The sequence below is a fragment of the Phasianus colchicus genome, chromosome 6 (assembly GCF_987193195.1).
Source record: "Phasianus colchicus chromosome 6, bPhaCol1.hap1.1, whole genome shotgun sequence".
In the NCBI taxonomy this organism is placed as follows: domain Eukaryota; kingdom Metazoa; phylum Chordata; class Aves; order Galliformes; family Phasianidae; genus Phasianus; species Phasianus colchicus.
The window spans coordinates 50,684,211-50,828,389 of NC_143441.1; the positions used below are offsets into that span (position 1 = coordinate 50,684,211).

At 40.2% G+C, this 144,179-nt stretch overlaps 1 long non-coding RNA gene across 3 annotated transcripts; it reads right to left on the reverse strand.

Annotated features, from left to right (window-relative positions):
- Window positions 1–38,210: 38,210 nt before the first annotated feature.
- On the reverse strand, window positions 38,211–92,945 carry LOC149917618 (uncharacterized). Of its 3 annotated transcripts, XR_016467940.1 has the most exons (5): window positions 92,809–92,945; window positions 92,252–92,367; window positions 83,877–83,975; window positions 42,655–42,754; window positions 38,211–38,696 (listed from the first exon to the last, which is right to left on the reverse strand). It is a non-coding gene; the product is annotated as an uncharacterized LOC149917618 (long non-coding RNA). The 3 variants fall into 3 exon arrangements; XR_016467941.1 differs by lacking the exon at window positions 92,252–92,367; XR_016467942.1 differs by lacking the exons at window positions 38,211–38,696; window positions 42,655–42,754 and adding an exon at window positions 62,480–62,994.
- Window positions 92,946–144,179: the final 51,234 nt, after the last annotated feature.

The window sequence follows — 144,179 nt, forward strand, 5'->3', positions numbered from 1 at the left end:
TTTATGCAGATTACAGAGCTCTACTGAACATGCATGCAGTGTGGATGTTATCTGCTGCTGCAAAAGGAATTGGGCCTTGAATTTCTTCAGGTCCTCTGTTGAAAATACTGCAGACGTCAGTTGGTGATCTACAAACACAACTGGAATATGATGAACTGGAAGAGGATGATGTCCTGAAAGTCATACATTCAAAGATTTTAGGGCTAGATTCTGATAGTTGAGGTAGCTATCTAATGGTATGCAATAAACTCAACGAATCACAGAATCATTAAGATTAGAAAAAACTACTGTGATCATCTAGTCTACCCACCAACCCATCCCCACCATGCCCACTGACCATGTCCCCCAGTGCCACATCCCCATGGTTCTTGAACATCTCCTGAGATGGTGACTCCACTTGACTTTTCCCAACCTCCCTGGGCAGCCTGTGCCATGTTACCTCTTCTCTTCCTGACTTTACTCCAGTAGTACAGCTTTAAGGGGATGCATCAGAAGGTTTCGTATCATCCTTCATCCCCTTACAACATTTTGTAAAAAAAATACATTGAAGTTCTTCCACAGAGCCAGGAGGAAAGCACATAGGACAGAAAGTGGACAGGGAGAAGATCTCTCACTCCCTGGCAAATGCCTTGTGTCCTGGATTATGAGCACTGTGGTGGACCCTCAGCTTAGTCAAAGCCTGAAGACAAATCAGATCGTGCCTTTTTTGAAAAGAACATGTCAAAAGACATGAGATCCAACCTCAGTGTAACCCACTGAACGGTGAAATTGCGATGGTGTGAGATGTTAAATGAAAAGATTTGCAAACAAGTCCTCCCCGCTGTGCCTTTCAAAGACACACTGAGACTTGTGGGAGGTCCTTTTGCCTCTGTCTTGCTTTCCCACCATCTCCTGTCACTTCCTGCATGAACTCCATCCCCTCTGAATCCCAAAGAAAGTCCCTTTTTTCCCGTCACTTCTGAGGCCTCATTGTGGCTCTGCTCTGTGCCAGAGGCAAGCCTCCAGCTCCCCTCAGGAAATGTCCTGGACTCTCCTTGTGCACCGGGCTCCAAGCCAGCTGCCTCTCTTCCTCCTTGTTTGCTCCCTGTTCTCCAGAACCTTTTCCCAACTGAGCCAGCTCAGGTGTTTTCAGGAAAGAAATAACTTCTTCTTCTTCCCATAAGGCTCTGCCAGGAAAAAGCATATTTCTCCTTTCTCCTTTCATGCATGTTCTTCTCACAAAGTGTATGATAAACCATGAATTAAACTAATTCATTGCCTGTCCCGGGGAAAACAATTAATGCCTTCCCCCTCCTCCAAACAAACAAAAACTGCAGCAGTAACCTCTCATTTTCTCCTTCTCTTTCACAAGTGACTGCCGTGTAACTGACTTTTATGGTCAGCATTTATGAAGAACATTTACTATGCAAACTCTGGAAACATCTGCTGATTCCTGCTCTGCAGGTGAAACTTTTCATTTTAGTGAACAGTCCCATTGAAAATGAGCCCCAGAGCATGCAGCACAGAGGCATCTCCCTTGCTACATCAACATGCAAGGTCTCACCATGCCACAGTGCGTGTGAAGGTTTATGAGATGAGTGGGAGCTGAGCATCCCTAAATCCTAAGCAACATCTGCATTTTTGACCAGTGTAGGTGTGAGATGTCTGTGTTTATATGCAGAAGTAGGTAGTCTGTTCCCAGGCAGTCAGGTTTAACCATTTCACCTCTGCATGCTAGAGTCTTCATTTCTCTGAAGTCTTCATTTCTCTGGAGCAGATCTGCAAAGCAGACTCAAATACTCAGTGGGGAAATCATCTCTTTTCACTATAGCAGTGCAAAGATTCAGTGTTTGTTGTTTGTGATTCAGGTACCTTCAGCATAGACATGCAGAGATCTCCAGGGGGTAACTCCTCCTTTTCTGAGAGATATCAGCACTAAATTTAAAGGGAGAACAAAAAATGAGATAACAGTACTACTCAGGGGGATGTTGTAAGGGCAAATGAGGTGCATTTATAAATGCAACCAGAGGTACCATGGACAGAAAATAGGAAGAGGGGAAACAGAACTTCCAGGTTCATTATCAAGGGGAAATCTATCCCTTTTTAGCTTCACTTTTTCTCCACAGTTCTTCTAAGGAAAGAAGTCTTGCTGTCAGAAGGAATTCATATTCATTTGGCATAAGCAACAGCAATTTAACAGTAAGTAATAATCCCAAAGTGGCATCTGTGACATATGCATGGCATAATCCAAAACTGTTTATGACTGTTGGCTTGATTATGCCCCACATGATGCCAAACCTCTGCCACTGACTGACACAGTTGCTTGCAAGAGTCTTGTACTGTTTTTTTTTTTTCTGCCAGATGTTTTCTATTTGGCATGGCAGCTTCTGAGTTGCTTCTAGAGTGTCTTTTGAATGTTCCTGTTGCCCACATCCTGTTGCTAAAGAAATCTTTCTTTGCTGAGCTTATAACTATCCCAACACATACTATATGCCCACTGCAGGGCACAGAGATCTGTTGCTTGCAGCCCTGCAGTCCTGGGATAGGTCTCTTCTTGCAGTGAGCACCAAGAAATGTAGGAAGAGGAGTCTGGGGTGGCTTCCTGTCATTTTTTCATCTGTCAAAGTGCATGAATGGAAGACAGGAATAGGAACTGCATAACCACATCCAGACATCAACATCTGAGGTAGAACCTCAAAGCTGCTTCTGTCAACCAGCTGAGTCCTCAGATTGAATGACCCCACTTCTAGAACAGAATTCTAAAAAAAAGTGAGATAAATTGCTATATAAAAATACCCATTTCTCTATATATCTACAAAGAGGATCAAATGAGATCAGTGGAGCTGGAGATTTCCATACTGTAGATGCCTAAGGTTAGGTGAGACAAAAAAATCTGACTTCTCATTGCTGCTAGTCTGCAGGAGCAAGTAAAATGGGTACTCACCAGAAACGTGATGTCTCAAGCTTAAACATTTGCCAGTCCTCCCAGATTTTTCTGTTGAATAGGCTCTTCCCAGTTCTTCTACCATACCTCACACATCCAGCTTTCTACAGCTCTGGAGGAACATCATTTTCTCCTGGCTGTGTATAAAGAAAACCTGAAATTGCTCCACTAAATTTGGGCTGATGAGTCTCACTTTGGGTGTACCGAGGAGAAAACAAGGAGCTGGAATTGCAAACACTGAGATGTAGGATTTTACCAAACCTGTAGATTGGCACAAAAACTCTTCTTTCTATTTCATTTCCTCTCCACCACTTATTTTATCCCCCTGCTTAAAGAACCAGTTCTCTGATGAACAGCATGTGGCATGCATTGTTGAGGAGTGCGAAGGGTTTTTGCATATGTATAGGAGCCTTGCTGTATAGGAGATGTAGAAGTGAGCAAACTGGCATTCTAATTGCATGGGATTTGGTGTTTTTGATTATTTTATGTCAAGTGAAATTTTGCCTCAAAGTAACTTGGTCCTGCACCTCCTTGCATGTTCCTGGGTGCTCATTCTAGCAATGTTCTGGCTGCTAACACTGTTTCTCATCTAGATCTACTGTGGGGAACCAGGGCATCCATTTAGCTGGAAATTACATTCTTCTTTGTTGACAAGCTTAGCTTTCACTGGGATCAGTTCCCTGCTCTGACTCACTCACAATAAGGGATGAAGCAGAACTGTGCAGAGAGAAGTAGGAGAGAGAAGGTAGTACTGTCTGTGAATACAGTTGCAATGCTGTTCTAAATTAACTGAATAAAAAGAAGCACCTATAGGGACCTTCCATCCCTGCATTATTTAGAATCGTAGAATAGTTTGGGCTGGAAGGAACCTTAAAGATCATATCATCCAACACCCCTGCCATGGACAGGAGCACTGCCCCAAGACAGGTTGCCCAAAGCCCCATTAGACCTGACTTTGAACACTTCCAGGAATGGGGCATCTTTTCTTTTGTGCAACTCACACAAATTCAATCCTCAGAACCAGATCTGTATAAGTATAGGATAAGTGCATTCAAGGGAACACACTTACAAGACTCAAAAAATAAGTGATAGGGATTATTTTTCTTTATGCACTGAAAATGATATTTTACTTTTCCCAAAGAAGTGATGGTTTAGTAACTATATGGAGGATTAGTCACTGATGAAATAACTTATTTTAAGCTGATGTTCAAGCAAATCAGTATGAGAAGGATTTGGGAAAGGTAAGGGAAGATTTGCCATTGAAAAACAGGTCAGATTTGTTGCCATGCTACAATCTTTGTGTGATAACTGGGCTTAAAAATCCACCAGACCAATTAAAGTCTTTCTGACTGGTGGTGTTCACAGTGTTCATGGGTACTGATGGATATTCCTGTAATGTTTCATTCCCCTGATGATTTTCCCAGAGTTGGTGACTGAGTTCACTGCACTAGAAACTTCTGCTGCTTCATGGCCTTTCTTCTGGCATGGGTTCCTAATTGCTGAGTGCCAGTGGCTCAGTGCTGGCAGGAGGGAAAGAGACTTCCTGAATTAGAGGCTGCACTTGTACAGAGTTGTACAAATTGCCCACATAAGCCTTCACTGCCTGACATCATGGCCAGGATTAAGAGCTGAGAAAAACAGGGAGGAAGACAAATGCCAGCTGTTAGTAGATGTGTTCCTGGAGCTGCCCTTGGTGGAGAAAAAGGGAAAAAAAAAGAAATAAATTGGTGCCTGTCCTCCCACTGTCAAAAGTGAGGGGAATAAACAAATGATGGCATGATGACGAGAGTGTTCAGAGAGAAATAAAACATAAGGAACGTGATCGTGTCAGAGAAAAGACCAAGAAGGATGGCTGCCATCCTGTCTGGATATAGGTCTAGGAAGTAGCAGCGACATGAGTCACTTGCAGAGGAAGGCATATGTTGAGCTCAGTCCTCACCATCTCAGGATGTTGTGCAAGGGCACAGCACCAAGGCACAGCAGCTGTGATAGGAAGAAGTTCTGAAAGAAAAAAAAAAAATTCCCTACGAAGCACATATATGTTCCCTTACTCATAAAACTGATTTTCTTTAGCATTTTGAAACTCTATGGGAACCTTTCGTTTTATCTATCTGGACATCGCAGCAACTTCTCAACCACAGGGTTGAAATTTTTCTGTGACCTGGCCAAAAATCACATGCAAAATTTTAAATACCTACAAGCAATATTTCTCAGTCTAAGCAATTTTTACAACAGATAACTCAATCACTAAAGACATAGAAGGCACATTTAACATGCTCTCAAAGACAAGGGGTTAGTGTTGGGCAGCTAGCAATGCTACTCTTCAAATTTCTTGTTTTATTTTGTCCCATAACACCAGATCTTCCTTCCTTGTCTGTTATAGTCATATTGCTGCCTTCAAAGTATTGGATCATGGGTTTAAAAGGACCACAATGCTCATACAGTTCCAACCCCCTGCTATGTGCAGGGTCACCAACCAGCAGATCAGGCTGCCCAGAGCCACATCCAGCCTGGCCTTGAATGCCTGCAGGGATGGGGCATCCACAGCCTCCTTGGGCAACCTGTTCCAGTGCCTCCCCACCCGCTGGGTGAAAAACTTCCTCCTCATATCCAACCTAAACCTCCCCAGTCTCACTTTAAAACCATTCCCCCTTGTCCTATCACTATCCAGCCCCATAAACAGTCATAAATTGTAAGCATTGCTATATATTTGGATCCTAAAAAACCTGTCTTACCACAAGGCAGCTCTGCTGGTGTTGAAGGAATTACTCCTGACCCAAATGACCTCTGAAACTGGGCTCCCTCACTGACAAATACCCAAGAGCCTTCCTGCCTTCAGAAGAAAAGGCTTCTGGATTCTTGCACTTGGCTTATCTCAGTCCAGCTCCCTGTCTTGGCATTGACTTGTGGGTCAGGTGGCCTTGAGCAAATCATTCAGCCACCACCCTCCAGCTATAGAGCAAGGATAATCCCTATGCTCACACAGCGTAACGTGAAACTCAATTAATTAATGTTCAGAAAGCGTTTTGGCATCCTCACAATACACAAGCATGAAGTATTATAGATTACTATGATTAACATGATCCCCAGCTTTCAATATGTTCACGCAAATCTATTTTAGGGAAATATTTCAGGAATGATTTAATCACTTGATTTATTAGGCTTACTTTGGGTGGTCAATAGAGGCAAAACAAACATTCTGCCCATTTTTTTTAAAACTTTTTTTTGGAAGCTTCTCTGCCAGTAAGTGACACAAGAACTGTATAAGCAATATGGTTAAGTTCAGCTACAGCTGAGAACAGACAATGTCTTGAATGGATGTGGAACTGCAACCTCTCTTCTTTGTTTCAGTGCAGCAGTGCTTAGTCCTCACCTACTGGTCTGTGAAGTGTGAATTCATGATGTGTGACACTGGTATTATTATTATATTTGCTCGGCTGAAGGGGGCTTGACATGGAAAAACACAACAGGGCCAGAATATCTTGCAATTAGGAGGATTGAGTTTCTTCTGCAAACATGGACTCGTAACTCACAATAAGTGCTTCAGACAAAGCCAAATACAATTTTGGGGTGTGTGACTTCACTGATTCATTTTCACACTTGCTTGTTCCAGTTTAAAAGGCAAGGCAAGAGGTTAGCTGCATGTTTTGAAGTAGATCCTCGGGCAACACTAAACTTTACCTCTCCTCTGAGATGAAAGTATTGTGCCAATTTATGCCTATTTACTGTCTGCTTCTGTCAATTACTTTCTGCCTCAGTCAGCCTGAAGGCAAAGCAGGTGTAGCGGGTTTCCATGAGGAAGATACATGCAAAGGATTTGGGGCCTAAGAAAGAATATGGGATTTCAGATCGCATTAACTGGAGAGAAATTATCTTTGTCTTTTTTTTTTTTTTTTTTTTTTTTTTTTAAAGCATTGTAATGTTATTAATCTACAAAATTTATTCTGGAAATTAAAGTGTTTATATTTAATAGCTTCTTGTATCTCAGTTGATGACCAGTTCCTTGGCCTTATAGTCTATCTCTTGCTCATGAGTCAGGCTTGAGATCAATCCTTCAAGAGCTTCTACCATATGTAATTCCATTAAATCCAGATACCAATTTAAAATTTCTATCCACCCATGCAGGCTACAACAGGGAAAGAAAAAACTGTCCTTCTCTTTCATATTTCAGGTGATAAAACCAAACCAGAGTGTGACTTAGAAGTCATGTCTGTGTAGGAGGCATAAAGGGAAAAGCAGAGACTCCTGATGTGATCAGCACCATAGATGACAGAGATCCTTCAAAAGACAGAGGTGTATTTTTTTACCTAGTGTTAAAAAATATACACACTTCTTTTCCCTTTTATTTTTTTTTTTTCCCTAGGACATTGTTCGTGCTCCCTGAAGTGCAAGTTTTCAGGCAGCAGAAATATCCGTCATTTCCATGCTGTGCAAACAACACGGGCAGACTTTAGCTTTGGAATTACCCAGCAGTTCCCTAATCAATGCAGAAATATTAGCATTCAGGGTGTTGAGAACTACAGAGACAAGCATCACATTACTAAGAAATCCCCAAACTCCTCAAAATAAGAGGAAGCAAGGAGGGAACCAGCTCTCAAGAAGATGTTTCTGAATTGCAACATCTCCCAGGACTTCTCATAGTGCAGTACTTTCTGTCCTCATCTTCTCTCCCTCAGGCATAATCTAACTGGAGGAGGGAAGTTCTTAGAGAAAGGAAATTTAAAAAAAGCATCTCATTTGCTTCTCTGTGAGGGTGAAAGTAAAAACAAATCACTCCAGCTGTGAGAGAGTTGAATCAGTAGGGAGACTGGATGTGAGTTTCCTTGGAAAAAGTTTACAGCTGCTGCTGAGTGGGTTTCAAGCATTTCAGGTGGACACCCCAGAAGCCCCATGTGAATGAAAACAAAAATAGAAGTGCAAAAAACCTAATTTCTAAGGTTTGTGCTGAAAAACCCAAGTCCTGTATGGGGAAGTTGTCTAGCTATGACCCGACCACAAGGTGAATGTAGTGCTATGAGCTACCCACAAACTGCCTGCCCCCAGCCAATCTTAAGCTTCTTAGATTCATAGAGTTCATTGATAATGGTAAATAAAACAAATAAGAGGCTGATTCCCTAACCCAAGGTTAAGTGGCATAGTCTGTCTCATGCCCATAAATTAAGATTTCCATTTAAGAACAGGATGGTACAATCTAAATTACCTTTCACTGCCCCTTCCCTAAGAAAAACAATAAAGTTATATAGATATAAGTGCTATGTTCATCCTCCTCCTGAAGCAACAAGAACCGGGATCTAACTCCTACACTGTAACTTAAAGCCCATTGTGTTACTCCAACATGTCAATATCCAGATCCAGATCAAAATCCACAAGCTTTAAGCTCATCTCTCCATGCAGCCCACGATTGTCTTCCAATATGGACGATCATCCATCTAATACTGAAATGAAATCCTTCCTTTTCGTAGAGTTAGAAGACTCTACCTTAGAGACTGCTTCATTCAGTCTCTTAAAGGCTGCTTGGTAGACATCAGATGGAGCATTACCAGCAAAGCCCACTGGTGCCATCTCTTTGTGTGAAGAAATGGGTTCCATATCTTAATGAGTCGCCATCCATCCTCTGTGCTGAGGTCATTATTTGTTTCAACATCCACATGAGGAGCTTAAAGGAGGAGGAATAATTGCTCTCAGTCCTGACAGTGTCACCTACTGCTAATAATGAACTAACAGTGAGTCCTTAGCAATAAACCCTTGTTCTAATAAACATGGATTAAAATCACCCAAAATGCTTGAAAACTTTAAAAAAACAATTGGAGAGATCTACATAAGTGGCAGATTTTCCTAAATAAGGCTTAAGAAGAGCACGTAGGTTGGGACAGAAGTGCTTTGGTCACTTCTTCAAAGTTTGCAAGTTTGAGACTGCATTTCTTTGCCCTTCATTGTTCAAAAACAAGTATTTTGGGAAAAATAAGTCAGGTGGATCAAATACCTTTTTCTTCCCCAAAACCAAAATGATTTCTTTTTTCAATTTTGACCACTTTAACAATAGTCAGAACTAATTTTTGATATATTTTTATAATTGATTTAAATCCAGAAGTCTAGATTTCTGGCAATGGAAATCAGTGCTTGAAAAAATCATCATACATTTTAAGTTACTTTTTTTTTTTTTATCCTCAAGGGGATTAAAAATTGAACTCTATGAATGTGACTTTTTCTAAAATTAAGTTATATTTCTTAGTTTTTATAGGAATTAAATGTCACAATGGCTTTCAACAACAATGAATGTGAATGCCTTCTATTACTGTTTGTCATAATTTTGATGACCAATTCTTAACCTGTATATTAAGAGAATCAAAAATAAACTCAATTTCACATGTGTTTACTTAATCTATTTTCATGAGTTTTCTTCTTTCTTCTAACATTTAAAATGTCCCTGACATACAATGATTTTTCTAATGATAAACTTTCAACTGAAGTTCAATCTGTTATTGTGATGTACACCATTTGTTTTTGTGGGGGAGAAAAGAAAAGCTGCTTGATGTTGGCTGCTAATCTTCATCTCTTGTTCTACTTGTTATCTATTTCTAAATATATGCATCATATATTTAAGCATCTAAAAATAAGAAGAGATGTATACAAATATTGATTGTATTGAAACAAAAGAGCATCATGTTAAAGTTCATTCTATGTATATTCCACATACTGAGGATAAAATTTATGTCTACAAACAGTGCAGGGATTCTCTCATACTATGATATTTACGAAACAATTAAAATCCAATTAGTTTATGAGATTCATTGGTTTGAAGCCAGACAGCCCAGTTCCTTTGACTGGTGAAGGCAGTGGGGCTTTGCCTCTGAATTTGCACACTAGCAGTATAGCACATTGAATAGGAGCAGAGTTACCCAAGGCACACATCAGTTATCAATATATCTTTTCTTTCCAAATTCTCTGGATTTTAAAATTTACAACACGAGTAGAACACAACAGTGAGGAAAAAGGAAATCTACCAAGTTTGATATTGTAAATGCCTCTAAATATTAACACCTAGGCATCTGCATTTGTTGCATCTATCCAAGCTCCATCTGTAGCCATTACAGATCTACTCTTAGTTCATCTGTATCTGCTAGGATAGAAGTGATCTGAAGGTCAGATGAGCACATACCCCATCTTTGGCCTTTGCACTCCTACAAGCCTCACAGGAAGCTCAAACTGGCAGTCATCTGATTTTAGAGATGAGCAGCACAAGCCGCTGTTTCTGAGTATGTGAATACAACACATTCTGAAATAGGCACCTGAAGTTGGTCTCAGAGTGACCTGTCTGCCTTCTAAAATGTTGATACTTCAAGATTACATAGCTTAGGGGCTGAGAAATGCCCTTCTATTCCTTCTCAATTTCTCATTTTGCAAACAAAGAACTTCATATTGTCTGTTCTTGTTTCAGTGTCGTGACACCCTTCAAAAGTCGTGCGCTCCTTAAAAGAAAAGGATGTTCTTATGGCTAGGATGAACAGGTGCAGCCTCAGGAAATCACAGTCCAAACTTTATTTTGACAACAATTTCCTGTCTCATCATGAGCAAATCACAAAGGACTCAGCTTGGTTTGCTAAACATAGGTGTCTTGTGACATTTGGAAAATCACAGGATGCCTCGACTGCTCAACACTTCTTGCTCAGAAGAGGATGGTTCTCCTACATATCCTGCCTATTGTCTCCAACCCTGTGTGTATGCCTTGAATATCCTAGGAAGTCTGAAATATCATTTATGTCTAAGCTTAGCAAACCAATTCAAGCCTCCAAAATTCTTATTCCTTGCTCAGCACCTACGTAGTTGCCTTCTATTCAAACACTGTGTCTTAAACCATGCTTTCTGTCTTAACAGGTGGAGATTTCGAATGCTGTAGTCAGGTCTTACATGCAGTAGCCTTACCATAGAGGGATGCTTTAGAAATCACCTAAATTCTGCTTCCATAGGCCATCATTTGAGACCAACATACTGAGGGACACGCATGTATTATTCCCCATATACAGATGATGTTTTCCTAATGTTACTGGTATTAAATATCAATGATAGTGTGCATAAACATAAATTCCCTATTAAAAACATAATTCATTTTGTCTTGATTTCAAATAATATTTTTTCCTTTTTTTTTTTTTCCCCAGTTCTCCAAGATTAAAGTCTTTTGTGCATGACTAAGGCATTTATGATTCAATATTTTATTTGTTTCAAATTAAAATAACAATTCAGCTCATGACATCGGCCAAAATACATTATTTCCACTTGCATTTTTTAGACTTCTCAACTCTTCTAATTATCCAACAACCTCATTTAGTCATCTTTCCAGTCACCAGGACTTCATAAAAATATAGAACTACTTTCATGGAAAGAAAAGACTGAGTGCTAAAAAACTCTTTAATTCCAAGATAAACACACCCCCACCAGAAGAGAAAAAAAAAAAAGAAGAAAGAAAAAAAGAAAAAGAACAACAATATCACAGACATGACGTTTAAATAGGAAACAAAATACACCTTCAGCTTTATTTAATTGGACCTGCTTTGAGAAAGGTGTTGGACAAGATTGCTTCCAGAAGTCTTTTCGAATGCAAATTATTTTGCATTCTGTGATTCTATGAGCTTTTCATGTTTTCCTCTTCGTTTTAGTTAGGGTCATTGGCTACATTAATAATCTTCCAAGACAAAAGTTGAAGCATCGGTTTCCTGATGCTTTCACCTAAAGATAATATTCTTCTCTTAAAAAAAAATATTATAAAAAAAAAAAAAATTGAGAGATAAAAAGAAAAATTAAGCAAACAGCTTTTGGAACTCATTTTGGAGTGGAGTAGATGATTTTTTTCCTAACTTATGTTATGCTCGAGGTCAGACTAAAGAATCCAAGGCCTGTCTGGGCTAAAATATATGGATCCTTAAAGTTTTCTGGGAAGTCTAATGTTAGTATCATAGGTTGTTTGCTTACATTCATGACATCTGCTAGCTGTTTCCTACATGTGATGTCATGACTTGTAGTTATATTTTGAGCTTCAGTTGGGAACACATGTCCACCTACACAGTGTGCTCAGTTTGAAATATAGTCAGGGCTAAATCACAGAATCATAAGTAGACGGTGAGTGTGCCTGAGCAAGATGGGTTTTTCAAATGTACTCAGGGTAAGACTTTGGCTTACAGCTATGTAAATGGAGATTTCTACATGTCGGTACATATATAGGCTCCCATTATAAATCAATAGACAACCATAAGCAAAACCAGTGAGGTCCAAATTGCTATTCAGCTGGTCAAATACAGAAATATGAGTCAGCAATCTAACCAGAGACTGCCAGCTGAAATGACTTTAAGTTATCCACAACATCTGCATTGGGCTGGTGGATATGAGACAGGAACTACAGGAGACTATATCTTGCTAAAGATTCAGAGGGGCCAGCCCATCTGTCTACTTTTAAAACATATTAAATGGAAGAAATTACTTAATTCAAACAAAGGAATGAGTTCCCTAGCTCACCTATAGAAATCTACATGATAGACATATAAATTTAGATATCTACCCAAAGTTGACTGAGCGTGTATTTCTGTCTCATGTTAGAAAATTTATTTTAAAAAAATTGCATCTGTCACGTGCATCAATCTGGGACAGCATCAAACAGAAAGGTAAAATGCAGCAGTAAACACCTATGTGTGTATCCTAAATCTAGGCCTTATCACTAACTTTTTCATGTCTACATCAATTTAACAGAATTTATTTTTTTCCACTAGGAATCACTTTGGGGCAGGTCTGAACTCTTTGGAAAAACTCACTAGTTTTCCTAAATTTACTGATGTGTAAAGGTCTTGCAAAAGACACATTGTTCACATAATCCCATCTTAATGAATAATGTTCACATCATATAAGAGACACATGCACGATTTTCAGCAATAGATTATAGAATGTACATCCAAATTCTGTATCAGTAGCTCCACGTGATTTCTACTTCCTTCTAAATGCAGTCTAAATACAGAGAAAATAAGAATTTTTCTGTAGTTGAGATATGTTTCTAGTACTCTGAAGAATCAACATTGCTGCTAGTTCTCTTCTCAGGGTGATTAACATCCAGACATCTTCAGCTAATGAGTTCACTTCACCTAATACCAAAATAAGTAACTTAAATTGCTCAAACAAATTACCCTTTAAATGCTTTAAGCACTTCGTTGTTGTTTTTTTTTTTCATTGGCTACAGCACAAACCTTTGGTGGATAACACATTTTGCATGCCTATTTTTCATAAAGCTACAGTTAAATAAGATGGATCCTATCGTAGTGACCTTCAATCAGAAGGATTGATTGATGAAGACATTGTGTGACTTCAACTGTAGCTGATAAAGAAAAAAAAAATTATGAAAACAGTCCATCCATCTGCCAGTAAAGTTGGCAAAATACAGAGTGTATGTAGTCTCTGATTTTCTTTCTGCATCTTAGGTTAAGGCTGAGAAAAAGAATGACTCTGATATTATCAGGAATCAGGAAACTTTTCAAAATTTGGCTAGAAAAATAAATTTAATCCTCTTTTCTAAAACAACCCTGCAAGGACTAGGAAGTAAAACCTTTAAAATACAGATGCCAAAACCACTGGAGAAACCAGGAAATGTAAGATATAAATAAAATCTCTATGAGTTTCTGCTTTCTGTGATCCAGTGATGTAGGTGGAAACACACAGAAGAAATCTTCACCTCCTCTCCTTTAGTTTGAAACTGAATTTCCCCTTGTTCTATCACAATAGACCCCATTAAGGAGTCTGTCTCCTTTCTTGAAGATTCCCTTTAGATATTGACTGGCCACTTGCAGGTCCCCCCAGAGCCTTCTTTTCTCCAAGCTGAAGACCCTCAGCATGTCTAGGTCCCTCTTGATGACATCCCATCTCTTGGGATGTGTTGACTGCATCCCTCAGCTTGGTGACCTCTGCAAACTTGCTGATTGCAATCCCACTGTCAATGTCACTGATGAAGACATTAAAGCAGCAGTCCCAGTACCGACCCCTGAGAGACACCACTGTCACTGATCTCCACCTGGACATTCAGCCATTGAACGCTGCTCTGTGGGTACAATCTCACAACCAGTTCCTCATCCACTGAAAAGTCCGACTATCACATCCATATCTTTCCAATTTGGAGAGAAGGATTGTATGGGGGATCATCTCAAAGGCCTTATAGAAGTAAAGATAGATGACATCAGTGGCTCTTCCCTTTTCCACTGATACAGTTACGCCATCATCAAAGGCCACAAGGTTGGTCAGGCAGGATCTGTCTTAATGAAGCCATGCTAGTTACCCCATACCACCTTCCCCTCTTCCTTTTGCCTTAGCACAACTTCCAGCAGGAAGATCCTACAAAATAAGCACTAAAATAAACATAAGAGTCAGTCCATAGTTGAATATCTTGTAGGATCAAGCCCCTGAGGTCTGGCAGATATTGAGGAAAGAAATGTGCATATTCTGAAAAGCAGCCTCTTTTCTTCACACTTGGGCTTCACTGTGGCTCCCTATCTGCCCTGCAATCATAGAATCCTTGAGATTGGAAAAGAAGCCAAGATCACCAAGACCAACCCCATCTCATCCCTGCTGGCCACCTCCCTCAGTGCCACATCTCCATGGTTCTTGAACAGTTCCAGGGACAGTGACTCCAGCACCTCCCTGAGCAGCCCGTGTCAATACATTACCATTCTTTCTGAGAGGAAATTTTTCCTTATAATCAGAACCTCCCCTGGCACAAGTTAAAGTCACTACCACTCATCCTGTCACTGTCACCTGGGAGCAGAGGCCAACCCCTACATCACTACAACTTCCCTTTAGAGAATTGCAGAGTGAAAAGGTCTAACTGAATCTCTCAGGAATCCATTAAATAAACAATGGGCAATTTTCCTCTATGTCCCTTTCAGCCACTGCAGTTACCAAGATCTCGAATAAATAGATTTTGTTTCTAGGTTATAAATTAAATTTTCCAAAGAATGACAGAGTTTTGACTGAATGAGCACTTCACTTCTTTCTCAATCACCTTCACACACTTCATACAACTCTGTTGTGTTTTCCTTAAAATTGTGTTCTTCATTAAGCTGAGTAATGCTTGAGGAAAGCTGTCAAATCTTGTCTCCTTGGCGACAGTATTCAACATAAGAAATTAAATGTAGACCTGGATGATCCATTTACCTTTTGGAAAAGCTACTTTTCCAGTGGAGTTGTCTAGTTAATTGATAGCAACATTAAGGATTTAGGAATACTTAGCATGTATTTGTTTTGGTACCTTTAGAACCAAAGACAAAAAGAAGACATTTGCAGATTAATTGGCAAACCAGATTCTGAGATTCCAAGCCAAAATTCCAATTGAGGCATACAAAATAGTATCTCTAGGGGAAACATGTCTTCAGCATTTCTAAAACTGTGTCTGTATGAGACACATCTGGAAGACAAGATGTAGTTGAGTGTATTAAATGATTAATTGATTCTCTGTATGAGTTTCAGATTGTATTTGCGACCTATTCTTGGGTTTCTTCCTTGACTGTGGTCCCACCACCCTAAATTGGTTTGGATGAAGCCATTAGAACTTAGCATCAGGCCTCTTCTATGCAAGATGCACTCCAGGATACACCTAGATAAATAAGATATATATCTTTATCACTGAAAACCTTTTTTTTTAAATTATTTTTACGGTATCAAGTGGTTTCAGAACTATTGATTTATGCTAAAAAGTCTCCAGTATATCAGAATTGTTTTATAACAAAACAGAATGAACTCATAAAGAGATGTTTCTGCCATTTCTTCACCATACTTGAAAATATCACCTCTGTTCAAGGCTAGGTGTCAATTCTGAAGCTTCCAGCAGAAATGCATAGTCAAAAAAAAACACAGACAGCTCTTTCCACACCAAAACCTGCACTTACACTCTTTAACATACTTTTAGAATAGAATTTCTGAACAACTCAACCTGAACTCACAATTTCAGAGAAACAAATCCCAACAGACCGTAAAATCAAATTGCAGTTAAGATCTGTCTTAAGAAAAAAATAACAAATCAATGAATTTCAGCCTACCATGCACATCTTTGGGGGCTGGAACGTTTGGTTGCAGCTCTTTCTTTTTTTTTTTTTTTTTAATATTTACAGAGGTGTACAGAGTAGTTTTCACAATGATCACTGTCAGTACATTTACTCTATCTTTGAGATTTGGGTATCCCTGTGTAACAGCAGTTTATTTAGTGTGATCGTACTGACAAACTTTTAATACCATCTCAGTAATATTTAACATCTGGGACTTCACTGTTCCCTGGATGTTCTTTGTGTCACAATTACTAACAGCAATAACCAGTTTGTGTCTACTGATCTACTTTTGAGCTCAAGTAGTTCCATCTCTTCTGTTTTCTCTGGTTCTTTTGTATGTTTCCTTTTCTTTACTCTCTTGCTCAAAGTGATGATATCCTATTCTTCTGTTGTGTTTGCTTCCTGCGTTTTATTCCCCATTTCTCTCTCTGGCAATGACTTGACCTAAAATAGTTAAATACTCAGGGTGGTGCTGCAGCAAAGCTGATATTGTGAAGCAGACGTTGCAGAAGTTAGAAAAGTTTCCAGTTGTGTTCTGAAAACAATCACGGGAGAGTGAACAATTATCTAATCAAAAGAATTCCCTCATCCCTGTTTTCAGTACTAGGACATCTATTTTAACCAATGCCTTGTTCCCATTTGTGTTGAACTACAGTACAAAGAATTTGACTGCTGATATCTCTGTAATACCTACTGAAGCAACCACCTACTGCTTGTATTCTGGATTAATCATTCAGTTGTTCTCTTTGTAGAGGGTATGTAAACTTAAGCAAGAATGAATATATGTGCTCTATCCATAATTACTTGCATCAGCTTTAATTGCTTTGATTTTGACCTTTTCTCTCCAATTTGTCTGTTGAACCATTTGGGATAAAAACAGAAATGAAGGCAGATTAGAAAAAAAAATATAATAAAAACAAAGTAGGAGAGTGTCTGAGCAGAGGTAAGAGCACATACCTCAGGAAAACCAAGAGAGTGTTTTGGGATGAGCAATAAAGACCTTGGATCTGCTATTGAAGACATGCTCTGTCGCTGAATGTAACCTTTAGGTAGACAGAAAAGCCCTTTGCCCATTCTTGAGAGTAAGTTTGATTGCCCCTGAGGAAAATATTTGTCTCCATCAAATGGTTTTCGCTCTCACTGGCTCAACCTGCAAGACTCCATTTTTTCTTATTGCGTGGCTTCTGTGAGGCAACCCCTGGGAACAAGTTGCCACTGCTCACAGGTCAGTTCATCTCAGTCAGTGTTCCTGGAATTGTTTCCCAATGACTGCCTGTCTGTGTCATTCGACACTGATGCTATCATGCTGTAATTACCAGCAGCTGAGGGCAGAAGGGAGCAATGCAATTTTAATAGAGGTTTCCAACTACTCGTATGAAAAAAAAAAAAAAAAAGACCTAGGATCAGAACTTTTCTCACGGGCCATGAGAACAAACTGAAAGTTGTCAGAGATACAACTGTCTCATTACCTACTAATAATTAATCAGTTCATAATGGCATCATACCACATACAGAGTAAGAGCTTGACTCAGAAGAACCTTTCCTTCCCATGGACAAAGAACAGGAAAAGTGTTGTTAACGGGCAAGAAAGAGGAATGTTGCTTAAGGTGGCACACAGGATTTCCAGCATGATGGAAGACTGAACTAACAGGAGGACTGAATCATAAATACCTTCATAGCTGTATTGATAGACCTCTTCCAGGTAGACAGTGGGCCATCGAAGATCTGAAAAGTCCAGGCTGAAAAACCCCAAATTAGGATTTCCTCTCTGCATCCTTAGGGAATATGGGGAATCCTCAGGGCAGTATTCCATTTCAGTGATGCCTTTAAAAATAGCCATTGTAGGAAGCACAAAAGTATTTGTGAAGGTAAGTGTGAGCTGTGGAAGCACTGACAGAGCTTGGAGGCCAAGAGCAATGTCCAAGGCAAGCACAGCAGGAAGTCTTAGCTAAGCAAGCACCAATTCACACCTGTTGCCTGAAGTCTATTCACAGGAGCTAATAATAAAAACTTTGCATTTAAACAGAGCTCTTCATCCCTTGTGATCCCAAAGCACTCAGCAAATTACACATGCAAAGGTCACATCAACTGGTGCTGAAATCCAGCCTGCCCTGGCCATAACAATAAGAAGGAGGAAAAATATGTCCAAGGACAATAGGGTAAATTCCCACTTGCATGAAATATGCCTGGTGCTTTCCAGTGCCCACCCAGAGCAATGATGAACAACCCAAACTACTGCAGAGTATTCTGATATTCCTTTGGTTTACCCTGGGAAGAAAGAGAAGGAAAACGTGGGGGAAAAATAAGAGTGAAAGAGAACCGATGACACTGTTTGAATTCAGTTCTATGGTTCCAAAGAGTCTACGTGTTTTAAATCTGCTACTTAACTTGTTAAGCCATCCCCTCTAACATGCCCTTTCTGTGGATTAGGTGTGCTGTTTATTCATTGTTTCAAGGCAATGAAATGACTCACACTGAGTCTGTTCCCAGGAAATCTTGCCAGGTGAGGGAGGGTGACATTTACTAGGGGACCTATTAAGTGGAATATACTGCAATAATGCAATCAAAACAGAAAACTCAAGTTCTGCTACGTGGCCCAAGCCTTATCACTCCATCTCGGGGCAGTGCTGCATATCTGTGAGCAAGGCACAATGAATCTGTTCCACTGTGCAACCCCGAACAATCCCTTCTCGCGGCTCCTGTACCTTAAATCAAGACAAGAAAAGGCCAAAGGAGTTCTGAAATGGCCTATTCAATGGGCCTGGGTGGGGTAGGGCAAAGACGTAATCTACTACATTCTCCCAACACACAAGTCCAATTGCTCACACCCAACAAAACCACTTGCACAACTTTGTTGATTGGTACGGCCTCTGTCGGAAGCCAATACGTACCTTTGTAGCTGCCTTCAGCCAAGTAGATGATGCATACGTCCTTGCACTTAGCAAATATGCTTCCATCTGTCCCTGAGAAATATCCACAGAGTGACATCAGGTGGTGGCAGCTAGAGATCCAGTACACCTAGTTCCAAGGCAGAGATATGCTTACAGGTCTATGGGTCCTCTTCCCTTTTCCTAAACAAATTAGAGCTTATTCCACAAGTTTTATGTTGAAAATAGTGAGAAAAACAATTCACTTGCTAAGTTATGTGCTTGAATTGTCATTTAAATTAAAACAGATGGAGTGAATGGCCTTTTGAGGATGACTCAGTTGCCTCAATATACATTTTCAGTGCTATACTTCCACCCATGAGTTTTAGAATATCTTACTTGGTTTCTCTGTGTCATTTCAGAGTGGAATTCACCTTCTACAAGTTCTGTGGTCATATTTGTCTGTCCATAAAAAAAAAACCTCAGCTGTCCTAGGACCTCTCAAATATACTAGCATCCTATACATAGGATCCAGCATCAAGCCTCAAGCGTTCATTTCAAGGTGAGCTGAATCACCCTGATATTGGAGCCTAGTGCCATTAACAATGGCCTTTATTGTCCCATTTAGCCTACAGCTGCTGCTCAAGAGATGAAGTATTTCCTATAAATCCTGTTTCCTTGTGCTACCCACATATGAGTATCCTGAATATCCTATATTCTCTCATGTAACATTGTCTACCTGTGAGCAGCTGAATTAAGCTTCCTATTGACAATATCGACTGTCGCTTTACTGTTGTGGGAGGTTATGCACCAGTGATACATTTGCACTCCTACATTTGTAAATCTAAATGTAGGTGCATTATTTTCAGGCCAAGTGCCATCCCCAGTGCTATAAGATTGGAAACACTGCAGTTCTGGATATTCTTCTTCCTGTGCTCACATACACTGATGGGCTCTTTCCAGATTCTAGGATTAGTTCTATACCAGCTACAATTTCATCACTATGTATTAAATGGTTTCCTTGCTAACAAAATTATGTTTCAGTAGAACACCTCCATATTTTAAAACAGAGACCATCATAGCCCGAGTTAATCTTTTTAACCATAGACTAGAATAGCTCAGAACATAGTAGACTGTAATGGAGGACTCTGTAAACCCTCTGGAAACCCTGCTGGCCACTGTAGAAAAGTCCTATAGGGCACATGGCTTCCCATTACGGATTCTCAACCAGGACTTTGAGCCTTGGTTTGGATTTATCCTGAAGTCTGTACCTTGCTTATAAACAGTGATCCAGTCATTCAATCTGTCAGTTCTGTAGGGAGATGTAAGTAGTCACTGCCATTTTGGTTTACCCCTGGCTATGGGAGCATGCATATTAGCAGTTTGCTACCCTAGAATTCAGCCTATTACGTTCCAAGGGTTGGGTTAATTTACCTAAATTATAGCCATTTGAAAATCCACACTGTATTTTAAATTACTAATCTATCATACAATATAAGAAATGAATACACAAGTATGTATGCATGTGTCAGGCCTTTCTGTTACAAGGTTGGAGTCACAAGGCACATTTTGGAATTTTTGGCCTGTTTTGCTATGGGTAGAAGATAGAAAATAGCTAATGTAATGTAACTAGTTATGTAATTGATAGGCATTTGAAATTTTCTGTTCCCAATGGAGGCATCTGATGAAAACAAGCAAACAGCAGATGAAGATGTATGCTAAGATAAAAATATTAGAACTGTTTCTGTTCTTTTCTCTTCACCTCGTTTCTGAGCTTTTAAAGTACCTTAGGAGAGACATATGAGGGAAAATGAGTGAATCCATTCCAGACAGAATTGGACAGAGTATAACAAGCTTGCTGAAATGAAACTGAAACAGCCTCTGTGGTCAGCAAAGCCTCTACTTTCCAACGTGACTGCTCTGAATCAATCACAACCCAGCAAGAGGCAAAATAATAATATTATTAATAATAATAAAAAAACAGCTCATACAGCATGAGGCAACTTTAGACACGAATCCAGTCACAACCATGCACAACACAGAAATAAAGCCTTAGTCTTCCTTTGCTTTGCTCCAAACAATTCTATGATTCCATGGTTGTATGAAAAGGGAATGTGTGAGATCAGCAGTATTTCATGGGACGGTAGGCAGAGCTGACCATGTAAGAAGCTGGAGAAATCACAGGTGAGATTCACCTGAGTGAATGTAGAGATTCTCACTGGAGCTGTTATCCCGTGGCTCTCTTCATAATGGAGAGAAATAGGCATCCAGTGTGGGATTCTCTTGTGCAAAAAACTATGGTGCTTTGGGTACCTCCATCCTCTGTCTTAGGTTTCTGCTCCAGAAGGGACCAGATCTCCTGCATGTCACTCTGTCACATCTGCAAGCCCTTCACAGATGTCTTAAAAGCCCAGGCTGTCTCAAATGGTACTAGATGCCAATGTTTATGCAGGTGAATCATGGCTTTAGGGAGCAGTTCGTCGTCTTCTCTTAAAGGTATCACGGGGCCAATTCAGCTGTCTAAGTGTAAGTGTCTAATGGAATCTGAGAAGTCTGAAATTATTTTATTTTGCCTCCAGCTGCAGCTCCAGCAAGATGCAAGAATCCTGTAGTCATTATGTCACATCTGGCGGACCTCTGCAGATGTATCAGATGCCCTCTAACATCTCAATTGGCTCAAGATGCCTGTATGTGTGTAACTAAATCAAGCTCTTAAAATCCCACTTTGCCATGTACCCCGTTAGCTCAATGCCTGGGCTAATGTATTCAGATTTGAGCATCTACTATGTCCTCATATAAAGCTGAAAGAGATTATTTTTGTCCAAGGACAGGGGAATGACTTTAGAGAGCTCAGCTCAGAGACAAAGATTCCTAAATGGAGTTTCCATATGTGGGCACCTCCTCATGCAATGAACTCCCTCTATGGCCAGTAGAATTGTATTTACCTTAAAATTGGTGTCTAGTCCAGGACAGACAGCCCCATGATACTTGTACTGGGGTTAAATATGACACTGGAACTGTGGGAGCTCTGTCTCTTTGGGGAGTGAGTGCAAGGGGCATATTTAGTACTATTTTTTATTAGCTGACAAATGGACTCCACTTGGAAATCTGGGTTAGACCATGAGTGTGGACACCTTTGAAAAAGGTTCTAGCTATGAAGATATGGAGGTGAATGTCTTGAAAGCCAATTTGCTGAAGTCACATAGACCTGCCAGCTTCCCAAAAGCTATGGATGGAGTGACCAGTGCTCACTGCAACAAAAGGAGTTGGCTCCTCTACTCCTGAAATGTAAGTCGAGACAAATCCACTGTGTAGCAGCATATAAATAACATTATAGGCAACCTGTCAAGATAAATTAAGATAAAATGTATGCTTTCTTCTTATCCTCTCCTCCTTCTTAATGGTGTTGAAAGAAAGCCAGAGTTGTGTTCTACTTGCCATTTAGAGGCAACATTTGTTGGATTTTACTTTTACTTTCAAACTGAGAAAAGCATCAAATAAGGGGAAACAAGTTTAGGTTCTCATAAGCCATGTCAGGCCTCTAAATAAAATGCCTTCTTTAGTCTTCTTCCCTTGGCTTCATTGTATATCCCCAGTCATAAGGAGGACCTTATTACTGCAGACTCTGTACAAACTCTGAGGTCTTTCTTTGCTCTTCCTTTCAAGTTCCCAGTAAAACATGTCAGTAGGGGTCCTTTGTCTGATATGAATGTAAACATAGAATCACTGAATTACAGAATCGCTCAGGTTGGAAAAGACCTTCAAGTTCATCAAGTCCAAACACAAGACCATCAAGTCCAATCACAACACCTGAGGTTGAATGCTGTTTCTACTATCAGATCACTTAATGATCAATAGGAATATTCCCAATGAGCCTTTTACATACACAGTCATGTAGGGATTTGACTTTTTTATCTCAACAGAACAGTTTTGCTAGAAGATTGCTTTCCTACAGCCTCAGATAGAAGATTCAAATCTCAAGAGTTATTAGGACTGCATCCTTCATGCCACTAGTTTTCCTTGGAGGCTTCCCAGCCTCAATTAACCAAATGATTGACCTTATGAGAACTGATGAGAATCCAGCCCATCATGGGAAATGACAAGAGCAGCCTTCCATCAAATTGAGCTGTTTTTTAGAGTGCATGTTAATAAGTAATTGTTACTAGAACACTTGTAAGACCAATGGCATGCTTGGTTTTAGACAAAATGTTTTTGCAAGGGGAAGTTCAGGTTGGATACTAGGAAGAACTTTTTCTCAGAAAGGGCAGTCAGGCAGTGGCACAGGCTGCCCTCAGAGGTGGTGCAACTATCATCCCTGGAGCTCTTCAAGAACCGTGTAGATGTGGCACTGAGAGACATGGTTACCGGGCATTGTGGGGTGGGTTGGAGTTGGGTTTGGTGATCTTAAAGTTCTTTTCCAACCTGAATGATTCTATGATTCTCTCATTCTATGAAAACATCCCCATTTTGTGAAGAAGCAACAGCAGATCTTCCACCCTCTGCAATGAGCAAGGGTTGATGCCAACAATGTGAGATGAAGAGCTGGCATCTGGCAATGAGTTGTTTGTTTTCCTTCAGCATCTGATGTAAAGGCTTGGTTTGGGGAAGAGAAGTCTGGCAGCAGTCACAAACAGAGTCTGGGCAGAGCAAAATGTTTACAAGCATCTCCTTTGCTCCCATTATGAATAGAGGACTTCATATCTGTACCCATATTTAAATCATTCCATTGTCTGCCTCTAGAATCTTAAACTAGGCAGAGAAGTAGTCTTATTAGCACAGAAAGTCCTATGTGCATCAGAATCTCTGTGTTTTGTGTTTATATATTTGCATGTTAGAAATGAGGAAAGGTGATTGGGAATAAGGGTAAGAGGAGAATGAGAAGAGGGGAGATGTAATGAAAGTCTGAAGTCTAAGGCAGGCATCACCTGTTCACACTGCAGCATTCCTTCCTGAAATGCTGGCCAAGAAGCCCAGGGGATTGGGATAATTGAAAAGCAAAAGTGGGACGGTCTTTAGATGGGTTTTTAATCTTTCCACAAAAGCTGCTAAAATCTGAATGGCCCTCCTGAGGCCACATTTGATTGCCACAAATTCCCATTACATTCCTGGGAGAAGTAGCTCTCACATTAAAGTTCCTTATGAGTCCTTGTAAAAACGGAGTCCTTCAGCCACCTCCTCACAGCTGCCAGGAACACCCATGGCACTTCCCCACCTTTTAGTTTCCATGCCAGAGCACGGTAGCCACACTCGGCAAGGGAGCCACATGGCTAGACCAGCATAGAAAAGTGGTATTTGTGGACTTCTTCCTGCGGTATTTATGGTTAATGAAGATATATGACATTATAAAACTTCAGTGTTGTGAGGCCTGCAGAGTTCTTCCCATGCAAAACTTTGCCATAATATTCAGCTTTTCCTCCAACTGCAATAAGGTATGTCATCACCCTCTCCACTCCTCCATCCTTCATTATGAAGAAATTGCTGATCCTTGGACAAGGATCTCTGACGCATGAAATGGAACTAAAAACATGGGAAATATTGTCCCCCAATCTTTACACAGAATCACAGAATCACAGAATCACAAGGGTTGGAAAGGACCTCATTGAGTCCATCCCCCTGCTAAAGCAGGTACCCTACAATAGGTCATACAAGTGGGTGTCCAGATTGGTTTTGAATATCTTCATAGGAGACTACAGTGCCTCTCTGGGCAACCTGTTCTGGTGCTCCGTCACCCTTACCATAAAGAGGTTCTTCTTCATGTTAGTATGGAATTTCCTTTGTACAAGTTTTGGGCCATTACTCCTTGTCCTGTTGCTTCACATTGCCAAGAAGAGCCTGGCCTCATCCATTTGTCTCTCACCTCCCTTCTGATATTTATAAATGTTTATCATATCTGGAAACATTTATCAGATCTGATTAGAGCATCCTAATCTGTTTATGTCTTCAGAGGTAAGAACTGAATGTGCAGACTTATCTCATACACTCTAAAAAAAAGGATCTGGGAAGGGGTTGGTAGCTTGGTGGGTTGTTATACTCAGTTCTAGCTCTGAGGTTCACAGGTGGCATTTGAGTGGCAGATGGCAATATCAGTAAGTAAATAATCTTAGCAGAAGTGATATTCACCAGCAGAAATTTTTGAAACCTTCAAATAGTGAGAGAAATTTAAGAGAGATTTCTGCTTAGCAGGTCAGCTTATAGTAGTAGTAGTAGTAGTAGTAGTAGTAGTAGTAGTAGTATTGGCCTCATTGATTTGCAATATTGAGAATAATACCTGTGTGCTTCGAATAAAAGCCTGGCCTGAAAACTCTGGGAAAACTCCAGATTGAATATTGTTTGTCTCCAGAACTGTGAATTTAATTCAACAAGAGCTAATCTACGGATGTGTTCTTCTGTTCTGAAAAGATATATGCAACTAAAGGTTTATATAATTCATTGTTTAATAATAATTCCTTATATTGCTTTCTACTTAAAAAACCAACTTCTGTCAGGACACAAATTCTCCTACACATCTGCAAACTCACCATCTTAGTGAGGCATCTGCATTTTCTTCACATTACCTCCCAAAGTGTGGGAATGGAGTAAATTATTTGCACTTCTCAGTCACTCTGCTGCTGAGATACCAGGAAAAGAAATACAGCCTAACTCTATTTAGCTCAACATTTAAAAACAAAGTAATATTCCACCAAAGTGGGCAGAATATTAAGGAGTAAAATTTTAAAAAGTTAAATTTTTTACCATCATCCATTTCCATAGTTTAATGAGGTCAGTCCATAAACAACTGAACCATAACAAATGCACCAATTGCACTCATCTTTGTCTCTCTTCATGACTTGCTGTTTATATGGTGCCCATAACAGAAAGTGTTTCTAATAAGCTTCGATCTGAAATTCTGTGAAAAACAGTGTTTGTAAGCTTTGAAATTATCAAACCTAGGTATGTTTGTATAGATGAGATTGACTGCACCTTGAAGGTGCACATCTCTCTTGATTACATTACCATGCACATCATGGGAGAACTCAGAATGACTCAGTGAAGTATTTTTCAACTCAACCTGTGTCTTTCTGAACTGTATCTGAAGACAAGTCAGGAAATCTTTGGCATTTATGATGACACCAGCCAGCTATCATTGTGCTACTGAGTCAAAGACATGATTTTCCTAGAGTTTTCGTATAAACTAAGGCTGGACTCAGGTAGACATAGGTCTCTGGTGATGCTTGAAAAGCTTGAGTTTGTCTAAGACATCATATGGATAATATGACAATGGACTTTTGGGAGAACTGTGCCCATTGGAGCACCAGATGAAATTCCTCAGGGCACCTATATGCAAATCCCAAAGTTCAGCTGTCTTTATGAGCTGAACTTTGGGGTCTAGATGAAGCTAATCCTACCCCATACTAGGCATTAAAAAAAAAATCCTTTTAACTATTCTTGATTGAGTGAGACTCAATCTATTCTTAGTTTGGCCTTTGTGCAAACTAGTATGTTCTTATTCAGGTTTAAAACATTTTGTTGGCCATGCTACTAATAAATATGCTCTATAAGGAGTAGAGTACATTTGATCCAAAGGACCTTTCAATTCCAGAGATCATCCTTTATCTAGACTTGATAAATATATACTTTAGGGTGAGTGCATTCCTAATATTACACAGAGAGGAATGAGAAAATAGGATAAGGAAGCTGAAAGATCCAACACAGCTTGTGAAAACAAGTGGAGGGAGGCCAAACACATCTGCATGGGAATGTCAGGCAAAAATCCAAGGATAGAAGGGCAATGACAAGACAATTGTTTGGATAAGTGAAAATATGATATATGGTACATGGACAACATATCCCTGGGGAATGAGAAAATAGGCTTTCTAACAGCACAGGTATGTGGACATAGGCAAGAGATTTCAAAAGCTGCAAGTTTTTAACAAAGCAGAACAGAAAGAAGAGATGCCATAAATATATGAATTAAGATAATAGGAGAGACTTTATAAGATAAAAAAGGATTTTTCATCGTTCTTGCATCAGTATATTTGATTTAAAAAAAAAAAGATAGAAGGATAAAATCTAGCTTTTTGTACATAGGAGTAAATTGTTAGAAATATTTTTTAACATGCACATGAATTCTACCTCTCTAATTCATCTCAATCTAATCTTATTTTTTAGACACTTCTGTTAAACTGATTGTAGAACAGCTTAAAATTGTCCAACTTTGTAAAGAAAATTTATCCTATTTTTTCATGGAAAAAAATTAGAATTCCACATGCAATCAGTTTCGATTCGAGAGAAACATGATGGCTTTTTAATATTTTTCATTACAGATTGTGTGACTGTTTAAGCAATGCTGAAGGCAGACTGCTGCTAAATCCTAAAAAACACTGAAGATTGGGAGTATTACAGTGTTATGTTAAGAAGTGGAGAAAGCGCTAACTTAAGTGGCCCGTGGGGAATTCATTTAATATCAGTTCCAGAAGAAGAGGGGAGTGATGTTAAAACTAAATCAGGAAGAAAATGAAGGGAAGTATGTGCCTGGCATTGGTGAATATGATTTTGAGGACAAAATTTCTAATCAGCTAAAAGTTAGTTTCATGTGCTGAAGAAATTTCAGATTTGATGAGAGACCTTTGACTTAGTGCTTGTTATTTGAGGACTGGTTTCTTGGTAGGAGGAAAAGCGCAAGTGTTTTCTCTCTGGAATTGATATCTTTCCTTTCCAGTAATCAGTTAAAAAAAAAAAAAAAAATCCAGGGAAAAATAAACAGAAGGGAAACATGATACCATTTTTCTAATCTGGAGACAGTAGCATATAAAGAAAACAAGCCAAACTCCCTGTCCATTAGGAACAAGATAAGAGACCTTAAACTTCAGTCAGGGAGAGCCAATTTTGAAACTGGGGGGAGTTTTTTGCTAATGGAATTTTTTAATAGTAAAAATAATGAAACAGTGGAGCAGATTATGGGGAGTAGATCTGTGGGCATTTATTGATTGCCAGTGCTGACTTAGCTGTTCCCTTCTCAGTAAACAGAGTGAATGGCTTCCTGAGATTCCCTTGAGCCATATTTTCTAGGATATTTTTATTTGCATTTTAATCCCCTGAAATATCAGAAGAGTAAATGCTGTATAAATTACATAACTTGCTGTAGGACGCATTTCAAAAAGCAGCTGTCAAATAGGAGCCATCACCAAATAAAGACCTTTGCAGCTGAAGCTGCTGAAGGGCTTTCACAAGCTGTGAGCTTGGAGAGCTTTCAGAAAGGATTTGAACATCAACCGAAAGGAAAAGTCCCACTAAATTTAGGATGATGATGCAACTAATTGTAGAATGCAAAGCAAGAGGCATGAAGGGGCAGTTATAGTGTCAGGTGTTCTGCTGTCCATCAACATCTGATATTGATCAGACCCTTGGCTTGAGTGTTTTGGTCAACTGAGATGAATTTGTGCTCATTCTTTTTGTGATACAAAGATGGTTTTCTATATTTGTTTGTAAAACAAACAAGCAAACAAGCATAGGCAATAAAAAATGCTCTGCTTATGCAATCAGCTACATGCCTTGGCCATGCTTCGAGATGCTTCAGGATAGACTATTTGCATACTGGCAGGAGTTTGGCTTTTGCAAGTATAAGCACAGCTAAATAAAGTCTTGTGGCTTTCCAGAGGCTCTGACTGCAAGCCAGGGCATTTTGTATCTTTCTGAAAAGGCTAAATAGGCCTGTGCCTTTTTTTCCCATTCCCACAAAACTCCAAGGAGTTTTCATCATGTGAGCCTCCCAAAGGATTAGGGGAGCTCCAGCCATTGCCATGCCTTATTGAAAGTGTAGCTGGCAAAGAGAGAGAGGAAAACCTCTTAGAGGTCATCCAGACCTTGCTTTCTCCCCATGCCCATCCCAAAGGGTATGGCAATGAGAAGATATTTCAGCTAGCTCTGAATAGTCTCATGTTAATCCAGTTATAGCTCTTCTGGGACCTCAGGTAGTTGATTTGCCTCTGTCTTAGCTTAGTTCTTTCTATCCAGTGCTGCATTATGCTGCATAAATGTACCCTCCAAGGAAAAAAGGATCCCACAACACAGCAATACTTGCAGATGCAAGAAACAAAACAAAACAAACAAACAAACAAAAATAACTTAAAAAGTTGAATTTCTGTAGGTGTAGGACACATAACTGTGTATAAATGGAAGCATGCAAGAAATAAGGATTTAATGACACTAATAAGATATAAGAAGATGTAAAGAAGAGCATGTCAGATGATTCCAGCACTGGAGAATATTATTCACATAGGTTTACAACATCAGTCACACCATGATCCCTGTGGATCCCTTCCAACACAGAATAATCTGTGGTTATACAATTCTGTGAACAGTTGAGAAGACTATGAAGAAGACTGTCGAGAGCTTATTTGTATTCGTAGATTGATTAGAACAATGAGAACAAAGACTGAAATAGATCTCTGAGGATCATATGATCTACCCTTTAGACCCAAGATAATTGTCAGGAATAAGTTGTATGTATGACCCTACTGACCTCAGTGATCCCTCCCAGGAGAATCAGGACAATGAAGAGATTCAAGCTAACATGATGTTTGCACGCTCTGGGTAAGCAGAGAATGCAAGGTTGATACACCTCAGCGGTCACAACTCTTGGTTCAGAATCCCAGAACTTCTGACATCAGCATCTCTGGAGGTGTTCAAGGCCAGATTGGATGTAGCCCTGGGCAGCCTAATCTATGATTTGGTGGTTGGCAACCCAGCTTGCAGCACAGGGCTTGGAAATGGACGATCTTTGAGCTCCCTTCCAGTTAAAGCCATTCTATGATTCTCTGAATATTAGCTTAATATTATTTGGATTTTTTATTTTATTTTTATAGTTTCGAATATTTCACGAGAAGTGTTTTGAAATGGCAAATAAATTCTAAATATATTTTTAAAAAGAAAAAAAATCACATGACTGTGAATGGAAACGATGAAAAAAAATTAAGTATCATTTGTATTTACACAAATTTAATTTATGAGAGATGAAGCTTAGAATAAGCAGTATTCACATGTGCTAGAGAGGTACTGTAAAAGAAACACTGCTTGAAGCAGGACTAGGTGTGGGGAGATGAAAAATGACAGAAGGAAAAATAAAGCTGATGATTAGGATATATTTCCTGCAAATCACAAATACCAGATGACTGAGAGTTTCCCAAGGGAAAGGGTGGGAAATCTCTTCCCTTTGGCTATTAATATTGGATTATGTCCTGTGGGACAATATCACAAAACCCACTATCATGAATGCCAGCTCAGGTTATCATTTTTTTGCCTGGAAATAATTTATCCAAACATGCTGTGTGTTGAATTTTGCTCTTTAAGCAATAGCTTTCCCAGCTTGCATAAAAGCATTTAAGCAGTTCCAACCACCTCATCCTCTAAAGACATTTTTCCAAATGTTCAGCTATTAAAATCCATCCAATAAAATTCTAACTGGAAGAAATAAAAGTTCTGGTCAAACAAATCATTTGCTGGTGCATAGTATTTTGACACTCTGCTCTGTAAACTGTTTTAGAGTGTCACGTTAGAATATTTAAATAATAATTATTACAATAATAGCCACTTTACCATGTCACTTTTTGACTGCATTCTTTCCTTGAGAGAAATTTAGTTAGAAGTTGCCAAATTACTGAAAACATTAAGCCTGGTAGAAAGGGTTGGCCTCTTAGAGACTGCATTTTGCATTACGCTTTTTATTAACATTATCTGTTTCCAAAATCCTTCCCTTTCTCTGGGAAATGCCATGTTTTTAAAAAGTTCAGCTGGAGAGAGTGAACGGCTTTTATTAAACGCAAACCTTATGGATTTTCACTTCTGCTACTTAATGATTTGCTTGTCATTATGAAATGGGATTAAGTATTTTACAAGGCAAAGAAGTTAATACTTTTCAGACAGTGAACAACAAATCTCTCCTGCACCAGATATTTGGGCAGCAAGTGCTCTTAAAAAGCTCAGTCGATTCAAACTGACGCTACTGGCATTAGTTTTCTTTTCTGAGTTGCTTCTGCTATTATTATGTGAAATACAGTAGCTCCTGGAAATCCCAAGAAGGCGATAGCCATACAGTCTTTGGTGTTACACATATACGTAACTGGAAATGTTCCCTGTCTCTAATGCTTTACAGGAGTCATCTCTTCAAGATAAATACACAGCTGCCTTGCTTTATGTAAACTCTCAGGTTACCCTCAGTGGTCCACGAAGAGGGCATCTCATTTCATCCACCACACAGACTTCTCACAGAATCACAGAATGGCTGGGGTTGGAAGGAACCTCAAGGATCATGAATCTACAACCCCCCTGCCACAGGCAGGGCCACCAACCTCCACACTTCTTACCAGCCCAGGCTGCCCAGGGCCCCATCCAACCTGGCCTTGAACACCTCCAGAGATGGACGGGGCATCCACAGCCTCTCTGGGCAGCTGTTCCAGCACCTCACCACTCTCTCTGTAAAGAACTTGATTTCAGAACTTTGGTGTCAGATTCTCATCCATGTGTACCTACATCCATCTGAGATGCCTCAGTTGTCTCAGACATCTTCCTGGGTTTGGGGAACAGCGCGTACACCTACGGAACCCATTTACAGCGGCAACTGGAAGAGGGTGAGATGTCCAACAGCATCTATAATTGCCGTATTTTTTAGGCAGTGATTCACAGCTCTATTTTGCCTATTTTAAGATGCAAATACTCTGTTTTTATTGCATGTAGAAGGAATAGATTATATAGTTTGCTTGGAGAAAAAAAGGTTAATCCTTAGGCAGCATAAGCAAGAAAAGTTAAATTCTGCCTTCAGTGTAAAAACTATGAAAAAAATGTGAGAAAACAAATGCTGGCAAATTTCAGAGCGCAGAAGTTTAGCAAAGGTTATGCAAGAAGTCTGTGGCAAATAAAGCAATGTCATCTTTTCCTCTTGAATACTGCACAAATGTTTTAGCTATAAAATTTGCCCCTTGTTATGAAAGGTTTACATTTTGTTCTCAAAGGTTTCAGCTGGTCCAGTCATTTAGGCAATGCCTTAGAAGGCTTTATATTTAAGTCCACGAATCTTTGCTTATGTTTTTGGGGACAGGGGCAGGGTAGTTTGGCTGAGAACAATAAGGATTTTGCCATCATAACACTGAGCTTTACAATACATTACTTTTAGGTGTCTGCATCTTTTCTTAATTTCCACAGATCCAAATTGATCAAACTTTGGTGTCATGTTTAGAGATACAAGGAAACACTTCCTATGCTTGGTAATCACAGCTATGGACCTGTGCTTCAGAAATGCTAAGAGGAAAATATGTCTAAAGCTAAGCTTGTAACACCTTACCAAATGTAAGGAGAATGTGACTGTAATTTCTTCTGTGTGGGGATATGATCCTATGAATCATAGAGTTGTGGAATGTCTTAGGTAGGAAGGGACCTTAAAGATCATGTAATTCCAACTCCCTTGCCATGGGCAGGGTTGTCATCTACTAGATCAGGCTGCCCAGGATCCCATCCAACTTAGCCTTGAACACCTCCAGGAATGGAGCACCTACAACCTCTGTTTCAATTCCAGTGCCTCCAGGACCAGCAAAAATGTTTTAGGGAAGCCAGTATCATCAGAACTTACTATTCTCTCTTCTTAAGATCATTTCATTTTCACCAATAAAGGTCCATGTTGCTGGTTAACAAAGAAGGATAGAAGGATTGTCATATTCCACATGAATAATTCACAGAAGATGTGTAAATAGCTCATGGAAAAAGTCCTGGAACTCAGACCTTGTTCTTTTGAGAGGGACCTAAAAAAACTGTGGTGATGAGTTATACTTTCCATTTAGCTGCTTCTCCATTTTGGACCACCTTTGAATGTCATTTTGACCTGACCTACCAAGCTAAAACCAGAAGCACTGACCTAGCTTTTCACCCTCTGCTACAGCCTGTATTTTGGTGGTCAGAACTCGTTAGACTGTGTTAGAGAACTAAGATAACCAGGGCATTGCTTGAACATGATCATCCATGTTGTTTGATAGGGCTGTGCCTGTTAGAACACTTCAGAACAGAACATGGCTTAAAGAACTTTAAAAAACAGAGATAATTCCTATAGGCAAGATAGCCTATTGCCTTCAGGGAGGGGAGGGTTCAACTGTACAGATATAGATTGTTTTGTACTTCTTGCCCAAGGTCTATAGGACAAAGCCAGTCCTGTTTTAATTACGAACAACCAAGACCATGATGGTCCTTTAAAGGCAGAGAAAGGAATAGGTCCATATTTTTCTCCTACAGTGCAATACCTCAGAACGGGTAATTTTCCCCAGATGAGAAAAAGGGTTGGCTATACTGACTGCCTGTAACACAGCAGATTAAGGTTTTGCTGAATCTTGATATAGTACATCATAGCTGGCAAATAAGCAATTTACAGTTTACCCAGATCTACCTCTGAAGAGCTTCTATCTAATTTCTCATTATACATCTCTGTGCAGTTATGTATCCCTGCCTAGTAATTATTCATCTAATCCTAGCAGACAGAAACTTTCTTGTTTACGTTCATCAGCTGGATTAGCTCAGTGAGTCCTGTAAAAGGACCAGACACTTTAGTTTCCTGCCATCCAGAAATAGTTGGGCTACATCATCGCAGACAACTGGGGATCAGGCCTAGCCAGCATGGGCTCACAAAGGGCAGGTCCTGTTTGACCAACCTGATCTCCTTCTATGATCTAGTGACCCATCTGGTGGATGAGGGAAAGGCTGTTGATGTAGTCTACCTAGATTTCAGCAAAGCCTTTGACACTGTCTCCCACAGCATTCTCCTGCAGAAGCTAGCAGCCTGCAGCTTGGATGGGTGCACACTTGGCTGGATAAGGAACTGGCTGGAGGGCTGGGCCCAGAGAGTGGTGGTGAATGGAACAAAATCCAGCTGGCAACATGTCACGAGTGGAGTTCCCCAGGGGTCGGTGCTGGGGCCTGACCTCTTCAATGTCTTTATTGACGACCTGGATGAGGGCATTGAGTGCACCCTCAGTAAGTTTGCAGATGACACCAGGTTGGCTGGAAGTGTCGATCTGCCTGGGGGTAGCGAGGCCATACAAAAGGGATCTGGACAGGCTGGAGAGCTGGGCTGAAGCCAATGGGATGAGGTTCAACAAGACCAAATGCCAGGTCCTGCACTTTGGCCACAATAACCCCAGGCAACACTACAGGCTTGGGGTGGAGTGGCTGGAAGACTGCATAGAGGAAATGGACCTGGGGGTATTGATTGATGCTCGGCTGAACATGAGCCAGCAGTGTGCCTGGGTGGCCAAGAAGGCCAATGGCATCCTGGCTTGCATCAGGAACGGTGTTGCCAGCAGGAACAGGGAAGTGATTGTCTCCCTGTACTCAGCTCTGTGAGGCTGCACCTCGAGTACTGTGTTCAGTTTGGGGCCTCTCACTGCAAGAAAGACATTGAGCATGTTTAAAGAAAGACGACAAAGCTGGTGAGGGGTCTGGAGCACAGGCCTTATGAGGAGCGGCTGAGGGAGCTGGGATTGTTCAGTCTGGAGAAGAGGAGGCTCAGGGGAGACCTTATTGCTCTCTATAACTACCTGAAGTGAGGTTGTAGTGAGCTGGAAGTCAGCCTCTTCTCTTGTGTAACTGGTGATAGGACTAGAGGGAATGGCTTCAAGCTGCACCAGGGGAGTTCCAGGCTGGACATTAGGAAATGCTACTTTTCTGAAAGAGGGGTCAGGCAGTGGAATGGGCTGCCCAGGGAGGTGGTGGAGTCACCGACCCTGGAGGTATTCAAGGAACGTTTGGACTTTGTGTTGAGGGACATGGTTTAGTGAGAACTATTGGTGATGGGTGGACTGGATGATCTTGTAGGTCTTTTCCAACTTTGGTGATTCTTTGATTCTGTGATCATCTGAAAGCATCCACCCACTGTACAGAGTCCTAGCTGACTTCTAAATCAAAACAGCTAGTGTTTAGATGCCTAGAGTTGGATGCAGGAAAAATATCCTGAACTGTGTAGAACTTGATTTGTAATTGAATTCATCCAAGTTTTCCCTCTGTGTTTCTCCAGTTTTTCAAGATCCTATTGAATTTTATCCTGTCCTCCAACATACTCACAACTCCTGTCAACACATCAGGTTTCAGACATTTTTAATGCTGAGTTTCATTGTTCAGTGCAACTCACTGGAGGCAGGAGGCATTAATTCCCATATTTCCAAATTCCATGGATATATGGAAGACAGAGTTCTCCTACAACCACTCTGCTGAGGGTTTTCTTTAGCTCAGGCTGTAAGGATTCTGTTATTTGATTTTAAATATTCCAGTCTGATTGAGTAATGGTAGCAGTTCCAGTTTCTGACTTGGGTCTTCTTGTGCATTTTTGCATACATTCTCACAAACCTCTCAGAAATCTCTGCAGTCTCTAATGTGCCTGCCCTACAACAGATGGAAGGATTTAGGCCATATTGCAACTCAGTAATCTTTACCCCATTTTCTCTGCACTGGTGTTTGCATCTAACCACAGCTCTGGGCAACCCCGTGACTTTCATGAATCTCATTCGTAATGCCGATATTCCTCTTCCAATGTTTTGTCTTTCCTCCTCCTTTGCAATGAACATTGCATTCGGACAGAAGACATGTTTTCTTTACAAAACAGTCAAGAAATTTGTTTATTATTTCACAACAGCAGAGTAGTAAGCTTATTGTATGATTAGAAGTTCTGAGGGCAAGGCAAAAATGGGATCCAAATATTTTGATGGTAGGGGAATGAGAATATAAAACCTCCAAAGTACCTGATGGCAATGAGGTACATCCAAGGCAACTATTCACCCCTATTTTACACGGATTCTTTAATGTGTAACTCAGATTCTCTTCACTGTAGTGTAAGGAAAATTGATATTCACATATGTGGATTTATTTGGTGTGGTTTCCAAATGGATCTTTTCCCTGCTGTGTCAGAAACAAGATGACCTTCTACTTTCCAAAAGCCATTGCATTCCTTACTAGATCTGTGGGTTTTAGCACCTTACAAACAAGAGAAAATGCTGATTTCTTAGAGATAGCCTATACACTAAGAACAACTGCATGGTATACAGAGTTCCTTCTGAACTTTGAATTTTCTTCTGCACAAGAAAAAGCATCCAAACACAATGTTATGCCAGTCGCAAAATACTAAGCCTCAAAATTAATAGTAGTGGGAGCCTATGAATTACCTCCCTCTCTTACCTAAATATCATTACCTTGTATTTATGGCCCCTCAGAATCTGTAAGACCTGAGGGACAGTTTTTTGTTGTTTATTCTACATGCTCTGTGTGTTGTTTTTTAAATTCTGTCATGTCCCATTTAATTGTAAGCTGTCTCTTGAGAATCTGTGGTCTGTTTTCATATAATTTCCCATTATTTTTGGTCACTGCGTGTATTTGTACTTTTTTTTTTCTTTCAAAACTAACAGCATAAACAAAATAAACTCTGCCACGTGAAGCACTTAGTTGGCATCTTCTCTGAATTTCACACTAGATGTAAATTTCATTCTCATGCCAGAATAAAGCACCTAAAGGCTTTCTCATCAAGGAATGAGTTAGCACATTATATTTTTGTTTTCATGCATGTCTTTCTCCTAAATTTATTATAGCCCTAATCAGAAGATAGTCTTGCTCTATTTTTCAGAAATCTAAGGTTGTGATTTAGTTTCTCAGTCTGTTGCTGTTTGATGTGGCTGAAGACATTTTGCCTTGTGCCATTGAAGTGAAGAATCTGCAGATGAGAGATCCTATGTCAGATTTGCCATCCTCCTGTAGATGCCAGACATTCTGTTGTGCCTCTGATTATACCAAAAGTTGAGTTAAATGACTCTCGGTCCCAGCGAGGGTAATTATATTCTGCTGCCAGTTCTTCAGGCTCCATTGACTAAGCCTCATCAATGTTGCTGATCATCACAGGTTCATCAAATCACAGATCATCCCAAGCTAGAAGGGTCCCGCAAGGATCATTGAGTCCAACCCCCAGCCCCACACAGCACCACCCAAAAATCCAAACCCTCTGTCTGAGAGCAGTGTCCAAATGCTCTGTGAGAACTGTACCCATTGCCCTGGGCAGCCTGTTCCATGCCCACCACCTCTGGGGCAGAACATTTCCCTCACCCCCACCCAATTCTCCCAACACATCTCCATGCCATTACCTTGGGCTCTGTCACTGTAAACAGAGAACAGAGATCAGTGCTGCCCCTCCTCAACCTGTGAGGAGCTGTAGGGTCAGGAGGGGCTGTAGGGCCAATGAGGGGCTGTAGGGCCATGAGGGGCTGCATGAACCCTCCCCTCAGCCTCATCTACTCTGGCCCCAACAAACCCAGGGCCCTCAGCTCTCCTCACACTCCTTGCCCTCCAGATCCTTTGCCATCTTTTCTGCACTCTTTTGGATGCTCTCCAATATTACAGGTCCCACATAAGCATTTAAAAGTGGGAGCAAGATAAGTTTCATATCAAGTGAATAGTCTGTGGTCAGATTTAATAAGTAAGTGCTTATCTGTTAATTTTATTTTGGGAGCTGAGTGGCTATTTTGGCTTCCAGTGGTTGTGTACACTCGGGCCAGCTTCTCATCTAGTGTAAACGAGTAACATTGCATTAGTTGTAACTAGATCTTGAATAAGAAGATCCAATCCTGTGCTTGGTTTTCTTTCTGAAAAGTTTTGTGGTAGAGGCTTTGTGTTACTCTGTTTTGTTCAGAGCACAATGGAATACTCTCTAACCTTGGCAATAATCAACCATTGGAGAGAGTTAATGGCAGATGGATTAGGAGAGTTGGAAACAAGCATCTCTTTTCATTTGTATGTCGAATTTCCTTCCTAAAATTATGTTCTCTTAATCTTCATGACTGGGTTACAAACTTAACAGCATATTTAAAACTTGAAATTTCTATGATTTTGTAAAGGAAATGGTGGCCAAAGACCTTAACTCATAAGAGAAAAATGTGCACGCACACACACACACAAAAACAACACAAAACCCTAAAAATGATATGTAAGTGTAAACACACAGTTTCATCTGTCTTCTTAAATCTCAGGTTCATTTAAGATTGCATCTTCTTAGCCTGTTGAAGAAGATTGAAAATGTTCTTCCAGTCATAAAGACAGGTTAAATGCCGTGTTCAAGGTTGCCCAGGAAACCTGTGGCATAGCTGGAATTCGAACAAGTCCAGTTCTCCAAGTCCAGCCCCTTAACCACAGGGCTTTCAGCAGCGTTAGCCACAACAGCTGTTGGACTTGGCTCTGTAATTGTGGGAATTTGCAGATAGAAGAAGGGAGGGAATTTAAAAAAAAAAAAAAAAAAAAAAAAAAAAATTGTAAGGGGGAGGGAAACAGAAAGAAAATATAGGTGTTGTTTTTTTTTTTTCTTTCTTTTTTTTTTTTTTAACCTAGAGAGAAATCCATAGTTTGCATAACAATACATGCTGGGTCGTTAAAATGCAGCCAAGGCTGATGTTGTCAGGCACTGCGGTCATTTACGGAGTCAGAGCCAGAATACAATGCTGGCACAAGGTTTTATTGTTTCCTGTACTTGCTGAGTTTGCTCTCGTAAACATGCCATTCAAGTCAGCATGGTAGTTACGTATTATTAAGTGGCAGGTCTGTGTTTACAAGCATGGTCAGGAGCCCAGACTTGGAGCAAAGTTGCAATTTAGAGGGGTTGATGGCTTCTCTGGCTTGTCTTGAAGCACGATGAGACTTCAGATGACTTGACAGCTCACCATCCTGCTCCCCCCTCCTCAGCCTCACGCTGCTGAGTCAAATGTTTTCTGGAGGGAACTTTAACTGGAGTTCACATACCTGCTTCTTGATGGGTGATAATTCACTTGTGTCACTAGGATTGGAGCCAGTGTTCCCTCTCTGAAGAGGTAAAAGTGATTCAGTGCTGGAAGAAGAAAAGTGCCCATCCTTTCCACAATAGTACCTCCCACCGAGGTAAATGTTCTGCTTATCAGACAACATGCAAAATGCAACACTTGGAGACACTTTCAGACAGCACTTTTCTCCCTAGTGTGTTACTTTAGCAACTAGTACAAAACCAACAAAAATGACTGTCAATAATTCTTTACGGAAAATGGGTCCCAGATGACAGCGAGGCAGTGATTAATTGATGTGTGAGTTATAATGCCTGTTCAAAAAAAGACATTTAGAGGTTTAGGGAAGGATGAATCTCACTTAATTTTCAAATTAGATCCTAAAGCCTGGGCAGTACTTGAGATTGTTTTCTTGCACTACCTGAGATTGTCCTCTCTATGCAATGGAGAACTCAGTGCAATTAATTATTACATTTCGAGAGAGGTATTTGCAGCAGCTCAAATGAATTGTTTTTTCAAGTCATAATTTTCCTCAGATTATAGAAATACAGTCTGTATTTACTAGCTTATGCAATATGGCCTTTCTCAGAATCACAGAATTGCTCAGGTTGGAGAAGACCTTCAAGATCATCAAGTCCAACCTCAACCGTAACCATACCACCCTAACTCTAACAACCCACCTCTACATCATATCCCTGAGCATATCTTATCATATCTTTCTTTCAGACATCAAATGTTATGCGAGATTCATCTCACATAAGTTTAATTGACTTCAACACAATTCAGACCTCTACATGCCTTTGTAAGTTTTGGCCCTGTAAGTTACGTGTTTTTATCCCATTTGTGTGCCATCCACAGTCACTGGCTTAAACTTACAAAAGCTGTCAACAAAGCTCTTTCTACAGAGCTGCTGGCAGCAAATGTCTCTGAAAATTTCTTTGGCTGGGATGGAAGTACCAAATTATATGGTGCCATTGGAAGAGCGTGTGGATCTACTCTGCTTCCCTAAATATATGTCGCTCTACTATCTTCATCTTGCTCACTTTCAACTCAGTTCAAATCCAGCAGATAATAAAGTTTTCTTCCCCAAGATGATAAACCTCATGTCCCTGTTTGTGCAAAGCAGTGGACAAGAAAGAAATAGGAGTCAAACATCTCTTTAAGACAAATGTCTCTATTGAATTAAAGTGACTGAAGTATTTGCTGCATCCTCACACAAGGAGTCATTTTTTCCAAACTGCCTACCTTTCCTAGGTGATTAATTGGGAAACTCTTTGCTTTTCTTAATGTTTGCAACTTTAGATCAGGGTGAGCATCTTATTCTTACTGCAGAAAATCTGTGTAGCTGGTCATCCTAGCCAAAGTCTAGACAATGTGACTTCTTAAGGAAAACATCATTCAACCTCAATGAAATGAACTTAAGATTCTGAAAAATGTGTTTGTTTGTTTTTTAAAATAATATAATAACATTATATATAATAAGAAATTGATATTTATTTATCTTTCTGGACAGAATAGGTAGCAGAATTGCCAAGATAGGATGAAGGAAGAGAATTTCCAGCACAAGCAGATGTATGAGTTCCAGAAAATGCCATCAGAGAGCTTATGCTCATGAGATCTCTGTCTCAGTTTCACCTGTCATGAGATCTGAAGACATCATCTTGGCTTTTGATAAATTTGTTAAAGATCAGCCATAAATTAAGTTACTGCTTCCAAAATAGCTCTATGTCTTACATGGCTCCTAAAAAGTGCCGTGCAAGAAATCTTGCCAGAGACCTAACCAACATATTCCAGAAATGATCTCCTTGCTCATTAAACCATTCCTCTAGACACAGAAATTAAAATGGTTGTTGAAATCTAAAAAGATATAAAATATGGAAGAGCACATTCCAGAATCCGTTATACAAGTCTATAGAAAATCTTTTTGTTTCCTGGTGGTTGGCTTGTGCCCTTGTGAAAGGGATTAAAAAAGTTGTGGGTCAGATCTTTAAAACAACAAATTAGGAGGTGAAACAGAGTTTTGCAATGCTAGAAATTCAGGAATCCTGGCCAAGAAGCTCTCCAAGCATTTCTCAGTCTTCACTCTCAACTCCAAATACTGGTAGAAATGTTTTTTGCATTACCAAAAATGAGAAAAAAAGTTCCCTTTGATATTTTAAATTAGCAAAAATGCAAACAAAAAGGGTAAGTTTCTACCACCAACTCTACCCACAACCATCTGCCTCCTGGATAGTGTGGCCATTTAAGGATTTCCTCAATCATGTGGTTTGGTGCAAAATAACTAACCGACTTGGTTTGAACCAAGAACTGTAGCTGATGAAGAGCTGAAAAATATGCTGACACAAAGTCCATTTGTAAGGGCAAGATCTGAACCATGGGTTGCTGGGTTCTCTTATCTGATCCAGACCAGACCACACAGAACTGCAAATTAAAGGCCATTCCTCAAGAGAGTATCACAGCATTCGATGAATAAAGAAACAGTTGAAGGCACAGGGAAAGCATCAGTATCTAAAGGGTGAATAACTGCCTCCTTTACCTAGGTTGAAGGGAAAGGGAAGGTAAATTAAATTGAGACACCCATTAGCATCTTTTTAAGCATAAGCTTCTGTTTCTGTTATTAGAACAGGAGTGATTACCTGTTTTTTTCCAGCTCTTCCCCACACAAAAGACCCATATGAAATTAAACATCAGACCACTGCCTCTACCCAGCATCCTGAAAGCTCCCTGCTTTGCTTCTTGTCTCCTGCATATAGCCATGCTGAACCTCCTTGGCTACCCCCTTCTCCTCCAAACCCCTTCAGCCCCTGCTGAAACCTGCAGCCCAACCACATTTAAAGTGAAATGACTTTTTGTGAGGGGACATGCTAGGTAAATTCCAAAGGCCATTGATGTCAGCAGGAAAAGACCTTTTAATTTCCACATGCTTTGGATGAGACCCAGAAAAGCAATGAGTTAAGTCAGGGACACTCTCTTTCTCACACAGCTGAAGCTGCAAACTCAAAACTGTCTGTATTTACCAAGCAGAGTGTGGGTCAGGAAGACATTTGAGATTTTCTTTCCTCTACAATTGTTTGCCTTGTTTTGGAGCCTAAAGCAATAGAGTAATTCCATGACAAAATTCCGGGTCAGAAAAGCTGACAAAGCAAAAATTGTGACTGACTGAAAAATCTATCATTTCCTCCAAGCTTAAGATTTTCATTTGTATTGTCTGGATTTAATTCACAGGCCCTGCCATTCATCTGTTTGAATTTCTGTATGCATTTTTTACTGGATGAGTATTTGTTATTTTTCTTATTGGCAGATTTATTAAAGGGTAATTTATTAAGAGGCACTCTGCACCCTGAGCCCTGCATGTATCCAGAGGAAAGCAGTGATGACCACAGAGCTCAGAAACTTCAGAGCAGGGTCTGGGCTTCATTATTCTGGATTCCTGGGAGTGAGGTAAGCAGGAAGGATGGTTATGGGGACCAATCTAGCATAATGGCTTTGTGGTTATCTCTGAGTATATGTTCTTCTGCCTTTGAGTTTAAGGAAAGTTTGTAAATTTCATGCAGTCTCAGATCCCCAGCAAGCCTTTAGTGCACTAAAACAGGGCATGAGCCCTCAGTTCCCACCACAGCCCAGAGCTGACCTTCTCCATAGACTCACCCAACCCCTACAGCTTTGATGATGGTTTGTGACACAGTCATGCTCACTCCTACAATTTTATGAGTGATGTTTTGAGATATTACATGAAGCACCATATGTGAACCAAGCTCACAGCTTCCTACCCACCATCAGGAGCCACCAAGTGCGTTATAAAGGTGTGTCTTATTCTAAGGCTGGACAAAATGAAGAAGCTGGAGCCTTACCCATCCTTAACTCTAGATCGATCCCCCTGGGGTGTTGGTAAGAAAACCCAGTGCATGCGAATGGACAGAAGAGTAGGTAACTGCAAGTCAGGGTTACACCAGTCACACCACCACCAATCTGCAGCAGGATGGCTGGAGTCTCAGCATGCGCACCATAGAAATACATTCCCCTGTCTTCAGTTCCTTCCTCAGCCACATGAGTCCCAGCCACACCTCCATCTCCCATGGCAGCACACATTGGCACTGGTAGCAGCTACACAGAAGACAATGCAAAAATCAGAAGATGTGGGATTGGAGTATGCAACCTTATGAATAGTATGTGTCAGTCTCAGGGAAGCATCCTGAACTGGAAAAAAAAAGCGAGCTTTTTTACACTGAAAGCAGTATTTTAGATCTTTTCCTCAACATCACACATTTATGCATTCACTTGAGTATTTGTTTATGATGGCCAGCCTTGCAGGTTTAGGGCTATGGAGAAAGCACAGCTCTCACCATATTGAGAATAGGATTAAAGCTGAATGATCCCTAGCATGATCTCCCAAAATACAGATAACAAGTTAAAAATTAAACATTACTCATACAAATAATTAAAATGACCAACTTCCCTGCACCCACTGCCCTACATGAACAGAGAGGCATAAATACAAGAAATTTCCCAATTAAAATTGGTTGATGGGTTGATGGTTGGTCTAGATGATCCTAGAGGTCTTTTCCAACCTTAATGGTTCTGTGATTGTATGTTTTTCTCTTTGGTTTCAAACTAGGCTCTCTATGCAGATAACTGCTTGATGTCAGAAGGAAGACAGGAAATATCAAAACATTTTGTCAACATGGCTTTTTTTATCCCCTACCTAGGAAGTGTAATAAACTGAGGAAGCCCAATCTTCTGAGCTTTCCATCCCTAGCTCCAGACCCTACCACCAAGTTTGGCCTCATTTGGAGACCTTCTGGGATGAGGAACTGAGTGTGCAGAAATGTTTCAAGCCACCCCCAAAATTTCCAGAGCACTCTGCTTGTTCTGGTGCTGCCTTGCTTTGTAAGGCTGAGCTTTGTAAGGCAGATCAGGGTCCATTAGAACTGACTGCTTGGTTGTTGTTGTTTTTTTTTTTTTTTTTTCCAGAAGATTGACAGAGTTTCCAAAAATGTAACGTATAACACAATTCTTCTGGGCAAGATTTGCTTGGCAAGTAATTTGAGATTAATCTACTGTTTCTTTCAGATGTGGATGTGCAGGATTGTAACTAGGAAACAGAATTCCTAAGAAAATCTGCATGTGTGTATATACATGTGTACGTGTGTATTTTTATATATACATCAAAAAAATAGCCTGCTTTGGCCACGGCTGTTGTCTGGCATCTTTTGTATTTTGCTGTGATAGATGAATTTATATTCCATGAGGACTTATGAATAAAACCTGCTACATCCTTTCCTGACCTGACACCAGAATAATTGGCATTTTGCTTTCATAAGCAAATACACTCATGTACTGGTGCTTTCCAAAGCAGAACAGCTGCTTGAGGATGTGGAAAGCAAGAAGCAAGAGAATAAAAGTCTTCATTATCTTGCTGAAAAAGATAGAAGCTGACCAGGCTGATGATGCTTCCAAAAAGGCTGAGCAGAGAAAGATACCATGGTTGCAAACTGCCTGTTTTGCCTCTGGTCTACATAGACAAATACCTTTACAGATGTTAATTTCAATGATACAATTCTGATATATTCCAGTGGAAAGTTTGGGCTGGAGCCGTGTGTGTCTTCCTAGTTTTATTAGAAGTTTTTTGTTGTTGGTTTTTTTGTTTGTTTGTTTGTTTGTTTTTGGTGAGATAAGTCAGCTCTAAGCCAGCAACAGTAACTTGCCATTGTGAAGATGGAAGGGAGGAAGAATAGCTGGGTGGAGGGGGAGTCTAAGCCCATTTTAAACTTTTCAAATTTAAAATAAACAGCTGGATCACCAGGGGAAAGAAAGAGAGAGAGGGAGGGGGTAGAAAGCACACAGGCTAAGCAAAGTTCCCGTGCACTCTAAAGACTGCTGATGCTTAAAGATTGAGAGACCCCAGATTTCATTTCTTGGCAAGAAGGATGGTCTCCAAGGAGCTGCTGTCTCAGGCTGCAGAGGTGAGTAGCCAGAGGTTTATCCTGAAGGCTACTGGGCCTCTCAGAAGTTGGCATTCTTTCAGCATGAAAGATGGTAAAATATTAGCACTTTAAAAAGCCCATGTCTCACACAGCAATAAATCTAAATGCTATCAGATGCCAGCATGTCTATCAATAATAAAGACAGATGTGTGAGAAGCTCTTTTATGCACACACAAGCATATGTGGCCTGGGGGCGAGGGGGTGATGGGAAAGAAAGAGGGGGCCAAAAAGGAAGGAATATTTCCAGGCTCAGACATTTGAGGACTGTATCTCCAATAAATCTTCCAAGCAGAAGGCTCAGGCCAGATCTTCAGTGCTGAATTTTTGTTTCTTTCCTTACATTAGAGCAATTAACATCTGGCCAGAATCAGGGGATGGGAAGAAAAAGAGTGGATTCAGCTTAAAGGCAGGTGCCAGTTTGAACAAAAATCAATATCTGACATAAATGGATAGTAGGTCTCTTCTTCTTTTTCTCTTCCCCCCAGGTTTCAAGGATAGCATGTCAGGGAAGAGATTTCTGCTCTGCTTTTCTACAGAAATGAAGTTTATGTAGTCATACAGTGTGCCTGTGTTAAGGCCTATTTTTGAATTCATAATCTATCTTGACAGACTTCTGAGATTTATAAATCTGGAATTAACTTTAGATTAAAACTGTTTTCTTGGACAATGGATTGCTATTAGAAGGAAAAGATGTAACTCCTCACAGGTACAGAAAAATGCCTTTCTTCAGAGAATGGTTTCAGAAATTCTCCCAAGCCTTGGGACACACATCAGAGCTTTTTCCACCACGGGGTTCACAGAAGTTGGCCAGGAAAGATTCTTTTTAACTTGTGAGCGAAGATGAAATAATTTCCTTTGCACATGGTCAACTCCACCAGGAGAACTTCACTCATTCCTGGAGAACTCTTCCCAGGATGAGACTAATGAGTTACTCAGTGTTCAAATAAAACAAGTTGAGAAACAGCAAGACAGTGAAAAGTCAAAGTTGTTATGCAGATTGTTGATGAATTCTCTGTGATTTGGGCTAGGAGTAGACGATGATGTGGCTGGGGGGATTGTTCCATGAACAGCAGAAATGAGGAGACCTTCATTTGTGCAACTTTGTGCCAGCTGCCTGGATCCTCTGTGCACAGGCTTCTCCCTGATCGTTAGGATGCTTGTAATCATAGAATCATAGAATTGCTCAGGTTGGAAAAGACCTTGAAGGTCATCAAGTCCAACCACAACCCAACCATACTACCCTAACTCTAAAAACTCTTTGCTAAGTCCTGTCACTGAGCACCACATCCAGACGGTTTTTAAACACATCCACGGATGGTGACCCAACCACCTGCCTGGAAAGTCTATTCCATGCTTCTGTTTGGCCTCTCTTATCTCTCGTGGGATTGCATTCTTAGCTTATGCTAATAAAATACCTTTCTGATCTTCTGTCTCATTCGTCAAATTTAGATGAAATTACTGCAGAACTAAAAAGCTGGGGAAGATAGAATAAACAGAAACAAAGTGAGCTCACCCATTCTATGGCTTTTTGGAAATCCTGATTGTAGTTGTAGCATTCACTAGTTGTGTTCCAAACTTGGCATTTCCATCAACTGCAGTAGAAACAGAGTATTATAACCTCCAAAAAAACTCTAGCCCCTCTCTTCATAGGTCTGACCCTCCACCAATGCTCACAGCAGAACACCTTCAGCATTTGGAGCAGTTCTGAGCATATTTCCAATGAGCAGATCCTTGAGCTCAAACATTCTTTGCCTTATCGTGGTCTTCTCATGCTAGGACATTTCACATACATTCTCCTGGCTGCTTTTGAGCTGCAAGAAAATAACACTTTCTGGAAAATAAAACCATGGTGGATTTTCATGCTACCTTGTGAGAGAATAGGAGAAACAGTAATAGCATGCCTGTCTTATTTGCTGTGCAAAAGCAGCTTGGAACTTAGTTTTAAGTGAGAAAGTCAAAACAAATGAAAATAAAGGTCATCGTATTAATATCAGAACCTGCTTGACCAGCTTCACTCGAGCTGGTCACAATTACTGAACTTTCCATTGTTTTCAGCTGAAATGCAACTAAACAGCAGTTAAGATTGGCAAATGCCTTTTTGGAACAGTCACTAGAGAGCACCAAATAGCCACAGTGTCCCCAAATGGCATAGACATCTGGAATGGGAATTATACATACTGAGAAAAGGCTATGATTTACCACATGTCTCCCTATGTTTAAGAGTCCAGCTTTTCTTTGGGGGTTTTATTGTCTGTCTTTTAGGGAGAGTTCTTCTTTGGGGACAATAAAGAAAACAAGAACCAACTAAAAACTACAACAACAGCAAAGCAACCAAACAAAAAATGAGCAAACAACAGTGTAGCCTAAGAAAAGAGTTCAGAAGCAGTTAGGAAAACTTGGGTCCTTGTACCAGAGGGGTGCTGGCATTCCTTTGAAGAAAACCACAAGATAATGAAGAGACTGGAGCATATTGCACGTGAGAAGAGATGGAGAAAACTGGAATTGTTCAGCCTAGAAAAGAGAAAGCTCACCCATGTTCATAAATACCTGAAGGGATGTGCAGAGGATGGAGCCAGGCTCTTGTCAGTGGTGCCCAATGCCAGGACAAGAGGCAATGGAAGGCATGGAAGAAATAGATTCACTCAGAATATCAAAGAGAACTTCTGCAATGTGCAAGTGACTGAGAATTGGCTTAGGCTGCCCAGATATGTTGTAGGGTCCCCTCCTTGGAGATCTTCAAAAGCCACTTGGACTTGGGCCGGAGCATCCTGCTCTGGGTGGCCCTGCTAGAGCACAAGTTAGCCCTGGATAAACCCCAGAGATCCCTTCCAATCTCAACCACTTTGTGATTCTGTGACTCTTATTCTATGATTCTGTGAAATACTTCCTCTCATCAACTCAGCCTTTTAATGTTGAACATTTCTACATTGCCTTACAGGGCATTTCTTGTGGGGAAGTAGGGAGCTGAAGACTGGTAATCGCTCAGATTTTGGTTATGATTTTGGGATATGGTTTAGCAAGATTTTGGGATATGGTTTAGCGAGAACCATTGGTGATAGGTGGATGGTTGGACTGGATGATCTTATAGGTCTTTTCCAACCTTAGTGATTCTGTGATTCTGTGATTCTGATTCTGTGATTTTGTTCATAAAAAGGATAATCCAATCTTGGAAATAGTGGATAGGTATTTACCAAAGATGAAATCACAGTTCCACTTTCCCTTTTCCTTTTAAATCTTCCCTTAGTACATTCTCTCCTGAAGTGTTCTCTGGACTAAATCAGTACATGTAAGTGGGAACAGCCGTGTAACTCAACTAGCAGAAAAGCATGTCCCAGGACTGCACGGGTGGCTGAAGTATGTGGTGGGTCTCAATAACAAGCACTTTCCTAATGTTCTTCCTTTCTGCCTTTATCCTCTCCCCCATGACAGCCTCATCCTGGCACGGAAGCCTTCTACTACTTTCCCTTCCACAGACACACATCTACCTTATGGTACCACATGTTGCAATGGCAGCCTGAGACACTGGATATTCCAGAGAATATCTGGAGAGTTCATTATCTCATTCACTGGTTGGCTCAAGCAGCACTAATCTTTTTTACAGTAATACAAAGCAGGAAAGAGGGTAAGAGGGAGATCTCTGTTCGTACAGGGGAGAGACATAACGAGTTGGGGGACCCTCGCTGACCTTTTTGTAACACACTCAATCCATATATTGTAGCCTTCTTTTTCAGTTGCACATGCCAGATCTTCAAGAGGCTCTCAAAAGCACCACGCTAGCAGAGATTGTAATCTACCAAAAGCCAACATCCCAATACTGCAACCTGAACAGACCATCCTGCTGAGGTTTCTGTGTGAATATTGTTTTTACAGGCAAGGTAAAAACTGGGAGCTTTAATTCCGTTGTATAATTTGCACTAATACCAGGATGATAGGTTTGGGGTGCAGCTTTCATTCTTTCCTCGTTACTTGTTTCTTTGCCCATAATGACTATAAGCATGGCTCTCCTGAGGAGGTGGTGTAAGCCAAGAGGTGGATTTACATCAGTTCAGCAACTCCAGGATAAGTTATTTCCTGCAGTCTTACTCCAAAGCAGTGCTGCTTACCTCAAGAGAACTGTGGGGTGAGCAAAGGTTACATGCTGGCACTTACCATGTAGTCAACACAATCCATGTGTCTTCTCTGTCTACAAACGTGGTGCTCCATCTCCTGCAAATGATCTCTTTGGCTGCCTTTATATGCCTCCCTCCCATTAACCTGAAAAGAACTGAATATTACTCCAACACTAAGCCTCATGTGAAACCATGATCCATTCAGAGAGCTTCCCTGCGACTTGGACTGAACTGTTTAACTTCTTTATCTCCCACTATACGAGACATCATGGAGTCAGGATGTCATGGAATCACAGAATCACCAAGGTTGGAAAAGGCCTCCAAGATCATCCAGTCCAACCATCCACCTACCACCAGTATTTCCCCACTAAACCATGTCCCTTAGCACAACATTTAAACATTTCCTGAACACCTTCAGGGACAGTGACTCCACCACCTCCCTGGGCAGCCCATTCCAGCACTTGACCATCATGTCACAGCTCAGATAGATTGATTAGCAGGTAGGCAGAGGTCTCGACATTAAATCAAATGGGAATCATTGGTTTTCCTTATGGCACGAGGAGCCATGATGCAGTGCAGCCCTCCTGCCCTCTTTAATCCCCACAGCAACAAAACCAAAATAGGACAACCAGCCATATATTAGAAACAGAGCATGTAACTGAAGAGTTTCATTAAATATGACATTGATTTATAAATGGTGAAGTTACAGATCCAGTTGGCAAAGAGGAGAGACAGGAAGGGATCACAGATTGTGGGAGTCTGTTCTGAAAACCTTCCGAGGCCTGGAAGATGAGCCCCTTCTAAACTGCAAAGTCAGGATCTCAATTCTCGAATTCTCCAGTTCTTGCCTTTAAACAAATATATTTCCATCGGCATCCTGCATGGATTTTACAATCTGCAAGGAATGCAAAATGCAATCATAAATGTCTAAGCTGGTATATCATGCTAGAAGGAGATACAGGGTCTGTGAGTTCCTGTTCAACGGGTAGCTTAGCACATACAAGCGGAACAGCAACAAAGATGATGCCACAGAATAAGGAATTTCAAGTCTGTGGATTATAAGACCTATGATTCACTCTTCTAACCAGCACTGATGCAAGGGTAACAAGACAGAGTGATACAGATGGCTTTATCAATATCTGGATGAATTCTGTTAGGTCAAATTAGTAATTCACAAAGACATGCCCATCAGCTTTCTAACTATAAAAATGGTTGACTCTTAAAAATTAACCAAAGCAGTGTAGAAAACAAATGGGGCCCATAAGGCACAACAAGGCTGTACTGGGAGCAATGATCTACCTCTGGAAGTGACATCATCATCCTTTCAGGAGAGCTCTGTATTCCCCAAGGATCCCAATGATGACACAACTCTTGCTGTCAGGATCAGGCTGGTGTTCCTGCAGCTATGAGCTGTGAAAGGAAACCTGAACAGTGCATAACTTGAGGACTGAGCAGCAGATACAACTATTTGAAGCCATGACACAACCAAGAACTGTGGTTGTACATGACGTAACAAGAAATAAATATCATTCACATTATCAGGGAAGACTGAGCTATGACACAAAAACCCCACAGAATTGAAAAGGGGAAAAAAAGATGGAAAAGAAAGAATGAAAAATGAATAAAGTCATTGCAGGGGAGAAAACATCAGAAATGAAGATAAATACATGACCCAAAAAGTTAGATGGTGAGAAAAATGTCATTTTGGTGGAATCAAGGCATGATTATAACAGGTTTTCGAATAGGAGAATAAAAACTAAACATTTGGATTTATTTACACAGACACTTTTGGTTTAACTACTTTTATCCACTAAAGATTAAACACATTCTATAGACTAAATGCCAGAAATTATGGCGTCTAAACTTATTTTTTGAAAATATGAAAATGAACAGTTTTTAAATGTCTTCTTTTCATTCTTAGCTGCAACATTTTGCCAATTTTGAAATGAATTTCACAAATATATTTATTCCCCTCCCATGCATGTGCTATATCTCACATGCTGCATTTAAGCAGATTTACAGCTCATCAAAAATGTCACTGAGCTCCCATCCAAAATACACTTCTGTGATGCCAAAAATGAAATCTTGAAAGCTGAATAATGGCAGCAAACTAATTAGATATGTTTGCAATATGATGAGGCAGCAGAGGAGCTGTGAATTTGGGAAGATAAATCACAGCTTATGTAGTGAGATCATGCAGGGTAAAACTCAGCAAATTGTAGCATCCATCTGGGTTAGGATTTGCAATCCAGCTGAAGACCTGCAAGTAGCTTCTTTCATTCCACTTCATAGCAATCACTTCCATTCTCCCATTAGGCTGCTGGTGGTCCTGGATACCTCAGTTTGACCAAGAGATTGAGGCATACAAAACTTCTCTGGGCAGCCTGTGTCAGATCCTCATGACTCCCTGATTAAAATATTTCCTCCCGAAATTTGATCTAAATGTCCCCTCTTTTTAGCTTAAAACCTTCCCTCCTTGTCCTATTGCTATCAGACTGCATACAAAGTCATTCTCCCTCCTGTTTATAAGCTCTCTTTAAGCACTAAGGGAAGGACTCGTGCACTAAGAGAACGTTTATGCTCAGAAATACAAAGAAAATATATCTTTCGTTGTCCTGAATCTAAATGAGAACACTTAATGCTTTTCTTCCCATCTGTGGCTTCTGGATGACTCCAAGATCAAAGAGCAGTGGCCATTATTACAGCAAGAAACAACTGTTTCCACAGTATTTACAGAATAATCAAAACCAACTATGTATAACAAAAGGAACAAAGACTCTAAACTCCCGCATGTTTTCTGCGAAGGATTATTTAGCTCCAGCCTATTGAGTTCCTAAAGCAAACCTACTCTTTCAAATAGGTTTCCAGTAACCTTGAAACTAAAGGGGCCACTTGGTTAGCAACGTGTGAGGAGTCATTCCTTAGTGCTTTAAACCTATTTAATCACAGCCTTTTTTTGAGAACAGTGTGGGATACACCCATTTGGGATACTGTCTTTAACATTTCTTGACTGCTTGGGCTTAGGAAAATTGTCTGTTTCCTCCTTCCTTTTTGTTCTGGTTGAATTAGGAACCAAGATCTGTCACACACAAAATTTACAATTTTGCAGAATCATGCACGACAGGACTCATCTTTCTGAGCAACTTTTTAAATTCAAAATGGACTTCCAAGTAAATAATAAATAGAAACTTGCTTCTTTTTTTTTTTTTTTTTTTTTTTTTTTTTGTCAAGAAGAATTTGCTGCAGGTAGGCAAAACATTTTTTTTTTCACTAGATATTATTTTCTTATTGTACTGCTTCATGCTTTCCTTCCCCAGATTTAACAGACATCTTCCAATAGTCATTTTCCATCTAACATCGAATCCACAAGAACAATTCCAGATCACATGGCTACATGATGTTACAGAATAGAGGAAGTTGGAAGGGTCCGCAGGACATCTCTATTGAGTTTGCAATGCTGTCAGCCCAAGTTATCAGTGCTTTCTCCACGAAGGTCTTAAAAACCTTCTAGGACAGACACTGTATAACCTGTCTGGGGAGCCTAATCCAGTTCTTGTCTCCTTGGAAATAAGTTTTTCCTTATCTGTAGGACTTGCTCTAGATCTTCATGTAACTTATCTTGATGCCTTCCAGTCTCCAGTAGAGACTCCTCTAAAAGCCTGGATCCATTTCTCTTGTGGAATGCCACGTTGGAATTCTTGCTAAAGCTGAAATTAATGTCATCCCCTGTTCTCCCCCTACCAAAAATCCAGTCATTTAATCTTAGAAAGCAATGAGGTTGGTTGTGACTCAGTTGTGGTAAATTCTTGTAGATTGTTTGTAACTCCCTTCTTCTCTGTGAAGAAATCTTCCTGGAGGACTTGCTACATATTTTTTTTTGTGGGACCAACTAAGACTGACAAGCCTGGAGTTTCCCAGCCCATCATTTTGACATAGGTTGGAAATGAGTGCAACCTTTGCCTTTGTCACCTGTACATATTTGAAGACCATTCCAAGAACAATTAGTTTTGATTATATTAAAACAGTTTGATTGGCTGCATAAGGGACATTTTCCCTTCAGGAACACATGGACAAATGTGAGGTTAGCTTTACCATTAACAGTAAGAGAATCTGAACTAGAGGAAAAAAAATGTATGAGTCTGGATTCCAGGATGAAAGCTGCTAATAGATGTGAACACAATCATAGAGTCATAGAATCATAGAATTACTCAGGTTGGAAGGGATCTCAAGGATCATCAAGTCCAGCTGCAGCCTAACCATGGTACCCTAACTCTAACAACCCTCTGCGAAATCATATCTCCAAGCACAGGATAGAAATGCAAAAACATAGCATGGAGAACAAGAAAACCTCAACCTATCTGCTTTCAGAGTTTCAGATCTATACTTTCAACTATTAAATATCTATTTTTTTCCACTGGTACCTTTTGGATAAACTCCGAAGTCCATTTTGCTTATTAAAAATATGTTCTCATATAAAAATATGTTCTGGTATAAACTGTGCCTACTTCTCTTTGTTTTTCATTACTACAGTGTGTTAGCATGGAAATGAAAGTCTTTCATGCCATCATAAACTAAGATCATCGTTCTCCAAGGTCCCTAATTTGAAGGGAATGCCACTGAGTTTTAGTCCCTAAGTCATTGCATGCTTTGCAAATTTAGTTTCCTCTCCATCATATGGCTGAAATTGTTTACAGCTGAAGCAGACTAATCAGGAGAGCCAGGCTGGCAATGACTGTTGTTTACTCTGAAAAAAGGAGCTCCAGACCAAAGGAGGTTTCTGCAGGAAGGGATTTGGTGTACTTTCTTCTTTTTGCAGTTTAGAGAAGATCATAGAATCACAAAGTTGGAAACGACCTATAAGATGATCTAGTCCAACCATCTTCACACAAGATGAAACTTCTGATCAGTGGGAATGTACAGATATATTTGAATTTAAAACCAAATCTAAGTTATTAAAGAACTGAGTTATTTGATGACCACTACAGAACTTTTTATTCAGTCTTTCCAACAACCTTCCATCAACAAGAGAGTGACACTACTAATGCTTCTGAAAAAATGACAATTTTTATACAACACACTTTTGAAACTAAACGTCCTGCTGGAAACTTTCTTAGGTCCAACTGGATATCTCTATTCTCTTTCAGGAGCAACCAGAGATGAAGTTAACAAGAGAGATGTGTTTAATAACCCTTAAGGAACCATTAGAATCATAGATTCACAGTATCATTAAGGTTGGAAATGACCACTAAGATCATTTAGTCCAACCATCAACCCATTCTGCCAGTTACATTAGAAAAAAAACTCCAGGATTGTTCCCAAACACTGATGCAGTGATTTTAGGAGTAAATTTGTCCCATAGTTTTTAAGCAGGCAGTGAGCTGAAATATATCTCACCCTTAATTTCACAGTGAAATTCTCATCTTGACATTCAGTTTACTCCTTCCTTTTGGAAATTTGTCCATCCAGGCTCCAAGTTTTCCACTGCTTTCATGAATATTTGCTTAAAGCACCAAGCATTGTCAAGCTTGGAGTTTACTGAGATATTCATATCCTCCTACAACAGTCAAATACTCCATAAAGTAGGGGCAACACTTCCACAAACTAGGCTTTTAGCTAGAGAAAAGTGTATCTTTTCCAGTGTGAGGCCCTTGAGCTATCTAGCAGCTTTTACTCAAAAAGCATGCTCTTTCAACACTAAATTTCCTTTACTGCTTTAACAACACAGGAGAGACTGATTCTGTATAAGAATTTAGTGGCACGTGCATATTTCATGTGTCTTTTTTATTAGGGCTAACTGGGGATATGGTACATGTTAAGGGTAGCTCTCTAATGGCATTCACATGATAGCTCTAGGAAAGCATCCCATATTCTTACAGCCTTGCCTTCATCCAGCTCCAAAAAAAAAAAAAAAAAAAAAAAAGAAGAAGAAGAAAAGGATCAACAAGAAGAAAAAATATACTAAAGATTTATTTCTGCATTGAACATGTGCACATTCCGTATCAGGGAAGTGTTTGGGAAAAAAAAAAAAAGAAAGTCAGGGAAGTGGTAAAAAAATCTCCTTCACGCAGGAATAACAAAGAGCATAGTCCCTACAGAGAATAGTCCCTACAAAAGGCATGTTTAAACAAAATAGTAGCAGCAAAATCAAACCAAAACACAGAGCAGGAATCAGCCTCACACTCCGTGTCAAGCCCAGAGAACATCAAAGCCATCTGTACATGCATGTGTATGTGTATGTTTAAAGGATGTTGTGTTATTTTAACCACACTGAGCTTAGATCACTATCAGATGTGTGGACAGAAGGTCAAATGGTCTCTTGGGTGACTAGCAGCGAATGTGTGGAAGCAGGATGGGTCTTCATTCTCATTGTATTTCAACTAGGGTTGAGGAAAAAAGCAGAGCAGGACAATTCCCTGTGCAGGAAAACAGGGTGACTTGTCTCTGGGATGTTAAGTTCAACCATCATCATGACAGACCTGAGTTGAAATATCTGCAAAATGCACACTATTAGAGCTGTGATAGCCAAATCCAGTGATGTCAATCAAAAAATTCCAGCTAAATGTCTGGTGATGAACTGAGTCATTTTCTGAAGATATTTAGACATAGCATAGGATGCATGGCACTAGATGGGGATTTCATCTTGGAACACGTTCGTCTGAGGTAGAAACTTTTGTCACACTTAATAATAATAGTGATGAAATCAGTGTTATTAAGATTATTGTTACATGTAATCCATTTGAGATGGGTAGCAGCAACGATTTCTCAGGAGTAAGAAAATATCAATTTCTTTTCACAAAAATGTTGTTGAGATAACCTCATACAGTGTGTGTAGAACAACTGTTGTTAAGTAACAAACTCACAGACTGCACTCTTTCTCTTCTGTAGAAGTCCAAAGAGATGTTGACTTAATTGGGAAAAATAAAAATTAAAAAAAATAAAAAATAAAGAAGGCAGGCACAGTATTTCCTAGGTGGAAAAAAAAAAAAAAAACACCAAAACAACAACAATAACAAAAAGACAAAAAAAAAGACAAAAAAAGACGAAATTCACTTTATTTCTTCTGTGACAAGAATGCTTACATAAAAATCATCAGTTACTGATAGTATTTACTGGAGAAATTGATAGAAGCACAGGGAGGGAAGCAGAGTCTGAATGACCTTACAAAAACCTACAAGAATCCCCCTTACCTTATTGTTGGAAACCTGGCCAGCAAGGCTGCGATGGAGTAGCTACACTTCCCATAAGTACTGTTTTGTTGGTAATAAATGAGAATACACTGTATACTGGAAATAGTCTCTGGTCCTACCTTCTTTATTTGACTACCTAAAATTGCTTGTTAAATGGGAGAAGTGAGGGGGGACTGTAATTAAAAACGAACAAAGCAAACATGAGACTCCGCTGGTGTAAAGATGCCCACTGAGTGCTATGTTTTGAGTTGGGGAAAAATAAAATTCTTTGATAAAAAAGGATGCTGAACTGTCAGTGAACCACATAAGAAGCTTTTGCAGGTACTAAATTTCTCAGTAGTCGTATCCAACTGCTGATTTAACAACTTTAATGTCCAGTTGCAAGTAGTTAGCCTCCTGAAATTAAACATATGTTAATATATTAATAAATGTATGTGTGCACCTTGTATGAGAAGACTTTGCTAAGTTCTTTCTGTCTGTGGTCTGAAGATAGCATAAGAAAGACCTCTGTGGTCAAAGAGGAATCTAATTTAAACATCTCACTTGTTTTATTTTTCATATAATTTTATTCTAATTTTATTCTGTTTAAACTTCCAATTTGTTTATCTTCCACAGGAATCTGGCACTCTCTACGCAGTAGAAGGTTGATGGCTAACCACATAGATGCACCCATGTCACAGAACCTGCTTCAATCTGTTGGTAACCCTTACTAACCTCACACTTGATTTATGCATTTTCTTATATTTTATGGGTCTAAACACAACCAGCCTCTTGCTCTGTCTGGTTAGTGAAGAAGAAATATGGTGGCTCCAAATACTAACCACCATGAAAGGAAGGAAGAGTGTACATTCTCAAAACAAGCAGAAGGAACAAAATATCTTGGTCCATTAGGTGTACTAGAAGCAGAACTTGGGAATCCTCCTCTCAGGCTGGAGAAATTAATCACTGTCAGGACAAATTAATGTACCTTATCTGTTTGGGCACATGGTTCTCATAAACTCCAAAGGGTGGTCTCTGGCCTTGCTGTGACCAAGTTTTGTTCCTTCCTCAAAGAAAGGATAGTTCTGAAGCCAGTATTACTGCAGTTTCCATAATGAAGTGTAAGCTACATTGAGCACAGAGAGGACAGGTTTTGTGGAGAAACTGGAGCTGGGATTAATCCTACCTCACCTTAGTTCTCAGCAATTGGGTCCTGTGGAGTGACCTTTGAACCTTCACCTTACTGTAAAATAGATGTTGAAATTAAGTTACGCTAAATTTGATTGAAAAGAGCCTTGTTGCAGTCCAGGTCGAGTTTGAATGACGTCTTATTCAAGTCTTGTCTGTCATTACACTCACAGGGAGAACTCTTCCCACAGAAAAACACTCTTTATCTCCTTTTCTCCCTGCAGGTGTTCAGAGCCAGGTTGGATGGGACCCAGGGCAACTTGATGTGGTGCCAGATTTAATGGCTGGCATCTCTGCCCACTACAGGGAGTTTGAAACTGGGTGATCTTTGAGGCCCCTCCAACCCAAGCCATTCCATGATTCTATGATTCCTTACTTTTGGAATCATGTCCAAATGCTCTTTCAGTTTGGTATAGTGCATGATTTTGAGCTCTCTTTTACACTCAGGACTTAGACTTCCAACATACTTGACAAAGAAAGATTTTTCAGACCACTATGATATGTTTTCTGCCTTAAACTCTAGGCCCTGTGGTGATTCACATTAATGGCAAGAAAATGTGAGGTTGGTAATTCCTTCCTTTAAATAATAATTAAATGGCAGCAATTAAAATACAAATTTAATTCTGAAGAAGAAATAGATGGGAATTAGAAGTTTGCCAGGTTTCAATTGAATACAGTTGTTATGGAGTTGTGTTTTCGAGTGTTTTGTTATTGTTATTATTTCTGTGGTTCTTTTACTTTGTAATTTCCATCCTAAGAAGTCTAATCCAGAATCTTTGTCTTTCATTACTCCCTGCGAAGCTATTTCCTCCCTTTCCTCAACCTCTTGAGTTGATTAACTGTTACAAAGCATTCCTATGATACTTAGTAAATAACAATGCAAACATGTTTATGCAACAGTTATTTGTGCTAATTATGTTTTTATGCTGGAGTTGAACACACGCTCTCCTGGAGTCTGGTAGTCTTCAAGTCTTGGCTCTTTGATGTGAAGGGTGCATTGGGAAGAACTTTCATTTTTTATTTTGCCTTGATGAAGGCTGCTGTTTACACTTTATGTCACTTCCCCAGAAGTCAGTGGCATATGGACTGCAGTGGGCAATGCATTCGTTCTTCATCAGAGCCAACAGAACCTCGTTGCCTGCAGTCACCATGTCCACAAACAGAATTACTGAGTGGAAGGATGCACGTTCTGGTTGAGCCCCCATATGTGGGACTGGGCTGCAATACGGTCTCCAAGAGAAAGCTTCTGTTCCAAGCTTGCTGGATGTATTTAAGAATATAAATTGGAGTCAGCTTCTATTAGTCATTAGGATAAAATTATCACAGACAAAGGAAAAGGTCACATTTTTCTGTCAGTCTGATTACTCCCATCTTGGCCAATTCCACGTAGATTCAGATAAGAAATTACTTATATGAAAAAAGTACGAGTTGCTACAAGGTGAGCTAATGTCAGAAAGGTGTCATAACAGATAAGTATTTTTCATAGATGATTCATAGAGGAAGAGCTTCTACATAACATCCAAAAACAAAAACAACCAAAAACAAAAAGATAAAAGAAAGAAAAAAGACTTTACTTTTATATGCATCCATTACCACTGTTGAAAACAAGTATTGGGCAGAATATTCTTTTGGTCACAATTCTTTGGGCACTTATGGAGCAATTGACACCATTAAATTCTAAATAAAGCCCTTTGATTGCTCAAGCACTGGACCGTTATTTAAAGTTCCTGTTGAGTTCTTCCCAATCTAAATGTGAACGAGGTGCTAATTATGCAGGGAGTCGTATGGCTGGAATGAAGCTTCACTTTGCACAATGGTGATAATAAACATTTAGAAACTAATGTGACCTTTAGCTTGCCACTATAGTAGGTGGCATTTTTTTTCCAATTAACATTCGTGAAATCACAGTAGAAAACTGTTTGCTGGTATATGAAAAGGACAGTCCATTGAAAACAACATACATTTGCAACACCTTAAGGTTGGTTGGCTTCCACTTTCTTCCCTTCAAAAAATCATAGAATCGTAGAATGGTCTGGCTTAAAAAGGACCTCAATGATCTTCTAATTTCAACCCCCCTGCCAACCACTAAACCACTCCCTTCCCTGAACAAGGAGAGCAGCTTGCTACTGGCTTTTCTGTTTTATTTTTATATATTGGAGTTTTACAATGAGCAAAGTTAGAACAGGCAATTCTGTCCTGATCTACAATGAGCTGGAATTTCCCTTGTATATATTACTGGACAGATGAGGTTTTGTGAAACAGCTTTCTGAGCAACAGAACATATTCTGGTTTCCCCAGTTCTCACCAGCAAAACTTTGCCTATGACACAAGTAGTTATAACCTTCTTTGCTTTGCCTGAGGCTTCATTAAGTGATCCTGCCCATCAAAAAAATGCATAGCAGGGACTGGTGCGTGCAACAAATGAGTCTCCTTGGTCTTAAACTCTGCTAAATTCACAGCTGGGCTGCAGGACAAAAGATCTGAACCAGCAGTGGCTATGACCACAGAAAATGCTCTTGATTCCAAAGGAACATCTTTCTGGACAAAGCACAGCTCCAGGTTCAAACAAGGACTAAGAATCTATGCTTCTTTCATCCATTACAAACTATGAGGTGTTCTGACAAATCTTGATACCTTGACTAAAATCCTGATATCTCATGGTTAAGGAAATCCTTTCTTCCTTCCAAACACCATAATTTTCAATAGTAAAGAGTTTGAAGAGCAAATTCCGGGGCTGACCATTAGACCAATAATGGCTACATTGACAGGTAGTGGCAAAAGGCACTCAAAATTGTCTATTTTCAGTTTTTGTAAATGTATTTATTCCACACAGATAAGCTAAGAGCAATCTTCTTGTTAAACAAGAATCGTTTCACTGAAATATGAGAACCTGGATCTCAGCTGCCTTAGACTACAACACTCCATCCTGCCCAAACCAAGGAAGCCAAGGATGTTTTAAATCAATTTTATTCCTATTGGTTAAGATATCAAAACATATATATATATATTTATAAAAGGTGTTTCTTAGCTCTGCTATCCCTAGTGTGAGTATTCTTTTTTTCCAGCATCTGATCTGCAGACTCCTAGATGTTTTGGGGAAATCTATGTAATGCTACTGAGGCACGTGTGATAGACAGTCAGAAGAGACAGATGTTGTCATTCAGTGTAAATGTGCTATGCAAGGATCTGCATCTTCACTACAAACTGGAAGAATGTCTGCAAATTAATAACTAATGTAAATCTCTTTTATACCCTACAGCACCATTCTCTGGAGAGAATTAGATTGGCCTTTAGCAGTGAGCATGCCCTCAGGACCTGGCCAAGCAAGGTGAGGGAAAATGTTGTTCCAATCTATAACTGCCATACAGGGAAGAGAATGAGGCAATGGGCTTTGTGCTTAGTGTGCTTCTCCTTGTCACTTATCTCACCTTGATTTACCTATTCATCACTCCTCCGTCACTTCCCAGAGTCCTTGACTGGTCTCCAAAACTCATTCCTGTGTTGGGTTCCAGTGCAAATTGGCAGATAACAATTTCCAGATGTCTTATTGTCCTTCAGGCAATGGGGAAAAATATTTTGCCTAAAATTCCTTCCTCTTATGGAGGAGTTTTTGTCTTCCCAGTTTTTCCCAAAGAACATGTTCACCAGTAACTCTCTTTTACCAGGTTCAAACCAAACTTAGAGTTTTGAGTTTTTTCCTTAAGTTTAATCTGCATCTCTTCTCTTGGTCTCTGTGCTATCACATAGAATTCCACAATCTGGCCACTGGATAACCAGAATTTCTGTGTTAGTTATATCACTGCAGTCCATCTAAGATTCGTGACATAGCAGGATACCGTGTTTGGGTAGTACTGTTGGGTCATAAATTGGTCAAGAGGCTATTATCAGGATAATCTGTTGCTCTGTTGCTTTCAGAGAAGAAAACTCCTTTTCTAGTCAAAAGCACATGACAAAACCATTTGGATTTCCTTAGCATAGTAGGACATCATGCTTGTTTTTAACGATCTTTCTGAAAAATGCTGAACCAAACTGCCCAAGGCTGCCTTAACCCACTAGTCAGCAGATAACACCTCATGCCTTAGGTCTTGCATCCTTATAAGGCACTAGGAGATGAAACAAGAAGGGAAAACACTGTCTGACAAAAAAAAAAAAAAAACACCCCAAAATAACAACAACAACAACAACAAAACCAAACAAAAAACCAGCAATAAAGAGAAGATAGTAGTATATGTTGGAAACCAGTCAAGTGAGGTGATTGGTTAACCATAGAAGTGACAAGGAAAGCATTAGGTCCTACATGCCTCATGCTTCAAGTGATTAAGATTTACTGGTACCATCAGAAGATAAATAATATAAGCCTTTGGAGCCCTATTCACAGCTCAACAAAGCCAATCAGATTTAATAACTAGGACAGCCATGGTATGTAAAAGAGATATTATAAAACAGTAGTTTTTTTTATAGCTTTGATAGGCTAAGGCCATATGGAAAACAAGATTTGTAGTGATAAACAATAAGTTTTACTATAGTCACTGAGTATTATCCCTTCCCAGAAATACATTATATATCAAAAAGAGAGCCTAAGAGAAAGATGTCTTTCCCACATAATTACAGAGTCACAAATTGTAATGTCTGTTATTTGGAAATTACTCCTTGTTTAAAGAGAGGTTATTTGAAAGACAAAATTAGTTTAGTTTTATTGTATGATGAAGTGACCTGCTTCTTCCTTAAGACTTCAATTCAAGCCGGTACATAGGTACATAAGTGAATTAATATAATTCTGTCCCTTGGGAAATCCATTCCCCAAATGAGAAATTACCTCATTACTTCAGAAGAAGGTTATTTCTGCTGTGGAAGTCTCTATTTTTTATTGGGTTTAAGTGGAAACTTAAAGCACAGTGCAATCTGTTGAAGTTGGATATTAGAGCAACAGCTTGCACACTTAGATTGCTAATTGTGTAAGACTATGTATGTTATTGCCCTCTTTATGGATATCAATTTTTCCCAGAAGGTAAGTATGATATAATAGGCCTGTTTCATTTTTTATACTACTGTGCATTTGAAATTTTATGCTCAACCAATCTCGTTCCAGCATGCAGAAATCTTGCTCAGCTGAACACCGGGTAACGCTAACGTTCATTTATTAATGAATCTTTAAAAGCTCAAAAAATAGATAGCTGCACCTTGATTCAAGTCACCTTGTTATGAATTGTGCTTTCACTACAGGCTTAGCAACTGCTAGCTGGTTTCCTGTCTTATAATATTTTGTTTTTCAAAATAAATGGTACAACCAGGCCTAATAATGATAATAAAAAATAAGAGAAATAAAATGTTGTCAGGGATCCAAACATATGAACTTTATGTTGTGAAAAGCTTTTATTCTGGTTCCTATTCTCACTCGTGCACAGATTTATTGAAAAAAAAAAGCTTGACATTTATTCATTTTCCACTTAGATTATTGTGGTTAAATCAAAAAGAAGTGTCAGGGCTTAGGGAGCTGAAAGCAGCTACACATTTTCCATTGTGACGGGTCACATGGTTTCCATTTGTTCCATGAAAAACCTCATGGTTTTGGTTATTTTCACTGTCTGGAATGAGATATAATTCCACTCCTGCTGCCAAATCTCCTGTATCGCATAGGAAACTCCTGCATTTGGGCCATCTCCCTCAGTTCAGCTGGGAGGCTGGTTTCACAAGGACCTTTTATTATTATTATTTATTATTTCCAGTGGTCTGAGGAGAGTCTTGAAATGGTTGTTTGACATGCTTCTTCAGACACGAAGAGAGGAAGGGAGGTCTCGAGTAAGGTACTGTGCTGCAATTGAGGAGAGTTGTTTTCAGATCCAGTTCTCATCGCATATGGGAACCATTTCAGTCTGGGTCAAAAGCGTGTTGAAATCCTTAGGAAGAATTCAGTGCATGTGAATCAGAGCCGTCATGATTATGTTATGCTGTTAGCAGTGGGGAAGTCAAAGAAGAGAATAATAATTCTACGTTTACTTATTGGGGGCTTATTTACATAGAAAACTCGTGCAGTGGGTGCAGAGTCAAAGGCGTTTAAACTCTGGCAAATCTTGAATTTATAACCCTACAACAGTTGCTCTTTAATGTCCTCCTACATGTGTTTAGTCCACTCCAATTACGTTGCAAATGAGTTAGCTTAAATCTCTGCAAAGGGGGAATGGGATTCTCTCCATCCCAGACAGAAATATCAGGTTGAGCAATATATTTGTTTGACTGTGAGTTCCTGAAAACTGGGTTAGTGCCATATGGTTTGTGAAAGCCTGATATTTAATGGGTGAGTAGAGACAACCGAGTTTCAGTTCAGTAGTATGCAAGACACATGAAAAGATTTCAAAGAAAAGACATCATTAAAGATGTAGTGATATATAGCAAACAAGATGAAAGTGAATGTAGATTGCTCTGGATTCATTGTCTATCACCTACCTGTCTATGTCAATTCTTAATATTATCAGAATTCAGCTGGGGAGTTTAAGCTATACTGACTGCACAGAACATATCCCCATTGATTAGGGGTTTGGATGGAGATATCCACATAGCAAAAGTCCTCATCAGGTGAGATGAGTCCCCAAATCCCAAGATAGGCTCTTTAACCAGGAATGAATATGAGAATTCCAAGACATCGTATGAAAATAATATTGATTTAGGGAAAATACTGTTCAAAACCAGAGAACTATTTCATTTCATTAATGTGGAATTGTTACATTCTGGCACTGCCTCCACAAAACATTTATTAGAAGAAAAAACATCTTGTTACAATCAATGTTTTATTTCTGCTTTCCCTATTTGACACATTACAGTTACTGCTATATGTATATGACATTAAATGTAAAATTAATAATGAAATTAAGAAGTCTGAGTGGGAAGTTTGAAAGGATTTACTTCAAGATATTTTTCAGCAAAGATCAAATACTATAAACATTTTCTGAGCTGTCCTCTGGCCTTAACTTGAAGAAGAGCTGTGTTCAAAGCTCTACCAAAATGAGCACCTCCAACTGTCTGTAAACCTTGCCCTGATTATATCTTTAGGTTGGCAGCACCAATTCACTAAATGATGGCAATGTTCATTGTTTAAAAAGAAAATAAAATTTTTAAAAAATTAAGAATCTCTCCTAAGCAATGAATTGTGAAAAGAAAAAGAGTGGTGATACTATTATACAATTTACATGCACGGTTGTAGCCTGTGAGCAAAGGGCTTTGGCACCACTTCTACTGCAGTCCAGAGGAAGGATCTCCATATGTAATGTTTGAGCATAACAATTAAGACTTTGGAGCCCAACCCTGGGACCTGCTGAGCAAAGCAGCCCCTTTCACTTCAGGAAAGCATTTGAGGTTTCCAAACGGACTTTCCTTCTGATGCAGAATGAAATGAAATCTGGCAAAACCTTTCCATTAAAACAGAGTGAGGTTGCTTGGGATAAACTGCAGCATCTCAGCTGATGGAATGGATAACATTCACTGTAAATGTGAGACACCCACAGAAAACTATGGATTTGAACAGAATTTCTTAGTCCTGAAATGACTGCATTAACCATTATCTACTTCTTTCTATTCCCCATCTCCCCAGATGGATGGATTTTAGAAAGAATCCAACATCTTTCAGTTTAGATGATACACCATCATTTTGCATAATATTTTTTCACTGGAACTTCTCAATAAACTCCAGATACAGCCTTCTGCCATGTGGAAACCACAACGAAGAGCAAGATTTCATCAAACTTGAAACGTGTTTATGCATGTTTATATGATTATTTTTTGTTGTTACTTCTTTTCTTGCCTCAGTGCAAACCAGAGGGAAAAACTCTCTGACACCAGAAGCTCTAACATTTCTTGGAAGTCAGGTTTTCATTGTTTCCATGTCTTTTCTTTCAAATCTCTAATAAGACTGACGATGAACTTGGAAAGCAAAGAGGGTTTGTTTTGTTTTGGTTCGGTTTTGCCTATTAAAATAGTCAAGACAACAGAAAGAACAACTTGGGAAATACTTTGCAATTTCCAGCTAAAAAATCCAAGGAAACCAATCATATCAAAACATATCAAACTCTTTGTACAGCATACATTTTGAAGAATATAGTCTCTGATCTTTTGCAATATATAAAAAAAAAAAAATTAAATCTTTCTTTTGTAAGTCTTTTTCTCAACATTTTCATCTCTTTTTATAGGAATACTCAAGAAAAGAAGATCTTTGCTTCCCACTAATGTGAAAATTAGGAAGAACTTCTTTATTCTGATGAATTTAACAAGCATCAAGTTCACTTGAAGAAATTTGAATCTTTTTATTCCTTCTGCTAGCATTCTGGCCCTAACTTGAGGCCATGCACGTTCATATTGCTTTATCCCCTTTGCAAAGCTCCAGTATGTATAACCTGGAGTAATGGGTGTTAATAAACTCAGGTTAATTCATACTACTCATTTATTGTTATTGCTATTTGCTTTGTTGACAGTGCTATTATTTGCTGTGTTGGCAGTGGGTACTATCAAGCAGCTTCTTCTTCCTCAAGGAATTCTTGCAGCATTTTTAGAGAAATAACTGAAATTTTCGCAAAGTTTCTTATAATTTTGACTTAATCTACCATCTCCACTACAACAACTCTAAGCCATCCCACATAAATGTAAGCCAGTTGGAGTCTCATCTTGAAAATTATTGGTATTGATATTCTACTTTCCCTCTGTGATACTGATGAAAGGAATCTTCTCTCAGTCTTTTCACATAACAGAAGAACAAAATTTGCTCTTGAAACCCACAGTTGCCAGCTTCTTACCCACAGCCCAGATCAGAAGGAGCTGGAAGAAGAGGTCTGATGAACTGGCGATGAGAGCTACTTGGCAGTCATGCTGTTAGATTCCAGGGTCTGTGGCTTCAAATGGATATTACACACATTAACACAGCCATATACTGCACTCCTGTATGTTCATGTATGTGTTCTGATAAACAGAAACACTTACTTGCTCTGCAGTGACAGTGAACCAAACACATCCAACGCACTGTCCAATCAACAAATAACCTGAGGCATGCTAATTTTCCTTCCTTCCTTCCTTCCTTCCTTCCTTCCTTCCTTCCTTCCTTCGTTCCTTCATTCCTTCGTTCCTTCGTTCCTTCCTCCCTCCCTCCCTCCCTCCCTTCCTCCCTTCCTCCCTTCCTCCCTCCTTTCTTCCTTTCCTTTCTTTCTCCCTTCCTTTTTAAATTTTATTTTTAATTTTTTTTTTCCTGGAAAGCAGCACAAATATGCACTGCTGAAGTAACATTTGAAAGGCATGAGAAGCTAGATAGATATGGATAATTGAATACAAGTTAATACCATTATGCAGTAAATAAAAAAAAAAAACAAATTTATGGAAGTTATTGTCTCTTGAATAGAGCACTCCACTGCCTGTGACATGATGAGTCAACTGCAGTAAAATGATGTAGTATTCAAAGGCCCAGTAGTAACAAAACGACTGTTGCTCATACCTTCTCCTGCTTCTCCTGTAGTGACTTCTTCTGCATGCAGAAATTTGGACTGAGCATGGATTTCACTCTCAGCAATAGACACTCACAGTGCTGACATCAATGGGAATAGATGGAACTCAACGGGAGCTCCAATCAGTGGCAATCAATGGAAGCTCTAATACTGTTAAAATTTGGGCTCAGAGCCCTCAGTATACAATTTTGTAAATATGTTGCTGTCAGGAAAAAGAAGATACCTAACAATTACAGTACATGGGTAATATATTTTGTCAATCTTACTCCCTAGAGGCCATCTTCTGGTGCTGGCTTTAAATGAGTTCCATACTGGGTCTTCCACACTACTGATACTCAGCTACCATTATTACCATTATTCCAAAACTAGCCAAGTTAATTAGTCTCTCACATGCAACCATACTCACAGGTCTCTACCTCCCTTCTGGCTGCCATGGCAGGATTGCAGTGTTGTGGTTTTTTTTACTATCCAAATATCTCAGTGTGATAATAAGCAAAATTATCTCAACTTATCTCAGAGCCAAGCTGCATGCTCTTTTTGTTCAACAGTCTCTTTCTGACAGTCTAAATTATAATTAATATTTAACAGATAATGGCTTCTTGAAAAAAAAAGTGAAAGATCAGTTACTTGGAGCAAAGGCATCCAGGAGGAAACTCTTCGCCACTGACATCCCCGAGACCCTCCAAAGTGTGAATTAAACCCTTCTTGTCTTTTTATAGCACTTTGATCTGGCAATACCCCACAGACAAAGCAACATTTTCAAGTGACACAAGAGACAGACTGTTGAAAGCTGATGGTGTTCCCTACGGTCTTTCAGGTGTGTACCCAGATCTCCTTATCTAGGAAGTCGTATTGCTTCCCTGTTTGTTCTTCCCATAGCCCTCATGTCATCCACACAAGAAAGGTTTATGACCCCAATAAGCAGCAATATTCCTTCACCCCTCAGAACACGAAATAATTGTTTCTCATGATTCAGAGCTTACCAAAGTAACGTTAATACAGCAGCTGAAAATTCTGCTGTGCTCACCACCCCCACCAACATTCTGCTCCAACACTGAGAGTCTGTTGCTCCAGCAACTTGGTTTTCATAATTTCCCTGTCCAAACATTAGCCCCTTGCTCCTTCCTAAGCAAGTTATCTCTTTGCTTTCTGGTAGTGTTTGTAGGCTGTTACTAGGTTCCCCACTCTGCAGTTTCAGAGCCAAGCTATTCGTCTTTGCACATGACTCATATGCTATTTTCTTCAGCCACTTAATCATGAAGTTGGGTCCCCCCCCCAGAATACCTTCTCTGGTTCATCTGTATGTTTCTGGGAACAAGGTGCCCAGCAGTGAGTACAGCATCCCAAGTGCAGCCTCGTCAGGGCTATCAAGAGGACAAAGCTCATCTTCCTGTTCCCTGACATCACTGGATCTCCACTCCAATCTCTCAATGACAGTTCAGCTTTTTCAGAGCCCAGCTTTCTCCCCAAGCTCTCCTCAGTATCTTTGTCAGCGTAACTGTGTATATCTGCCAGTGAGGAGGCTTCTTTCAGATTATTTCCGTGCCCAGAGGAATATACATTGCCTTCTCCAACTCAGTTGCCTGGATGTTCCCCTACTGTGTGTCCAACTTGTCTTCACTCCCAAAATAGTCTTTTATCCTCCCTGGTCATTGTAATTCCTGTTGGATCTCCTCTCCTGGTGATGATATTTTCCCAGACCACATTAGTCTTAACCTATTCTCTTCAATACAACTGGACTCATTCTTCACAGGGGTGAAGCAGAGAGGAACGGAGAGCACAAGCACAGCTTTTCCCAATCCTTAATCCCCAACCTGATTTGCACTACTTACAGACTTTGAGCATAAATTGTGACAGAAATTATACCCTGGAAAGCTGGTGCACATTCCTACAACACAGCAGAGCTGTTCTGCTAAAGAAGAACTTTGTCTCTTTATGTTCAGTGGAGTTAAACACATGTGACAGCAGCAGAACTCAAGGCTACACCTACTTTGCCAAATTACACAGCACCAGGGAATGATCTCAGTTGCTGGAACATGACAACTGGAGGTTTAACAAGGGTAGAGTTTTGCACCTGGAGAGGAATAACCACATGCACCAGCACAGGTTAGGGGCTGATCTGCTGGAGAGGAGCTCTGTGTAGAAGGACCTGGGGATCTGGGTGGACAACAGGTTGGCCATGAGCAAGCAGTGTGTGCTCCTGTGGCCAAGAAGACCAATGGAATCCTGGGTGCATTATAAAGAGTGAAGCCAGCAGGCTGAGGGAGGTGATCCTCCTCCTCTACTCTGCCCTGGTGAGGCCACATTTATACTACTGTGACCAGTTCCCAAGTTCAAGAAAGACAGGGATCTTCTAGAAGGAGTCCAGTGGAGGGCCACAAAGATGATGAAGGTCCTGGAGCATCTCCTGTATGAGGAAAGGCTGAGTGAGCTGGGGCTGTTCAGCCTGGGGAAAAGAAGAGTGAGAGGGGATCTGATACATGTTTATAAATATCTGAAGGGAGGTGGGAGGCAAATGGATGAGGACAGGCTGTTCTTGGTGCTATGCAGCAATTGGACAAGGAGTAATGGCCTAAAACTTCAATATAAGAAGTTTCTGAAAGATATGCAGAAGAACTTGCTTACAGAAAGGGTAACGGAGCACTGGAACAGCTTGCCCAGAGAGGTTGTGGAGTCTCCTTCTATGGAGATGTTCAAGACCCATCTGGACGTTGACCTGTGTGACCTATTGTAGGGTACCTGCTTTAGCAGGGTTTGGACTCAATGATTTCTTGAGGTCCCTTCCAACTCCTGCAATTCTGTGATTCTGTGACTTTAGCATGGAATTGCTAGCAAAGTTCTTGGGATGGTTTTGAAGCACTAGAATTCTCCCAAATTATTCCATTTAAAGGTAAGCATAGGACAGTAACACTTCCAGGCAACAAGCTCTACCCTGATCTGAGTGTAGCACTGTGGCACTTCAGACAGGCTGGCTATGGCAAATGAGTTCATTCAGTTTACTGCAAGAGATGCAATGAAAGCAATCCTTAACACTGCCTATTGCTCGTACATTTGCACTGTGCAACCTGTGCAATTGATTGAGAAACTATGAAAAAATAACACCGAATTCTGTCCTGCTTTAGTTTATCTATTCATTCCAGCTGAGAGGGTCACAGCTGGGGAAAAGTAGAGACTGCATCTCATGCAAGCTTCCTCTGAAAGGTGACGTGAAGAGCAGAGATGAGGGTGAGGACAGCTGAAGGCCTGGGAAAGGTGACAGAACAAAACCAGGAAGAGGACATGCCCTTACCAGGTTTTCCCTTACTTAACAAAATTATCCAATAAAATGTCACACCCATCTTCAAAACTGCAGATCACTGTTTTTCTCTAGTTGTTTTATTTCTGTCCCTTCCATCCTATGAGTTTTGCAGAAGGTATGAGAAGTGTAAGCAGTCGTCTGAGTCCCTGGGAAGCATCCAGCCACCTGCAAACCCTTCTTGCAGGTCATACGATGTAAATCAGCTGACAGATTTCTGTTTTTCCTTCTTTTTCTCCTACACTTTTCCCTCAGCCATCTTCCCCCGAAAACACCATTAGTTAACTTTAATGGGAGTGTTTATAGAGGATAATACCATTCCAGGCATTTCCTACAACCATGTGTTCTTCATTTGGAAGCACAGCATAGAAGCATTGCTTCTTGTGGCATTTCCAAATAAAAACCTCATGGTCCTGACTCTGAAGCTCCACATAAAATTCTACCCTTATGGCATTTGGGGGAAATAATTGATTTTATTTCATTTTTTTGTTATTGCTGTTGCTCTTTTTCTAATAAGACCAGAGCAAAGTTTTTTTTTTTTGTTTTTTTTTTTTTTTTTTTGCACAGGCACAAAACTGTGCTCTGGATTATATTAGCTGAACTCCCCAAGGAAAATCTTCCTAGCAGTTATCTCTACCTGATCACAGTGCATCAAGTCTAGGTCTATTTGTAGTTTGGGTTACAGAGTTCTGCTCTATAGACTCTATAAAGTCTGAACTCTCCCTTCCAGCTTCATTTGACTCTTCTCTTTCCTCTCCAGATGACACTGGTTAGTTGTTTATCAATAAGATCAACACAAATGGGATACATACTCAGTGGTGATTTCATCTCCAACTCAACCACACAGTAGCAAGTATATGTGACACCCTGAACCCTCATTGCAATATGTGCATTTCTTCTTTCAACAGTCGAGGGGAACAGAAGAGCTTCAAAACACAGAAAACGGAGCTTCTTGATGTTGGGTGTTGCAAAACCCTTTTCATTCTCACAGTAAAGGAAACAAAAATATCCAGATCATTTGAAACAAAATGTGCCCAAAAGCTGAAATGAGCAGTTAGGTAATCAGCATTGCAACACAACAGGACACCAGCATAGTTTTTCAACTCAATTTGTAGTACCTACGTTCTTCAAGTTATTTACTATGAGAGTGGTGAGGTGCTGGAACAGCTGCCCAGAGAGGCTGTGGATGCCCCGTCCATCCCTGCAGGTGTTCAAGGCCAGGTTGGATGGGGCCCTGGGCAGCCTGGGCTGGTATGGAATGTGGAGGTTGGCAGCCCTGCCTGGGGGTTGGAGCTTCATCATCCTTGAGGTCCCTTCCAACCCAAGCCATTCTATGACTCTATGATACCTGTACATTTTCTAGGATTTCAATTATGAATATTCTTAATTTGCAGACAATTGCATTTCTCTGACTGATAAACAGGAACTGCATAAAAGATTTTTTCACTTTTGCTTTTATTTTTTTTCCTTTCTTCCCCTTTTATGTTTCTTTCTGTTTTTATATGATTCTGGCTATGTAGTCATAACCCAAATAACCGATATAATCTGAGAACAAGAAGGTGTTATGCTTTTCCTTTTCCTTTTCCTTTTCCTTTTCCTTTTCCTTTTCCTTTTCCTTTTCCTTTTCCTTTTCCTTTTCTTTTTCCCTTTCCTTTTCCTTTTCCTTTTCCTTTTCCTTTTCCTTTTCCTTTTCCTTTTCCTTTTCCTTTTCCTTTTCCTTTTCCTTTTCCTTTTCTCCCTTTCCTTTTCCTTTCTCTTTCATTTTTTCTTTCATTTTCTTCTTTTCTTTCTCTTTTCCTTTTCTTTTTCCTTTTCCTTTCTTTTCCTCCTTTATTTCTACTTTTTTTTTTTTTTCCACTAGGAAGAAATAAACAAAATACTGCAATAAAATATCAACAATACATTCTGTTTATTTTGAAAAGTGATAAATCATGGGCGTCCAGGTTCAGAAACAAAGGACATTTAGATAAGTTAAGATCGTTATTAGAAAGTATGCCTAATTAAATGTGGGTTCTATTAAATGTGGACTCTTTGGGTTCTGTTAGCACAAGTCCTCAGTAAGTCAAATGAGAATCTTAGATGAATCCTGAAGCACTGCCTCAGGTTTCTATGCCACATGTGATCAGGAAGCCTTAATTGGCAGCAATTGGCAGCACAGCATTTAGGTTCATTGGGAAAGGTTTCTTGATTGCATCCTTTTAATTTTCTCTTGGAGATTTGGGCACATTTAACAGACTGCAACCAAGACCCTGATAAAAAATCTTGCCCATGACCTTCCCCATGCAGAGAGCTGAGGGAACTGATAAGCACTCCTATGGTCCCCAGCACTCAAAACTCATACAACAAAGGTTGCTGAGAATGAAAGCACAGGCCTACAAATCAAGGAGATCTTCTTTCTGAAAATAATAGAAATGAGATTGGTTTTGGCTGTTCTATGTCATGCTTACCACTTCTTTATGTCCACAGCTGCTAGAGATGTAAGAGTGTATTGGTGTGGTTTAGTTCATAATATGAAGTGCAGAAACTCACATGATTCCAGCAACTGAAGCTTAAAAGAGAAAACAAAAGGTCACGAAAGTCATGGCACAGTCACTACTGCTGGCATTTCTGCAGGGGACAGACTGGCTTTTCCATCCATCATCATCATTTAAAACACAGTATTTTAACACGTGAAGGTCTGAATAAATCTCCAAGTACCCATGGAAAATCTCTGGTGGAATAGCAAACCTCTTGGAGGCACTGAGCTCCAGGGAACTCGTGTTTTGGAGTGAAGGTAAGCCAAGAGAAAATAGGATGTAAAAGCCAGGATTTTGCTTCTTACACTGAACTGCCCATTGGAGATATGAATCCACACCTTCCTCACTGTTTCCTCTATGACAACATCATTCTGTTCTTCTGGAAGTATTTTTTCATATACTCATCCACCTTGTGAACACAGCATGGGAATAATAATTCCTTATGACAAATCCCTTGTTATCACAGGAATCTAGCCTCTGTGCTGTCTATTATCCCACCCTCCTTTTCTCTTTGAATCTTTGAGCCTTTTGATCTCCGCAGAAAAGACTGCTATAGGCTGCAGGGAAGAATTTTGTGGCTTGTGGTATGGACATTACATGGATTTTTTAATTTTGAAGGCTTTAGAAAGACTTAAGGACCTGGAGGAATCCTGCTCGTCCTATGCTCCGAGATTTTTTGATCTCAGTTCATAACATCTAAAAGGGAAAAACTGCTCATTCTCTATTTTTGGAATTTAAGTCTATTTACAGTTGCTCTGAAGTCTAGTCCCAAGTCTTTTAGCATATGCTTTGTGTGGTCTTCAAGCTCCTGCAGGACAGAAGGAAAAGAAAAAAAGAAAAAAAAAAGCATTTTTGCATTTTAAGGCCAGAAGGGCTTTTTGGATTTTTTAGAATCATCTCCAATGTAAACCAGTCACATGATTTCCATCCAGTTACTTCTATCCAGAGCTCAGCTGCATGTGTCAGAAATGCCAAGCACTTGGACATGATGACAGGTAAGGAAAAGAGATGCATATGGTTAAAACATAGCTAGTAGCATCCGGATGCTGCATGTGAAGCAGGGATACTGTAATGGAAGAGTGGCACTGGTTTCCTGGCTACGGAGTGTTGGTGGTCCTTCCAGCTGTTCCTTGGAAGACTTGTATGGCATTTTCATCCCCAGACTTGATAACAACAGTCCCTGATGTCCTTGGAGAAACATAGTACGATTTTGGTATTTTTTTGCTCATAGAAGATTGGGAATCACAGTCTTTGTCCAAGAATCAGATCTGTAGGAGTGTCACGTTCCCCAAGGGCCTCTGATGACAACACAGTTAAAGTGGAACTTCATCTTTTCCAATTTGCCTGTGGTCTACCACACAATTTGTTTGTTGTGCTGAGCCTAAAGGAGCTCAGTACTCAGAGCCAGCAGCTTTGGCTTGAGGTACAAAGAAGGGCACTCTGGCAGCAGACTGCAGGGGACAGTAAAAATGATGTGACCCCACTGCCTCTGACAGACCACTGGAAACTCGGGCTGTCTGAATTTCTGCCACAGCAGCCAGGCTGGGCCACGATCTGGCTATTGAAGCACACTGCTCCATACCTTCCACAGCAGCAAGGGCAGTAATTCTGGCTCTCAGAGGCTCTCCTCAAGCAAGCAGGCATGTTTTCTCCTTTCTGATCAGGGGACCCTATAATGGGCCCCTCATCTTTACCTCTGCTTACTATCTCTCTGTTCAGACAAACAATTCTTGTGTCTGCAGTCCCCCCTTGCTCCTCTTCAGCGAAAAATCCAATGAGAAAACCTGTCCAGGGAAAGGAAGTCTCCAAAGCTCAGTCCTGGGTTAGGTGAATGCATGTTCACTGCTTTTTTGCAAGCCAGCTACTTGTAGATTGTCTGCTGGCCAGACCCAGCAGGGACACATTAGCATGATAGGGAACCTCTCAAGGACCATTCAGAGCTGGTCAATATGGTATTATTAGTCAAACATTAAGGAAATCCAATAGATGGAGATGAATCATCTCAACTGGTTGACAGCGATCCAGTCACTTTTGGTCCCCATGATCCCACTGAAGAGAAATAAATTTCTCAGGCACAAACTCTCCGATCTGTTTTACCACGTATTTCAGGAGTAGATGATGATTTTCAGTGAGTGGGTTCACTTCACCTCTACTGATTATTAAAGGAGAAATCAACTCTGAAAAAGATGATACAACAGCTAAAGTTATGTGAAAGGACCCCCAGATATGGTCTTCGCCTAAAGACCATTAAGTAGTGCATGACCCAAGATTTCCCTATTCCTATGAGTTCAGTTGCTCCTTTGCTACTGGTAGATATTTATATATGACTATTCAACAAAGTAGGAACCATTTGATGAATGAAGTTTTGCAGAAAAAGCTCCAGTGGTCCATCTTAGCAAATTTAAGTAGAGCTGTTGAAAGGTGAGAAAGTACTTGTGCCGTAAACATGGAAACATACTACTAAATGACATGCCCACCCACTTCTTGGTCTCTTTCCACTGCCAAAGCAGTAAAAAGGGACCTTAGTGTAAGTGTGAATCCAGCTCTTGGAATGTTTTTCCATTTCCTTGTATTTATGTTAATGAACACTGACACTACAGACTCACATTCCCAGCTCAGTACTTCACCAGACTGACCAGCAACAAAACCAAGGAGATGAGACTAAACAGATGATTTGACTAAGTTTTATTATTCTTATTTTGTTCCCCTAGGCTAAAGAAAGAAGAGAGAGGTCGTATCTCTGATTTCAAAAAGATAGCGTTTGAGCTCAGAGGCAGGTTTAAATGAAAAATAAAAAGAAGAAAATCGAGGAAAATGATTGTCTACACACTAATTTAACACTATTAACTGGCAGTGCTTTCCACTTGGTAAAATGTTCCTCCTGAAAAAGGTCAACTTGCCTGGATAATGTCCTAATTCCTGCGAGCAGATTGCTTTACCTTAAGGTTAACTAGGAATAGAAAGATGATGTAAAAGCCACTCTTGACATAAAAAGGGACTTTACGCACATGTAGATAACTACATAAGGTGGAACACAAATGTATTCCAAAGGAAGTGATTCCTTTTAGCCCATGCATTTCATCCTTTCTGTCCCTCACTGATGCACCACTACATCCCAAAACCACAGCACCACTTGACACTACAGCACACAAACATATTCACGGGCTCTACTGGAAAGTTGTAACGAGATTATTGCTAAGAGGACTGTGTTTGACTCCCAAACAAGGACTGTCTCTACAATAAACTGGCACGGATCTTTTGAAGTCAAAGGGCTGACATGAATTTCTGTCGATAGACTCTGGCACCTGACTGAGAACAGCTTTTTCTTCCACCTTCAGCTCTTGTGAAACTGATTTCACTGGTGCTTGTGAAGCACATTTGCTGTTGTATGGTGTTTATTTTAAACTGTAGGCCAAACTAAAAGCTCAGAGCTAACTCTGACCCATAAGAACTGCCACAGATGTATGGCTTATAACTCTTTGGGAGGAGGAATGACAGAGAAGTAGGTGAGATTTGAGTTAACTCCACGGGTAATCATCTTGTATCATGATATTATAACGTATTTCAGATTGTTGCAGGTAATTAGACAAAGTAGAGGAAAGTATTGCAATATTTAACACACTGCAGAATTTCCGCTTTCCTTGTGCCTGCTTAAAACATAAATGCATATATTTACATATATAATACATAATCCATTTTCTGCTCTCATACTCGCATTCCAGCTGTACCCATTTGACCCCAGTTCTGTAACAGGAGGCTTTGGTTACATCCATACTAATAAAATGAACAGGAATAGGGCAAAGGCCCAGATACTGGAGCTGGATCATCTACCTGGACCTAATAACAGAGCAGGTGTACTTTTCTCTTTCCAGGCTGTCTGCAGTTACACGAAAATTGGATCCATCTACATCCAGACTTTTCCTGGCTCTCCCACAAACATATCTGTAATTCTTTAGAACATGTTGGGTTTTTTTAATATAATTCACAGTTTTATGCTGAGACTACTGTTAGCAAGGGCCCTACTGTTTGTTTTCCCTTCCACTTTATGAAGTTGCATTATCCAGCTGAAAAAAACAGGGACACTTACCCAAGATATCGACCTTCCATGCATTTCTTACAAGTAGCCAGTTAAATAGATTCTTGCAGTAATTTAAGGTAACCAATTTACCTCTTCTTACATCATTTCCTACTCTGGATACATACAGCAGAATCTAATTCTAGTCAAGCAGCATGGAAAGTTCACTCAGCTCCAGGTGCCACACACTGATGGTGCAGTGTCTTTGATATTCTCTGTAGGAAGATTTGGACTCCTGCAGTCCTTGCTTTGAGTAAAGGGAATATAATGGAGTTTTTCTCTGTGATGAAAGCAATGGCCCCCAAATTACTGTAAATGCATAATACAGCAAGCGCTTGCAGCGGATGAGGTTGGTTTCCACAATGAGGAGTGATTTCATAAATGCTGATGAAAGGAAACAAAATACAGTAGATGAAGAAGTTATGGTGAATATATCTGAAAGTGAAAAACACATTTTTTTTTCAGTTGAAATCATCCTAATTATCCACAGTGTAGTAGGAGAAAAATAATGTTACTGGTACTTTATTTTGAGAATCATGTGTCCTTTTTACTAGATGAAAAGTACAGAAGCACTAGACTTGTGCATGCAGCTTTGGAAAATATGACCTATAGGGACTCTGATGTCATCAGATCCAGATCTGTAAGTTTCCTGAGGAATCATATTTTTACATTAAGAAACATGTAATATGAAATGCTGCATTTTCATCTTTTCTTTTTTTCTTTTTTTCTTTTTTTTTTTTCCAAGTGCTGCCAAACCCACAGTGAATTTAATCTGAGAAAGTGATAGGAATTAAATGCTGTGTATCCTGGCATGTGCCATACAGGTTTCACTTTAATTTGCATATGTCTACACGACTTCTCTCCAAGAAAGACAGCTCAACTAAGCCACTTCAGAAGTGAACAGTTCTCCCTTGTAGTAACACAACTAGACACAACACTTAAGGGACAATCCTGGAAAACATGAAGTCTGTATCACTTGCGTTACCTATGGAGTCTAGGGCATGATGTCTTTCATCCTCAGATGTACATTTTGAAATGCCCATTTTTATAAAGAGCATCTACAATCACCAAACCAACCATACATAGCTGTGCTGTAGATATCCAAAATACGTGATATCCTTATATCCCCTGTGTAACCCATGATACTGGATGTTCCATGAGGACTGGAGATAACATGCTGCCCTTCCACTTCCAAACGGTACCTGCGAGGATCACTCTGAATGCCCATATTCAGTGGACATTTGACAAGATCACGAAAAGAAGCAGGCATAGCATATGTATGAAGAAAAAGAACTGAAAGAGATTTCTTCATCAGCCTAAATAGCTCCAAGCTTCATCTGCCCAAAGTTAACTAACTAAAACGTTTAAACCTTTAAACCTCTACCTTTAAAGGTAGAGAAGCTGGCTCACATGAGGTGTGAAACCTATGCCAGTGCAAAGTAAAACAGGATAGTCTGGATCAGTACGAGTATACAGACCTGCTTGTTAGGTTCTGTTTCCTGCTTGACAGAAACTCTCCCACTATGTTCTCAGCTTTTTCAGTGGAATATGTTCTCAAAAGCCAAGAGCTGCAATAACAGACTCTTGCACTGAGGTTTCTTAGGCAGCCCCTTAAGAAATGCAACTAAAGGACTTCATTCAGTTTTATTGCTTGACTCTTTACAGAGGAAGACTCTCCTCACGCTAGGTTATTGAATTGTTTTATAAAACATCTTAGCATTATTGCGTTGCTTAGGTGATTCAATAGCAGTCATGGTTTCCAAGGCAGATGCAAGACTACAGCTAGGCACAAGACAGAAGGACATGTCCCAGGCTTGTAAGCAGTACTAGGTGTAGAAGTGAGAACAGAATCCTGACATCCTTCACACCACATTTCTACCTTAACCACACATGCTTCTCCCTTTCCATACATCATCCCGATGCTCCCAGGATTAATCATTTTGTATCTCATTTTTCCACTGGGAGTGAGTCAAGCATAGATGACTGAAGTGACTTAAACACGTTCCTAGGACAGTGCCAAGAGGGGAAGCCAGATTTCACAGAGGCAGGAGTGAGACACTGAGACACCAACTTGTGCAAACCAGAGATTCTCTAACTACAGCCCATGAGGAAATGGAAAGTGTTCTGCTATTGCAGAAAGTAGGGAAGGTCAGAAACATTTTATTTATTGGGGAGAATTTTTTCCTCAAAACATTTCCTCTAGCTCTGTCTCATTCTCAGAAAACACCTACCAGGTTATTCAGCCATGAGACTGGCAAGCATCATTCATTATTCCACTTCATAGATTTAAGATGCTGATTTTATAGCACAGCAGTTGTTCTCCCTCTTGACCCATGCTAACCTTTCACTGTTTCACAAGGGATAATTAATGGTGTCATTCCACCCCTATCCCCAAGGAACCAATGACCTTATCGCCCCTTCCTCACTAACACACCTCCTGTTCCTCATATATCCATGCGACAACTGGTTAACATAAGTTACACTCAAATAAATTGTTCTTAGCATTTACTTAGCCTAAAGCTTCCTCCTTCTGTTTCAGATCTGAAGAAGAGTTTGCCAGCCATGAAGCTTTGCTGTTCTCCTACGTTCCACATGTCTTTGGAATTATCCATCAAGGTACAGCACCACATATGCAAAGAGAACTTGTTGGGACATTCACAGACATTTCCCAAGGACACGGCTATAACTTGGTTTCTAGAAGTCATCTATTTGCATTGAGCAGACCAGTTTGCAACAAGATGTTTAAATCAGGAAATGGCTTTGAGATTCACCATCTGGCAGCAGGGAAGGCCACACTTTTTGAGATTGGACAACTGGAAATAAACCTATTGAACTACAAATACAGTCTGAATGCAGATCCAGTGCAGAACTGCTTTCCTCCTACCCTGTGCACAGTGGAGATCCACAGTTATTTGTCTCTTCTGCTATTATTATGCACAAACAAGACTGCCCACCTCAAGGAAGTGAGATGTTGTCTTCAGGCCCCTAATTATGCTACGGGGACATGGGGAAGGTAGGCTGTGTGTAGCCCTAAAGCAGGCCTGTCTCCTCTTCCTTCCTACCTTTCCCCTCTCCTTCCTGTTTCATTAATTTTCTGCTGAAAATTTTTGGCTCATGAAGGTATCTAATGAGTTCTTTGTGTCAGCAGAAGAGGAATGGTCTGGCAAATGGTAGAAGTGAGGCAGGAAGAGCAAAGTAAGTTTCAGGGTCACCCACTTTGGTAACCATGGGCTGCTAGATAGCATCTGATCCTATTCAACCCTTAAGTGGCAGAGGAGTTACCCATTATTCAATAGATTAAGCCAGGGAGCAGATAGTTGATAGGTTTACTTATTTCTAGTTGCATTGATAAGAGTGTAAATTTGCCTTTCTCATAGTTAGTTCCATATATTGTTTTCTAGAATAACATCTTAAACATCAAACAAAGGACTAGGATAGAAATAGGACTTCTTTTGTACAGGGATCACAAAACCATCTGTGCTTGGTCAGTGTATAGACAGGGACCTGAGACTCAAAGGACCAGAATGAGAATAAGTGGAAAGCAGGCTGATGCTTTGAAGGCTGATAGAGGATGCCTGGGTGTCAGTCCTTGCTACCAGTGCTGTTCTGCACATGGTTTTCTCTCTTTGATATAAAACGACCACAGCAGACATCAGAACTCAGCTGTTAGGAATCTGGCCCTTTCCTCCTGTGAAAGGAGAAAAGGGAGGATTATATGACACACCTCTCAAAATTTGTTTGTTCACATATATGAGTAAATTAGTCTCAGCCCACAATTTATTTCAAAATAAATTAAAAACAGAAGAGGGATAAATTGCTCATAGGCCATAGAGTTAGGGAAGGAGGGAGAAGAAAGCATAAATGAGGCAAAAGAAAGGAAAATTTTGACTTCTGACTTGAGAAATAACAGATTCAATGTCTTCTCCTTTCTGGAGGCTTGGATCTAATGGTGACATCATAGTCTCTGTTCCCTGCACAGAGACTGATGTCTCTTCCAAGGCAATCACAGGCGCTTTCCCCCCTTGCGTGGATCAGACCCAAGTCCTCCATGGCCAGAGCAAATTCCTGATTCCTCCTTCACTCCTCTGCCTCCCTGGTGGGTCAGGGATGTGCTTTCAGGAGATGAGAGCTGCAGACACACGTACGCACCCGGCTGCCCTTTTGCTCTGACAGGCCGTTTCCACTGTCTTGTGGAAATCTGACCTATCCGCCAAGAACAATAACAAGGCGAACATGGGAATGTCTTAGCCGCTCACAGCACAAGAAAAAGCTCTCTGCATTCAGGGAGAGAATAAAAAGAAGTGCATCTTTTGCTCCTGTAGCTTGGGTACGTTCCTCTCTTGGGACATTCATGTCACGCAAACATTATGTCTTTTGAATGTAAGTATGGGATTTTTATGTTGCTTTCTCCACCAGCTGCCATCAAATTGTATAGAAAAGGACAACTCCCAGACTTCAGTAATCACTGGAGGGTCAGATTTCATCTGAAATACAGCGTACAGCAGAACATTTATCTTTCTGTGTAATGCTCCTACACACCTCCCCAACACAGGGCCTGTTCAAGCTTCCTTGTAGGCCCCAACTTAACCTCCCTGCTAGACTTAGAATAAAACCCATTCTGTCTCATCTTCATTCACTGAAAAATTTCTACTTTTGTATTCTAAAAGACTTGTTAAAAATCAAATTGTGCTTTTCTCTATGAATCCTGTGTCCAGGAGTGGCTAAAATTTGTGGGGTATGTTTGATTAATCAGTACATCTCTCGCAAGACCCCTCCCTTCTCAGGAGGGAACTGGTGTTGTAAGTTATGGGACATGGATGAAATCATGAAGAACTCAGGGTGTCCTGCAAAAATGGTGGTCTTAGTAACAGCTCTGCAAGAAACTGGTGAGTGGTGTTGGGCAAGGAAATTAACCTAATACTGTAAGACAAGGAGCAACCTTCCCTTGCCTGCTGCTGGCTTTGCAGAGTGTGAAAACATCAGGAATCCAATTTCAATGGGATATTTAATGAAGAAAAAAAAAAAAGAGAGAGAGAGAAAGACAAAAATAGGACAATCCCAAATGTATAAACTGCTATGGTGCTGTGGTTTGATGGTAAGGAAAGAGGACTCACGGTCAGTTAGTTTCACTTCTTATCATCACATTTGCAGGCCTTTGCTATGGTCATTCTGTTTTTTTTTTTTTTTTTTTTTTTCCCATGAGTTAGCATTTGCATGCTCACAACTGTAGAAAGGAAAAGGGAAATGAAGCTAGCATTACCTATTGCATCCAAGGCAGACATCCCCCTCTCTCTCATGAACTATCCCAACTCACAAATCTCAAAGAAATTAACAAAGAAAGGAGGGAAAGGAAAAGAGGGAAAAGGAAAGGAAAAGTGAAAAGGGAAAGGGAAAAGGAAGGGGAAGGGAAGGAAAAGGAAAAGGAAAAAGAAAAGTGACGAAGGAGACATTCTTCTGTTGGATTAGTGTACCAAATTGCTACACAGAAGTCCCCAACGAGCACTAGAGCCAGCTCAATGAAGGATGTGGGTCAGAGAAGGACCTCTCACTTAGAGTTGCAATAAATCATTAGATTATTTCAGCTGCTCAGGAAACCGCAGCCACGGAGCTTTCACAGCCAGCTAACGCATGTTACTTCTAAGGACCAGCCTGCATGTGCTGTTCATCAGCAAGTTTCATTGATCTTGAGGTCTATAATTTACCATTTCTAGCTATACAAATCCTTTTACAGGTCACCAGATCCATAAGTCAGTACAACACGTGCTAAAAAGCACTTGAAGACTGAAATGGGTTTATGCACTGCTTTTCCTGTCATTACTTTTTGAATATTACCAGTAGCTGAGCAAGACTTTTATACACTTCCTTTTGGTCATTTCTTAAGATGTAAGAAGAAAGAGGCAACAGCCACCTGTTCCTAGTGACTATTTGGAGGAAAGTGCCTTAAAATAAGGAATCCTTGCTGACATCAAACAAAAATCACTTCCAGTCCAGAAATTAAAGATTGATGCTCTAATGTTGCTTTCCAGATTTCACTTTTTGTATAAATATTTCACTTTTAATATAAATATTTCTGCTTTGTTTTCTGTGTAAATTTCATAGAAAAATTCATAATGATTTTTGAAGTCATTTTTTTGACATCTGTCATTCCCCATATTGGATTGATTGAGAAAATGAGAATTTGTTAACAAACATCAATGAAACAAAGCATTTATATGGAAAAATATACTTATCCCTGTGAAAGACATAATTCAACCAAAATTATTTCTTGCTTTAGCTTGATTTTCTCTCTTTATATCTTCACTATGATGGAAACAGATAACAGGTTGTTCACTTTCTTCTTGAGTAGATACTTCCAGTTTTAAGAATCTCCACTACTAATTCAGAAAACACCAAGAAAAACTGAAACAACCTTTTAGGAGGATCAGTTCCGTGGATTTTTGTAAAGCTTTCACAACTGGTAGCCATTTTTCCCACAGATGCTTCACACACATTTAAACCAAAATGACTGCATAAATAAGAAGAACGAGCACACACTGCTCTTTCACAGAATCACAAAATCACAGAATCACTAAGGTTGGAAAAGAGCTATAAGATCATCCAGTCCAACCATCCACCTATCACCAATGGTTCTCGCTAAACCATATCCCTCAACACAACATCCAAACGTTCTTTGAACACCTCCAGGGAAGGGGACTTCACCACCTCCCTGGGCAGCCCATTCCAGTGCCTGACCACTTTTTCAGAGAAGTAGTATTTCCTAATATCCAGCCTTTGTTGCAGACCATCATCAGTATCACAGGGTGATATTTCTTTGACAAAAAGCAATTAGTGAAGGAAAAAAAAGGCATATTTGGTAACATGAAAGTAGCTATGAATTCATATTGCTTTTGCCAAACTACTCATCAAAGTTTAATTATACAGTCATACAATCATATAATCATTAAGGTTGGAAAAGACCTCTAAGATCACCTAGTCCAACCATCAACCCATTCCCACTGTGCCCACCAACCATGTCCCTAATAAAAGAATTTAGAAGCGAAGTCAGGCTATGTTGACATTTTAAAAATAAAACTGGTTAGAAAGTGGGAGGGTAATTTCAAAATCAGTTTATTTTGTCATAGCTTTGTTTAAAAAAAAATAAGATTCATCTTCATGCCCTATCTCAGTGTTCTCTCTAGAGTCGCGCTGGCATAGAACTGCAAAAATCTGCAAGAATGTACTCTAAGCAAGGTGAAGAAGTGACATCACCCCCACACTTATCTTCTGATCTCTGCTCTTCTCTTCTAGTTCAGGACTGTGAATAACAAAGGATCTACTCAACTGCTGGCACACCACTCAAAGTACCATGGGACAGATGCGCGACAGGAGACATTTTCATGAATCTGCATTGATTTGTGTTGCTTTGGGAGCCTACCTCATTTATGTGTGCGTGTCCTTGTGTAGCATCCTGCAGCATCTCCTGTTCGATACATTAGTTACGTGGAGTACAGTCCTTGCTTTTTTTTCTCCCTTGCTGAGGAAAAAAAAAAAAGAATCTATTTCTATAGAGTGTCAATCATAGACGGGTTGCAACCACCAAAGGAATGAGGCTGTCACAGAAGAGGATTTTCTCTGTGTGAAATCACTGCTTGCCTAGGACGCATGACTGTCGGTGGAACTGCACCCCCTAGTTTGCATTTTGCTAAAGATGTTGTGCACTTCATCCATCCTGCATCTCTTTCAGCACAGGGTGAGTGTGTCAGTTCCCAGGGACTACTAAGATGCAGTGGAAGCAAATGAGAACTAAAAAGCAATGAAACAAAAATAAACTATATGAAATATGAACCTCACTAAACAGAGAGAGAAACCACTGTTTGGCAGGTGGGGAAGATGGAGCAGATTAGGGAGCGGAAGGAAGGGACTATTTTCCATCCTTCTGCTCCTTCTTTCTTCATACAAACTGATGTGATTTATAGCTCTGTGAAGTGCTTATTCTGCCATGCTGACACATAAGAAACTATAAGAACAGTGATTTCCATGAGAAGCAAATTCAGCTCAGTTTTCTCTGGCACAGCTGAGGAACAATCCCATGGTGGAGTAGCTGCTTGGTCACTGTGTCTCACATTGCAGTGGTGATGTTGGATACACGTTTGTACCACGTGGTTGCTCGTTGTTTGTACCCACTGTATTGGAAAATTAAGATTGCAGACAAAGCCATCTTCATTTAGTTGTCCAGGTGAGAGATAGGCTTTCAGATCTCCTTGTATGCAATGGAGATCTGTGGCTTAATTCAGTTTCCCACAGAGTCATCCAGTGCTATTTGAAAGGCTTAGAACTTGGGTGATGTCTTCAGGCTAGAAGATATGATGAAGGACCTAGAAGAGACTTATGGCCATCTCTCATGTTCTTCAATGTTTGTGTTTAAGCAATTGAATATCACCTCAGACTTGTATATCTGTGTGGAGATGCTCCTGTGCATAACTTGCTGTTTAGACTTCTATTACAGCCAATGGATGTTAGCAAATGTGGTCATAATGTCATAAAATTCTGGAATGGTTTGGGTTGGAAGAGACATCAAAGTTCCTATCATTCCAATACAATAATGAAATCCTTTCCAGAAGTTTAAAATTCTAAAAATTTCATCTATGAATGTCTCAGCACAAACCAGACATCGGTTGATTCACCGACATCAGCTTCAGCAAAGGTACTACTGTAAATCTAATTCAATGATGTGGAAATCTGGATTCATGCGCTTAGGTTATCATAGAATCATAGAATTGTATGAGTTAGAAGGAACCTTTAAAAGACAACCAGTCCAAGTCCCCTGCGATGAACAGGGACACTTACAGCTCTGTCAGATGCTCTGAGCATACAATCTTGAGTGTCTCCAGGGATGGAACATTCACCAGCTCTCTGGGCAACCTGTGCCAATGCTTCACTAGATCATGGTCCATTTATCACGGATATCTTTGTGTCAGAGCACACCTAAAACTTCTGACATAAGATAGTAGCATGTATCAAAGAGAGTTCCTTCCTCCAACTGGAACTGTTGATATGTCGGGCTACATCGTACATACTGATGGTTAAGCTGAATGTTACAGTCTGCCTTAGTCTCCTGTTTAACACAGAAGAAAAAATCTCTCATTTAGGAGACAAAGATTTCAGTGATCTCAGAGGTAAAAGTCATTGTGCCCCACAATCAGAGGAAGTTTGCCACCCTCGTGGGATGCTCTTAAGCATTTGAAGCAGCACAGAGTGATGATGAACCAACAGAGAGTCACCATCTCTCTTGAAGTGTTCATGGAACAACGTGGATAGTGGGCATGGTGGGGGTGGGTTGGACTTGGGGATCTTAGTGGTCTTTTCCAACCTTAATGATTCTATGACTCCATGATTCTGTGATTCTATGATTCTATGATTCTACACTACAGCACATCTCGCCCAGCTTCCAGCTGCTCCTTGAGAACAGCTCTCATTTGTCCCGTGTCTTACCTGCTAGCCCCATGCAGATGTTACAGGCACAAGAGGTATCTCAAATGGCACTGTGTACCTGAGATCCAATCTTAAGTTTCTAGGCATTCTGTGTAGCAAAGAGCAATCCATCACTCTTGCCTAAAATACTTTGAATTGAACATATCAGCTTCTGAAGGTACCAGCTTCTGTCCTTACCAATTAACAGCAGCCTTAATTAGGACACAATCCAGTTGTCTAGTAATACATGTCTCATTTTTAAATAAGATGCCTGAGAGTGTCTGAGGATACACACATGGCTGGCAGGCACAGCTCAAGACTCTTGGGAGATATAAATCCTTTTGCAATGGCAGATGGAGTCCAGATGAGTCTGCTAAGGACTCAAATGGGAATTTGGTACTAATAGATGGATACTTAGTTTAGGATAATGAACTATTTTAAGCAGGAAAAAAACAAAAACAAACAAACAAACAAACCAGGTGAAATGAACCTGTCCTAAAGAGACAGAGCAAATTTTCTTCATCCCCATTTTACTACCCTTTCACTTCCAAACCAGAGCAGCATGGACTCTTCAGTCTGTGCTTATTCTACTGCAGTGATTCATTGCAGCACCACCACACCCAACGTGCTGAGTGCATCGCGTTTCATGGGCTTTTTGGACAGTTCTACCACTCAGCCAACAGCTTCCTTTGCTGCTTCCATTTCACATGTGCGTTAGTGGGCATGGTGGTGATGGGACAACGGTTGGACTGGATGATCTTAGTGGTCTTTTTCAACCTTAGTGATTCTACAGTTCTAAGATTCTGTGCACGCAGCAAGGCTATGAGCTCCCTGCTTGCTATACAAATACACAACTGGGACTGGGACTAAAATAAAAAGACTTCAAATCGTAGATTTTTTCTCCATTGCAAGCCTGAAATTCAGCACTGTTTTTCATATTAAGCCCGTTGCGGGGGGGGGGGCTTGTTTTTTTCTGTGTATTCAATCATGCAGCAGGTTATATGCTTACAAGGAGTTTATGTTTAAAAGGCCATAAAAATGAAAAATTAGCATTGTCTTTGCCGACTTTACACAAATAGTGAAAAAATTAACATAACGAAAGAAAGGATGATTTAGCTGCCTGCGTTCTAGCAAAGGATAATTTGGCTTCTTAATGCCTAAGTTATGCATTGATTTGTATCTGAATTTTGCACAGAAGTTATGCAACTCCCTGGACAGTGCTTAAAGCTTAAAGTATGAGGTGGTGACAAATGCTGGAAATGACATAGGAGGAAAAAATGGACTTTGGTACATGAGCCATCAGGTTGTCCTGAGAGCAATACATTTTGGAAAGGAATGACGCAGACAGGAATGACCATCTTACATTCTGGTTTAGCTCCCTGTGGAAGCATGTCCCACATATTGCATATAAAAAGGAGGAGAAGGGAGGAATACAAATTATTGCTGACGTCTACTCAAAAAATGTGAGATCCCAAACTAATTGTGGCCAGATGTAGTATAGAAGGAAAAGGAAAATCTTTTCTTCTCACTAAAGGTAGCGAAAAGTATAAGAATTTCACATCAGCTGCAGCTGAGTGAGAAAACGAAGGTTTTTCCAGCGGCTGTGGAATAATTTGAATGAACACATGAGCTTTTCATTTTCAGTCCTGCTAAAGGAGTCAAGATTCCTGACATGAACAAATCAAGTATGAATTAACCTTCTAGGAATCCTGTGTCTACAGTTGGATATTTTAGGCAGGGTTTTTTTGTTGTTTTGTTTTTTGTTTTGTTTAATTGGTATATGCTTTTTCAAAGAAATGAGGTTTTGCTCGTATGTTTGATTGTTAGCGAAGGACTATCTTCATTTCAATTGACTTTGGGTAAAGGAAATATGCTCATCATTTTTACAAATGATGACCGTATAGGTTCATAGAGGTACAACAGCTGGCAATACATCTTAGCTGTGAATAAGCTGGTTTTCAAGTGACACGTTCACATCATCTAGGTTTGGCCAAAATATTTCTCCTTGCTTTGTGTAAGGTCTGGCCCTCAGTCATGGCAACCTCTACTATGAGCAGCAGCTGGGGGATGTGAGGATAGAGCACAACCCTGATGAAAAGGACCTGGGGATACTAGGAGATGGCAATTGGAAATGAGCCAGCACTGTGCCCTTGCAGCCCAGAAAGTAAACCATATTTTGGGCTGCATCCAAAATAGCATGGCCAGCACGGTGAGGGAGGGGATCTGCCCCTCTGCTCTGCACTGTGAGACCTCACCTGGAGCACTGCGTCCAGATGCAGAGTCCTCAGAACAGGAGAGACATGGACAGGTCTGGAGGAGGGCCACAGAAATGATAGAAGGGATGGAACACCTCTTCTACGAGGGCAGGCTGAGGGAGATGGAGCTGTGCAGCCTGGAGAAGGCAAGGCTTCGGGAAGACCTGAGGGTGGCCCTTCAATATCTATAGTAGGCCTGTAAGAATCACAGAATCATGGAATCACACAGGTTGGAAAAGACCTTAAAGATCATCGAGTCCAACCACTACCTAACCATACTACCCTAAAGTATTTCCTAATAAGGAAGGGGTCAGACTCTTTAGCAGGGTCTGTTGTGATAGAACAAGGGGAAGTGATTTGAAACGAAAAGGGGAGATTCAGACTGGATATAAAGGAGTAATGAAGCATTGGCACAAGTTGCCCAGAGATGTGGTTGTGCTCCATCCCTGGAGACACCCAAGATCAGGCCGGACAGGGCTCTGAGCATCTGGTCAAGCTGTAGGTATCAATGCCCATTGCAGATAAATGGAACTAGATGGCCTTTAAAGATCCCTTCCAACTTAAAACATCCTATGATTCTATGATAATTTTATGATTATCTATTTCTACACGGATATTTACAAATAGTTTTGCTACCTGCCTATTTGCTCAACTATCCAGCTATATATTCACAGCTGGATGAAATGAAGAACCCAGTTATAGATCTTGAGGGGTACTACAGTGTTGATAACATAGATCAAAGTGTGTACGGTTGGAGCTTTTCTATGGTAAAGACCAAGGTCTGCAGATACTAACAGCAATTTGAAAGCAAAGTTTAATTTTACAAAAGCTTAATTTCTGTGCCCTTTTACTCTTACCATGTTTTGATTATTAAGGGAACATAATTAAGGGAAGAAAAGATTAGAATGACTCAAAAGATATCTGAGATAAGAAAGCTCAGAAGATCACAAACTTCAGCCTGTTAACACTTGATTCAGTCTTTTCCCTACCTAGCACTTTCCATTTAATCCCCTTCCAACAAAACATCATAAAGCAATAATACTTAGGGGAGTGACACTGACAAAATAAAGCTATCGTTTCCATAAAAACCTGCTGACAGTCTGCCTGACAAAAGACACTTCTGTAGGCAACATCCAATAGATTCCAAATCCCACTGATGTGGTAAAGACTACTGGTTTTTACAGTTCCCTGCAGCTCCAAGGAAAACCTGTCACTATAGCACCACCACCTCAAACACTTTTATATAGAGCTGCTCTTGTCTGACGAGTAATGGGACCCTAAGCAGCTCCCTATGCAAGCTAAAATGAAACAAGGACCTTTTTCTAGCCTTGAAGCTGAATGACAAAGAGCTGCTCTGTCCAAACAGCCAATCTCTCTTACTGCCCAAAAACAGTCATTGCACCCAGGCTGTATGATGAGGATGATCTCTAATCCATGCTACCTATTGAATTATGTTCAGAAGTCGTAAGAATAACCTACTCCACAAACTAATTGTGTACGAGTTGCTCTCATGACATTGCCCAGGCCTATTCCCTGGCAATACTTGTTACATAGTGCGGTCACAGTTTGGGCAAAGACCACCCGAAGGGTGTACACCACATAACAGACTATAGAAACTATCCCTTTCTGTAAGCAGGTAAATAATTTCATTTGGGTGCCACAGAAGTGTGTTCTTAAATGCACCAGAGATCTATAACTTCCCATTCACAGTGCCTGACGTGGCAAGTACACTCCCATTAAAAAGTGTGGTCATTTTTAAAAAGATGAAGTAAATAACAGCTTTCTCTTTGAGAGGCACTGGAATTTCATATATTTCATATATTCACTGTGTTATGATGTATCTTTTGTAAGGCTGTTTTACAAGATCTTTGGCCAATGATCCCTCTACTATAATTCCAGAAAATTAACACTGATATGTAAATGAGGTAGATCATCTCTTTTAGCTACTGAATATTACCTTTTGACCTCAGCTGGTGTTTATTTTTTAGGAGTAGATTATGAACATTGACCTTGTAAACTCTTTTTTATGTGAAATCACTGGCCAGATTTTTTAAATCCAAGATATCATATCTGAGTGCTAATATCTTAATGAAGCCTTGTCTTGAGAAGAATGAAATTTCCACAATATTTCTGGTGCACCTTCAAGAAGGATGCAAATCATATTCCATGAAATAGATAAGAGTGGGACAAGCAAAAAACTGTCAGAATAAAAGGGGATGCAGTCGTAACAGCAGAAAATTAATGTTTTGTCCTTGGAAATAGATACAATAAATCTGTTTCAGTGATAAGAATTTTCCCAAACATTTCAGAGCATTCAGCAGGAGAACCAGACTCAATGAGATTTTTACCCTGGTGGTCCTGTGTTGTGGGTAGTTCCAGTGCTGCTCTCTGAGATTTCCTCAAATTTCATAAAGACTTTCAATTTACCATTTCAGCTCTTGTGTTTGACCTCCCTTTTTCTGCAGTTGGGCCAGAAACTCAGCCTTCTCTTGGGAAGGAAAATCTCACTGAAGGCAAGTGGTGCTCAGAAACTTAGGCACAGCAGCATGGTACCTGGCTGATAGGTTGCAGAAGTGGAGGCCGTCATATCTCAAGATAGATGAGGCAGACCTCAAGAAAGTAGACAATGTGATATTTCAAATGTGACGCCAGATCTTTTTCAGGACAATTTCTAGCATAAGAAGCGAAGGCTTAGGCCTGCCATCTTTGCTCATGAGACTAAGTCCATTTCCTGAATGGACTCTCAGTCTCCAGCCCTTAAGACTGAGAAAAGACAGTTTAAAGATGTTACCTAGCTGCTTCACACTAGTAGTTCATTTAGAACTGAAGAAACAACTACATGAGTTACCAGCCATGCTACTCACATGCCATATCTACTGCACCCACCATGAAGGATATGCTCCAACAGTTAAGTGTCAAACTGCAAGAGTGCAGCAGGCTGGATGCCTACCCAGGATGCCTACCCAAGAAGAATGCTAGCAGGCACGTAGGCTTAAAGCTAGTGACATTTATCAAAAGAGAGAAAGAGTCACATCTTGCCACATGAGCTTATCTTTATTAGCAGAATATCAGTTTGTGCTTGTTAGCCATACGTGCACAGCAAAGGTCCCTCCTCGTGTGTCTCGAGAAATATAGTTGTTATGAAGAAGGTGCAATATTGATAAGTAGAATGAAGCTCATTCAGCATTTTCTCTGTTTCAGCGTTTCACACATTCCCCTTGGAAACAAATAGAGCTTTCAAAGAGCTGGATCCAAATCAAAGCCTGGCAGTAACCCAGGTCTGTTACAATATGGAGCTGTCTTCTCTTTGCCCTCTGTCCTGCTTCTGCTTCCACCACCTTCATTCATTGGAAGAGACATACAGGTAGCAAGGGAGCAGACATTAAAGCAACGTCCTTTGCTCATTGCTCTTAAAGCCAAGGAACATCCTGGTTGGCTACGCTCCCCACTTTCCCTTAGACAGGAGGGAGGAATGCATCTACATGTTTTCTTTCTGTCCAGGCAGCTCTCTCATCAAAGTACTCTCCTACATGTAATAAGATGTTTTGTATCCTTAGGAAACACATTGTTTTAGAAGCATTTCAAAGAACTCAATACTTCCTTATCACATTAATTTTAAAGAGACACTGGCTTGACTAAAGATGTAAACACTCCAGCTGAATTTGTATAACGTTATTCCTAATTAACAAATCAAAATTCCTATGTGAAACAGACAAAATTCTTGGAAATTTATCAAAATTATAAAAAATCAAGATCTGCAGCTGAATTCAGAAGCTACCCCAGGCACCAGGCTACACTGGCATGTAGCCTGTAGCTTATATCAGTCTAAGCTGGCATGTAATATTGAACAGAAAAAATCCTCCAGTTCCTACAGAAAATCCAGAAGATTTGAGTACATGGTATCCCTAGACCCAACAGCTCCATTGGTTTCATGCAAAGGAGACTTTTATTCAATCATTTCACTTATATCTAGAGATGGGAAAATAGGTTTGAATTAATTATTATTATTTTTTTTAAGTCAAAAGGCCTTAGATATTCGTTCTGGAATTCTTTAAGAAATGTACTTTATATTTTATTTTTATACCTTTATTTTCTTCTTTCCTCTTCTCTCCTTTCTTTCCTCTTTGCCCACATCTCTTCTTCATTTGAGACTGAAGGGTTTTGTGGCAAAGTTGTTGACAAAATCGTATCTGAAAGGCACTGGAAATTGCATAAAATCTATTCTGTCCTGAAATTTACAAGTTACTTTGAAGGTGAATGGTAATCAGGTAATGTCTCACCTTTTATGAATTAGAAGGGATAAACACATGAGAGTGTGTAACCAATCACTTGACTTCATTTAAATCTCCTTCAGTGAAAGGTGGTTAGTAATTCAAATAAGATTTCAAATAAAGTCACCTGAACCACTCTGGTCACCTGGAAGTCAGATGTAAAATATAAGCTGGTCATCCAATATAACTCTACTGTCAATATGTGGTCAAAGCAGCTCAATTCATAGGCCATCTACCTTTGGTGACATATCTGTCTCCGTTTCAGATACTCTCACCTATAAAACCTGCTATTTATAGGACGAGGTGAATGGCTTTATTTTAAATTTCAGCCCTAATTATAATACAGCTAAGAACCAAATGCAATTCTTACCTTCCAAGCCCATCATTCATGTACACAGATAGCACTGTGCTGTGGTTCAGGCTCCGTAATCTCTTCATAGAGAGTCCTCTTCCCAGTTAATGCTAAGGAAATGGTGAAGAGAGGTTTGCTTAATCCCTAGGGATCTGCTAAAGAAAATGCCACTAATAAAATAGTTCTGAGTCAACACCTTCCAAAAGTTTGAATTAGAGCCAACGACATAAAAAGCTTGTTCGTCCCACATATTCTACTGACCAATAATTTCAAACTTGAAATTAAAAAAAGTTTCAGTTGTTACCATAAAAGGATTATTTTAAAATTCTTTTTAACACTGTTTTTTTCCTTTAAAATTAAAAAAAAAAAAAAAAAAAAAAAAAAAAAAAAAGTAGACATATTTAAGCATCTCCAGTTTGGATTCTGCTCTTATGCAATTACGAAGAATAGAAGTCAAAAACCCAGGAAATACAGGTGACTGTTCTCCTTCTTTTACTTAGGGATTTGATAAATTTCAGTTATTTCTTTGCCTCTCTTGTATTTTTGCTGTGCGTGGTTAGTTCTTTATTCACATGCTTGATTTGCAAAATGATTTGCAAGGTGAAATGGATGCTATATAATGTGTGGAGAAGACACGCTACAGGTGACGTGGTGTCTTGATATTCAGCATGGTGCAGACATGGTTTAAAATTCTCCAGAGAAACAAATAAGTAAAAAAAAAAAAAACACCCAACCGAAGTCAAAATTTAGTTTCTTCATTCCAAAACCATCTGCTGGATCCAGAAAAGATGGAAAATAATTGAGAATAATTCAGAGGTGAGAAGAGGTTATAGGATAATTAGCAACAAATTAAAAAATAAAATCACTCACAATAATAATAGTTCTGCTCTACGTGTTCACACAGTAAAAAGCCATCTGTAGCATTATTTGCCAGTCCAAACATTCATGCTGAAAGCTTATATGTGGATGTCCATTTACAGAAGGTGAAAGATCATCTTTCCTAACTTCATCTAAAAGTTTGTCTTATTCAATAGACTGCAGCCCGTAATTTACCTCTAACCACTAAAAGCAGTTTCCCCTAGAAGGCAATTCAGAAAGGTCAGTGACAAGGAACACCAAAAATGAATTCAGCCAGAGAAAAGTCAAGATTTCAGGCATATGTCTTTCAGCTTTTTCCCAGCATGACACTTTTTACTTGACTCTTATGTATGCATTCTTTGTATATGTATCTCTTAAATGATTTAATCTTGCCTTATATCAGCAGCTTAATTCTTTAGTGGAAAGCAGAACACTAATCTGCTGTGCCTTATATAATCAAATTCACTATTTAAGAAATTTAGTTATAGAAATTTGGCCAGGAACACTGAGACTCCATTTGGGAACATGTTAAATCAGTGTAGGGTAGGAAGTTAAGAGAAAGAATGGAGAGAAAATAATAGTAATTTCCAAAAGTGATTAAAAGATTATGTTTTCTGTTGAAATTAGATGTTTGGATACAGAATTATGTGTTAAAGACAGACACCCCAATTTTGTAATGGGCTACATTTAGGTGAAGAGTTAAAAAACAAATAGATGTGTATACTGATGATTCAAAAGAGAATTCTGTTTTAGAATTCTATGACATGGCAAAAAAAAAAAAAAAAAAATTGCAATTACTTGAAAAACTGACATACTGAAGAGATTTAATCCTTCAGTCCTCTGCTGAGTAATACAGTGTCAATATGTGCATCTGAAGGAATGTCCCAGGGTTCATTTTCAATCAGCAGAAATAGTGGAGTCAAAGGCACAATTTACCCGATCATAAAATAAACTTCTGCACTGAATCATATACATCACACCCTTAAAAATTCTTACATCTCTCTACCATTGCAAAAGGAAGTCTAAGATAATGCATGCCCATATCTTGTACCAATGCTACCAATGTCTACAAGTTGTTAAGATAAATCCCAGCTGATACAGATACGAGTTTCTTGAAGAAAGAACTGTGCAGTGCTCTTCTTAACTCACTATATATGTCGTATATATATATATATATACAGATATATTTATTTGTGCATTATTTGTGATGGGACTCAAGAATTGCTGGTCTGTTCCCAGGTGTCAATGCCTTCTTTTAGAAATATGAGAAAATTCATTCTCTTCTTTGCTCCTCTTGGCTATAAAGACCAAGATCAGTGAGACACTGTGCTGTGTTGAGGAATTAAAACACATGAGAGATGACTAGTTTTCCATAATTTTATCATATAAAGTGACAACTGCTTGGGGATTGTATGTGTTTTGTTCCACACTCACTCTAAGTTGGAAATTCAATGCCATCCCTGGGCACAGCAGCTGTGAGGGAAGTGAAGGATGAAGAAAAGAAAGATGGCCTGCTAAGTACAAATGCAGGCAGCTATGACACAAGAGATCTAAATGTCAAGGAACAGTCATTTAAAGAGTCAGGGAAACACAAGATGAGTCAATCCCCAAGGTGAAAAAAAAATCAGCCAGATTAATCAATTAAATCCACAAGGACTGGAATATTCAGATTATCCCCATAGCATAAAACCAGACATGAAAAAAAAATGCAGTAACTATTATTGTGACTAAAAGAAAAGGTTAAAAATGAGCCACGAGGAAATTATTACATTGTCTGTATTACCAAACCTGGAAATTTTATTGCAAGTCTTAAAGCACTTGGATCTTTTTTATAAGCCTTGCATCTTGGTGGTAGAAGGAATTTGTGGTCTAAGCTGGATAACTCTGGAAAAAAAGCAAAGTCTCAAATTTCACAAAGTAGATGACCATAAAAGGAGTGTCCATGATGCTGAACAAAAATAAAAATGTTATTCCAGAAGAAAAGTCAAGTATTATAGGTTGGATACTAGGAAGAAATTTCTTCTCAGAAAGAGCAGTGATGCAGCACAGTCTGCCCAGGAAGGTGGTGGGGTCACCATCCATGGAGGTGTTCCAGAACCATGGAGATGTGGCACTGAGAGATGTGGTCAGTGGACATGGTGGGGGTGGGGTTGGGCTTGGGGAGGGAAAAATAGGAGAGGAGAGGAGAGGAGAGGAGAGGAGAGGAGAGGAGAGGAGAGGAGAGGAGAGGAGAGGAGAGGAGAGGAGAGGAGAGGAGAGGAGAGGAGAGGAGAGGAGAGGAGAGGAGAGGAGAGGAGAGGAGAGGAGAGGAGAGGAGAGGAGGGGAGGGAGCCCATAACTCACTAAGGTACTTTGTCCGGTAGTTGCTCACTTATAAAGAGAATTAAGGTGCTTTGTCCACATTCAGAGTTCCTTTAGGTTTTTATCTTCAATTTTCTAACTCTTTCTCACCTGCATCTCTCTCCACCCTAACTTGGAGCTTTGCATGATATACTTCCTCACAAATGACACCACCTGTTGTCCCTGTGGATTTAAATGCCACAGGAATTATGTTTTATAAATGTAGTCTTCTTGTCCTCATGTCCAATAACACACATGCTCATACTCTCCTTACCAAACAAAGGTGGTTCCAAGTAAGTCAGGCAAAGCTGCAGATTAGATAGCTCAGAGAGAGATGGTGAGCAGTGGGTGGGTGAATGCAAACAAAGGAACAACTCAGAAATTCAAAGCAACATGAACTGTATTGTAACAATACCAAGATGAAAGACAAAGAACCATTGGCTGATGCTTTACAGAAATCAGAGGCTGCATCATGCATTTGTAGGAACTCAGGAACATTGCTAGGTATTAAGACTGAAAAATGATCTTCCTTCTCCAAGATGATAGGGGTGAAACTACGCCAAACTGATGATGATGCAAAAAGCTGCTTGTTTGGGCAATCTATACTAGACTACCTTCAGGATGGGATTCTGCCACATGGAGCTGAGAACTGCAGTCGTCATGGTGTTTGCAGGCAATTTTTCCATTCCAGCATGGATGCAATGTGGGTGTCCACATTTCTATCTGGTGTAAACCTCTCTCTGAATCTTGCTAATGGTTACAGGTGGTAGACATGAGTCACTTTTTGGCTTGCTCTATCCTGAGGTCAGAAACAAAAGCATAGTTGCCCTGGGAAAGGTAATTTCAGATGTATCATGATAAAATCTATTCTCATTTTTTTTAGCTGGAGGGCTCTGAGAATTCAAGGTCTCTGTTCCTTCTACCTTTAGCATTTCATTGGAAAACATGGAATGAGAGCTCAATCTCTCTGTAATTTCTATGTAACCAGGCCTTAGTGAGATGGACTACCCCCTATAATCATTCTCTTTATGTACTCATTATAAGAAAAAAATGCTTAGGGTGTCTGTTTGCTTTTCTTATGTGGCTTTTAAAGTTTTTACACTGCAAGAACCAGCTGTTAAAATGTCTATCATAACCACTGTAGAGCTAGACCATACTGTCAATATAGAGCTAAACCATACTGTCAACACTGTCTGGAGATTTACTTAATACTTAGCACATGAGCACAAGGACAGTACAAGTCCTGTATCGACCCTGTAATTGCATTTGTCACCTGAAAGAACATGAGATTCCCTTATTTAGACAAATCGTTAGAGTACAGGGAGATGTTTACCTGCCCAAGTAAATGAGCCTAATTCATTTTCCTATGGTAGAAACATCTATGACCATTTCAGATGCTTTGGGTAGTTGGGATGTCTGAATCAAGTTGCTTGATACGTCCCAAGATCTGTAGGAAACCTGTGCTTCTACAAGGGATGGATTTCTTTCCAGAGCTGTATACCAACAGAAAGGGCAGAAGATAACCCTACATGGGCATATAAATAAACCTCATACATAGAATTCTCTGCAAATTCAACTAAAAGCAGTTTGCTTTCTGTGCACTCTTCATATGCACAGCCTGATGCCAGTTTGATTAATAATATCAGCAGAAGATACAGATTCAGACAGCAGACTTTTGTCATGACCTGGGATGAGGTTGCAGTTATTCCTCTGCTGATTGACTTTCTGTGACAGCACTCAGCTGGCTGCATTTGACGATATTGTGTTCCTTCTTATTGCATGACTCCGACTGCCTGACAGTGATGGAATCAACGTGACAAAGGCTTATTTTAGGTGGGATGAGCTCAAAGCTGTCAACGAGGCTGTGGATGCCCCATCCCTGCAGGCATTCAAGGCCAGGCTGGATGTGGCTATGGGCAGCCTGGTCTGCTGGTTGGTGACCCTGCACATAGCAGGGGGTTGGAACTAGATGAGCACTGTGGTCCTTTTCAAGCCAGGCCATTCTATGATTCTATGATTCTAAATATTGGGAGCAACTTTATCAAGTATCAATTATTTTATGCAGTGCTGCTGTTCCATCATGGCACTGGAACGTTGTCCTCCCTCCACTTTGTAGAACCATCTTCCCTCAGTGCTCACATCACTTTTCAGAAGCCTTTTTACTAGATTCCCTCTCAACCCTCTCAGCTTTGCTACTGTCAACACTGTCTTCCTTACATTCTTCCCCACCATCACCACTTCATCATCATACCCCATCACAGGGATATTTTTAAGAATCTACACCAAGCAGTTCACAAAGGGAGGGTGATGTGGACTTGATTCAGTCATGCAGTAGAAAGAGGGTGGATATGATACCTAAATGTTAGTTCACTGCAGTTAGACAGTCATTCCATCCTCCTTTGTCTAAATATGGCATTTGACTTCCTTATGGTAGCAGTTCAGCCACAACATACAATCTTTTCCACTTCAAAGGAAAGGCTTTCTTTGAATCAGTTTCTCTCTGAACACTGTCTACAATGGTTATGCTGCACCTGGCTTTGCCAGTTTGCATGAACTCTAGATTCTCCCCAGTGCATGTTGTCTGCTGCTGTCTTTTTTATAGTTTCAGTGACTGAAGCTATACTCTCCCAAGCTATTATGACCAAGATTATCTTTCAGACTCATCAATTTGACAGTGTTCCATGATTCAGTCTAGATCACCTTTACTCCAGAGGCTGTCACAGTAATAGCAATCTGCAACAAATAATTCATTCTGAGAGGAAAATCAGAGTATTAACCTACGGAATTTCCTCTGTATCTTTTCCTCTGTGTGAAGAAAAACATGAAATCATAAAATGACACACTAAGATTTTCCATCTAATTGGTGATAATCTACTGAAATGTCTTTCAAGGTTCTTTTTTACTTCTAATCAGTTGTCTGTTGGCTCTGCTGTAAATAATACTTGTATCATCACTCACATCTCAGATGCTAGTGCTTTAAAATCTCTCTGCTTTCATTTCATTTGATTCAGTAGATTCATTTCATCTGCTGCAGGGCAGAACCTTTCTCTCATCCTTACTAATTTAAGGGTAACCCTACCTCTTCAATCTCTGATCCACCAAAGCACTTAAGCAAGCTCTCAATCTTTAAAAAGTTCTTCATATGGCTGCATACTTTGTTTAATAGAGGTAGATTTAGTCATCTTAGAGAAAGGAAAAATGCTTAAAAGTTGTGTTTAACTGATGCATGATAAAGAATGTCTTTTAGTCCGTGAGCACAGAACCATTGTTCTTCAGTTTTTAGCCTTTTAGCCACTTAAATGGTAACACACTATTCTAACATTTCAGATATTGGAAAATGCCACTCAGAAGGATATATGTCTGCTAACTAGGGATGTACAGCATGTTCTCTACTGTGTGGTTTGCGGCAAGGTCTAAATATCTCATGCTAGTGGTTTGATTTATCTGGAAATTCAGTTCCACGTACTAATAACTCACTCTTAGCAGGGTTTATCCCACACTGACTGCACCTCATATTCATCTTGTTACATTCCTCCTTTGCATGATCCTCCAGCAAGTACAGAGATGTATGCATGTCCGCAGTGATATAAATGTACTCCATAGACGTTTGCTCTCCTCCACTAATAAGTAAAAATAACGATGAAAATTCTGATTCGTAATGAAGCTTGGCGCATTTTATTCTTTTTATTTTTGCACCGAGGAGCTAATGATGTCATGAATGAAAAGACAGGTGGTAGCCTTGTTGACTTTTTGCTTTCATTTTCGGAGCCTTCAGTAATGTTTTTGGCATCCATTTTGATCAAAAACACCAAAGTTAGTTTGTATCAAATCCCCTCCGGGAATGCCCAGATCCACATATTAGCTTAGATTTGCTTATTAGTTCATACCTTTGCACAGTGGGGGCTCAGGCTTTCATCTCAGCTGTTCCACTTCCTCATTATAGTGGGATTAGTCAAATCACATCAGCAAATGGATCTGCATTTCTGGTCCTCAGTAGTGTGAAAGCTTCATAAGGAAAAATTCTAGGATATAACTTTGAGTCAGAAGACTTGCTTCTCAAATAGGAATTAACAAGATCTATGTGCAGCTTGGCAGATCAGAATCCCAGAGGCTGTGAAAAGTAAAAACAAACAAACAAACAAACAATAAGAGTAAAAATAATGATAATTTTAAAACTTGATGTTTTTCTTTTATGTTTGCACCATTCCCTCTGAGATTCTATCTTGGGAGGACTGCAAATGACTGCTGGCTTTGAACTGTATTTCTCAAGTCATGTCTATCTTTTAAGAGGAAAGAACCTTCATCATTAGCGTGTTGTTTGGGGCCTGTATAGGAATTTCCAGATGTGCAAATGACTTTAAAACAAATATATTTATGCTTTGGGAATTGGACTAGATGATCTTAAAAGGTCTCTTCCAGCTCAAACGATTCTATGATGTTTGTGCCTTCACATGTACAAAATGGGGGGCAGGTATTCTTCTTCATTTTGATTGCAATCTCCTTCAAGCTTTAAGAATCAACTCCTACTTTGAGTTAGTGCAGTGCTGAACAGTGAGAAAGCTCTACATCTGAGACACAGCACTGAAAGGCTTGTAATTGTGCAGAGAAATAAGAAAATGAACCCTTTAGTCCAAATGCAATTGCAGTTTTGCTCCATTTGAAAATGCTCCAACTATTCATCGTCAAATCAGGCCAGGTTTAAATTCAGTGATAATGCCTGTATCCAGGTCACTTTTTTTATATGTGAAGACTAAAATAAATGTAATATCAACCCTCGAAGTTCTGGCTTGCAAGAAGAGGAAATGACTCCATGGAATGAGACAAGGAAAATCCCTTCTGATGAAATCAACCCCTGCATCAGTAGTCGCATTGAACTTTCCATCACTTTTGGAAGTTTCATAATTAGCACACAAACAACTCGATGTGTCCTGAATCTGGAATTTTGCCTATCATTTTTCAGTATCACCAAAGGGGGGAAGGAGGGAGAGAAAAACAGGGATTAGGAAGAAGTAGTTTTATTATTTTCAGAAGGCCTCGTGAGGCTCCTTCAGCTTGGAGAGCTTTCAAACACTTTTCTGTAGCTCTTAAGGAGCTGTAGCAACCCGTTGGAGATGCAGAGTGCTGGGGAAGGGTGAGATGCTTGTATTTTTCCCACCTACTGGCTCAGGATGAGGTAACTCACCCCACTAAGAACAACATTGGCTTTTCTAGGTGGCCTCTGTCAAGTGCGACCGCCGCTCTCCCTCGTACCTCACGCTGAGTTTTATGTCCAAAGAATTAAAACAGTGAGCCTGACTCATTCGTCCAAGCTACCTGCAGGTCTGGAGAGAACAAAACCCCATCAGTCTCAGTGCTGGGTGCCGATAGCTTGGCAGAGCCAACCACCTCAGCCCAGTTTCTGAGACCTCACTTCTTCTCCTTGCTGTTGTGTTTCTGTTAGCATCCCCCTCGCTCCCATTCCCCCTTCACAGCTCTGTGTTTAAATGAGTCCTTCTTCGACGAAGAGAGAGACTCCTGTTTGCTGCCTGGACAGGCCCCATGAGCTTCACTAAGTCATTCACGAGTGTCACTTACCCCGCATGGGTGGCCTTGAAGCAAGCAACCAGCAGCACCAGGCAATGTGCATTAGGCAGCAGTCTGATAATCCCTCCTTTTTCCTTCATCCCCTTCCCTCTCTGTCACTCCGGGCCCCTTATGCTGGCCCAAGCCCTAGCAAAATTAATGTGCTTCTGTGGACCATTCCTCTCAGCACAGAAACCACATTCTCTTGCTCTCTCGTTTCATCTGCATCTCTCTTCTGGCTGCAGTTTTAATCCGTTGGGTAGGAATGAGAGAGACTGTGGCTTTGAATTCTTTGGCTCGTTCACCCTACTGCCTGGAAACCTCTTGCCAGCACATCTCATGTCTGTCTTTCACGCTGTAAAATGACAGTCCCAAAGGCTGGCAGTCTGCTCAGCCAAAGAAGGAAGGCCGCAGATGAATCAGCATCTCTGTAGGATCTCTTGAGAAAGGAGATACCACACACATCTCTGTGGATGGCACACAGTAACAGCTTGCTATCTCTGCTGTAATTCAGTGTGTGGTAGCTGGCTCCCAGAAGTCATATTTATATCCAACTGCATCGGGCCTTCTCTCAAAGTGTGTCTCCTCTAATTAGGAGTCAGTGCAGACCCTCAAATGATTAAGGCAGGAAACAGGATGGTGTTGAGGGGCATGAAGAGAAGACAAGACCACTTAAGTGCAATTTGCAAAAAAAAAAAAAAAAAAAAAAGATAAAAATGAACCATCTTGTGGGTTGGTGGAAAATGGCAAACTTGGCTAATTACATGTACCTCATACCTCAGCTTTTCCCATCATTTTTTATCAGGACTCACTGAAGAAAATCACAGAAAAACAGAAACACAGTGTCATAGAATAATGGGGCCTTAGAATCATAGAATGGATTGGGTTGGAAGGGATCTTAAAGATCATCCAGTTCCAATTCCCTCTGACAGACAGGGTTGCTGCCCATCAGGCTGCCCAGGGCCCCATCATGGCCTTGAGCACCTCCAGGCGTGGGGCACCCACAGTTTCTCTGGGCATCCTGTTCCAATGCCAGAAGAAAATGAAATGTCCTGTAGAGCAGAGATGAGCTTCTTATACTGCACCAAACACAAGCAGAATTATAGAATATCCCTAGCTGGAAAGGAACCAAAAGAATAATTGTGTCCAGCTCCTAAGTACTCTGAGCACTATGGGCATTCAGAGTAAATAATGGAATCCTGACGTTCTGTGCTTACTATGAAGGATTGATTTTTTCTTCTTTGGAGCAAAAACAGGTACATAACAAGTCCCTGTGCTAAATGCTCTTTATACAAGCGGGAGAGATAGCTGCATCCCATGGATCTTATATAACAGGAGGAGAGAACACTATCTTCATTTGAGAGAGAAGAAAAGGGACAGAAAGAAATTAGAGCTGACTAAGAGAAGTCATACTACCTAAACTCCAAGTTTATGTTCTATAGTCTTCCTTGAAAAGTCTATGACCACTGCTCCTTCTGGCAAGTATAGGTGTGGAATTTGAAAGTTCTGGAGGTCTTTTCTGGAATGTATTGTATGTTTCAAAACTATGTAATAATGAGAGAGAAAAGAACACATTATTCCATGGAATTGTATTCTTTTTGCAATAGAATTAATGATATTCCATGTCACAAGCATTTTTATTTTTCTGCATGCTGTGTATAAATACGTGTAAGTATATGCACATATGCATAATATAAAACTTCATCCACTCTCTTTGATAGCTGTCTCCCATTACTTAATGATCCTCTAGTCCTTTACTCAAATAAAACTTTGGTTAACTGTTTAACAGCAAGGTTTTGCATTCTTTATTTATATAGGTCCTATGGCACCAGATGCCCTCTATGTGCTCAAGAAATTCAGATCTGAAGGGTCAGCAGGCCTAATTTTTAATTCCAAACCAGGACTGCCATCTGTAAGATCACCAATGTTTCTTTAACTGATACATATGAAGATTCACCTTGATCCTAATAAATGTCATGCACACATTTTTCCCATTATACCTTAAGGTCAGATCGTGCCCATGACCTTCATCTTGCCCAAGATGCTTTTAGCACCATTCCAAACAAAGGAAGATCGAACATAGCTGCCTTACAGCACACAGTGTCAGAAATGTATTTCCTTACCTACATGGAAAAGATGCTTCCCAGAAGACGAAAAACTTTTCCTATCTAAGCCTAACGTGAGCATCAATGTGTATTTGGGAATGAGGAGGTGCATATATCTGTGCATAATATCAAGGAGAGGGGAAAATGACTGCGTATTTCTTTTGTTGCCTCCACCAGGTTAAAAATGAATATTTGCTTCAGACTCTTTTATACTGTGGTAGAATTGACCTCTGGATTCCTTTGCCACTGTGGTTTGAAGTCGTACTGAGGTATATGGTTTCACAGGAAATACTGGTAATAGGTGGATTGTTGCACAGGATGATCTAAAGGGTCTTTTCCAACCTAGGAGATTCTATAATTCTCTGATTATTTTGCTTAATTCTTTCAAACTGCTAATAATTATTTGCTGACAGTGCTCTCACAAAGAAGGAAATGAAGTGAAATATAATTATATCAACTTCCAGGGAAAAAGGTTTGGATTGTTTCTTTCCAGTGGAAGATTTTATCCTGCTTTTTTTCCAAGTACCTTCATCTCCTCTTGTTTTGACGGATTCTGAGTACCTTAGTATACAACCCTGAATATATTTTCTTGACTTTCCCTGTAACTAAGAACATTCTGACAGGGCTGTGTGTGTGTGTACAAAACACATTTCTGTTCTGGAGTGAGCTAATATGAATGTGCAGATGTTAGAAATAACCTGATATTACATAGATCTACAGTGCAGGCTTGGTCTATCAGCTGTAAGGGTTGTCTTAAACTGCAAAAACTGAGCTTAATCTTTCAACTTTTATGATTTAATTTTTCAAACTACTGTTGGGTTGGGGTTTTTTTCCTCTTTCTTTTTCCTTTTTCCACTTTCCCTTCCTTTCTCTTCCCTTCCACTCCCTCCCTTTCCTTTTCAGTTGCAACTGGGCATCATAAACACCATGACTCAGAATTACGGACAGCAGTACAGATCTAGCAGGTAGAAAATTTACAGAGCGGAGGCAGATAACAGTGTTGAAACCAGATGGATGGGAATGAATAAATAAACAATTATTAGAAATTGCCAAGACAAAGACAGCCCACAAAATCTTCCATTAGCCCCTTCAAACATGTGCATGATGCAATCTTTAATTACAATAATTAAGCGAGAACACTGGGTGCAAGTCTTCAGCGGTTAGTGAGCAATTAGTACACGAGGCTGCCAACTTCACGGCATGTTTGCTGCTGGAATAGGGAGGTATTTCTGTAAATTGAGCCTTGACTTCAGGATCACACTCGACTTCATGGCTGCTGGATGACCATTGCAAACTTCACCCAAGCGGTCACCCATGGAATTTTTCTTGTGTTCTGACTTGAGTTTCAGGGAAAGGCAGAAGGAGCGCACACAGTCAGTTGGTCCTAATGACTTTCCTGAAATCCAAGCCATTCTTAGTAAAGTATGGAGCACATCTAGCTGCAATTGGAGTACAAGGAAGCTGTTCTTCAAATAAATGAGGTGGGATGTACGTGCTTAGGTCTCTCTGGGAGATCATTCATCTTGTCCCAAGGTACTTATCTAAGGCACTGTTAGATGAAGCACCTCTGAATGTGCTTGCTTTTCCCTACTGACAGTAAGAAAGTGAGTAGCTCAGGCAAAAAATATTTGCTTTTAGATAAATAAAGTTGGTTGAGATTAATAGCACTCCAACATTAGCCAAATCAGGAACTCAAAGCTCAACCAGTGCACCAAAATAAGTGAACACCTTTACAGAATCACAGAATCACAGAATTGCCAGGGTTGGAAGGGACCTCAAGGATCATGAATCTCCAACCCCCCTGCCACATGCAGGGCCACCACCATTCCACCTAATGCTAGACCAGACTGCCCAGGGCCCCATCCAATCTGGCTTTGAACACCTCCAGGGACGGGGCATCCACAACCTCCCTGGGCAGCCTGTTCCAGTACCTCACCACTCTCGCTTTAATCTTAATCTTGACTTATTTACCAGGTTCTCATTGGTAAAATAATGCTCCCATCTCAGAGGGATATTTTGAAGATGATTAACAGTGGAAAAGCACTCAGGAATGTCAAGCAAAAAGAGAAAAGCCCAGGAGGAAATGAACAGTTCTGTCTTTAGAGCAGCCTTTGAACTATGGACAGAAAATACATTGTGGAAGCAACTACTGCACAATAAAGCTAACTCTGTAACAAATTACTGCCTGCTATCAGAGCACGGTTCTCACCATGGGAGGTTCCCATTTACAAATGGAAGGCTACCAGATCAGTAAGTTGCAAGATAACATGTAGTAAAAGGGAGAAAGGTAAGGTTTCACAAGGAACTTTTATTTTTCCTTATCTTAATTACTGAGAAGTTCACTTTGCAACCATGCTCCCACTGATGCTCTTTCATATAGATTTGAGTGTGTGTGTATTGGTCTGTGTGTACCCTACATAGCAAAGTGTGAATAAGTACATAAAGAGAGGAAGGAAAAACAATTCTGAATGCCTTCATCTTTTGAATACTTTTCCTACTTCACAGGGTATAAAATGTTATAAGTGTATCATTTACTAAAATGAACAAAATAAGGGAAAAAAAAAGAAAAAGGCCTTATAAACTTAATTGTGGTCAAGATATATCCAGAAGAACAGTTTAAAAAATGGTTAGTAAAAGTAATATATCTCAAATTTTTCAATCCGTTCTGAAAACGTGTGTCACTGTCAATACAGAGATTTTTGATTGAGTATCTTGTTTTCTCACATATATATTTATGTATGCATATATATACACTCTCAACAAATTCAGGTTTAACTACATAAAGCCTGGAATTCCACTGCGGATGTTGAATAATCCCCTCCCCCAAATACAAGGAATAAAGACAAGTAATAAACTAGAGAATTAATAGCAAGTGCACTTATTGTCATGGAAACCCAGCCAAAACAAATACGAGGAGGTTCTGATTCCCAGAATTCACACATGCCAATACAATTATTCCGCAGCACTACCCATAGCCCCAGCGATCCCATGCACGTAGCATGCCTACACAGCAGTGATATTCCTCTCCCTATGAGCACTGCAAACTCTCTTCTGCTTTTCAACCCTCCACTGAGGTAATATCGGCCGGGGTATTAATAATAGTGGTTGTCTAAATTTGGAGCTGGAGGGCCAGGGTATAAGGCTGGGTGGGAACAGAGCGATTTCAGTTTGTTTTGTCCTGTTTCTATGCTCGCACGCGTATTTGTCTCAGACTGCCTGAATGTTGCCATAGTGACCTTTGATAAATCCATGTTATGGATGCTGTGAAATATAAAGCTGTGCCACATTTCTGGGAGTGTAAGTTCACGGAAGGAAGCAGGGGGCTGGGAGCTTCTGAAGAGTGTTGGTCAGATTCAGTGCTCTCACCCATCCAAAGGATAAATGCTTTTCTCTTAATTAAAAATGTATGCAGGCTAGCCTAGAAATTGATTCAGCTCTTGAGGAAATTGTGCAAGAAAATTTTGTAGCGTGGCCAAAGTAGTAAGCTGCTCTTGATCCCCCCATACCATTTAGATTTACTTAGTGTAAATAAAAAAGCCAGCACTTCCCTACTGTCACCACAGTGAGTGCTTGTCAGTTCAAGAGAGAAAAGAGAACAGAGACAGATCATTCTTGCTACCGTTGCACTAATCTTCACTTTTGAAACTGAAATAAACTTTCTACTGTGTGCTATGTGTGCTCAGTCCTATGGCAACACGCTAGAAGCTCTACCTCCATCTGGGAGATATCAGTTATACACATCTGTATCTTGGAAGGCAAAAACTTCACATTTACAGGTGGTGCTTAAATTGAATGCTTAATTCAAGCAAAATATACCATAAGTAGAAATAAGTAGTTCCTTAGCTGACTTATTCTTATAGTTTTAGACATTCAATCCAGTGCCAAGGTCACTTGGTCTTGAAAATCTCTGTCCCTCTGCCACAAAAAGGTCAAAATCTGCACTCACCCTGCTTGATTTTCTAGGAAAATCACTGCAGAACCTTTCTGAACAGGTCTCTTATTCCTCTCTATAGTCAGTGCAGAGAAACTGCCACTTTGGAGGACGGTTTATCCCAGCTCCCATAAACTCCCATCCAAGAATGGGATGCATGCTCCACATGTCTTTCCAGAGATGAGAGGCTGAGCCCTGATGATTAACTTAGATTAAGTGCTGAGGGTAGAATTAATCTCCTTTGACTGTAGCCATTTAATTTTTAAGCCCCTGCTTTAAGCCAGGTTTCCTGCTTTTATCAGTGAAAGGTCACTTGAGAGGGCACCTCTTTGGTGTCAGTTTTAGACAATTATCTAAGGATGGATGAATCCAACAGAGAAATCTGTGACAGCAGGGGAAGTACTGAGTTATGGACACCCTAACAAAGACTACCACTAGTATCATTTTCTTCTTTATTAATATGATTAGATACACTCACTGAAAGCCTAAACATCTAACGTTTCCAAAATACTGTGAAACTGGCAAAAGCGTATCTCTAGAACTTCCTTCCATTCCAGCTGCACGATCCTTCACTTCTGACTCTTTTCACCTTCTTTTAATGTCTGCCCATCTTCTGTCATGGACCTTCTGCTCCCAGGATGACTCCAACAGCAAAGGTGCTCAGCCAGCCAGCCAACCTTAAGGCTCTCCAGTTTGGTTGTGCTCAGACTGGCACTGCAAAGTTTTCTCATCCAGACATATCAGAGTTCCCATTAGCTCCACAAGTACAGGTCAGACCACAAGTGAAACTGCACAACTCTTGCAATGAAGACTGATGATCTTCCACTGAATCGGAGTGGTTTTGGTTGTTCCATTGAATGATAAGGTGGTCTTTAAATCCCTCAGTCGAACAAATCAAAATGACCAGGCTCCCTCTATAGTCAATGAAGGGAACAAAAACCCCTAAATAGGGAGATTGAAGCAAAGGTGGTATAGTCCACATAATTTACTCTCTAGTTAACACTGCTAGAAGGTAATCAGTCCCATCCCTTAGTGTTTGAGATACAGTAGGTCCTGGAGCTGTTACTTTTTCTCCTGTTTGCTATAGGTAGACATAGAACCATTAACAAAAGCAAGGAGCTTTTTGGTTTTTTTTACTAAAATTAGGTGAAATTAATCACTTTTTTTTTTTTTTTTTAATTATTCTGACATGGAAACTAACAACTATGGTGGCATCTTAAGGTTAAAATCAGAATTCTATCACCTCAGATCCCATTTTCCTGTATGGTCAGCAACAGGAGGATATTATTACATTAACATTAGGCTGAAAGCATGTTATTCACTCTTCGCTTAGACATTACACCAAGCTAAGCTAAATGCTCTGGGTTCCCACCATGATCAAGTTAAATGAATTATATATGATGTCCATGCTGTTCTCTTCTTAGTTTCTTCTTAGTTTTTTTTTTTTTTTTTTTTTTTTTTTTCCCTCTGTCATATTTTCTTATCTTCTATCTCAAGAAAATGATACCTACGATATCAGGCTGTGTGCATATTTATACATGACTATGCAGCACTTCAAAAAATCGGTTAAACATGTAGGTCAATTTTAATCAATTTTTTTGAAACTATTGAGGCATTCTGTTAATTTTGTAGATGTTTAAAAAGAGTAGGTGTTTAAATGGAAAACAGAGATCCTGAGAGGTTCATTCCTTACTGGAAGTCAGATAGCCAGCTAAAAGAAAGAGACATCTTGTATGTCTCATCTGCAAAGGATCTTCATTCATAGCTTAACTGCCCTCCATTATAAAGAAATTAGGCCTAACAACATGGTGGTGACAAATCAGAGGACTGAGGATGGATTGGAAGTGAATGTTGGTATGTTTGGAAGAATTCAGAAAACGGTAAGAATGAGCCAAAGCCTGGAAATCCTACATGGCATTGAGACACTAAGAAAGCTCTTACTGTTCAGCTAAACATAGAGAAGATTAAGGTGTGTCTGAGTCACTGTCTCTCAAAATTTCTCATAATGGAGAGCTTTATAATGTAGCAGACTTAAAAAATAAAGGTTGGCCACTAGTTACGCCAGGCTGGAAAAATGAAATGTAAGTTTCTTGCAGCAAAGGTAACTAGAAATTGAGATGCCTGGCAAAGGAAATAGTGGATTTCCCATTGCAAAAGGGGTTTGAATGGAAATCAATTGCTTTTCTATGAAAGGCTCCAAGCGAAGCATCAAGGAGGCATCAACTCCTCAGCCAGTTCATCCTCTTTTGCGAATAGCAAGGTGTCAAAACAGCTAATTGCAATACCATTTTCTTGCCTTCAAAGAAAGGCAAAGAAATGAGAAGCAGACCATTCTGTCTAGTCGGCACCAGGACACTAGGTGGCTCACAAACCACAAACCACACTTGTACACACACCAGCGTGCACCCACACTCATCGTGAGCTGTTGTAGGACTGCAAACCTTGGAGAACCCATCCACCAGTGCTCTGCGTGGTACTGCCAGGGATATTGCCCATTACACGATTTGTACATATTTAGGCTTAGTCAATCTAAGCTGATTGCAGGTACTTAAAATTGCTTTTGTGCCATGAACACTTAACGCTAAACCTCTTTTAATTTGCACCGTGCTACTCAGAGAGATCATATCATTCTTCTGTGCAATGTAAATTCCCAATCTGGCAATCCTAGCTTGACTGGGTCTCTCTCTCTCTCTTTTTTTTTTTTTTAAACAATAATTAAAAAAAAAAGAAATTTAATAAGGATTTGGGTTTCTTTATTGAGCTTTTATTGTCCAGTCTTGTAATCGAATCACTCTGCTGTGACAGCGCGACTGGGGCAGTTATTAGCAAACTCTATAAACAATGGACTTGATCCCTTTATGAAAAATCATTGTAGGGGGAATAATTAATCTGGGCTAAGAGAAAATAATAATAATGAAGGTCTAGGGAAAAAAAAAACAAAAAAAAAACAACCACAATTAGAGATTCCAAATACTTAAAACTGTTTCAGTGCTTTCCTGTTCCTTACTCCCTCTACTGCACTTCTGCCACCACTCAGCTGCTCAAAACACTTTTTGTTCTTTGTTCCCCGACTCTCTGTGGGAGGGTTTGTTTGCAAATTGTCAACAGGGAGAAAATTTCATCTCCAGAACAAAGCCTTCTCCCTGAGACATCCATGCTGTCATTGCTCTTGTAAGTAAGTGACTGGATTTCTGGTAGGAAGCCACAACAGCTAGAGAACTGCACTCCGACTTGATATTAAGGAGAGGAGAATGGGGTTCATCACGTGGTGCTGACATTCAGTTTGGACATCTCCTTTTGTAACCAGCAAGGTTCTAGTCCAAAGTATCAGCAGTGTAGTGGGCGTAATTCAACCCATTCAAAAGCAGAAAACTAAACAAGGCAGTTGACATGTACCCTAATGACACTCCTGTGCATAAGCACATTTTCCACTCTCTATGACAAAAACAAGCTTCTTAGCCGACGTCAACATGGTAGTAGTATAAATGTGCTTGAAATGAATATGGAATTTATTTCTTTTTTGCATCAATTTTCCAACTACTACATTTTCTTTTGGGATGTCTTTTTTAGAATGAAAAAAAAAACAAACAAAAACTGAAGAAGGTTGAACGATCATTTCCATTGGAAAAACAAGTAAATATTCTGATATTTCAGTACACAGGGAGTTAAACAGGTCCACAGCCCATAAAGGTTATACTGCCAGCTTTGGAAAGTCTTTACTTTTTCACCTGTGGTCTCTACTCAATTCATAATTCATTGAGTGCAAAGTTTGTTTCTTATTGTTCATTTATATCAGTCCTTGTATACAACAAGAGCTGAATCTCAGCTGTTGTCACGTAGCACTACTGCTGTAACAAACATTAATCATAATAATAAATAATTGATCAAGACTGTGGTGATAGTGAGGTTACAGAAATATTAGTTAATACACTATCATAACTGTTCTAAATGAGAACTTTAACCCAGAATCCACAGAAATCAGTAGAAATATGGTGGAGCTTTTAATAGTACTTAGATCATCTTCATTTGGCCTTGCATAGCCAACACCAACTTATTTATTTGTGGGCATTAAAAATTGGGTTGAATTTAGTAAAAGAGACTTACAAGGATAAAGCTGATGTTCAAATATGGAAGAAAAGGAACTTCTGCATGACAAATAGGCATGAAAATCAGGCAAAGAGGCAGAATTATGACGAGCTTTATGAAGCCAGATGATGTTGTGGAACATCAGCAGCCTGTATTCTGGCTGTAAGTAAGGGAGCAAGCAAGGGAGTAAGACTTTGTTTTAAGCAAGACATGGAAGGTGGGACTTATGTGAGTACTTGATTTTGGAAAAGATGGAGGATTGGGTGAGTGTGCTCAGAAGCCACAGAGATGATGACTGCTGGTAGAAAGGATCATCTCTAGAAATGGAAATGCAATGTCCATTTCCAGTAATGGAAAGTCAAATTCCAGTTTTATGATTAAAAGAGCGGAGAGAATTTCTTATTTTTTCTTAATGCAGGGGTTGTGGTACATCAAACAAGATGAGTCATCTGAAGGCAAGAATTTCAAGGTATATGGCAAGTCTATTGAAGTTATGACAGAAATACAAAGAGGAAAATAGACATTTTTAGATAAAATAGTGAGAATAATCAAATAGATTGATTTTCCTAATTTCAGTTTTATTCCAGTAAGGAAGAAGACTTTGGACAGAATGACAGAGTGGGAAGAATAGGATGAAAGAAGTAGAAGATGTAGTCATGCTGGAGATGAAGGAAAAGTATAGACAAAAAGATGCAGAGGGTAACACCAAAAGTTAGGTAAAATGCACCTAAGGAAAGGACAATGAATACACTGAGAAGTAAAATATAATTAAATTAAAAGGTGAAGAAGTTTCAAACACTCTGTCTGGAAAAATGCCTAGAAAGTTATAAAAGGCATCCACAGCTATTCCTCTTACTTCCCCTGACAGCAATGAGATTTGGCCATGGGATGAACTGCAAACTTCCATACGTAGCTGGGGTCAGTAGAGGAGCACAGGTGCGTAGCACAGGAGAAGAGTCACGAATTGCAGAAAGGGAAACTGATTGCATATAAGGAAAATTTCTTGACCATGTGGAAAAATTTGCCAAAACCTCAACTGGACAATGGCAAAACCTAACTTTGGATGTAGGCTTTCTGTGAACAAAAGATTAATCTGAGGACCTCTCAAGGTCCCTTTTACGCTAGAAACATTTATGATTTTATTACTGATGAGAAACCATTGACACTTTCAAATCCTCTGGCTAAACAGTCTTCAACACTGGAGGATCAGCTTCTGATTGGTTTCTGATTTGTGTAAATTCATTTGTCTGTTGGGATGAAAGGTTTGCTGAGAGCGTACCCATAGTGATTAGAATACACACGTGTTTGTAGAAAGTTGGAGAAGTAAATGGAAAAGCACAATGAAAGTGAGAAAGAATTCTTCTGACCCTGTGTATGGAGCCTTAAATCAAGAATTACTTGAAAACTTTCATCAGTGAAGTCTGCTTTTCACTCTGTTATTCTTGCATTTCAATGAGCTATTAATGACTATATGGAGAAAAAAATGCCACCTTTCTCTGCGATGAACTCTCTGACTTTTCACTATTTTGAACTGCAACATATATATTTGAACTGTGATACACACACATGCCAGGCATTTTTCCTGTGCAATGTATAGAAAAAAAAAAAAAATTAAGCCAATTATATTAATGTGATGAAATTTAAAAGTTGATCTGGGTGTTTCTATGGTCACAGACCTGTGTTTATAAGTTTGGTCTTCTCCCAGCAGTCAAAAGAGGAGCCTGGTGACCAATAAGAAGGCAAGAACTCATTCTCCACATTCCATTAGCTTCATAATTCCACATTAAATGATGGGTTTAGTGCCATATGGTGGAGTCTGATATGAAGAAGAAAGGAAAAAATTAATACTATATACATACTCATGCATACATGCACATGAACACAATTAAATACATGTGTATGTATAAAATGTGTGTTTGTGTGTGCATATACAAATTAAGTACATAGATGTATATATATCCCATGATTAACCATTAGGGTTTCTTCAGGAAATGGCCCATATTGATGGAGTGAGGCAAAAATGTTGTTAACCTTTTCGATGATTCTTCATGCTGTTAAGATTTCCTTTGGTCTGGATTTGGGTTGGAGATTTTTATTTTCAGTTTAACTGAATGGATATCCTCACTGCAATTCTAATTTTCTGGAGTCAGCCTGGAAACCGCAATGCAGAATTCTTTCCAGGCGCTGTGACTTTCAACACGTAACCTAAATAACAATACTGTTTTTACCTAATGGCCTAAACATCTTCAGCATTAAATGAGGGATAAATTTGTCATGAGGTCGAAAGTTAAGAACTCTTAAATAAAAGAGTAGCAAGAGTATGCATGTGAAAGGCAGCAGTAATACGATTTCCAGGCATCAATTTTCAAATTATAGCTCAGAAATCTGTGAGCTTATGCTGTTGCAGTTTCAGGTTTATCTCAAAAGTACAAACCAGAAAAGTCCAGGTATTCATTTCTTCTGCCTTTGCCTGATTCTTCTGCCTGAACGTGAATTGAACTCCCCCAAGCTGAAAATTGCCTCCTTATTACTAATACTAGAGCAGTGTCAAGGAGCTTTCAAAAAAAATACTGTCTTATTTCCAGTAGGGAAACAAGGAGCAAAACTGCTTTGCTCGGAGAAACGTGAAGCATCTCTAAAACCAAATGCATGAATCCCGATTCAATGAGAATCTGAACAACAGTCAACTAATATGGTTCACATGCAAAGGTGATGTTTGCAGCCCCGGATCATTAGCATTTATGATATAAATTGGTCATTACTCTCTGGGGTGAATCTTAATTTTCACACAAGTTCTGGATGTTTCCAATAAAAATGCCACTCTATGCAGGAAGCCAAAAGCTGTCTACCAATACATCTCATAGTTGTGTCCAAAATTAAACTTGAGTTTTCCTTTTTGAGGAGCATGATTCTGAGCACCCACATGATGCACGGCAATGCCCTATTTATTCCATAGTGATTAATTTCCTTGGTGAATGCCATTAATTTAGAGAGGTTTGGCAGTCTGAAATTACTGGTACTGATGCGAGGGGAGAAACTGAGTCTCAAGTGTTCATCCCATTTCCAGCTCTGGCAGTGACCTTCCATGTAATTGCCACCATGTCATGTCAACCCTGAGCCCACTGCTCCCTCGCAATCCGCCTTGACCACCACCCATCCGTCATGGGGTGTGTTGTGATTATCCAGAGTTCACTGATTTAAGTGGGCAGCGATCTATATGCTACCCTAATGCAAGCAATTTCTTATTAGGGCTTGGACATGAAAATGGGGACGGGCTGAGTCATTAGTTGGCTGGGATTTAGGTCTTTTCCCTAACAGACTCAACCACTACCGCTCCGGGAAGCGCTGGTGGTAATTCAGGAGGTGTTGCTTTTTCCAGAGCCTGTGTCTCTGCTGCTTTATTTTTACCCTCAAGTTCCCTGCTGTAACCTGGACACATCACTGCTTCGGTCTTCACAGCTGGGAAGTCACTCGGAATCAAAGTGCCCTGTAGTCTTGTGGGGGAGAAGGAATGAGGGATATTTTCCAAAGAAGGTCAAGGGACCACAATCAATGCTATCATATATGTATTATTTTTTTTTTTTCCATGGGACAAGCAGTGCACTGGCAATTATTCTGCTCTCTCTTGCAGTGTCCCAGGTGACCAATGGAGGATATATTGAGAGCAGGGGAGCTGATAAGGGATTTATCTCCAAGGAGCACGTTTTCATTTCATAATCACACACAGATGTTTTTGAAGCTGTTCCCCTCACAGATCCCTTAGCAAAACAGTGCTCATATCGATCTCCGAAACACCAAACATCAGTGGTGCATTCTCACCAAGGTCTGACCAATTTAACACAGCTATTCTAGAAAGTATAACGACACTGGAAATTCCTCAGGTACTGGGAGGTTCATATTAATGCCATTGAGAGAGGGAACTAAGGAGAAGTGAGAAAACATTTTTACTGGGGGAAAAGAAGTTGAAGTTGTTTCTCAGTTGCAGGCAGCACAGATCAATGTTTGCTCTTCTCCAGGTCTCCCAGCATATTCTGATACAAATGCTCGTATTTCAAAACAGAGATGATTTCCTGCGACGTTCACTTTCATTGCTTCAAGTGTTTTACATAAAATATTGGAACAGAAATTTGGCCCCACTTAGGCACCTCCTATGGTATTCCAAATTCATTTTTGCTAGATACTTAATTTTTTTTAGAAGAGAAAGATGATTCTCAGTGGAAACGTGTAAAAATATTTTCAGCAGTACTACCAGAAAGTGCTGAGAAAAGTTCAATGGAGACAAGACCATGTGAGATGCCTTGCTGCAATGCTACACTGTGGGACTCAGTTGATGGAAAAGAAGCCTGAAGAGTGAGATAGGAACATGAACCTACAGTGCTTTAAAATAAGTAATCAGAACCTTTGGACTGGCTCTGCCTGCAATACCAGGTGTTATACCAAGCTCATTCCAGTATGGATAATTTCATCCTAGGTACAGAAAGTTTCTCTTGCCCTTTTGCTTCAACCAGTGTCCTGGTGGAGGAATACTCTGATGATGATAGAAAGAGTGAAGGACAGTGAAGAACCTGGTGAAAGCGTCTGCTGGAGAGAACAAGGACAGGAGAAGAGAATGGGAAAATTCCTGAAGCAGAGTGCAAAATAAATGAAGTGACAAGGTAACTTTAATTAATCAAATGGTTTTGATTAGAAAGCCAGACAAACATGCAAAACCTCTTGAGCAGAAAATAAATAAATAAATAAAAATAAAAAGGGATCAGAACAAGAAAGAATGGATCTAAATCTGAAAAAAAAAAAAAAAAGTTATTTTCTGCCTGACCCACACTGTCTGGTTTGGCTAATAAGAACCTGTATAGTCTAGCCAGAAGTCTGCAGCAATTCACAAGAAAGCTCTCTAAACTGTTGTTACTTCTCCCCTTTAGGGTTTGTCCCAGGATCTGATCTAGTTCTTACTGAACTAGAACCTACCAGTTCTGAACAGACAACTGTTGTTTTTAACAGGACTGTTATGTGTCTTGTAAGTCAAAGGCATTAGAAGAAGAATATTTTCCTCACTTTAAAGAAATGAGCCCAAAGTCTCTTCTCTTAGAGCACAGATTTCTAACCTTCTGGCTTGCCAAGGCTGTGTTGAGTGAAGAAGAACCACATCTAAGAAGTTTGCTCCGAAAGTAATACCTCCTAATTATCACATGGAAACAACAACCTATGCAAAGAGTACAATAACCTTGTCTGGTAGAACAAACTCTCAGCTATAAAACTCTCTTTTTCAACACAGTGAGATCTGAGTTTTCACCAACCACGAACAAGAGCCCACATGCCAGGCTGTTGCCACTGTTGAAATGTACCACCCACCATCTCACTATGCTCACATCCACTGCTAAGTTCCATAAGCATTCAACAAGCAGCAGTTAATGACAGTTAAGGCCTTTTTTTTTTTTCTGCATGGAGGAATTCAATTCCAAGCCACCTTTGCTTTATCCACACTTTCACGTCAGACAGCATTCTGACAGACTGCCTTCTGCTGCCATCTGTCACGTGGCTACAAAATGTGAAATACAGATGGGAATGTTCCACCTCTACTGCCATACCACCAGCATCCACCTCTGATGTCACGGGCCATCATAAAATATATAATACAGATAATGTGTATAAGGAACAAAACATATTTTAATTTTCAATTAAAAAAATACATATATATATAAAAGGAGAGCAAACCCATAAAACTAGTGGGATAAGTGACCCTGCTTTTGTGAAACCAGTGCATTAGATTGGTTTGATGGCGTGGCTGCAGTTCTTAGTAAGCTCTCAAAGTGTTCATCAGAGATTTTTAATGAAATTTTACTCTTCCTGTACTTCACCCTTGAAAATAATTGTTCCTAAATGTACAAACTGCCAAAGAGTGATGACAGGAGTAAGGTGTTACTGTAAAGTGAAGGACATTTCTCTGGTAAAATAGGGCTTATGAAAGTCTGGTAAAGAGACATGATCAGTTTTTTTATTTGAACTCAATACATTCCATTTGAAAATTTACAGCTCATGCATTTATTTGCCATAACTTGAGCTAGCACTGCTCTGCACTCTCCCCATGCCCTGCTTTCAGCCCAGATAGGGTTCATGGAACACTGATGCTTGGTTTGGGCCAGACCAGGCTGCTCTCTGGCTGTTTGTTGGACATGCCCACCTTAGAGCATGAAAGGACTCAAAGGACTTTCTTCAACTGTAAATGTGCCATCTGAACTAGTCATGCAGGCACCGTGGACAATCACTGTGAAGAAGTATGTTTCTCCAAAGAATGTTTTATGTTAGTTATAATGAACACCTACTGGAAGTTGGGAAGACTTGTATTCTGGAGGTACTTGTCTCTATGTTAACTATCCAGGGAGCATAAAGAACAAACTTGAATACCTAATACTTCGATGTTCTGAAGTAGGTTATGTGAACAGTCCTTTGTAAAAGCAGCACAAGAAGCAGTTGTTGTAGGTCTTTGAAATAAGTTACTCAAATACTATATGGACAAGTTCAGAATCCCAGTCATGAAATTAAAGTAGTTCTGCTCACTTATCTTTCTTAAGAAACTTTTTCTGAGAAATGTGAAAAGGAAATACTGTTTTATGTCAACTCGATTGGCTCTACCAGCAAACCTCCAGTCGAAATTGTTCGTAATTTAGTAAAGTTTCAGTCACTGAGTGCTCTAAGAATTTTATTTTGAACCAAATCATCTCTGACAGTCACATACAGGCACAAAACACCAGGAAAAAAAAAAAAAGAAAAAAAAAGAAAAAAAAAGAAGTTTTCAGTTGTACTGAAAACCAACATGGGAAAAATATTCCAGATAAGATAACCCTTACATAGGGAAAAACTGTCAGGAATGTCTCAGAAGATATTGTAGCTCAACCAGCAGTCATTTTGCTTGCTGCAGAAGTGACTGCTTGGGTGTCTCCAGGCTGTCTTTATCCTGGAGGTCAGGGAAAGCCACGCATGGGAATTTCAGGTGTTAACATCCGTGAGCCTCTGAAAATACATTCGTGGGCCAAGGACTGGAGACGGGAATGTGATGGTTTTTCTCTGAGCTGCATGCTTCTTGTGGAGTAAAAGCCTTTGTCAAGGAGCAAGGATGCAAAACTGAGGGCTCAAGGAAGTCAGGAAGAGCAATCCAAGGCACCCACCAGAGGTACTGGGAAGAGGCCCAGGTCACCTGTAGATATGAGCTCTGCAGGTCCTGTTATCTGAGACATGGGAGAGGATTGTCATGGACAATGTAGTGTCAGCTGGAGAAGTGGAAAACATGCAGCAGCATAAGGAAAGGTCTCATCTGGGCCATCTTCATCTTCCTTGTTGCATTACCACAGCTGAACTGGCACACGGTTACATAAATAGATACAGATGGCAAAAGCACCTCCAGTGCTTGAGGCTATCTGACCAGTTAGAGCACTGCATGTTTAATCTGAATGGCACCAGCGAGCCAGTTGAAGAAAAGACCTTTGGATTTAACTTGGCAGAACAAAGGAGACTCTATCAGTGTTCCTGGAAGAAAGATTTAATTGAATTGCAGTTCTAATCTAAAAAAACCCACTGTGCTGTGAACATGTAGTTTTATTGCTCTGAGGTCAGCATCTCTTGATGGCTCCAGAAGAAAATGCGTTTGAGCTATCACGTAGCTACATGACACATCTGTTTCAGCAGATTTACTCTGTCATCTTCTGGGTGAAAATTACCATTAAAGAGCCTGTAAAGAAATTACATCTTCAGACACAGCCATTCTAATGGATTTGTACACAACTGTATCCATCTAAGGGTAAGAAGTCCAGTCATAGCTCATCATCTGCAGTTCTCTAGTCAGTGGAAAGTCTGGGACATCCACAAGAAGTATCATCCCGTACATTTTAGGTACAAATGAATATTTCTGTAGATAGCTGAATATATATGTGATACAGAGCAATGCTGTCTAGATGTCTAACATTTAAAAGGATGTGGATAAGTAAAATAATAAATCCACTTTAAGGCGGTGTAAATCTCTTTTCTTGAATTTGGAAAGCTCTTTGTGTCATATTTTTGGTTTTTCATGATCAAAAGTACTTTGCACATGATGTAGAGAAATAATCCAACGTAATTGCACAGGAGCTGAGATTTCAGGTAAAATTCCATGTGTCACAAGACAAACAGGAAAAGTAACCATGCTGATAATACTGTTGAACAGCGCTTGCACTGCTATAAAAAAAGACAACAGACTGTCTTTATGAAGCTTCATGTGGTGACTACAGAATCATACTACTGGATGTGGTTAAACTCATCAGCTCCAAAGATCTCAGTCCATGCAACCACAAGTTGACACATTTTCAACTGTCAGCCTTTAACAAGAATTTTCACCAGAAATGACCAATTTTGAAAATATTTTTACTCTTGCCCAAAGGTACATTGTAAATCAATCCTTTTCTTTTATCCGTGTTCACAGAAATTGGATGGAAATCCCTACATACATTTAATCACAGAATTACTGTACAGCCTCTAAAGAGAAACAGATTCAGTTTCTCTGAAACTGCTTCGTTTGGAATCAACGGTATAGAGGAAAAAGCTTGGGAGCACATCAAAATTTTGGACACATCAAGTCTAATTCTCTGTAAAGAAATGGCTTATGTGTTCATTCATCATTTCTTCTCAGCTTCATCCCAAACTTCCAAGCAATGTTATAAGAGGATGCTTGAGCACCCTTCATAATCCTGTATTTCCTGAACATAGACTAGCCAGGAAGGAGTGTCACCTGCACCTAGGATGAACATAGGCATCATTTAAAGCAACATTCAGTAAGTGGGGCTGCACAACTCATATCTCGTGAACTGAAGGCACCATGTGGTGCTGGACAATGCTAATTGGTGAAGAGATCTATCATCCCATTACCCTCTCAAGTCTTTTCAGGTAGTATGCAAGACAAGACACCAAATATGGAAAAATTTTCTTGATGCCAAATGCAATTAGGACTTTGGATTCCAATAATTAGTGAACAGATGAAAGTCTAGAAACCTCCTGTTCTTAAGATTTCACTCAAGAACAAAGTGCTAGTCCCTTGCAAAGACTTCTAAGAAGCAAATATTTGGAAGTATTTTGCAATACTAAACAACACTGCCTGCTGAGTAGCCTTGGGCATCTCAGGTTGCACTCATCGCTATGCAGGGGGGGCAGTTTACAAATGAATGGAACCCTCAAGGCAGGCTCCATCTTGTAAACTGAGATGTCTGCATTTACATGTTTGCATGTGGGTTGGGTGTCTAAACTACCATCAAAGTCATTGGAGTGCTTAACTGGAGCAGAGAGATTGACTCCAAGACATCCCTTACCACGCTCCCTCTCATGTATTCACGTTCACAGACTGGGATTGACTCATCTTCTTCCTTCAGCTCACCAAAATTTCAGAAATGTACCTACATCAGTCAGGGGCAACTTTTTATCCTTGCTGGGGACACCACAGCAGACCTGTTAGAGTAACGGTACCCTCTTAGTGTGTATATCCTCTCCACACCTCCCAGATGTCCATTCTTAGCATTGCTTCCTAATTGTGCGCAGATTTCTAACCAATACACCCCCCTCTCTCTTCTACTCTTCTTCCTCAACTCCTAATTGATCAGAGCACTGAACAGCTGCTGGCTATTTTCTCTTCCTGAGAAACATGCAGTAATTGTATGTATGGGCTCCAAATCCCTAAACATTTGGAGAGGCGAAGGACTTGAACAGGAGCCAGTTCTTTTTACAGCGCTGGTACTAGGAGCAGTGGCAGGCATTTAAATCATGTCTGCGTGTGCTGGGAGGGGGCATTGTCAAATTTGCTGAGATTCGCTTCGAGGAAGGAAACAAAGAGAAGAAAAAGAAATATTCAAGAAAAAAAAAATAATAAAAAATGAAACCAGCAATCAACGAACCAAGACGGATCAAATTGTTGGAGTCCATCCCAGCTCTAAAGCAGTCAGGTTTTTTTTGCTAAGCTAAATGGTGCTCTTTCTTCCCAGCGTTCACCCACATCTCCCAGAGTGCAGGTTGCTGCATGGAGAATGGTCTGGCTCCATCCTGCTTTAAACTGAGAGTTATCCATTAGGAATATGAGTATTTTCATGTTCAGTTCTCATCTCACTGAAGAGAAAGAGGACTCTGCAAAGGCAATTCCCACCTTAATTGAATTGGAAGTGTTTCTTCCAGATGAGGGTAGACGTGGCACTGAGGAACACGGTTTGGAGGATATGGGTGATAAATATATGGTTGGACAAGATTATCTTAGGGACTTTTTCCAATGGTTCTATGATTCTATGGTTCTCTTGTTCATTCTGCTATACAGAAAGTCTAAGCTAATAGGCTCCTTGCCAGTACATCCAGTCTTGTTCCAGCAGTTGGTGAACTCAAGTCATACCTGTGTGTAAATGTGTACCTAGCAAACAAGGTATGTGATTTGTCTGAACATGACTGCTACTTATCAATCTTGCAGTACCATAAACTTCATTTATGCGTTAATATAAAATCACTTAGAAATCAATGATCATGTTTTTTTTGTGTGTGTGTGAAGATTTGGGAAGTGGAGTGATTAGGCCAAGAGCATAAACTTCATCTCAGAAATAACCTCCAGGTTTTTCATAAATCATTTCTCCAAGGTAAGTTCTGAAAATGGTGTGTCTGATGCAAGACATGAACTACCATTGCAGTGGGATACATCCCAGTCATCTAAAAGTAGTCACCTGCTCTACACAAAGTCTCTCCCTTTATCAGTAGAAACAAACACTTCTAGAAAGTGATGTTTCTAACGAGATATAGATTAGTTTGGCTAAGTTTAACTTAGTTTAGCTAAAGACTGGGTGTTTATATGGTCTTTCTGAGACTAGGATTTAATGGCTAAATGCCCAAAATTGGTTGAGGTGAATTCCACTTCACAACTCAAGCTCTCTTGACAGTTCAGTTGTGAAATGAATGTAATCTAAAGAACTAGAAGTCTCAGCAGGAACGAGAACAGACCAAACCTCAGCTGCTCCCAGAAGAGGTGAGTCAATAGGGAAAAAGTCAAAATAAGAGAAGGCAACTCTGGCCCCAAATTCTTAAGCATACCGATGTCTCCCAGAAAAGTACATTCTCTTGGGGCCAGGACCATAGCACAGACAGGAGAGACAGTGCCTTCTTCTCAACCATGAGAAAGCCTAAGGGACTTGCAGACTGAGGAGCAAAGAAATATAGCTTCTGGTACAGGCAAATAGACCAACTCAGCATACATTTCTACATTTCTAGGAAAGAGTCAGCAGGACTGACTGGTTTTCCCAAGTTCAGAACTTTCCAGTAAATAGTGTAATTTCACAGAACTCTCCAATTAATAGTACAAAATGAACTCCTACAGAACGGAAGAAAATGCTGTCATGCAAGTCACAAGAGAGGAGAGAGGAACGCACTTGACTACCAATAGCAAACCCGAATCATGGACTGACCATCACTCCACTTTGAACTTTAGAAAAGATGGTCTATCACCGAGAGAAAAAAATGAGGTCTCTGTTCCCATTCATGAACTCCCACTCCTCAATACTTCATTTCTAATTTTGGCATCGAAGAACAGTTTAAATTCCCTTCAGGAACCCTAGGGAAAAAATAACCCCGATATGAAAATTGACACCTGAGCTGCTGTCGCTGCAGTTCAAAAAAGACCCCTAAAAATGTAATTCCTGGAATAGCTGCTAAAATCTGATAAAATTTTGTGTGGGCCCAGTAACATTACACTGGACATTTGTGGCCACTTCCTAGAGAAACAAGAGAAAGCAAAGAAAATTCTTCGTCGACAAATAGCACATGTAATACTACAATTGGCCTCATTCCTAATAGGCTCTCCCTGCCAGCGATACAAAGCCCGTAACATTAGAAGAGAGGTGTGATTGCTGTCTTGCACTGAGCTTGCTCTTTGAGGAGCTTGCAGCACTGGTAGACCTGGCTCAGGTGTAGCTGTCTTCACAGGTAAAGCAAAGGAGTGCTGGAGTCACATAACTGGAGAAGGTGATTAAGAAATCAGGCCTGTGGGAATACAGCTGATGCCCACATGGAGGCTTAGCTTTCCGCCTCCAGAACCACACAATAGCGACCACACATAAGCGTTTCTCTGTAAACCTGAGTGCAGTGCTTGAGTTCAGCTCCTTCAGGACACTGGGGCTGATACCTAAACCCGAGCACTTAGGATTCCCCATAGCACTGCATGGACTGAAAAGCAGCCAAGACTCAAATCCTGAGCAAAAATCTTTCCTTGCAGTGCTTATTTCATGTGAGATGAGTGCAGGCGTATACCCTCTGCCATTTTATTTTGTACAAACAGTCACAATACCTGCAAATGCCATGATCCCTCACCCAGTTTTGAGAGTAGGAGAAAACAAAGTAAAACAAGGAACAGTGATTGCAAAACATATAATTCTACTCAGAGAATCACAGAATTGCAAAGGTTGGAAAGGTCCTCAAGAGATCATTGAGCCCAACCCCCTGCTAAAGCAGGAACCTTACCATAGGTCACACAGGTCGGCGTCCAGATGGGTCTTGAACATTTCCACAGGAGACCCCACAGTCTCTCTGGGCAAGCTGTTCCAGTGCTCCATCATGCTTTCTGTAAAGAAGATCTTTGGCATGTTAGAACAAAACTTCCTATGTTCAAGTTTTAGGCCATTATTTTTGTCCTGTCTGTCATCCATTTGCCTCCCATCTCCCTTCAGATATTTATAAACGTGTATCAGATCCCCTCTCACTCTTCTTTTCCCCAGGCTGAACAGCCCCAGCTCACTCAGCCTTTCCTCATACAGGAGATGCTCCAGGACCTTCATCATCTTTGTGGCCCTCCACTGGACTCCTTCTAGAAGATCCCTGTCTTTCTTGAACTTGGGAACTGGTCACAGTAGTATAAATGTGGCCTCACCAGGGCAGAGTAGAGGAGGAGGATCACCTCCCTCAGCCTATCCAGAGGAATACATCTTCCACAACAAGATTAGAGCCTAATTTTTGTCTGCCTATGCATGTTTGATTTTGAAAATAGTGAATATTTGTAGCATCTTTTATCTCTTTATTTTACAAGAACATCTAGGTGGTTCATCAGCAGCTTGCTGAGAAGTTATAAGAACTAAGGCAAATGAATCATTAAGGCAGTGAGATTACTGCATGTGCATGCTCTGGTTACGCGGGGGGATGCATGGGTTTCCCACATAGGGGTGGTGAGCCATCTCCATATTTGATGTGAGTCATATGGAGGCATGTCTGCAAATTGCATCTGAATAATTCCTGGGAGCTAAGAGACAGATTTGAAGAAAGGCAACATAAATGTGGGAAGCAAAATGTTGACTGGGATGTCTCAAAAGACCTGCTACTTTAAACAGTAGCTTAGAGGGGAAGCTCTGAGGGGAAGTTCTGATAAAGACCTGGTGAGAGTCATTATAAACTGAAAAGCCTAAATGCAGCTGGGAAAAGAGGCTGGAAAGTCTTGATTATCCTCTTCTGGGAATAAACCCCACCCAGAGGGAAGCAGGATGGAAAACACCAGCTGTGGCAGATGTGTCTGATGTGAGAGGGAGCCAGATTAGGTAAAGCTCTGCTGTGACTGGTGTGGAAGTATCCTCTGCTACCAAGAATAAGGCTGGTAGCATCACCTCTTCCTCTGCTTTTGAAGCTCCAGCTATATATAGATACCCTGGTTGGAGGATGTGAATGTTGAAATGGAAGGATGTTCTTCAGCACAAGATTAAATGAGTCTCACCTCACATTAAATGTTTGCATTTATAAATTAAATGTTATACCACCAGCTCCCTTCCTGTTCCCTTTATATCCAGAGGAGAGACATGAGGTTTAGGGCATAATTTCCCAGACTGCAGGATTTTGCCCAAAGATGAGATATGTTTTGTGCTAGATTCCACTAGTGACATTGCCTTTAAAGGGAACTTGAAGTGATGAGCTCAGAAGTCAGATGAATCCCACCCATAACTGCAGGTGTGCAATACCACGTTGGGTGATGCTGAGCCTGAAAGCTGCTGGCTTTGTGTGGGACTTCAAAGGCTGTCTGTCTGTCTGTCTGCCCTCCTTCCAAACCATTCGAGGTCTAATAAAACCACAGCCTTTCTATCAATGAAGATATTAATAGGAAAACTCCTTCCTGTGCTGAACTGCCTAATTTCCTCAAGCTTGCATGTATGTTATACTGTCATCTTTTCTTACCCTCTACTAAACAAAGGTATTACTGACCTTTTGATTCAAGAGGAGGGGAAAGACAATTGCCTATTAGAATATCTGGCATCCAGCATGCCTATTCAGTTCTTCTGAAAAACAGGCTCAGGATGAGTCTGTTTCTGAAGCTCAATGGACCATGTTATGAATGGGGAGTTACTGCAGTGCTGCTCTCAAAAAAAAAAAAAAAATCCTTTTCTTTTCTTCTGGCAGAAGCACAGTCCCATTTATTTCCCCAGCAGAGGAACACTCCAATCACCACAGACAATATCTCGTTTAATCACAGCCCAAGAATTTGTGATGTCTGATTTCTCCTACCTCCTCGCTTCCTCCTCAGCGTTATTTAATGTTTCCTTCAATAAAACATACTGGCATGGTGTCCCGTGTTGCACTACAGGCTCCCGTCCCAAATACAGTCAAAAGCAAGTTTCAAGGCTAAACAAGGTTAAAATTAGGACAGTCCCCAAGGGCATCAGCAAAGCACATGTTTACATGCTCAATGAAAGCAGCTACAATGATTTTCTTTCCATCAAGGGCAGTTTCCAGCTATGGGTTGTCATGATTTTCTTTAAAATAATTATCATCACATCTCAAAAGACACTTGCAGCTGTAGGCATTCTCACCCTCCCTAATTACACAGCTAATAAGGGAAGCAGAGAGAACGTCAGAGTGAAGTGAAGGCCAACAGCAAATCCAAACACCTTGGATCCACCACTCAGTAAGTGAGCTGGCCAGAAACCTTCTGGATCTTGCCAAAGAGGAATGAGGCTATGGAATGAGCTTCCCACGGATTGCTAATGTGGGAGTAAAACCGTCTGCTTCCAAAAGGACACCGTGCTTGTACCTTCCTCAAAACACACAGTATCATCATAACAGGCTGAGAATTATCTGGGGAGAGCTTCAACTACAATACCCAGGAACTGACTGCTGCAGGGGTGCAGAGACCAAGTCTTGGGGATACAAGTCCAAGCCATGCCAATGGGGGACTTTAAATTCATTCTTCAGCATCACAGGCGATTAACCTGACCCCACTCTCCAAACTGAAGGGGACATGACTCATTCTCTCTCTTCAGCCACTTCATCTTGTACTTGCAGAAGTGTTTCCCATTGAAAACTTCAGAGAGACTGGAACATTTCAGGGGGGGAAAAACCTTCTGCTTTTTGACATTTAAATGAAATCAAATGAGAAACTTCACCAACAGTTCCTGTCAAGCTGTCATATATGAGCACAAATGCAAAGCCAAAATCAGCATTAAATCTCATTATGTTTTGAGAGGATTCAAGTTTGTTCATTTTATAACTGGGAAGGAAAAAAATATTTTATTCCTAAGAGTTCAGAGTGTTTTTCCTGTTGTTGTTCTTGTCGTTTTTGTTTTTTCTTCTGTCCATGGACCCTGACCTTTAGGAGCTGCAGATCTTTAAAAATATTGTTTGAATGCTCAGTCCTACTTGCTAGGGCTTGACTGCAGTGATCATATATTGAGCTTCAAGGAAGTGATGTCAAATACAACAGGAAGCAAAGGAAACATTCTGAGATTACCCTGCCTGAGAGACTGACCTGCACCTTCTGACTGACCTGCATCATAGAACAACAGAATGGCTTAGGTTGGAAGAAGGGATCTTAAAGATTACCTGATTTCAACCCCCGTGTCATGAACTGGTTGCTAACCACTGGATCAGACTGCCCACAGCTGCATCCAACCTGGCCAACTGTGGGATGGGGCATCCACAGTTTCTCTGGGCAGCAGTTCCAGGGTCCCACCACCCTCATGTCCTTCTGTATCACTGCACAGGAGCCATTCACAGCTTGATCATTTATCCTAAATTTGATTCCCTCATTCCCAGAGTTTTGAGTCTCTATTGCCTGCTCCAATAGTGATTTTTTTCCCTGAATGTTCCTCTTGCTTCTGGAACCTTAATGTTTATGTTCACTAACAAAGATGGCCACAGTGAGAATGACAGACCTCAAACATTCCACCAGAAACCACATCACTCTTATCCAAGACATGAGTTGGAAAGGATGACACCAAGTTTCTCCTCCTGCTCTCTTTCTTTGGGATGCTGAACAGACAGTGATCTTTGGAGGAGGCATAGGATGTCCAGCTGGAAGTGATGCCTGAATTCATAGCATGTAGCATCACCCTTTCTTGCCTGTCAGATAACACTCCATGACAGCTGAAGACCACAATGAAATATATGATATGGATTTCTAGGGTGCAGGTAAGGGAACTAACCATATTACATTATCATTTTGCTCTGTATATCAATACACCTTTAAGGCTGTGGAGAAAAAAGAGAAAAGCCTTATGTTCCCTTTAAGCATCATTCCCTATGTGTACAAGTAACATGACCTCTGTAATTATATCACCAAGCTAGCTGAAGACAGAAAAGGAGAAAAAAATAAGGGCAAAGATTTACAGCTCTTCCAAAAGATGGAATTGAAATATGTAAAATAGGGCAGTGGTGATTGCCAGAATGCTAGAGGTTTTCTGTTCCTTCCATCGTGCTGCATTGTGAGTGGTGTTTAGAAGGGGGGTAGTGGGGAACCATTGGAATCCTGGGGTTTTTATTTCACCATGAAACTTTAGCACAAGAAATTTTAATTGTGGATCCTTGTGGACAAGACCTTGAAATCTTACCCAGCCAGAGCTTTCTGGTCCCGGAGTGTTCTTGGAACTGGTTGTAGCTCCCAGTCACTTGGTTGCTTTATCCAAGTTTGTTCTCTCCATCTTTCAGTGGAATGGGAAATGGGTTAGAGGGTTAACTGTTTGTTAGCAATCCTGGACACAAAAGCTCAGTGTGAGGCAGTTTCATAGCTAGTAGGGCAGCCAGTGTGCTTATATCAGTTTTGGAGGATATTGCAGTGGGACTGTTCCTTTTTTCTTGCTTCGGAAAGTGATAGTCCTTTAAAGCAGTTGGCACCTAATCAAGAAACTTTGGAGAAGGAACATGAGAGCAGCCTCTCTGAGTAATTGATTGTGGCTACTGGTTGACTGCATCAGTGTTTGCGATAGAGTGAAATACTATATGTTGGATGGCCTCAACATTATCGGGGTATTTAATCATGAACTGGGCACTTCTCTGATGTATTTATGTGTATTACCATCGGAGGGTCACATGGGTGACACACTGAGATAATGGAAAGAGAGAGGCCTTGGAACTTAAGGAAATATATCTTCTTGTTCGACTTTTACATTTACTGAACTTCTTGGGAAATATCAGTAGCCAACTAATGCACCTCTGGATGATGAATCTGCTTTTTAGAGTGTGAATATTTTGATTCAGGTCCTCGGTGGGTATAAGTTGGAGGTACCCTCATGACATTGATATAGACCAGATGAGAATTTGGCTTAGCTACACTTAAAGGTGGGTTAGGAATCCACATGAGAAATCCATACGAGCTCAGATTATTTGGAGACTTCAATTTCCCAAGCCTAAGTATACTATAAAAACAGCCCCTCCTGCAGAATTGTCCTGTTTCCAGATCTCCCAGAAAACCTGCACTGATAAGGGTTTTGAGAAGTCAAAAATCAAAAGGTGATTTAGTTAAACCTTTAACAAAATCTTGTTTATGTTCTATGGTGGTTTGCTATGGTTCTTGAAGCAATACTGACATTTCCCCATTGTTTTCACTTCCCAGGTCTCAATATAGATTATTTTTTTTTTCTTTTCTAAGTTTTCAGATATTTCTCCCCTTCATTTCTTTAAAACAAACATAGAGATTAATTTCACTTTTTAAAATTGTTTTTGCAGCAAAATCTCAATAAATCCAAATTTCAGGAAGCTAAATATCTTGATAACTACTTGCAGAACATTTTAAATAATAATAATAATGAGGTTATAACATTTTTATTAAAGTAACTTTTACCTGCAATCCCTTAAACACCTTCCTTCTGCCAATAGCTACACTTACTTGCTATGAAATCAACTTGACAACTGGGATAAGAATCCTCCATTCAAGCTGCCACCAAGGAGGAAGACAAAAAGCAGATGGCAGATTTCATAACCTTGCTAATCCCCTCACACATATCAGACATAGGCTGACATTCATCTGCCCTATTTTTATACAGCCAAACGTTCGACATCTGAATCTGAACTGGTCAACCTCAGCCAATGCAATAGTTGGTACAGAGAAATTGTGGCATGAAGCTGGTTTCAAATTTTGTGTGACTCACCCTTCAAGGCTCCACATTTCTCTCCATTGGTTGTGCAGGTCTACAGTGGATAAATCCCAGTATGGAGAGAGATGAAAAAAAAGAAAGTGTAAATCTAAAAACAGGACGTTTATCATCTTCTGTTCCTCCATTCCAAAACCCCCAATGAAAGCAAAGGTTCCACCTTCACCTCTATTCTCGTAACAGAACAAAGGGGAGCTGCTATCACAGTTTAATTGCACTTCATACACAAGATCAGTACATGCATAACACATGATCCTCTCCCCAGTGAAGAGTTTGATCCTCTCCCCAATGAAAAGTTTCCCCTTGAGTGGATCAAGTCCTTCTGCTACTCACATCAAAAGCTACCATAGTAAAATTTCTTGTCCAGATGCTGCCATCTTCCTTGCTGACTCAGAAGTCCCATCCTGGTCCATCTGATGCCTGCAGTACAAACCCCTTGGAGGACATGGTCCAAAGGATGTGCTCATACTTTGACCAGTATCAGTGAATTTAGTAGAAAAGACTGCTGCCTTCTAGAGGGTGACCAGAGGAAGTGAAGGGGAAGTGATCGTAATATATCAAGTCTATATTATATATATATATATATATATATATAAAATTACATATACAGACATTATATATATATTATATATATATACATATATAATATAATATAGACAAGTATATAATATAGACTTGATATATAAACTATATATCAAATCTATATAATATATAGTCCTTGGTTCTGTCACTGGAAAAGCAAGACAAACCAACATGGAAGATTAAAAAGTGCAGTCCAAGCACAAAGATAAAATGGAAGAAAAGAAATCATTTCTCTGTCCCTTCACATCAGGTGTAGCTGCGCAGGGAAAAGAAGAAGAGGCTTACATGGAGCAGGAAAAATGAGGCTGAAGCTGTAGCCTAATGTTTAGAGGATTCACCTTAAGATCTGCAATGGGGATTTGTCTTCCTTTGGCTTCTGTGGCAAGCAGTTCATCAGAGTCAGCTCATCATGTTTGCATCATATGATCAAAAATAGATTTAGGACAGAGAAAAGTTCTGATAGATATCAACCAAAGCTGATGTGTCTTCTTTCAGCCATGTTTTCTGTCTCTCTGACTGTCCGTCTACCTGTAAGATGCTGAATCATTAGTTTTTCATGGAAAGTAACTTTTTCTTCTCGTTTGAAAGTTGCAATCTCTGTTGAAAACCAAAAACAAAAAAAAAAAAAAAAAAAGGGAAATCATGGAAAATGTAGCTGCAGTATCAGGCACCACTGAGCCAGATTCTCACTTGGCCTGAATCAGTATACCTCTGTTGACCTCAATAATAACTTAACTTGAGGGCAAGCAAAGAAGAACTTGGTGCTCAGGCATAGAGTGGCTGTGGCTAATCTGATGAACAAATCAGACCAACCAGATGCTTCACAGAATCACAGCACCCCGTGGCCAATGCCTTACTGTCAACTGGTGCATATGGAATTTTGTATTATTATTGTTGTTGCTGTTGTTATTTTTGAAGGCTTTGGCTTTTTTCCATGAGCCTTTGCCAGGTTGCTCAATACAGTCACTGGCATCAGGCTGAAGGTATTAAGCTTTTCCCAAAATGAACATGAGTTAGAAATTTAGCTCATTTCAGAACACAAAATCACACTCATTTTAAGGTAACTGGTTTTCAGCAGAGCCCACTTAACACTCATCAGTGAGAATTGTGTGTGTCTTATCAATATCCCTTATTTATGCCCAAATATATGTCTCACAATGCTACTGCACCACATAGATGAAGCTGGTGCAGCTTTGCCTTCTCTCAGACCACAGTGGCTGTTTGTGAAGGTACCTGTGAGCCCTCCAGATCTTCGCTTGTTTAATCTAAGAGAAAATTTATCCATATCCATCTATGATTTTCCATACCCAGATGTCATTTCCAATAGAGAGGGGAAATGGTATCCATACATATAGCTAAGGCACCTTAGCAGTGTTGTTGCTCTTTGATACATGCAACAAAACCCAACATCACTCCTCATCCCCACCCAGCCTTGCCATGCTTTCACACCTCCCCAGCAGGACTGCTGGCTCTGTAGGAGAGCAATGATGTAGAGACTGCTCAGGAATGTAATAGTAAGCACTACACTTTAGACCTGCCATTTTTCTGCTTTTTGCTTCATAATGAAATATTTAATCTTCTGGAGTTTGGTAGTAGTGAAATTTGGAATGGGGGGGGGGGGGAGAGGGGGGGGGCAGGCAAGGAGGCTGTGGAATTGTATTGTTTTCCCTATTGTGGCTTCTGTTTTTTGCTTTTCCTGTGTTGCCAATACAGTTCTGAAAGATAAAGAAAGAAGAGAGCAAGCAAGCAGAGAGAAGAAAAAGAAGGGAAAGAAGAAAAATATTTTTGTATTGATGTTGATCAACTGAAATGCAGATGAAAGGGAGAGAAAGAGACAGGAACACATTAACAAACCTCTATTTAAATCCTCACTTCCAAGTGAAAATGTGTTGGCTCCTTCTAAATCCCTATGGAGATTTTGAGATGTTGAAGCCAGCAGACACTCTGTGATAATCTAACCTGACCTTTCTTAACTCAGTCTAGAAACTTTACCCAGTGATTCCCGGAATGGAAGGAATTATCCCCACTATGTGAGTACATTTCTAAGATGCAGCTTAATAAACTGATTATAGGTATCATATTGCTGTGATAGCAGAGCACTGAATGTCATGGACCAGTTCCTGTGTTCCTCTGGAGGAATGTTACCAATGACTTGTGGTTGAGCTAATGCACATTTATCCCTTCTTCCTGCAACTGCTACTAATTCTGACATTGCTGACAGAGCTGCGTCGTCCTAGCATGCAGAAGGAGATTCATAATGGTATGAATCATAGCACAGAGGGAGAGCTATATTGCAAAAAATGCTTCAGTTCATTCCTGAACTGATTGGGTCAAGATGGACTGATTTTTCTGCTGTCAGAGTTCAGCTTCAAAACTGAAGCCACAGAGTGCAAGCCATTTTGTGTTGCAGACCCCTCAGACACCGTGCAGCCATGCCTTGCCTAGCAGAGAATTTGCATTGCTGGCAGTTCTGGTGCATTTTTGCCACATGACCCAAAGATATGGGTAATCAGACATATCCTGAAAGGACACCAACTTGCAGGCCACCAGGGTGTATCAGAAGACACACAATTTTCATCCTGTGTAGCAGCTTTTCAGCTGGAGAACAGGCAACCATCTATCTTGTTTATTCCACCCCTTGATCCCTGACAACCAAGACAATTCTGTAACAATGTACAGCTCCACTTTACATGAAGATGCTGTTTCTGATGCTCTGAGGTTTCATCCAGAGGGGAAAGGGAAATTTTGACCATTTAGTTGGGACTTACCATCAGAACAGCTTCAGAATGTCAAATCCCAGGTCAAATCCCATTTGCATTAGAAAGGGAAGGTTAATGCAGCCTGGATGTGGTGGTTTCATGTATGTATGTTCTACAGATGACTTGCATATGCACAGAATCTGACTCATCATGCATGGGTTGAACTGGAATTAAAAGGACAGGCTCTGGTTCTTTCACATTGAGGTGAAGTCTGCACATCTTATATTCTACATTTTCTTCTTTTTTTTCCTTGCTGGAAGCTGAAAGATAGCACAAAGTTAGATGGCCCTACAGAGACTGGATGCAGTTAGAAAATGCAGCTGGTAATACCTGGGCAACAAAAGTAAAGACTATATTTAGCTTGGGACTGTTTGAAGAACTGTCCCAGCTGTTGGAATTAGGGCACTTGCTGGTTGGGAAATGCCACAAGCATCATGCTTCTAGCAGCAATGGTCCACCATGGGAAAGCAAAGGCTGCTATTCGTGTTCTCATCTCCAGAGAATTTCATAATCCAGAGAGAAACTCATAGATTTGCAAAAGCTTGGAATACCATGAAAATACAATTATCTGGAAATGATCTTAGAATCTTCCGTGGTGGCCACTGTAACCAATTGAAGAACTTAAGAAGATACATCTCTCCTTCACAGGACGCAGGAAGCATTTTTGGGATGGCCTTTCCCAAGGTATTTTTGCTTCTGCATTTCCCTTCACAGTCTATATAACAAGGCCACATCCTGCAAACAATGGATATGGTGCAGGAAGCTGGAATCTGACACTGGGACTTCTGAATTTGACACTAAAAATGTTCATGTCCCACCCCTGTGCTAATAGAAACTCACTGCAACTGCTACCAGAGAGAACATTCAGACATTTGAGAACAGGAATAGCACGGAGGTTGGGACTGGAACAGATGCTGCCTGGGAGTGAGGAACCTGTAAGCAAGTCCTCCACGGGGGTACAGACACTCAGCAGGACAAGAAGAGTTTCAGCACAGTATAGTGTTTGACTTTGAATGCGGTATAAAGTTCTGCAACAGTGTCTGTTCTTGAGGGAGGGAGAAACGAGCTTTGGTGGATTTGATGGGGTTCCTTTGGGTTTCAGAGCTGAGGGCTTGAACTGAATGTTTCTGAACAGCAGCAAGATAAAGCAACCCATAGCAGTGCTATGGGAGGAATGAGATCTCCCATGAGATTACCTGAAGTTCATCCCCTGATAACACAAACCAGGCGTGCCATGGGTTGGTTGCCATACACAAGTCTTGCCTTAGAGATGCAGCAGACATCTGGAGGGCTTATGATTACATCTGGTTCTTAAGGGTGCACTGTAAGGCTTCTCTGAGGCCTCACTTCACACCTAGCAAAATGTGGCTGTTGCAATTGGGTGGTCTCTGACCACAGGTGCACTTATAATTAAAATGTGATGTGAAAAATTAGGGGAAAGAAAGGTAACAGGGAGCAAGGGGCTTGCTAAAGAGTCATTTTTACAGCAAGAATTAAGGAAGGTAAAAGTTTGGAGCAGGTGGTGTTCGTAGAAATTGAGTTATTTGGGCTTCTTGCTGAAGTACAAGACAATAAACTTCCTTTCCTAATTTTGTTGATTACTCCTCACTCAGCTGATTTTGTAAGTCCTATTACAAAGCACAGGATACAAGATAATTAATAACAGTTAAGGCAGTCCTCAAAACTTTGTCAGAGAGCTCACTTCAGATTTACCTGTTTTAATTAATGTCTTATATATAACATATAATATAACATAGATCTTCTTCAGGATCTATGAAGGATGGTTTCTCCACATCTCATTCCATGGTACAGAATGTCCCCAGCAACATTACAGAAAAAAAAAGGACTTGGAATATACCTTACACTTCTCACTGCATGAAGATGATTTAGCTGGCACAATACAGACACTTCGTGTTGTTCTGCCTATGGCACATCATCCCAACCAACACGTAATTGCCACTCCAGAAGCTGCAGATCTCCCACTGATCCTATGCCATATCTAATACGCTTAAGGAGATCTCAGTAGATGTGAAACACCTGTATGTGAGCTGCTGAACAGAGAGATATGACTTTACACAATTTTTTTTTTTTTTGATGCTTTAGTTAAGATGTAACATGTATTACTATTAACCACTAATATTTTATCATCATCATGTCCTGGAGATGTGAATACTGTTGGTACAAGCATTGACTTCCTTTGCTACTATATCTCAATGACTTGCAATTGCATGCCAGACACTCATTTTTCTGCATACCACATTATCTCCACTGTTTGAGCAGAGAAATACTACTGCATTGCCATTTCTAATACAAGTCACTTTGGATATTAATCTGTACTCATTCACATCTTAGCTAGTCACTCTTGCCTTTTTTTCTTAATCCTTGGAAAGAAATAAGCATCTCCAGAAAGGAGGGAACGTCCTTTAGAGATGCGTCCTCCAACCCACAGACTGTCAAGTGAACCGACAGCACAGCTAAAATGAATCACTTAGAGGAGATAAATCTCACATTGATTTGCTTTCTTACCTCTCACAAGTTTCTCGACAGATGCCAGCCTCACCTTTACTTAATGCCAGGCCTAGGAAAGCTGCCTTTCTCTAATTCTGATTAGAGACATATGTATAGTGTGAGAAAGATTATCTGAGAATATCCTTAGAGCTTATTTCTCAGAGAAGCATTACATTGAGAACTGGTAGTGCTCATCACATATTTTTTTCAATTATATTTCTTCTTTGAGTGATCTTCATATGCCATGGTTAAAAAAAATACATATATATATGTGTGTATACATATATATATATATATATTTAGAGGAAGGAGTTAATAATCTGACAGACATTTTTGTATTGCTGTTACTATACTGGGAAAATAAATTTCCTCCATACTGAGATTCCAGCTCTGTAAACCTCATGGAGGGAGAAGAAAAAATATGTAAAAAATTAATGACATTTGTAGAGTAAGAAGAATAAGAATTTCAAATACAGACAAAAGGTAGTGACAGTGTTACTTTTGAGAAGTATGTTTGCTATTATATGCTGGGCCTCAAATTAAGCCAGGGGAGATTCGGGTTGGATGTTAGGAAAAATTTCTTCTCCGAAAGAGTGGTCAGGAGCTGGAATGTGCTGCCAGGCAGATGGAGTCATCATCCCTGGAGGTGTTCAAGAAATGTTTAGATGCTGTACCAAGGAACATGGTTCAGTCCCTTAGGGGAGAAATATTGATGATAAGTGGATGGTTGGACTGGATGATCTTAGAGGTCTTTTCCAATCTTGGTGATTCTGTGATTCTTTGAAATAGATTCCAGTATGCTGCTCTTTAGTATTTAAAGGCATTCTAAGTTCAGTAAGTAATACATATGCAGACTCATAGCAGCATCCACATGGACTGTGTTCTTCTGAGGCAGAGTCCCTCACAAATAACAGTAGAAACTCTAAGGGATCAGATCCTCAGCTGGTGGAAACCAGAAGTTCTGCCACCTGCCCAAAGCTCAGTTTCCATTGCTTAGTCCAATCACATCACACACAGTTAAGTTTATTACATTTATTATTATTAGAACAAGAGGTAGCATCTGTTTAAATGTTGCAATGTTTTATCTTCCTCTCTAAATATATTCATCCCCTAAGCCAAAAGTATCCCTCGTGGTGCTACCTGTGTGTTCAGCAAAGATTCTGGATCCTCTCCTGAGCTTGGGAGTAAAGATGGAGAGGGTTTTATCTGGGAAAGGTGAGAGGGAAGAGCAGTAGCTTAAGCATTTCCCTAACTGATGTGTAGTTCAGAGTCGGAGGTGTTAGCTGGTTTGTCCATCTAGAGAAGATGGGTTAGTGAGCTCATGTAAGTGAAGTTGCTTAATAAATGTAATTTGTCAGTGGATCTACAATCTGAATGGGATTGACCCTCCACGAGTGCATCAATGTGCAGACATAATGCATTCGGGTGTCAAGGGGTTGCGATCAATCAATCACTCTTTTGGCCACCACCTCTCTTCTCTGTCCCTCAGGGGGAAATGTTCTGGGCTTTATTCTTTCCAGTCATCATTTATTTCTTTTGAAAGAACAAGCCTTCTTTGTTTGGGGCTCTTATGAGTTGCACTGGATGGGAGGGGTGGGGGGATTCTCTCACAGGGTCTCTGAGGCAAACCCACAGCTGATTCCTGAGTACACCACGTACCGTGGTGTCACAAAGATACCACAAACAGAGAAAAGTCATGCAGCCATGTGTTATGGGAGCTGGCCCCAGATTCATGCCAAGATTCTGGATTTCCTGGCGCTCTAAAGATCTTTGGACCACGGGGATTATACATTGCACAAGGTATCAGATGCCAAACACTGACTTTAAAAAAAGCACATGGGAAACAAATCAAAATGACCTCTTCAAAAAAGAAAAAAGAAAAAAAAAAAAAGGATCCTATAGATAAGTTTTAAACAATAACAGAGCAGGAAACTATGCCTTATTAGACATTTACCCAGCTTATCTCCCTGCTGGCATTCCTCAAGTGCACTTGAACACATGCTGGGCCACCTAGGCCTGAGATCCTCTCCAATTTCACAAACCAAGCAAGGTCAGCCCAGAGCAGAGGTTGGATAGGATTCCTCTTCATTAACCCCCACCGTCCATCAAAAAATGTTGCTATTCCTTCAATTGGCAGTGAACTTCTTTTTCCGCCAAAGATTACTGTGGTGCTGGGAACAGCTGGAGGTGTTCCTCTGAGCAATGGGTCAAATCCACAGCCTTCTGACTGCCTGTCTGTTAAAGGCTCAGTACATTTTGGACAACACTGGAAGTATTCAAAACAAATGGCTTAGCCAGAGTTATTTTCATCTTACCTACCACCACTCTACAATGCCCTTCATAAATTGCATGCTACACCCAATATCCATCTCACTGTTCCATCTGCCAGGGATGAGACAGAGGATGCCCTGGCCAGCAGAAGCCTTGCATGCTTTCAACACAAGAGTAATGCTATCAAATTCCACAGCAGAGCTTCAACATGACATTTGTGGAACTGTCCATACAGGCATTATAGACCTTAAGTAGTATGCAGTTGGCTTAAATTCACCTAAATATAAGTGTCTACACCATAGAAATCTCCCTGATGTTGTAACCCTCAGCTCTCCACAGATCTCAGTGGGAAAAAAAAAAAAAGTCTTGTTAGGACAATATAATTGAGTAATATTCACTTTAAGATGAGTAAAACGTCAGAAAGTGTTTGAAAGAATTCAGTAAATTCATCGTTTTTGGGGGTCAGTAAATCGTATCACTTTTTGCATACTGCTAGGAGCCCTGAAGATAGTTTTATCTTCTCTTCAGCAGTGGCATTAGGCTTTGGATTGATTCACACTTTTAATCAGCACAAAGGAATCAGTCTCGTTCACTCCATCCCATGATATTCTTTGTCTCCAAAGTCACCAGAAGGACTCACCATCCCAAAAAAACCCCAAAATAGGGTTTTTCCAGAATGTGAAAAAGAATTAACTACTCATTTTAGTTTTATGCAAGGAAAATTCAAGCTTGGTGAGATCAGAAATAAAAATGATTGTAAACAAGTCTCTCCACCTGCCCTTTCTGGCTCCATTTGCCTAATGAGTTCCTACACATGAGCTTTCTTTCACTCTCAGTGGAATCCTGAATGGCAAACATGTCTACACCATCCCCTTTGACACTCTTAAGAATTTGTATTTGTCAAGCTGGAAAGCTGCACTCCTCCCAGCTTTTCTCAGCCAGTTCTCAGCTCTTTCTGCAATCTCATATACTGTCCCTGTCTGGATTTCACCCTCTTCCAGCCTTTCATAAATGCCTTTTTCATAGGGGAGCCTTGCCACTGTCAGAAGGGTTAAAATTTCTGTTTGTCCCAAAGAATAGCATCTGATGCTAGAAGCAGAAGTAATCTTGTCTCCTGCTGCTCAGCTGCAGTTTTTGTAAAGACCATAAGTTACAGCATATCCATAGTTCAATTTCTCCTTTATGTTTTTCCTAGGCTTTTTTTTTTTTTAAAAAAAAAAAAAAGTTATTTCTAAGCTATTCTTCATCTAGTCTGTTTTCTTAAATGGTCTTATCCTTAGGCTGTTGTCTGCAATTCACAGCATAAGAAAGAGAAGAGAATCTTTAGTTGATAAGAGATACATTTGCACGTACCTTCATATTGTTCAGCCCATCTTATAGTTGATCTGTATTCCAGGCTACGGATTTGTGATTTTGTTTGAGGCAGAATTTACACTAAATTCAAGCAGAACTTGGAGAGCAGAGAATATTTTACAAACAAGATCCCAAATCCTTTTTGAGAAGGGTGATCTCCTCAGCTAGGCACTCTTTAATATCTCATGCCTGACATCTTGTTTTTATGGCTTCCTTGGACAAACACTGGCTGTGAAGCTTAGAGTTTCATTGGAGCATCACTACCAGGAACTGTTAATTTTATGAAGTCAGCTCAAACCATCTTATTATGAGCATAACTCATACTGAACTACTACACAGTGCCTAAGAAACACAAAATCAAGGTTCAGATTCTACGTTACTTATGGACACAACCAGGAATCCCATTAAACTGGTACAGAGAAATTCAAGAAGGCAGACCACGAATGACACCTTTGGCTGCAGTTGGATTAGAAAGAGCAAAATGATGATGATGTTTGCAAAGACATGAGTTGTTACAGCAGCAGCAAATGAATGAAGAGCTGCTACAGAAGTAATGTATTTTATACAAGACCCTGCATCCTTGATAGTCTGCAGGGAAGGGCAGGGATTTGGGACAGGGAGGGGATGTGGGAAGCCAGATGAAAAGTTTTATTAGGTGATTATTAAACTATTCAGCAGAGCCAAGCACAGCTCAAAGCTGCCAGATTGTCTCGTTGCAAAACCAAAATTGGAATAATGAGAGGGGCTGCAATCATGGGATGTCTAATGGCTGGTTTGCTATCTGTGCTGGCTGACAAGCTTTACCACCTTCATCAGCAGTGGCAGAGGAGCCTCCTCCAAGGACAGTACACTGTCAGCTCACTGCAGTACCCTTCATAGATTCCTGATAAGTGTGATGACAACCCAAACTATCTAGCAGACAAGGCTACCTGAAACTGCATCCTCTTCTAATGAATGAGGAGAAGATGGCACAGTCTTTCAATCACCTATTTACGGAGCCTAATTCTTTTGTTTTAACTTCTTTATGCCACAGGTCTACCTGGGAGTCTTGAGAGTGTATGGTTTGAATTTTTTGTCACTGTCATGTAACAGAATACCACCTGGGGCATCCTCATCTACCATAATAGATATAATCCGTTCTTCAGGCATGATGTACAGAAGACTGTCGTGGAAAAGAAAGCTTTCTCCTTGAGAGCTGAAGTGAATGCTTCCATTGTCTTTCAGTCCTCAGGAGAGGTAGTCAGGATGTTGTTTGGAGCATCAGTTATAAACACGGGTTCACAATGTCTGCACCTGGATCTCTCAGCAATGGCAAGCAGCATGTGGATGTTGAGTAGGATATTCAGATCTTGATTCAGCAGGGTGTTTTATCACAGATTTTGAATCTGACTGACTGAGCCATAAACTTGTCCTTGGCAGTGGTTTGTCAAAAACAGTCCTGGGACAGGAAGGTGTGCTGTGACTTAGCAGTAGCTCAGTCCAGCAAAAATATACTAAAACACAGACAGGTTTGATGGTCCCACACCATCCACTCAGGCACACTATATGAATCTTGTTAAGGTATTCTTCAACAAGAATGGATCTCGCTTCTCAAAAGTTTTGGCACAAGGTTCTCTTTCTTTGACACCACTGATCTTATTGTCCTCCACATTGCAAATGTGCTTTTTTAAAAGAAATAACCCAGTCAATATAGTTTTGCATACAACCCATCTCTTCCGTTTTAGCTGAACCTTTTCTTTCTTGCAGGAAGCTTTATTGACTCCTAGCTTTCATTTGCTTCCACCTCATGTCTTCCCATTAATATGCTATGCTGAGAAGGTTGCCGTCACCATTCTGGGCTGGCACAGGGAAGGCAATTCTGGACTTCCATGACCTATGATGTTGTCCACCCATCTGAACACAACTGTTCAGTGGGATGTATTAGCTGGCTTTAGGATCTGGAAGCAGATTTCCATGCCTAGAACTAGCGGTTCTGGTAATTCTCCAAGAGACGAAAGGGAGGAATATATAGCGCTGAGCGGAAAGGCAGTGCTGTTCTTAAAGAACAGTGTGGGGCTGACGTAATGTTCTGTGTTATGATATTCCCAGTAGGAACATATGACTTTGGGTCACAGGTTTGCGGGTAGCCATCTTGTTAACGTAATGGCAGCTTGGAGCAATCCAGCCTCCGTTTTTCCACTGCGTGTGCATATATGTGCATCCATGTGGTTTCGGCTGCAAGTATGGAATCAATAGGGCTGGTGTTGCCTTTTATAAAATCCATGTTCTGTCTTGGTCCCTTCCCAGTAAACTATTGGCTTGCCACTAGCAGATCTGGTAAGCTTCTCCTGCACAATTTATAGCTGGACAACTGTGTGGGGTGGATGGAGAAAGAGACCTCAGGGCGTCAGCACTTGCAAATCCCACAGCAAGTTCCTATCTACTCCCACTCCTGCAGGAACACCATAGCAACCAGCTCAAACTGTGCAAATTGGCTGCAAAGCATTTTTCTGCAGTCAGTAACACAATACTTTTCCTTTCTCTAGACATCCAATATACACTTGTACCCCTCAAACACCCAATACCAGCTCCCAATGTGATAAGCAACTAATTTGGCTAAAGTTCCTCTAGAAGCTAAAGCTGTTGTTGGTCTTGGATGAGATGTAAAATGTGGTTCTATCCTAACAGACCATTCATGTAAAACATCACTACCTCGCTTCTTGGATGTTAAGATCTAAGTGATGTAAGGTCAGCTGTTGGGCCCACAAGGCTTGCTGACTTGCCTACTGTGCCCAATAAATGTTTTCTGCATTGAAGGCAATTCCTCTGTTGATCTTCAGAGCAGGAAAAGGTGGGGGTAGGCAGGTGGTTTGGACTTTACCCTCTGAGCCCTTTTTCTAAAGAACCATAATGCTGCAGACCCAATTCCATTGCCGTTCAAATCCCCTTTCTCACCACTGGCTAAAAAGAAAGTGCCAAATATGCTGTGACTCAGTAAAACACATCAGGAGTTGCTAATTTCTTTTCCAGTGCTCCTACTCCATATTCTTCATGCAAATGCTGGGCTCCTCTTTATTTCAGAATTTAAGGTCTCAAACAAATATTCACACTGTAGATTCAGAGCACATTCATTCTCAACCATCTGTTTTCTCCACCAGCAGGCCATTGTGGTCTTGGTGGTTGGCATGCCCTCATTCAGATACATTCTTTCTAATCTTTTGCAATCTCTCAGTTCACATCATAACCTGCAGTACTGAGGGACAGAGAGGTCCTGTGTGAAAGGAGGTCCCATTTGAAAAAAAGAAAAAAAAAAAAACATCTGATAAATAGTCTCAAAAATGAGACGTGTCCAAAAACAGTGGAAGTAGATAGATTATGAAAAAAAAAGGTGAATAAATGAGACATGGCAGAGTGGAATGATTTGTTTAAGGACACTCAGTCTCTGTTGTTTCTTCTTACTCTTGATGATTTGCTATTCCCAGTGCTTTTTTTTTGGAATCAAAGGAACAAAAACCCAACATCAGAGCAAATAGCAAGTGCCTGGTGCAGAGATGTTCAGGGTTTGAATGGGGAAGGGATGATGTTGATGAATTTATGATGCTGAAAGTCTTTGATTCAGGGTAATGGAAATGGAGGAGAAATGGACAATGCCAGTTATAGTAGAGAGTAAGTTATAAAGTTCAGAGGGAACAGCAAGGAATCATAGAATCATGAAATGGCTTGAGTTGGAAGGGAACTCAAAGTTCATTCACCACTGGCATTGTTGCCAATCACTAAATCAAGCACAAGACTGGGTTGTCCAGGACTACACCCAAGGATATAGGAAAGAGAAAAGTTATGCAGAAGTAGTAGGACAAATCACCAGCTCAGGTGGAGAATTCTTGGTCTTTGAATAGCAGTGGGGTGTATCCAGATTAAACAAAATCATAAATGATAAAACTCACGTCAGCTGCAAAAAGTTGGCAATAACCAGTGCCTGCATGGAGCAGTGGTTGGTTGCACAAGAAAAGCTGCTCATCATGCTGCTTATCACTGACTCAGCCTTCAGATTTGAGTCCCTCAGTCCTAGCAGCCTTTTTGCTGCAGGGGTGATATTCCCAGGATATTTTTTCCTCACTTCAGATCACTGATTCACCATTTCGAAAGTAAAATTGGTGCACCCAGCCCAGATTAGGAAGTTCCTGCATAAGTGGACTCACTTAGTTCTTCACCACCAAAATCTTAAAATAATCAAGACAAACAGGAGAAGGAAAATCAAGAGGTTGGAGTGCAAAGTTCCTGGTATGATATCGGTAGGTTTATACCACACAAAATGATTTTCTGTGTCCCTGACTTAGACATAAGGGATACCTGCATTTCTATTTGCTTAGCTTAAGCAAGATGAGTTCTTATCTTGGATGTAACTTCAGCCTTTCCAAGGGGCAGCATTTGCTTGACTTTGCTCAGAGACAGCAACCCATTTTCTGCTCAGGACAGGCACCCAGCAGAGGCATCTCACTGCTCTCCTCCTTGTGCTTTCGCTCATTCTTGTTCATTCCTCTCAGATAAAGTAACATTTACTTAAGACTGGAAAATCTTACTTTATGAACCTTTTACTTCATGGCTTGGGCTCGGCTCAGCTGAAAAATTAGAGGCCATATCCTCACGTAGTATAAAATGGGAATGGGGCCAGTTTCCA